The sequence below is a fragment of the Periplaneta americana genome, chromosome 1, assembly GCF_040183065.1.
Source record: "Periplaneta americana isolate PAMFEO1 chromosome 1, P.americana_PAMFEO1_priV1, whole genome shotgun sequence".
NCBI classification, from domain to species: Eukaryota; Metazoa; Arthropoda; class Insecta; order Blattodea; family Blattidae; genus Periplaneta; species Periplaneta americana.
In genome coordinates, this window is record NC_091117.1 from 123924442 (window position 1) to 124060928 (window position 136487).

Below are 136487 nucleotides of genomic sequence, written 5' to 3' on the forward strand. Positions count from 1 at the left end.
TTGTAAGAGTCTACAAAAAAGCTGAGAAAGAATTTTGCCTCACCTTCATTTTTGGCATTGTAAGTAAACGTACAGTGTATTTTTTAAGAATATGTTGTTTTTATGAGTAATGTATAGTAGTTAACATTTATTACAATGGTTTTGAGATCTCCCATAACCTCAGTTCATTAAATTATGACGAGTTTACATTTTCCTCATAGTTTTAATTGCTTGGAGGTAATTGTAAACATGTTTTACTGTGGTTACATTTCGTACTTTTCAGTAATCAAAATGCCAAGAAATTATTTTAGAGACCCCCACCCAACTACACTGTAGAGGATTTAGAGAGGTTTGTCACAGATGTGAAAAATAGTAATTACAGTTATCCGGAAGCTCAGGAGAGGTACTGAGTTCCTATATCCATCATATTATCATAGGTTAAAGGGACGAAATGTATCAGTGACCAAATTGGAGTTGGAAGGAATACAGCTCTTTCTTCTGAACAGAACAAAAAAATGTTCAGTGTCTGATAGCCCGTGCGAAAATTGGTATTTACAATTATCCCCCTCTCAAAGAACTAAATGTAAACAGGTGGGGTAAATGTAAACTAGCAATTAAAAGATGAAAAATAGTCAACCGTTTTATTTTAAATCCATTTTCAGGGAAAATAAAGATCTAAAAATAACACAATGTTTCTTTGTCATGCTTACCGTTACTGAAGGTTGTGTAACGTTGAAATATATTTGAAATCAGTGAAAAGTGTTTACAATTACCCTGGTCTACCTTATAACATGCAAGGCGACACAAGACTGATCGCGTACGACGAAACTACTCCATGACAGCTAACACTGTTGTGTTATTTGGTGCCGCATTGTTAAATCGCTCCTAGTACTGCTCTTTAACGTGGCGTAAGCTCGGCCCATTCTAACGCCCCATTCCGCAGACCGGAAATAATGCTCGACGATAAACACCTTCTCCTCTGTTGTGAGAATCATAATTGCAGCACTAGCCCCAAACATTGAATATACAATATATTAAAACTATCATATACAGTAAAATAAATATTTGGTTGCTAGGGAAACATGGACAGCAGATGAGCGATCATTTCAGTATAGTTTGTTTTGGCGCATAACTGTATATTACCCATTTACGAGTATAAAGCAACTTAGTTTGTCCACAGAAGCCCTCCGTGATTACAAACGACTATAATTTCGTAAAAATGAACATTACTTTACTTTACTTTTGAGGGCTTCTCCACTTTTCAGTGGTTACCCTTTATTCCCATTTTCCATCTGTGTCTGTCATTCCAATCCTGCTCATTTAGTCCCTTATCATTCATCATCCTCAATATTCCAGCCTTCCATGAATTTCTAGGCCTTCCTCGTTTCTTTCTACCAGCTGGAGACCACTGAAGTAGCACGTTTGGCCACCTCCCCTCATCCATCCTCCTTACATGACCATACCACTGAAGTTGTCTACTCTCTATTCTTGCAATCACCGATTCTTCCATGTTCATTATCCTTCTAACATCCTCGTTTCTTCTCTTTTCCAGCCTGGATATTCTAGCACCTCTCCTTATGCCGTCCATTTCAACTGCCTGTATCTTACTTTTTTGGCCTTCCGATAGACTCCAACCTTCAGCCCCATATGTCAATACATTTTCCACTATAACCTCAAGAATTCTCTTTTTTGTTTGCATTGTTATTGTCCTGCTCCATAGCACTCCATTCAACATCTTTATTGCTCCTCTACCCTGCATTATCCTATAATTTATATCCGCTTTACAGTTTCCAGTCTCATGCAAAACCGACCCCAAATATTTAAACTCCTTCACTATTTTAATTATTCCTTGGGGCAACTTTATATTTCGTCCATCTCCACCTATCACCAGGTATTCGGTTTTACTCATATTAACTTTCAGTCCCCCTGCTTCAAATGCTTCAAGGAGTTTCCTTACCATAAATTTTGCATCTTCTCGACATTGCGCAATTATCACCTGATCGACTGCAAATAGCAACGAGAGCACTGTCTCATTTCTAACTGGAATTCCCATTCCTCGACATGAATTATTCCACTGCTTCAGTATCTGCTGGATATATATTTTAAACAAGGTAGGGGATATGCTACAGCCTTGTCTCAAGCCTTTGGTTGTATAGAAGGCAGCTGATAACCTTTTTCCTATCTTAACAGCAGCTTGACAGTCTTTATATAGCCTCTGAATTAACGCTATTAGGGGTAAACTAACACCAATTCCTTTTATTTCTTCCCACAACTGCTTTATAGGAACCGAGTCGTATGCTTTCTCTAAGTCAATGAATACTAAATGTGTTAAAAAAAATTAACATTAAGAACTTTATACTAGTGTCACAAGAAAGGACGATTCAAAGAATTCCTGTTTTGAATATTGCGGTATGTCTAATTGCCGGCAAAGAAAAATAGATAGCAGCAGAAGCGAATAAAAGCTGTTACTATGAGTTCCGTTTGTTCGAGTTTGCCAGTCTTTTTTATTTTTGCATTATTGCATTGTAGCAAATATTCGTGACCATCTTAACAAACAACTGACAGGGCGGTGAATTGGGCGCGTCGGAGACCAAGACGTCTTTTTTAAGTGGCCACCGAGGTCCCCAGACTTCAAAGTGTGTGACTTCTTCATATGGAGTCACAACATAAAAGATTATCATCTAATGTACACTTAACGGCAAAAAGAATGGGCCGGCCGACGATTTCTAAGTTCCAGAGACATAACATTGCGCATGCTCGTCTCGTCAAAGCCGTAGTTCACTAGATAACACATAATTAAACAGTTTAAATTTGCTGTATTTTGTTTAAGAGTCTAAGATGTGTAATAAAATCGAATGGCGGGTTGATTCTAGATACATCAGGGCCTCTGAAGAGTGAAATAATAATAAAATTGATAAATACAAAATCAACCGGAGCGAATATGAACAGGAAAACCACGTATTACGCCGAACTGATATTAACAGTCGTAGTAGCGTAAGTCGTTACGGCATTGGTCTATTGAACAAATTAGGAGTAGTAGCTCAATGTTCGTATCTCCCCCTAGTCTTCTTTTTTTATTATTACAAATTTGCCATCATATGTGTCTCGCAAAGCTATAATTATGTGGCGATATCTCTTAGAATATGCCCACACTCTAATAAATAATACTGCAATACTGCTATCTGTTAATACAACGTTCTGTCTCGTCATTACGCTTGAAGATGGCAAAGAAACAATAACTCATTGCCCTGGTCCGCATAGGTTATTCTGCGTATGCTACTCTCCGACAGGACTTCGATTGGAGAAATGTCATTTTCTCCGACGAGGTAATTGTCTCCAGTAGCAACGATAGTACTGCCCTAGTTTACTGTATGAATGGCCACAGATACGATGAACACTTCGTGAGACTAATTATGAAGTCGGGTTGCGTGTTGGGGTAGATGTCATACGATGGGGCAGGACTTCTGGAACGCATCCACGGGCGGTTTACGGCAGAAGTCTACGAACACATTTTGGCAAGTGTAATGATCCCTTCCACCCGAAAACGATATCCAGAAGGAACACTTTTCTTCCAGCAGGATAATCATCCGATACACACCGCCAACCGGATTCAAAGATGGTTTACAAGGAGGCGTGATGTCGACCCAGTCGACTGGCCTCCAAATTCACCAGATATGAATCCGATTCAAAATTTGTGGGCTGCAGTCAAAAGGATCCTACGCTCTAATTAGGCAGAACAACCACCCGTTCGGGCACCTGAGGAATTGTGAGACAGAGTTCTAGATGCGTGGGAGGAGATGCCCAAGAATTTAGACCTGTTCCATAATCTTGTGGACTCCATGCCACGCAGAATGAGGGCAGTTGTTGACGCAGGTAGTTTGTGGACGAGATACTAGTCCCCATCACCGGCCTTGTTTTGTTATTTTTTTTAATCCCGTTGTACTTCCATGCGTGTGCAAGAACGACCTAAGCAGGGACCGCTAAACTTTACGATTGCCATGCCATTTCACATTTAAACTAATAAATTAAGTAAAAGTTAAAATAAAAAAAATAATAATTTTACCGTACCGGGAGGCGAACTCACAACCTCTAGTACGCAAGTCAGACTTTTTACCACTGGGCCACACACTGCTCGTAAATTTGACTACATTATAGACGCACGACTTTCGATGACGAGACACCACAGCATTGCCTTGCAGTGGGTTACGTTTACACGAGTGAACCGCGCGATAGAACTTAGTATTTCTAGCGACCAAGAGTCGGCCCATTCTTTTTGCCGCCTCCACCACCTCAGAATCTTCAAGAACTGCGACATCGTATCTCCGGTGCCATTGACTCCATTCCAAAAAGGTAGATACGTTGGAGCGCATGTGGCGTGAGTGGGAATAGCGCCTTGATGGTTGCTGCGTGACACGCGGCGTACACATTGAGTGTCCGTGAGGTATGCATTATAAAATTCTCGAGTTTCCTTTTTTGGTGTCACCATTTTCATGTGCATACGACTATCGACAGAGACGATATACCCGTTTATAATAACGGAAGTTTTCTGTGGACACACTATAACACACATTCTATAGCCTATCGTAACATATAGTAGACTCCATTTCTTTCATGGTTACTTAATAGGCCTACAAAGTTGAAATGAAATAACTCTGCAGATTTTCAGAGCAGTCCACACCTGTGGAGTAACGGTCAGCGCGTCTGGCCGCTAAACCAGGTGGCCCAGGTTCGAATCCCGGTCTGGGCAAGTTACCTGGTTGAGGTTTTTTTCCGGGATTTTCCCTCAACCCAATACGAGCAAATGCTGGGTAACTTTCGGTGCTGGACCCCGGACTCATTTCACCGGCATTATCACCTTCATTTCATTCAGAAGCTAAATAACCTAGATGTTGATATAGCGTCGTAAAATATCCATGACCAGATGGGCACAGAGAGCGGGGAAGCAGTGGACGAGGCGCGCAAGAAGCAGATCAAAATGGAAAAAACTGTCGAAGGAAACATCAATCGGTGGAAAGTGAAATGTGTTCTGAAGTGCAGCAGCAACGTGAATGATAATGTGAATAGTGAAATGATGCAAAATGCGCGGCAGAATCAGTGAATAGTGATCGTAAACCAGCGAAAGTGCTTCATACCCAACACGAGAGACGATGAACAAAGAGAACAAGGTCAAACACTCTGTAGGCTAGTTCACTTAAAGAGTGAATCAGAGCTACCCTGCCTACGTGCAGGAGGCCTTAGCCCTCAAGGGATGTCATAGGTTAAATTCAAAATTCTGAATTTTAGGGGAATTTTTAATTTGATATAGGGGAATTTCTTGTTCCTTTGTTGGCAATACTGCTCTGGCAAGAAAACAATAGACGATCACCGTCAGTTGCGGTATGACACGGTGTGGGAGTTTCGTATGGTGCTGATGACACGTTTGGTTAATATTGCGAAGTAAAGAAAGATAAAGGAAATTTACAATGGCGAATGTAGTTGCCACAGAAATTAAACACCTTGATATAAATAACAAAACTTGCAATGATAAAACTTCAACAGAAGAGGAAGATGTTGTGAATCCGTGGAACGTGGTTAGCAAATCTGACACTGGAATAGATTATGATAAATTAATAAGTAAGTATAATGTTTACAGTAAAGCACAGATGTAGGGTATTATAATTCTGTACATAATTAAAATCACAAATCATTGTTTTTCTTGCATATTGTGTCTCAACGCTAAATAACCTTGTAGGTAGTTGATAGAGCATTGTTAAATAACCAAATAAAAAGTCAATATAGAATATCCACTGGCCACTGAACGTATATAAGTAAGATGTGTATTTAGGGCGGGTTGGGTGGGCTTACAGCTCTCCCAGTGATCACATCAGTTTCAACTAATCAATAGGCCTACTATAAATCCAAGGTAGCCTATTTTCAAGGTATTATATCAAGTTCCTATAGTGGCTGGGACATATGTAATCTTCACCAAAAAAAGTAAGCATAAGTACATATCTTATCTTCCCTTCCTAAAGTAAGCCATGTTTGCCACATTTTAGTGGCTGGCGTCTGGTCGTGGGAATAGTGTTGCACTATGTTTTGCCCTCCGTCGGCTTGAATTTCCGTAAATATTTAGAGTTGAAGGTTAGGTTAGATGAGGGGATAGCTAAGTGACATGAGGCCGAGGAATGTGACAAGGTTAAGAATAAGTTACATGAGGGAATAGGTAAGGTGGTGCCAGTGAAGTAAACAAATACCTTTTTCCCCATTCATATTTTTTTCACAAATCATGTTCTTATATAATTTTCTCGACATTTTGTTGATGTCTGACATCTCAAATATTGCAGTAGTTTCTTACAACTGTTACTGAAGTTTTGGTAGGGTAGGGTAGGCCAACCTTTACATTATTTAATGTCGTTTTTCCGCTAACTTAAACTTATTGGAAGTATTGCTGGTTGTCTTTGTGTATTTAATTGGTTTTAATACTGTTTTTTTTATTATGTGCCAGTGGGAATTTGGGAGCACACGATAGCGTACAAGTGAGGAGTGTGGGGAGATTTGCTCCTCGCCCCTACTCCCCAACAAACACAAAAATTACATTTCAAATTAGATTGAGATATGGCTAACACTAGTATTTTCAGTCACTTTTTTCTCTCTCCCTCCCTCTCTGTTGTATGGGGGAGGAATCCGAAGGCTTGCACTGCAGCATGAGGCTTATTGTGCTTACCACTCTTATTCTGTGAATGATTGGGTAGCCAAATGGCTGTGCTCTTGTACATGTACAGCATGTCGCTCTATGCACTTAACTTGGACTATGGCATGGATGATGATGATATGTGAATTAATGATGGTGAAATGAGTCCGACTTCCAGCACCGAAAGTTACCCAGCAATTCTGCGTCAGTTGGATGATGGAAAACCCCAACTAGTATTTGAAGCCGGGCCCACTCATTTCACCATCAGACGCACTGATTGTTAGCCTACTCACTCACCTTACAGCCATTCTGTATACAAGAGGAAAGTACTGTAGACTATGTAAAAAGTTAAATTTCATAATAATCATATTTTATTGAATGGGTTATGTTCACTAGAGCTCAGATTTTATGATTAAAAAAAAGATAAGCAAGAAACATTTTTAATACTCCAATGATAATAGGAGTTGCGCAAAACCCCAGCGAGATATTTATCTATTGGTATTTCTGTTCACTGTTTTATGCTCTTCTTTGTAATCTCGATTGTCCAAAGATTCAGAATATTCAGATAGTCCCGTTATTTCTGGTTGTAAGTGTATTTAATTGTTTCTTGAGGTTGTTGACCACCCCTGTTACCTTTCACAATAGCATATATTTACTCCTCCTTTTCTTTGAATTGTGTCGTCATACATAGTATATGTCATCCTGTACTCTTCTGAAAATCAGTTTCTTACTATCTTTAGTGCAAAGAACGTAATTTTTTTGTTAGTCACTGTGTCAGGTTTTGTCCACATGTAGTGAAGTATGAGTTTTTTTTTTATCTATTTGAACTTTTATCTACAGTATGAATGTGAAAGGTCCAAACTTGGCATATTTTGTGAATGATACGATGATTATGATGATGACTCATTGAATTCAAAAAATAAAGTATTGTCCTCACAGTTTGCTGTCGATGATTAAAAAAACCTCTTGTATCATCCAGGGGTGAATACTGTATGCAGTAGAATTCCTCGTATCTTGCAACTGTTGGACAAAGCCAGTGTCGGATAACTGATTTTGCCGGATAATTGGAAAATACGTTTATAGGTTATGTAAAACCACACTGTACTGCACAAACATTTTTTTTCCATGTTGAAATTTAGTACTTTTCATATAGATAATTAAAAATAAAGTTTTGAAATACGTGCAATGTTTATTTTTAGTACTGAATACTGTAATTTACATTCATCAGTTCATAATTATTGTAATACAGTAATGCATAATAGCGTAAAAAATACTAAAAGTTTTCGCAACCTTATGACAATTTTAAATGGTGGTCATGTGAGTCATAGAGCAGAGTAGCCAACATCACAACTATACTATGAAGTAGCACTCGATTATTTGAGCATAAGAACATTTCGCTTGCATTTTGCGGAATCCATTGTGCAACAGCAGCGCTTAGCGATAATAGCCATGATACTATCCATCACTTGAATGAAATTTTTACACACTGAGAATTTCACACTTTCGTATTTAGACTCATCCAACACCCCTTCAAAACGGGTAAGTTCAAGTGTTAAATTGAAAGGTATTGTCTCTGCTCATTGTTTGCAAGGTCCAAGTGACAGATTACCCATGCTACCCTCTACTCCAGAGACATACAGTTTTTTTTGTCTATGTTATAATGCTTGAACTGTGTAAAGAATAAACACATGCGTGCGATCTATGAAAACCACTCACATCTTCATCAGACTCTTCCCTTTCGCATGAATGACAATTTTTTTTTTTTTTTTTTTTTTTTTTTTTTTTTTTTTTTTTGCCAAAAGTGCCGTTGTTTTGGTCTTGCCAGTTATTTGGGTGCCGGATACAAGGAATTTTACTGTATATTATTATTATTCTCAACAATGCGTAGTGCACCAAATGTAAATGAGGAAACAAAGAGACCCGTAATAATTGAATTTTATAATGATGCGAAAGGAGGGGTTGATATGTTCGACAAATTGGTACATGATATACTCAAAATACATCCGCTATTGACCAGTCCATATGTTCTTTGAAACTCTCAGTCTGGCTGCTATAATTTCATTGGTCCTATATAGTACATCAACGAAATCAGAAAAGAAAACAATTTTTTGAGAACCTGGTTTTCAACTTGTATCTCCTTGCATGAAACGACGTACCTCTTTGTAGACATTACTTTATTCCTAAGGATGAAACGAGGCAGGGATGCCAAAGAGATCGAATTCAGACCCACCAAGCCAAAAAAATATTCTGTTATTTCTGCTCTCGGAAAAAGACAGAAAAGTGAAGACAATATTCTAAGTGTGGCAGACCAGTTTGTAGTGATCCAGAAGGATATTTGTATATTCTTCAACCACTTAAAGCTAACTTGTGTGATTTCTTATCCTGATATCATAACTATAATTTTTTGCCTACTAAAGCCTATTAATTAATTGAAGGTCGAAAAATTGAAGTCACGAAATAATGAGAATGTAGACCAGCTTGTAGTGTTCATAGAAAGGACATTTATATACACCATAAAACTATACCATTGTGTACCCTTTTATGATAAATATGTTATTTTTATGTGTAGGAATGATTTAATTTAATAGTAAAAATGGTTGCATAGATAAATACATCTAGTTAGTTATGTTTATCTGCATGTTAAATGCCTGGTGTGGCATGCAACTCCTGTTACAATGAATGCTGTGTTATTCATGTTACCAGCGGAGGGCTAAGGATTTGTTCTTAGTTTTAAATCCATTGTTACTTCTACAAAGGTATTCTCGTGAAAACGAAGATTCATTCGTACATCTGTTTTGTGATACATAACCTGTTTACTTTCAAACAATACTGGCAAGGTTGTGAAGTAATATTTTGGATTTCTTTCTCTTAAATTTCAAGACATTTGGTAAGTAAATCTCATTTGTCTAATGAAGTTACATGTGTAGAGACATCTAATGTAACATTCGTAACAAAAAGAAGTTAAAAAGTTTTTCCAGTAGTATAGGCTAGTTTTATTATTTTATTTTGCAAATGCATTTAAAGCTGGCATACTAACTACTAACTTACTCTATTACTATTTAATTAATTTTTTTAGTTCTTTATTTCCGAGAAATGAGGTGTTAGGGATATTATAAGGGCCACTCTAAAATTAAAAGCAGATTTGGCGAACATACTCTTTACACCGAAACATTAAGGATTAAAAATAAAAAAATAGGCTATATCACCACTAAATAGAAAAACATTTATTTTTAAATGGCTTTGTGATATGAAGCTTATATGTTACAAATATATTATTAAAATTTTAAAATACATGCAAAATGTCACCTCCATACATGTAACTGTCTTTGTTTTATCCTATTTCTAAGACTGTAAATTTAAAAGTAATATTAACATAATATGATAGCAGCAACATCTGTATTCAGAAACATCTATTCTTATCAGAAAATGTGAAAAAGAAAGGTCCTCATTACTAGATACTAGCTATAGATTTTTCTGTGAATATGTGTAGCTAACTAGTTTTTTGGTAACTGCCATTGAAATTCAGAAAGTTTTTTAAAAAGACCGTTAGATTCACAAATAACACTTCAGATGTTATTGCAGTAGACGCTTGTGGCAGTCACCTTTTTTATCTGACTGTGCACATTGTGGTTAAGTGTTCACTTTAATTAAACTGTAAAACCACTTTTCAGCCATTCTATGCTAAACTGAGCCTGGGCATTATTTTTTAAAGTTTAGTATTTCTTTCTGGAGACTAATAATAATAAACCCTTATTATTTATATTTTACAGTAGAAATAAGTTCAGCAACTTAGTTCACTGTGTTTGTGTTTCTTTTAGGACAAATGTGAAGTGTGTAGGCCTATGTACAGCTATCAAAAGAAAAAGTGGCCGCTCTCCTGAAACAAAGTTCCCTTCGGGTACCTTCGCTACAATTCGGAGACAGGCGATGTTACATGTTGTTGGACCACGTTGCCTGATATCTACAGTTATAATTGAAGTGTTCTGTGTGTTATTCGATAACGTAACGGTAGCGTTCAGGCCTCTTATTCATGAGGTCCTGCGTTGACTACAACCTCGTGCTTTTTATGTTCTTTTTTGTTCTGTTTTTGAGAGAGACAAACTATACATAATGGCTCCTTTCTCTTTTACGATTATTTTAGTAATTAACAACAGGTTCATTAATATATTATGCCATGACTTTATCATTATGATATTGTGGCTGCAAATGAAAAGAAAAAAGATTTTATTCTCAATAAAATTATCTTTCGTGGCATAAACAAGACAAATTTACTGGCGTTGGCCTTAAAATATTCAAACAATTAAGCGTTCAAAAAACAAAACAAAAAGCCACAATTCAATATTTAGTCTATCTTCCTCTTATCTCGATCATCTTGCAGTTGAGTGGGCATGCAATTGACTAGTCTTTGCAAATAGCGACTGTTCTTAGACATGATATTCCAGGCATTCTGAACATACATATATAAGTGTTCTGTCCATGGGCAGGTCTTTCATTGAAAACCCAGCAATCTCCAATCTTTCCTGTTTTCTGCCTTTCTCTTAGTCTCCGCATATGATCCACATATCCTAATGTCGTCTATTATTCTTCTCAACCAGAGACCCAACCAATTCCGTTTTCTCTTTCTAATCAGTTTCAGCATCATTCTTTCTTCACTCACTTTTTCAAACACAATTTTATTTCTTATTCTGTCTGTCCACTTCACACGCACCGTTCTTCTCCACATCCACATTTCAAATGCTTCAATTCGTTTCTCTTCATTTCGTCGTAATGTCCATGTTCCTTCCCCATACAATGCAACACTCCACACAAAGCACTTTACTAGTCTCTTCCTTAGTTCTATTTCCAGAGGTCCACAGAAGATCCTTCTTCTTCTATTAAGGCCTAAATGCGGTAACATCCCGTTGCTTTCCGCACACCACTATCTCTTTCGCATCTTATTAAATTCCAGGAGGCCCAAGCGTGGAGATGAGGAGAGTGGATTTGACTAATTGGGCCCTCCGGACTTCACCGAAAGTCACGGCAAGGGTTAAATATTAATTTTATCAGGATGTTTGACCCGATCAGAGACTGGGAAATCTCAATTAGCCTTTGCCCCCCGCATCCTGGACTAGCTTCTACAAATCATCAGAAAATCTTAGAGTGTGATTGGGCCAATTTTTCCGAAAATGTTTCCACACTTTTGCCCTCGTAGCTCAGCGGACGAACGTCGGAATTTAGATGTCAACGTCTCAGGTTCAATTCCTCGTTACTCCTTTTCATTTTATTGTGGTTCAAGATAGTATAATGTAATAATACAAAAAGAAAAACTAATACCAGTATTATGCAACTAGATTTTTCCAAACCTAATATTAAATTTATGTTATTTATATAGCTAAAGAACGATTACAATATAAATAACTTGAATATTATTTATACAGTATCACTAAAGAACGATAACAGAATATAAATGATAAATATCGGTTTGTTTAATTAATATAAGATATTATAAAATACGTATTCAATTATCTAAATAAAATAACCTATTTTACAAAGAAAGATGGTTATTTGTGTTATAATAATTACTTACATAAAATACAGATTATTTATATTGCGAAAGAACAATAACAATATAAATAACTTTAATATTATTTTATAATGCTAATGAAGGAAAACAGAATATAAATGATAACTTGAATATTATTTATATCGCTAAAGAACGATAACAATATAAAAAACGTGAATATTATTCATATCGGAATTTCACAGATTTATTACAGATGTATTTAAGAAATTGTAGAAGAATAGTAATTAGTAACAGTGGCCTATTTATTCTTCTTGGAGCCAAATTTGCAACTTTTAAAAGTGTGGTTACTATGTTGAAGTGCATGTGTTGCAACGGATGCTTGATTTGTTATGTATTTGAGTCAGTTATGGGATGCTTGATGTCGTCGCAATGTCGTAATTATAGTTTGATTGTGTTTGTGTAACTATTGTGTATTAATTTATTATGTATGGTACAGAAAGCTGCATAGTTGTGTTATAGAAGTGTTACGTATGTGTGTTGTTAATGTTTTTGTATGTTTCAAATTGATAACTGATATTTGTTTTGCAATCGCAATGCCTAATTTACGGATTGTTTATGTTTTGTTTACATCGCGTAAGCTAATTTAATTTTCTTTTCCATTTCTCTTTATGCTTATCCTTTTTTGTGTATAAAACTATAGCCCTAACATACATATGTAAAATAGGGCTAACCCCCATTGAAGATGCAATAATAATAATTATTATTCATATCGTTATAAATCGATAACAGAATACAAATGATGACTTGAATTTTATTCATATCTCTAAAGAACGATAACGACATATAAATAACGTGATACCCATAAAGAACGATAACTGGATATAAATGATAATTTGAATATCAGTTACATCGCTAAAGAACGATTAAAAAATAAAATGAAAACTTGAAGAAGGCCCGAACCCACAACCTTTGAATCATTTAACAAGCACTCTACCGCTAGTCTACGAAGCGCAGATATGGAACACTTTCATAGTTCCGGAACTGCTTGTACAAGCACATGCATCGTGTAACATCGCCGCGACCCGAAGTGGACTTTGAAAATATTCGCCGTTCACGAGTGTGGCCACTTTTTTTTTTGACAACTGTACATGCTGAACTTCAGTGTGAAAAATGATCACTGTTGGCAGTCCTTAATTTGTTCCCTCTTTTCATGAATCAGGTTATCTGGTATCATCTTATCTACAGCAGTAATTTTCTTTCTCATTTTAGGACTTAATTCTGAAAGCAGATGAGGAGATAATGAGTTTTAATTATGTTAATGGTAACAGTTGTGTGTGTCACACCCATCTCAAAAATTACTCTGAAGTTTATTTTATTTATTAATAAGAAAGTATAAAAGAAATAAAAGTTTACAGAAGTAAGGTTGAGTCACTAATCAGTACAATCTGAATATTAAATTTGCTTGATTCAGAATTAAGACATAAAAAAAATCGCTGGTTAATATCTGTCCACCCGTCCTACAGAGTATGACTGAGGTTATTTAACTGTATTTACTGTTACTTTCGGAAAAGTGAATTAAATTAAATAAAGTTGAATTTTATAAGAGACTTCTGCGATTGTATGCGTTCATGTCATATAGGCTCATTCTCACAAATGAAGATAGTTTTAAAAAATATATATGAATTTTGTTCTTACTCCAAAACATAATAATACATTTCAGATGTTTTTCCTCTTATTCCTATTCTTCGTAGATGAATATAGAAAAGAGAGAAAAGTGGAGAACATCAAAACAAAATTAGAGAAATAAACTGAGTGAAAATTAAGAATCCAAAAAAGTTTACTTGTTGAAGGAAAGGGAGAGAGATAGGAAGAGGTGAACAAATGCGAAAAAAAAAAGTTTATCTGCAGACATGAACAAACTAAAGGCCAAAGGATGCGAGGATGCTGAAAGACAGAAGAGAGCAGCAGGCAAAGGCTGGAAATGGAACTCCTGAGCTTGGTTCTTACAAGTGTGTGCTGTCACTTAGTTTGTAAGACAGTTGAAAGAGTGAAGAAAGTGCTTCCTACAAGCCCGAGTAAAAAACCAAGCAGTTATTAAAAAACTTTTGGAAGCAAATCCAGATATTCCAAGTACAGAGTTCAAGAAAAGAAAGAAATCTTGGAACGAAGTTCTGTCAGCTGAAGAAGATGGTGTCCATACCTGTGGAGTAACGGTTAGCGCTTCTGACAATCTTAGAACTAAGTACTACTTCAGTTGATTTCTATGTATATGTTTGTTGTAATGTTGTTAAAACATTTTATTACAATTATTATTAGTATTTAATTTAGTGTTCCCTAAAATCATATGGGTCATTTTTAGTTTCAAATTTTCATTATTTTGATATAGGCCTACAAAACATAGGCCAAACATAATTCCACAGTGTCACACCCATTCACCTGAAAAGTGTCATACCCATTCTGTGCATAATTATTTTTAAAATGTTATAATCAGGTCAGACCTTTATATGAAACGAGAGTCAAAGTCAGGATAGGAGAAGTAATGTCTAAAGGAAGTGAAATAGGGAGAGGAATACAACAACGATACTCTTTATTATCTACCCTGTTTATCACCTACTTGGAGGATTTGGTTAAGAACTGTTTTCAGAACATGGGAGGAGTGAATGTAGGAGGAAGAAGAATAAAGTGCATCAAATAAGACGAAGACCATGGTTGTCGGAAGAAAAGTAAAGAGGTAAACTTGCGCATTCTAAATGAGACAGTATACCAAGTGGACAGCTTCAAATACTTGGGATTTACTATAAGCAGTAACACGAGCTGCTGCCAAGAAGTCTAAAGGAGGATAGCAATGGCAAAGGAAGCGTTTAATAGAAAAAGGAGCAGTTTCTGCGGACCTGGAGAAAGAACTAAGGACGAGACTAGTGAAGTGCTTTGTGTGGAGTGTGGCATTGTATGTATTACGACGAAGTGAAGAGAAGCATTTGAAATGTGGATATGGAGAAGAATGGAGCATGTGAAATGGACAGACAGAATAAGAAACGAAACTGTATTGGAAAGAGTGGGTGAAAAAAAAAATTATGCTGAAACTGATCAGGAAGAGAAAGAGAAATTGGTTAAGTCAATGGCTGAGGAGAAACTGCCTACTGAAAGATGCACTGAAAGGAATAGTGAACAGGAGAAGAGTTCGGGGCAGAAGAAGATATCAAATGATAGACAACATTAAGATAAGTGGATCACATGTGGGGACTAAGAGGAAAGCAGAAAATAGGAAAGATTGGACAATTCTGGGTTTGGAGTGAAAGACCTGCCCTTGGGCAGAACACTTATGTATGTATGTATGTATGTATGTATGTATGTATGTATGTAGTTCCATATGTATGATTCAGGTATAAATATGCAATCATTATAGGAAACATTTATAACATTAAATAACTTTTAGTACAAAAATCTCAAGATATTTGTTTTATTAAGTTCACAGAGTTTTCGTGTTTTCATTAGAGGTGTTCACTGCAAGTGTATTTTTTGTCACACCCGTCCTAGGACATTTACGATGCTGCTGTCTTAAATATTAGAATTCTGCGAAAATAATTACACAGCAGGTGCAAGGTTTAATGTACTATACTGTGATCCAGGTATGAGAGGTGTAGCATGCACTGCAAAATGTTGGGAGCCATTAAACTGGTTAAAAATATTATGTATTTTTATTTTTTTTTTATTTTAGTAGGTTATTTTACGACACTTTATGAACATCTCTGGTTATTTAGTGTCTGAATGAGATGAAGGTGACAATGCCGGTGAAATGAGTCTGGGGTCCAGCACCGAAAGTTACCCAGCATTTGCTCATATGGGTTGAGGGAAAACCCCGGAAAAAACCTCAACCAGGTAACTTGCCCCAACCGGGAATCGAACCCGGGCCACCTGGTTTCGCAGCCAGACGCGCTAGCCGTTACTCCACAGGTGTGGACAATATTATGTAAATGTTACACCAGTCCGCATGGAATGCTGTTTTACTAATATTACCTTTTATTTCAGTCACCTCTATGTCCTCTTTATTGCCTAACTATTTTAGTGAAACATCACTTTTTTTGATAGGATAGTGTGAAATTGTATTTTTGTGTCATAAACAAAAGCACATAGGAGTTGAGGTTATGGTTTACATACAGATTAAGAAAAACATTAAATATGTCACCTCCATGTAAGTAGCGTCCCATGGAGGTGACAGTATTCATAGTGGTGAACAAAATCTTAATAACATATTTTTCATTTATTATTTTGTCATGATAGTATGTCTCATTAAATTTTAGTTCAAGGTACAAAAAAAAAGCTTCACTTTATTTAAAATATGAAAAATATTCTGTGTGTGTGGGAAAGATGTTACCTCCTTTTAATTTCTGTATATGAGAGTAAATATAAACATAGTGACAAGCATGAAGGAGAACTCAGAAAGAAAAAACTAAAAGCAGAAAAAAAAAAGTATCTAGAAAGAGAATCAGATCTTATCCAATACCTTATTCTATGAAGAAATGAAATGAGAAAACGAGAAAGGTTTCATAAAAGAAAAAGAGCGAAAATTCAGACCATATCTGATTTAAGTGATCAATCATCTCTCAAAAAAATTGCGTAACTCTTGACTTCTTCCACATCTTAAAGTTTCAGTGCTAATTAAATATATGGTATACAATAAATGAATTTGAAAATCAAAAAGAGTTCAAAGGAACTTGGTGGACAGGACTAGAAGGTAAGTTACCTGGCAAAGGAAAACTGAGGTACTGGTAAAAGTTATTTCCAAAAGATCTGAAGAAGACAGGTCTACTGTCCCAGCGAATGGAAACATTGAGGAAGCAGGACATAGCAGAAGTAGAAAACAAGTAGGGGAAATGCAAGTGAATAAAGATATGGCTAAGACCTACAAAAAATTAAGAAGCTAGAGTAAAAACATAAAAAGCTAATAGAGCAAGGTATTATAGAATCAATTAAAATGACGCACCACTTCCAAAAGTTAAACAATCATTAGGGTGTGTAAAGATATCCCACAAATTAGTCAAGCAGTTTCAGTTTAAGGTAGCTCTTCTTTCCCAATTAACTCTCAACTAGGGCCTACAAGGAAAATAAATCTGTTATATATATAGCTCGTCAAGCTTTGTCAAGAGGTTTGAGTTGGAAGAAGAAAAAAAAAACGATTTTATGAGTGTGTTAAGATGTTGGTATGTGAAAAATCCTACAGGAACAAAAAAAAAAAAAGTCAGACAATTTTAAGAAAAGAAATTTTGGTACTAAGTATTATACAGAGCTTTCATTTCAAAACTTCCCAGTCTAAATAACTAATTATTTAAATTGAATTCAGTTTAAACAAAAAACACGTTAATTTATATATTGAGGGGGAAGTCTGAAACTAGGCTTAATTGCATTTTAGGTTTCACCCCCACTTTTAAATTTCAAATGGCACCCCTATATTTTTGTACTTAAATATGAAAGAGTGTTCAATTGTTTATACACCTTATTCATTTGTTTTCGCATCTTTTGTTTTCTATCATTGCCTGGCAACCTGGATTGTTGTTATTGTTGATTAGAGTTGAAGAGAATAAAGCTACAAAAACTTATTGAGCATTTCATGTAATAGTTGTTTTGTGTACTAAATTATTTTAAAATGGTGTATATCCTTTGAGAGAGAACATAAATCATCCTTATTGATTAAATTTAGGAAATTACACAAAATAAGCTGTGTTTTCATCCTACAATCAACTAATAATAACAAAATTACAGGTTCCCAGGCAATGATAGAAAACAAAAGATACGGGAACGAATGAAGTGTATAAAAAAATTGAATGCTCTTTCATATTTAAGTATAAAAATATAGAGGTGCCATTTGAAATTTCAAAATACGGGTGGATGGGTGGTGCACTTCTGCATTGGTTGCAAAGTGATGGCCGGCCAGGAATTTCGACAGTGCAAGGTCCGCACTATAAGGTGGATGCTGGAGTACCTCCCAACCAAATGTGTTGATTTTCTCACGAACAAAAGCTGCAACATGGGAGCGAGCATTGTCATGAAGAAGTTTGACATCAGCATTAATGTTACAGCGTTTGTCACGAAGGGCGCAACGCAACTTTACCAACATTTGAATGTAGGCTACAGCATTCACAGTGGTCCTGTATTTAGCAAAGTCCACTAACAAAAGACCATGCATAACCCAGAACACTGTCACAAGCACTTTCTTAGCAGATTGCGTCACTTTGAATTTTTTCTTTGCTGGGGAAGCAGCATGTTTCCACTCCATAGAGGCCTGCTTTGTTTCGGGCGTGTAGTGGTAAGCCCAGGACTCATCATCCTTTCAGAAAATCATGCCTTTCTGCAGCGTAATGCCTTAAGTGGTCCCAGCATGTCATCATTCGCTGACCCTTGTGATTGTCAAGTTCTTAGGCACCCAGCAGGCACTAACTTTATGAAATTTCAATGTGTCATATACAATATCGTACACCGCACTGTATGAAATGTTGAATTGCTGAGACAAGATTCAATACACTTCCTGCACCAAGCACATCTCATGAAACTCATCATTCCATTTTTAAAGTCATCTCTGACGTTCATGAAAACATTTCTTTGAGCTACTAATTTATTTGCATACCATGCATACAGCAGCATGTCTTTAAAAATTGAAGCCAACAGCTGATTATGTACAAGGAAATGAATTTTTATTTCACCCTTCTGGGAAGATATATTTCGACAAATTTTTAATAGATATGTGCATGTTTGGAGACGTGATATAAACTGTTTAACCTGCCTGTTAAAATTAGAAATTCCAATGTACCAGTATGCATCTGAAGTCTGACTAGTGTAATATGTAGCTAATCGGCAATGTATGCAATGGAGGGGGAAAGAAACTGGCTGTCACCCTACCCCAATATCTCCTGGCCTAGTTGCCGCATAAGTGGTGCCTTGTTGGTATCACTTGTGAGGTTCAGACCTGTCTTTAGACAGTTGACTAAACAACAACCTGCAAGATGAGAAAGTGGAATATGCAAATCTGTTTTCTAGCTCTCTTTCACTTCTTAGACTGGCCTTCCTTGCTGATATTTTCGAACATTTGAACATTATTATGAATAGTGTTTGCAGAGTCAAGATCTTAACATAATTACAGTCCTAGATAAAATCAACGGATTTTTAAAGAAACTTGATTTGTGGTCGACATCACTTGAAAAATTAAAATAAAATGAATGAAATTTAATTCATCCCAATATATTAAATAACTCTTGAACAATTTAGGTGTGTGTAATGTGACAAATATTGAATTCATTTTCGTGGGCATGCAATTAAGTTTTCACAATTTGATATAACAACTTCTTGAATAATTTCCAGAAGAAACTCAAAACAATTATGATAGATACTAAATCCTTTATAAACAGTTGCGTTCAACTAACTGAAATTAAAAAAAAAAAAATAAAGAAAAGTCTCATTGCAATATGCAACCACTTGTGACATATTGAAACAATTTTTTTTTTTGTCACCAGTGGAGCTGAGGCAGTAATGCGTTTGCCTCCTGATCCAGAGTTGTCTTGGGCATGGGTTTGTTTCCCACGTAGACTAATTATCTGGTTGGGTTTTTTCCGAGACTTTTTTCCAACTATAAGGCGAATGTGAAGTAATTTATGGTGAATCCTTGGTCTCTTCTCGCTATCACCAATTCCATTAACACTATATAACCCAGTAGTTGATACAGCATCGTTAAATAACCAGCTAAAAAACTTCTTCTCAGCAGAGTGTAGAACAAATTTTGGATCAAAATAATGAAAAGAATCTCGAGCTTTCAAATGAAGCTCTTAAATTTTGGTAACATTTGCAACCTCATATTTATGCAAAATAAGTTTCTCGTCTATGATTGCTATCTAAACAAAAGCGAGAAATCTTTAACTTCAAAATGATGCCTCTGTATGTGTATCGAATACAGAATCCAGATTTGAGAACCTGTTTTCTGAAAAACGGGCAGATTTGTTGCATTAATTATTTTCATTTTATAACTACTGAAACTTTTTTAAAATTATTTTTATGTTCAAACAATGCTTATGTTTCTAAGTACGAAATAAATGTATGTTAATAAGGCATTTTTTTGTTTTGTTTTGTTAATCATCTCGTGACCCTCCTCAGCTCTTTACATAATCCCCAGGAAGTTGGATCCACACTTGAGAAACTACTGAGCTGTAGTTTATCTGAATATCAGAACTCTCGAAACACTGACTCAGATTTAATGTACCGGTAACTCATATGTGAGGCTATAATTGAAGGGCTCTGAGAAATACCGACATAAGCCACGCTGATAAAGTTTGATAAAAATCTGTAAATTACACTAGTCAACAAATTTTATCTTTGAAAATTGTGCTGAAATGAAACATTGTTACTATCCACATATTTGCCATGCTGAATCCAAAAATGGAATCCATTTTTCAGCAGCACCCTCAGATTTTCAGTTATTACCCTTATTACACTTCTGAAAAGTTTGATACTAACTAAGCAGTTCCATATTTTTAATATCTAATGCAGAATGCATAAACATAGTCTTCCACTATTATAGTGATGTTAGTACTAAAAATAAAGTATCCTTCATGTTATGATGTAAATGGCTACTTTCTTTGTATGAACCAGGAGTAATCACTCATAGATCGATCTCATCTTCCTTTATAAAGCTGTTCCATCTGTAAAATGTCTTGGTGAAAGCATTTCCTTTGTTCATCACTCACTGCACCCAAGTTTTTAGGGAAAAAAATCTAAAGGAGAATGCAGGAAGTGAATTTTGAGAGACATTCTGTATCCCAAATTCATATAATTTTGAAGGAGACTCTGAATTAGTTCATTATTTTCTTCCTCCTTGTTGCCGAGAAACCCATTCACAACACTTTTAAATGCAAGTTCGTTTGGAGGTAATTTTTCTAAAAAAAATGGTCACCCATCAATTATTTTTTATCTGAGGTCCAATGAATATTCCTTCTTTTAATTTTGCATCACTCAAGCCAGGGAACATTCTTCGTAGATATTTGAAACCTCCGCCTGTTGTGTCCATACCTTTCACAAAGTTCTTCATAAGCCCTAATTTAAAGTGTAAAGGAGGGAGATTTACTTTTTGTGGGTCAAATAAAGGTTTACATTTTTTATTATGTTTCCCATAAGTGAAATCTGCTCTTCTTGGCCATTCCTTGACTATATAGTGATGTTGAGTCTCGGATGTTCCAAAGGCACAGAAAAAAGGATATTTAGTGAATCCACTCTGCATTTCTAGTAGAAGACTTTAAGATCCCGCAAATATGCTAACAATAGTTTTCATATTTTAATGGCTTCAAGAATATGACGCATGTTTTCGTATGTTTCTTTCATTACTGCAAAGTATGCTACAGATATATAGGGACGTTTATTGCCATTGTGTAACAAAACAGCTTTCAGACTAATTTTAGAACCATCTATAAATAAGCGCCACTCTTCAGCATTATGTGTAATACCTAGTTTTAATCAATCCATTTACATCACTGCATGCACAAACTTCAGAATCTGGAACTATGAAAAATGGTAATAGATCAGTACTTATGTTTCTAAATACTGAAACATTAGCACCTTTATCCAGCACCTTTCATTCCTGAAGACGAGATCCGAGATCTTAGAAGCTCAGCCAGATGTTAAGTACAAACGTACCAGATCATTGAGTTCCGCCTATATTATTAAATGTGGCTTTTCTTCTCTCCCTTCTTCTGGAATTGAGACGTCATTCCTTGTAGAGGGCTGCACATCATCAGATGATGTTATGTCAGATTCCGATTTTTCTTGCCATGTAGAAGGTGGAATGGGAACAGGTAAATTTTCTCCATTAGGTATTGGTCTTATAGCTGACGGAAGATTAGGATACTGAATGAGTCTTTTATTTTTTTAAGAAAATCCAGTAACATTGGTTAAGCAGAAATAACAGTCATCTTCGTAGTTTTTTTGTTCACACCATATCATTGGTTCGGAAATTTTTTTACAACTATGCCTTTGCTTCTTCATTTCATTTCATACAGAACAGCTCACATTACTAACAAAATCTCTACACCCGAACTAAACAAAGTACAGACTGACTGTCTCTATTTTTCTTACCAGGCACCCTGTAAGTCTATCTTATCTTTCAAGTATCAACAATCCATGATTCAGATATGTCAAGTGAAGAGGGACTTGGTATAAAGGATAGGAACCAAAGAAGCGAGACATGTATACTAGGTATTGAAAAATGTGAATAAATTATATATTTACAATGCTAAATCATTGAAATTTATTTCATGTGTACCTTGTTAAATGGGAATACGTATACATCAAAATTAAATGTAGGCACCTGTGGCTTCCACCAATTTCCTCAAGCGGCCGGTAATGGAATCCAAGTCTTCTGGAGGAAGTTGCATGAAGCATTTGTGATAATGCCCCGAATCCGTGCTTCCAATTCTTTATTGTCTCTGGACGGATTGTGACATTCCTTTCTTTCTCTGTATGCTATCTCTGAATGAGAACAACAGAATTCCACACTTCATAGCGTGCAGCAATCCTCGCTCGCGAACAAACAGGTGATCGACCATCTTTGCTATTGTTGCTCAAACCGCTCCTCATAGCTATCATCTGTACTACGGATGCACAAAAATTCAAACTCTATTTAGTCATCTATATGTACATACAATTTTCATTATGGTTCCATCGATATTAAAAATTCTACAGCCAATTAATAATACCTAGGTACTTCCCACCCGCACTGTATTTATGGCTATTCATAAAATATAACATTGTTGCAGTGTTCAGAAACCTGACGTGATGGAAAAAATCTGATTACATATTCCTAATCAGTGCATCAGACTTGGTAATAATCAGCATTCTGTTTGTCGGCACAACAAATGTTGTTAACTAGTGCTATCATATCAAACTATCAAGATTTCTTGTATGTTATATGATACTTCAGTATGTTTTGAAACATATTCATGAATATAGCATAACATTTTTTATTACCAACACTGTTTCATAGTGATTGTAGTTAAGAAAGTAACCAATTGTGGCTTATGACTATATCTCACTGAGAAAGAATAGAAATACCTGATGTCATATACCATTCATTTATTACGAAAAAGAATATTTTAGTAAACTTAATTTACTTTCTTACATAATCTTATAGAATGCGTATATATAAACAAAACTTTCACTGTTAAATTATTATTCCAAATAACTGATTATTCTTTATTTGATTCCAGAAAGGTTCGGCAGTTCAAAAATTGATGCTGAGTTGGTGGAAAAATTTGAGAAGGTGACAGGTCATCCTGTTCATCATTTTATTCGACGTGGAATATTTTTCTCTCACCGAGACATGCATCAAATTCTATCTACGTATGAAAAAGGAAAGCCATTTTATTTGTATACTGGACGTGGTGCTTCATCCAAAGCAATGCATGTTGGACATCTCATTCCTTTCATGATAACCAAGTAAGACCATATAAAAAAACCAAACTCTAGTCGTAGGCCTTAATATTTTAATTTCTAATATAATGAGTCCCAGCAAACATTAACTGTGTTTCTGTCAGCTGACTAGTGGCATAACTGTCCCACTGCTGCTGCAAACCCATAACATTTTGCCAGATGAAAACTTACATACTGTGTTATATTAATAACATTTGGTACCCATCCTCCTCACAGTAGCTGCTGAAAGATTTGTCCATCTTGTGTGATACACATCATTCGTAGAATCTGTTCTATTAAACACACAGAACTGGGTGGCCAGGATATTTATGTCTAGAATTTTCTCTTGTTCTGCCATACGATTTCGTTTTCTGTATTTACAATTTCAGAATTGGAACATTCCTGTTTTATGATACTGATTCCACTATTCTCCCCTTATCTGAATGCTTGGTGAATCCCCTAATACTTATCTTAGTTCACCACTCCTGACTGATTTTTATGTTATCCTTCAGGCATCAGCTCTTTTTGTGTACATGCCAGGAGAGAGGGAATGAGTGAAAGAGAGATAGAAATATCATGTGAAAGCTGCATAGTAGGTGAATCCTCATCCCCCAAAATTAGCTGTACCAGTCTAGTCTGTCCTTGACAACTGGCAGGAAGGGCACACAGTGATTCAGCTAAGAATAAGTGCAGTTTATTACGTTGTGTTGTGTTTTCAGTGCATGAGGGTGTACACATTTTAAAACATATACAATGTGTTTCAGACCACCCATATCAGTCTTTTTTCTCGAAAACTATATGGTACTCGTTCATTAAAAAATTTTTATAACCGAAACCTATGTAAAGAATCGATTGGTGGTAGTATCGGAAGTAGGGGTTTCTGTGGTCAACTTCGAAATTTCAAATCAGAACATAGGTAATTAAAGGTACCATTGGAAACTACTTAAAAAAAAAACAACTTTTACTGAAACTTTTTTCTAACTTTTATTGTTTACTCACAAAGCAACAAAAGTGATATCTTCTGAGAAATGCTGTACATTGTTTATGTACGTACTGCACTGGTAGTAAGTATATGATAATTGTAAACACTGCAGGTCTTGAAACCAAGTCACTTTACACTGTGTTTTATTCTGCATAGCAACAGTGAATGTTGTTTATTCGTCCACATCACGTCATATCCCTGTGGGTTTGCTATTTGGAAAATGCCATTCACAAATGAAGAAGCATTCGACATGTTGATGATACTTGGAGAATGTCTTCGGAATTGCAGAGAAGCAGCACATGTTTAAGCAGAGATATATCCATTGCACGCCCATCATTCATACAATGTTTTCAAGCATCTTGTAAAGCGTGTGCATACAAACAGTGTGGTGCAGCCGAAACACAACAAGTGTAAGCGTATCAGATGACCTCTGAGGAATGGGAAAGCTACTGATGTCCTCATGACTCCACAAGAAGGATTGCCCATGACTCAGGATTTCACCATAGTACAGTGTTTAGAATTCTCAAAGACAAGTTTCAACCATACCATATTCATCTTCATCAGTAACTTCGGGGACATAACTTCCAGATTCGTGTTGTTTCTGCAACTGGTTTCTAAATACGGATCGTGATTTCGAGTTCAGAATTCTGTGGAAAGATGAGGCAACTTTCAAAAGTAATGGTCAGGTGAATATCCACAATGCCCATTACTGGTCTCCGGTTAATTCATGGCTATGTGAAGTGGATTACCAGCATGTGTGGAGCCTCAACACATGGTGTGGTCTCCTCGGACACCGAGTCATAGGACCATACTTTTTTGAGGAGAACTTAAATGATAGAATGTATGCATGCTTCCTCCGAAACATTTTGCACAATTGCTTCACGATGTTCCCTTGCGCTTCAGCAGGAGAGCTGTTCGGCTCACTTTTCACATGGAGCTCGGCAAGTTGTTAACCTGTTATTACCCCTATAGTGGATTGGTCGGACCAATCTCTTGACTTTGCTCCAAATGACTTCTTCTTATGGGAGAGAATTCAAGACATGGGCTACCAAGTGCGTCCAACAACTAGGGAAGATATGAAACAAAGAATTAGAGAAGCCTGTGAGTCTCTCAGCAGTGCTAAAGTGCTCCATGCAGTCACAGATGTTAGGAGGAGATCAGAACGTTGTTTAGTACAGAGTGGCGGACATTTTGAACTTTACTATGAAGAGTGTTCGTACATAAACAACATTTCTCAAAAGATACCATTTTTGTTGTTTTGTAGTTAACAATGAATGTTAGAAAAAAAAATTTCAGTAAAAGTAGTTTCCAATGGTACCTTCAGTGACCTATGTTCTAATTTGAAATTTCGAAATTGACCACAGGTACCCCTACTTCCGGTTTGTTACGGGAAATGGTACTACCATCAATCTATTCTTTACATAGGTTTAAATTATCTAAATTTTTTTAATGAACAACCAGTATTATTTAGTTTTCGAGAAAAAAAAGGCTGATACAAGTGTTCTGAAACACCTGGTATACAGAAAAAGAAATCATATGGAAGAACAAGGGAAAACTTTAAACATAAATTTCCTGGCTGCCCAGTTCTGTGTGAAGTTTCATTCTGGCAAAGGGCCATGTGTTCATGGATGCAAGCAGCAGTGGTAAAGGGGAGAACCTGTCACTGGTTGACCAAGAGAAGCAGGTAATACAGTATGTATATTTTCTGTAATGTGGTAAAAGTTTCATTGGATTAACGTTGTTTATCCAGTTTCTATAATAATTTATAAATGACCTGAAAATTGCACAACATTTGAGCTAAACTTGACCATCCTGTTTCAAGGTCTTCCCATCACATTTTTAAGGTAAACATTCATTGATCAGCACCGCAAGAGCCACATAAATCGCAGTGTTCTTATTTTTTCTCACAGCTTGAAATTGAATGTGACAGTCAAACTTATATAGTTGCTTCATTATTGCTCCAATCTCTTCCCATATATTATCCCAACATTGATGATTGCTGTAATCTGGGTGCTTTAGATCAAATAATTCTTTATAATTTTGAACAGTTGTGATAAGCGTACTGTCATCCATTGCACCTATCAGCTAGCCAGTAAGACATCCTGTATTTGAAGAAGAAAATGTGGACGCACAATTCTTGTGGTATCATTGACTAACCAGAATTCGACTATGATGTCATCAGCATGCACCACACACACTGAAAAAGTTACTGTGCCAAGAAATCTGTCCACATTTTCCAAGAGGCAATTCATGTGGTGTGGATCAGTAAACACATGTCTATTGAAAATAATGCAAAGAATATGAAAATGCGATTTGTACGGCTCTTGTAGTGCATATGGTGCGGATCAGTGAATGCTTACAAGATGTTATTTTCAGTATCCTTTCTACTAAAGAAAAGATTTTTAGCAAAACCTGCCTATCTCTCTGTCTACAGTGATTTCTCGTAAGAACCTCTGTAGGTGAGCTACTTACGAATTTTCGTAAAAAAGTTTCTGACTCAACATTTGTATTACTTCAAAAAGAAGACTTTGATACAGATGATAAATGTTATCAATATGTATGTATGTATGTATGTATGTATGTATGTATGTATGTACAGTATCTAATGCTGAAGAGTTACTAGTGAAGTTATTCTCTTTCTTGCTTCCTAATGTTTGGAGGTGTTATCTTGAAAATTCTGGAGTCTGGAGTGCTGCACAATGCTTCAGATGTTCCATGTCCATTTCTTCATGTTTAGGTGTTTAGGCATAGGGGGCAGTATGTATGTATGTATGTATGTATGTATGTATTTATTCACACTGCAATGGATATATACCCGGTGGCAGTGGTAACTAATTACACTCAATAATGACAATAATAAACTTATTAATTAAAAATACAGTTAATAATAATAGTAATAATAATAATAATAGGGAATATCCTAAATTAAATGAAGCACGATCACTTAAAATAACATTTAAAATAAATCTAATTTGTATCTTAAATCTAAGTTCGAACTAAAACCCACGAGTATGATATGTTCATATCTGCACAAGTACCTTTCCACATTACACTCATTTCGCTGTTAACTCACTCACTGCACTGGAACTACGACACATTTCATTGATTCTATCCTGATTTCACTAACACTTCAAAAACATTTCACTGTTCAAATACTTTGCACTGCCACTATAAACTATAAAGCTTCCCTGACAGGAACACGTTTCACTGACACAACATAATTCTTCACTGATACAACACTTCAATAATAAAATATCATTTACATCCTTTACATACTGTGTATAATTACCGTCTATTAGTAAAGTCCTTAAGCCTATTTTTAAATACGTTTTTGGTTGCTGGTAAAGCCTTTAGTAAGTCTGCAGGTAAAGCATTCCAGTCGCTGATAGTACGATTGAGAAAAGAAAACTTTCCAGTGTCCGTCCTCTGTCTTCTTTCCCTCAATTTATATGAGTGGTCGTTCCTTGAAGAGTAATTTGGCGGTTGCAACCTATTTTTTATTTCTCTCCAGGCAGGCTCACCTCTGTATGTTTTGAACAGTGCGCATAATCGAATTCGCGTTCTCCTGTCCTTGAGTGTGTCCCATTTTAATGGTGAATTTTTCCGACAACACTTGAGAGCCCGTTTTTGAATCTTTTCCAGTGTCTTAATATGTTCTAATCTGTAAGGATCCCAACATGCAGCACCATATTCCATTACTGGACGTACTAGTGATTTATATGCATTCTCTTTGGATTTATCAGAGCCTTTTCTTAGTACCCTCATCACAAAGTGTAACGCTCTCCATGCTTTTCCCGCTGTGTCCGTAACGTGTTCCCCCCAGCCGAGATCGCTGCTAAATGTTATTCCGAGGTATTTACATTTGTTAAATTCCGGAATGGTTTCACCCCCTAATATATACGATGCAACTATTTTATTTCTTTTCCTTGTAAAGCTGATGGCTTTGCTCTTTAGAGAATTTATTTTCATTTTGTTGGCTATTGCCCAATCTTTTATTCTATTTAGGTCAGTCTGAAGAAGAGTAGTATCTTCATAACTTTTTATTTCCCTGTATACTATACAATCATCCGCGAATAAGTGAACCCTAGACAAGATATTAACTGGCAGATCATTTACAAAAGCCAGGAATAGAAGAGGCCCCAAGACACTCCCCTGTGGGACTCCGGAAGTAATTTCAATTGGGTTCGATAATTCCTCCCCTACCCGTACTCTCTGAGTGCGACAAGTTAAAAATTCCTTGATCCACTGGAGTACTCTGAAGTCAATCCCCGTTGATTGTAGTTTAACCAACAATATATCGTGTGGGACTACATCGAATGCGCGTGAAAAGTCAATAATCACTGCATCTACTTGGCTACTGAAATCTATTCTGTCTTCTAAATCCTGACATACAGTTACTAATTGCCTTACATACAGTTACTAATATGCTATTGGAAATATGGCAATTCTAATACAGTACAGTGAGGTTAATTGGGGATACTCGGGTTTTCATCTGGAGCCGGCCCACTATAGTGTGTTGGTTACTGCAAGGAACACGCGCACATCTCCAGCACTTTTAGGCCTACAATCCTACTGTTACAATGCTTAAAAATTATAATACTTACCTAGCTCACATTCTTTGTTCAAAATGTTCTCCATTTACTGCAACACACATTTGACATCTTTCACCAATCTCATCTAATTTCTCTTCCGACAGAACATGGTGTTCTCTTTTCGGTTTTTCATCGTTTACCGAACCTGTTCATATGAACTTCTTATAAAGTCTTATTGTACTGGCAGCTGGAACAGGTCTCTCTGAAAACTTTTCCCGAAATTTGTGTCTTGTCACCGTACAAGATTTTCGTTTTCATATGTATGCATTGTATAGATAAGTATGTTCACGTAATGAATAAGTCATTGCAACAGTAGCCTACACAGAGCACTTTAAACTTCAACTTAAACTTTTAAGATCACAGCTTTCACTACCAACTTACTTCTCACAACACAACACAACACAACACAACACAACTAAAGCGAAACTGCAGTGTCACTCATTGCTTGCGTGTGCTGAGAATGCGGACACACTGTTCCCAGTGATCATGCCATCTCTTGGCAGGGAATGACTCCTGCAAAACTCTATGTCTCCAACTAACCTCACTGTATATTATGGATATTGATTTTTTGTTTTTTAAAAGAATCAAACTGTAATTTCACAAAAACTGTATTATTCTCTGATGAATTTGACATGATGTTGAATATAAGATGGGATACTACAGAGAGATCAGATAAAGTGTGGACAGGAGTGACAGAGTTTTCACTGTGCACTGCTGACACACTCACAGTGGGGGACAGACAGTGTAGAATCACGGTGATACAACCATTCAAATTTTTGTAACTACTGTATTTTAAAAAGTGTCCTACTTACTAATTTTATTGATGGAGATGCTGAAACTGGCTGCCTTTGTTGTCCACACATTTTTATAATCTCTTTATGAAATGTCCCATGACCCACTGTAGTTCTGGTCGATAAATGCTGTTAATTTCGTGACGGATATTATGTTTCATTTCTTTCAGCATGCATGGTTATGTCTTGTATACAGCAGTTTTTAATGTATCCCAGAGATAAAAATCGCAACAAATCCCTACTAATATTTCTGTGCTGCTGGAACACACATTCAATTTGTCACATCGAAATATCGGCTGTAAGAACTGTGACTGAGTCGTGTTGGAAGAATGCGAAATCAAGCTCCCTGCTGGTCAGGATGGTATGCACGTATGTGAGGGAATCAACTGTCTTTCGGAAGAAAATGGGCTATATAATTCTTTCTCCACTCATGGTGCACCATACACCAGTCTTTTCTCATGGAGAGGTACTTCATGAACGATATCAGGTTTCTCAGTTCTTCAATAACGATTGTTTTGTGAGCACACATACCATGAGAAAAATATTAAATGTGGGACTATTGGTCTGCTATGAATATCGTTCAATATACACTCACAAATGCGTGCTTACTTGTAGGATCACCAGGTTGAAGAGCATGTGTCTTAGTTATTTTATATGGCTGCAACTCTGACAGTTTAGTAGCTTTTTCCACAGAGCCATAAGAAATGTGTACGCCTACTTGTGAAAGCATCTAAATGATTTTCTAGGAGATTATTCCAATTGATGACCAATGTCATCTATTGTTTCTTTTGTGAGAATCCTATGCTCTCAGTTTTGTTTCTTAGGCTGAATACTTCCCATTGCCTGAAATGTATTAAAAAAATTATGGATTGTTGTATGTGATGAAATTTTTACACCCGGAAATCTTGTTTCAAACCGCCTTTGTACTTGGCTAACAGACTGGGTTAACACATATGAATCATAAATATATACACATTGTTCAGTAATAAACATCAGATTTGACATTATACCATGTCACTCGTCACTTGGACGTGAATCAGGATGAACACGTGCATGCTCGCATCATTGCCTCTGCTAGCCCACCATTCTCCACTGCAAATGAGTCAGCAGCACACAATGAAAACTCTGTCACTCCTATCCATATCTCATCTGATCGTTCTGTATTATCACAGTTGCTTCAAACTAAGTTGATTAATTATTAGATTAAAGAGTCAAATTAGCTTTTAAAATATTTTGCATTTGTAAAGCATGTCAAAATATTTAGAATGAAATATATCATGATTTCAGTATATCTACATTGCCTTGAAAGTGATCAACTTTATTCCAGATATTCAAGTCATTTTATCACATTTGTAATATGTGATCAAGTTCGTACTTTCTCAATTAAATTTGAGCAGTCAAGATTTTAATTTTTTGGAGGATGTATGTCGCTGTATAAAAATTATCATTACATGGTGTTATATTTTATAGATTGATATAAGTTAACCTATGTCACCTAACACATAATTTATAATATTATTAAGAAAATGATAAAGTTTACCTCATTATATGCTGGTAGTGACAAGTTAAAAAAAAAAAAGAAGATATTTTTCAGGTAATAAGCTTCATTTAGAAGGTAGCAGTGACAACTCATATCCACACTTTTCAAGTCAGTTAACAGAATGTTGAATACAATCAATTTACAGGTATTCTTTGTAGTGGTGGATAACTAATACATTGGCTTTCAATGCCAAAAATCCAGCTTCAGACCTCGTCTAGTTCAAATGATATTTATAGTAGACAAAAAAGTCTTGGACAGATTTCTTCCAGGTACTCCTATCTCTTCTGTTAACACTCCAGCCATACGAATTAGCACTGGAAATATCCCCTGGCTTATACTGACTATTATCTCCCAACCATGAAAGCGGCAACATAACTGTCAGGCTGTTGTGCTTCCATGCTGTTGTTATAGAGGGAGTGTGTTGTCAGTTATTCGACAAACCATAGACTATTAATTTAAAATATTACTAAATTTAAACAATTAAGAAAGGAGATATTGAAACTGTCTGCCTTCTTGTTCCAAAGATTTGTGACTGCTTAAGAAATGACACATCACTTGCAGCAGTTTGCTTTGAGTGATGGAGAAAATGTTTTCCTGGGTGCTCTTTTTCAGTTCTAAAAGGGCACTTTAATTGTTTTTATATACTTTATCTTTTAAAGTTTCCCAGATACAAAAGTTATGAATTGGTGGCTGGGGGTGGGGGGGGGAATTAAGTTGAGGGATTGAAGGGCCACATATTTCTACTAATAATTCTGTCCTCGAATACTATATGAATTTCGTTCATTAAAGAATGGGATTTATGTGCTATAGCAAATCCTGCTGGAAAAAGATAAAAGTACGTTTCATCTCAGTTAACAAACCCAAAATAGGGACTCAAAAGCATATCCGCATACCATGAATGTTAATATCTAGGAACTTTCCTGATATTGTTTTCGAACTTCATGGGCCTAATTTAACACATTAATCATACACAAACACATGTTGTGCAGTATTATATCTGTGTGCCATTTTAAGCTGAAATTATAGTCACAAAAACACGACTACAACTAATGTCGTCTCGAATTCCACACAGACTCATGTGAACCATGATCTTTGCTAAGACTGCAAGTAGGTCTGCTGCAGTAACCACTTGCCAGTAGTAGTGTTGCCAAATTCCAACTTGGAAATAATATATTCAACTGATAGTAAGACCTTCATTATAGCCCTTTCAGATTATCTCATCATTCTTCTGATTTCATGTGATTCATTTCATTAAAAAAAATGTGACTTAGGTTAGCATACACGATGGGGATGGCCAGTTAGACGTACAAATTTTCTTATGGGCCAGAATGTGTGTTGTGGATGCTTAGTGGGAGACCATAGTTCTTTGTCTGGAGTTGGTCTTTTAATCTGGGAGCATTCCATATAATATCAATGCAGTTAATAATACGTTAATATATTTTGATTAAATATATCATACTTGATGATCTGTATACTGTCATTACGAAAAAATATTTAAGGCGGAAGTTTATGTCTATGTGTATATATTTATTCACACTGCAAATGGTAAATACCCGGTGGCAGTGGTAACTAATTACACTCAATAATTACATTAATAATAAATTACAATTCATAATATTAATAATAAATAGCAATATATATAATAATATTAACAAGTAGCATCCTAAATTTAAAAATGACCTGTCAGTAATATTTTTAACTGTCAGTCAACACTCATTTTTAAGACCTTTTAATGACATACAACACAACAGGGTTCACAATAAAAGCTATTTACGATACAAGTGTTAAAATGACATTTTATTTTGTGAGTAGGAATATTTGCACTGCTGAGTTCAGCAGCCCTACAAATAAAATATTCTTAATTGTTTCATATGGTTATCAATAAAATAGTTGTCGAAAAAATGTATTTATTTTGTGTATGTTTCTTAAGTAATAACAGTCATTTTTAAAAATAGGTCTCCCATTGTTTCAACTACTTCATTGATGTGTTGTTATTACTGCTGTGTGACATCTGATGGGAAACAATTGACAATTGGTGCAAACAGTTAAAAGTTAGTGCTACAGTCGAGCTGTTCTTATTTCTGGCGTGGCGACGTCTTCTCGACTTTTGGCGTGACAGCTTCATGTTGTTTCTAAGACAAAGGCAGGCAAAAGCGGTGTTGTTAAATCTCTGTCAATCCAGTAGTGAACGCAATTGTAGTAGCAGGTTGTCGAGCAAACAGTCAGTAGTGCAGTATTATTCTTGTCAGTGTGGTATTATCGCTGAGTTTTGAGCATCATAATGCCATGGAGGAGTCAAAAGACTATCAATTCGCAAAGTAGAGAAATGATTCTTAGTGTTAGAGATTATTGCGATTTATTATTCTGTGATTATTTATCTAAAATTCATATGGCTGTTGTGCTTCAGATACTTGCACTTGCACTATGTTCATGAACACTTATCACTCACATCATTGCAGTCATCATTTCCATTACAATCAATGCGTTCATTCTGTTCAGTAATTTCTATAAAATAAAAAAAGAAGAAATACCAATCTAGATCACAGACACACTCATTGCTAAAACTCCAGTTGTGAACGAAATTCCTCCATGGAAATGGATGATTCCAGAACATAGCATACAAATTCCAGGAAATCATTCCAAACATGATCCTCCATACATTCTTACGTTAAATTCCATGGAACTACTCTGCAGTACATATAAGGATCACCTTCAAATTTATACAGATGGATCTCTAAATCCTAATAATGGGACATCAGGAGCAGAGTATTACAGTATATTCCAAAATATCAAGAAAGTTATTTCATACCATGTTCATCCTCCTCCAGTCTTGACACTGAATTGCTAGCCATTGATGCTGCTCTTCAGTGTGTTACTCAAATTTCTGAAAAATCTATTTGCATACTTACCAGCTCCAAGGGGGCTATATTTAATATAATTAAATATGTACCAAACCTATATGCACATAGAATTATTCCAATTCAGAAACAACTAAGTAAACTAAAAGAACTCCAAAAGGAAATAACATTTCAATGGATACCTAGTCATTGTGGTATACCTGGAAACGAGAAAGTCTATAACATTGCAGAACAGGCAACATATTTGCAACCAAGACCTCTTCAAGTGATATCTCTATCCAATGCTTTTGCTTCAGTAAAGTCTAATTTTACAAACCTATGGATCAACAATTGGCTCTCTTCTGACAAAGGAAAAATTTTACAGTCTGTACAAAAGAAACCAAATGATCTGGAAATTTACAAAAACTTGCCCAGACATATCAAACATTTTTAACAAGAGCCAGAACAGGTCACATTGTCACTCAATTGTACCTACACCGATTTCACATTTCTGATAATCCTACTTGTCTGTGTTGTAATAATCATGATGAAGACCTGGAACACATTCTTCTATACTATCCATCCATAAACCACAAAAGAAGTAAATTAAAATCATCAGTACCAGTTGCATAAGACACAGCCCTGCAGTATATATTGACTACACCCCACCTCTGGCTACTAGCAGCAGGCATCTATAATGAACACCGATCAAAATACCCCTCATTTCTCGTGAAAAACAACAACTGAATAGACTACAGTGGACTATAGTGGACTTTATGTTGTCAGCAAACAGCTGGATACATTAAGAAGATTGATTGATTCTGTTCAGTATTTTCATTTACACTGGGGTGAGAGTTTTCCGGGCTAAGAGGCTGCAGTCTATTAGCGATGTTTTGTCCAGACTTTTCGTCTACATCTGTGGTAGACATCATCAGTGGTGAGGCACTCTAGTGTGTAATGATCTCTGCATGCTAGGGACGACTGGTGCTACGACTAGTTTTGTGTCATCACTTATTGTGTGGGGGACTGGGTGTGGCTTGCTGCTGACTATGTTGTTGAACTGTTGGGAGTGGATGGATTTCGTGTTTGTGTTTCTCAGTGCTGGATACCATACTTCTTCTTTGCGGTTGAAATTGTTTCTATGATTGTAAATTTTATGGCATGAAAGGGTGAGGTGCTGCTCAGGATGTCAGTATCCTCAAAGCGGATGTCATGTTCACCTTCCTGGAATACCTGTTCTGCTACTGCCCCTGCAGAACACAGTTATTCAGAACTGCCAACAATTACTATTTAATATTTTTACTATAATACTATTCTAATATGGCAGATAAGTGCAATTGATTTAAGCTCCATATATATTCATAAGCTTACAGGACAGTAAAATAAATACCTAACACAACTGTGAAAAATAGGCCTTGTAGTGCTTGGCTCCCAACCCCCAACCGACGGTTCCTTCTGTGTTCTGTGATTCAGGTCTTGATGCTATGCTGTGTTGTGCCGATGTATACCAAACTGCATACACTCCAGAAGCTAATAGTGGATCACTTGTGTCCTTGGCCAACCATAACAGATTGTGGGTCTTTTTAGTTGGCAAAAACACTATTTCCATGTTATGGAACTTGAAAATCTTGCTAATGCAGGCTGTGACATTCCTAACATATGGTAGGAAAGCTGTGCCTCTCTGGTGATTTGACTTGACTTGGGCTAGACAATGTCTTTCTTGGGTTTAAGGTCCTCTTGATTTTATGTGAGGAATAGCTGTTGTCCTCCAGTGTGGAAGTGAGATGGTCTTTTTCTGCTGTTGGTGTTGTGGCTCAAAAATATGTTTGGCCTGATCAAAAAGAGTTTTCATCATGACTCACTTCTGTCCAGATAATAGTTGGCTATCACCGGGCTGAGAGGATTCTCCATGGCTACTCCGTCTATTTGCTCTTAGAAATCCTGGTTCCACTAGAAATATGTAGTTGTCGTCAATATGTGGCGGAACAAAGCTACAATGTACTCAGGAAGGATGTTGTTGAGTTTATCCATGGTATTGTTGACTGTAACTCTGGTGAACAGTGACACCACATCGAAGCTGACTAGATCTTCAGGTGGAATGGCTAAGGTCTTCATTTATTCCATGAAGTGCGTCAAATCTTTGATGTAGGAGTTAGCCTTACCTATATGCGATTTCAGAAGGTTGGTGAGGTATTTGTCCAATATATGTCAGTGAACCTATTACATTGACAATGGAATGGAGTGGTATCTCAGGTTTATGAATCTTGGGTAGCCCATGTAATCTGGAAGGTAGAACTTGTAGATGTCTGGGTCTAGAAGGTCTCCTACTTTCTGCTCATAATCCCTCGTGTTCAGGATCATCATTGCATTTCTTTTGTCAGTCGCTACGACTATGATGTTGTTTGCACTGAGTGTTTTCACAGCATCTTTCTCTTTGCCGGTCAATTTGCTCTTAGGAAGTTGCTCATATTGTAGGATTCTAGATGTTTCACATCGGATCTCCTCTGTTGCATGAAACATTAGACATCTTATCCCTGATTCGACATTAGTATATCTTCAGTCAAGAGACATCATGGAATAACCGCGTAATTTCCTCCCTTGGCTAGGACTGCTGTTTCTTCTGGCGATTGTTGTTCATCTGAGAGATTCACTACTGTGCACTTGATATCCTGATATCCAAGGTCAGTGGTGATTTCTTATTCTCTGAGCAATTATCTAACTTCTTCTTGAGCCAAGTGGAAACTTGTTGTAGTCTCGACAACATCGCATTGTATGTAATCTTGTCTATATGTTTACAGTTTTTTTCATCCAGCCTATTGCTCAGTAGTAGATGGAGTGAGCACAGGTTGTTGTCATTTTTGGCTTGTTCTCGTCGGATTTGGTGTCTCTGCACCAGGAGAAGGGTCCTCTCTGTTCAGTTGTAAATGCGATGGGAGGACACTGTGGAAATGACGTGTGTGTCGACAATGTAGTAGAAAGGTCAGGGAGCTCAGAAGCTGGGATTTTTTTTTTTCATAGTCATTGAATAAGTGTCCTCCCCATAGAGGTGGTTAATCTTGGAATGTAAGCTTTCACAGCAGGTGTCAATGGGGTGAGAATTTTCCAGGCTAAGAGATTGTGGTCTGGTGGCAACGTTTCGTCCACAACTGCAGTAGATCATCCTGGACAGAAGCGAACCATGATGAAAACTCCTTTTGATTGGGCCAAACATATTTCTGAGCCACAATACCTACAGCAAGAAATAGACCATCTCACTTCCTCACAGCAAATCAAAGAGGACCATAAACCCGAGAAGAAAGACAACATCCAGCCCAAGTCAAGTCAAATCACCAAGAGAGGAATGACCTTCCTATCGTACATTAGGAACATCACAAACCGCATTAACAAAACCCTCAAACTCTATAACTTGAAGTGTTTTTGCCAATCAAACAGACCCGCAGTCTGTTACGGTCGGCCTGGAACACATGCGATCCACTATCAGCTACCATAGCATATAGGATCCTTTACTGTTGAGGTTCTATATACTTCGTCACAACACAGTGTAGCATCAAGATCCATATCACAGAATACAGAAGAAACTGTTGGTTGGGTCACATAGCCAAATTGGCAGTAGCAGAACATGTGTTCCAGGAAGGTGAACATGACATCTGCTTTGAGCATACTGACATCCTGAGCACTTTCAATTTTCTTCTTTCTTATTAATATCTAATATTAAATGTAATAACAGTCTTATCTTCTTATATGTTCATCTTACGGTGAATGAACCTCCATTTCTGCATCAGCATCTGTGCTTGCAAGGGCTATGCTAAACACTTCTGCTCCTTTCCATTATTTGTTGACTCGCATAATACTTAGAAGAGAGTAGAAAGAGAAAGAAAAGAATTTAGAAAGTGATTTGTATAATGAGAAGGCATTTGCAATGTCGATTACACTAACTTTTTTCTTCTTTTTAGAGCCCCGATTATCCGGCCTTCTATATTATCCAGATTGCTTTTTTTTTAACTTGTAGTAGTGTACATATATACAGTAGCGAACAATAAAGTTTAAAAAGCCAATCACATACTATACTATATTATGAATAAAAACTCGTTTATTATGTACATGTGAGTAACATCTTTCTACTTTACTAGGTCCGACCTTTGTCTCTTTAAGACTACAGGATCAAAAACCACAGCGTTCTGACCCTTCGTATTGTCAGGATTTTTGCTTATCTGGATTGTCCTCACGCTGTATAGTTCAGATAATCGAGACTACTGCACTTCATTTACTTAATTTTTCATTGTGAAAATTTACGAATATGTGACTTTGTGCAATTGTATTTACATATGATTAAGATTTTCATTACTTATTTCAGATGGCTTCAGGATGTCTTCGATGTCCCTCTTGTGATTCAGTTGACTGATGATGAAAAGTTTCTGTGGAAAGATATAAAATTAGAAGAAGCACGTCAGTTGGCATATGAAAATGCCAAAGACATCATTGCATGTGGCTTTGACATTGAAAAAACATTTATATTCTCTGATTTTGATTTTATGGGGTAAATAAATCATGTTTGTTTATTTTGCCAATCAGATGTAATTGCTTCACACTTCATTATTGATTTTCAGTTGCATTTTGTTTTTTTTTTTTTTTTTTTTTTACTTTTAATCGTACATCCTTTCATTTCAGGCAGTGTCCAAATTTCTATCAGAATGTGATTCGTGTAGGAAAATGTGTTACCTTCAATCAAGTGAAAGGTATATTCGGATTTGGTGACAGTGATGTAATTGGAAAAATAAGCTTTCCAGCTGTACAGGCAGCACCATCATTTTCAAATTCGTTTCCTTTCATTTTTGGAAAAGCAAATATACCCTGTCTTATACCTTGTGCTATTGATCAGGTGAGTGAGAACCTAAACAATACTGTTATTGTTGTTGTAATAAATTTCAGTAGACGTTATCTGGACTGTTTTCATATTTATTATGGTCAGCAAACTTTTTATATAAGCATTTTACAAATAATCTTGTGCAAACATCTGGGACACTAATAATAATGTAAAAGAATAATGCTACTTTCTAGCAGTAATGCACAGAAACTTTGGAGCGATTTCTCCAAAAGTGTATATTTTGAACAGTAGGCTATTACTGTATATACTACATGCTCCGTTAATTAACCCTTCCTTTTCTTCCAGGATCCATATTTCCGTATGACACGAGATGTTGCACCAAGGCTTGGCTACCATAAACCAGCTCTTCTACATTCCTCATTTTTTCCGGCATTACAGGGTGCACAAACGAAAATGTCTGCCAGTGATCCTAATTCATCAATATTCCTTACAGATACACCAAAACAAATAAAAAATAAGGTAAAAGTAGATTTTATTAATAATAATAAGTGAAAGGACAAGTAATTTAAGGTTGTACTGTGATGTAGGCCTATGAAAAATTATATTACTTGCTAGTGGGAGGAGTGTAGTAAAGAGCAGTAAATAAATGATTACTGTCTCTCCAAAAAGTGTAGGCCTAAGCTTTCATTTGTGTTTGATTTATGTGAGAAACTACTTAAAATTACCAATTATAATTTCTGATAATGTTTTGATTCAAGCTGTGTACACAATATACAGAACCAATTGAGAAGCAACTGAATGTCAACCAGGAAAATAAAAAGATAATGTTGTAGATTAAATTTTCGTGCTTCCATTTGTCTAATCCTATTGCAAGCTATTTAATAAACATATCTCATGTAAATATATCTATGTTTTATCAATGAATTAATTTGACACAAAGTAAGATGGTGAAATTTATTGTGTAAATAATTACAAACCCCCAAGAAGTTTTTTTGTTTTAAGTACCGGTGTGCATTGTAAAGCTTTCCTTTATTTCATAAAATTGCCACTAAGACTTGTTTGTTCTTCTACTTCATTACTCCATTCCTTTAATCAAGGCAATATGATCTTTTTGCAAGCTTTTGTGGCTGATGTAAGATAAGGCAAGTATGCAAATACAGTCAGCTCTGGATATAGTAAACTCGGTTATAGTGAAGATTCGGCTATAGTGAACCTAAATCGTTGGTCCCGACCCACATACATTAAAAAGTACATTAATATTTCTGTTTATAGTGAACTCTCACTTCGGTTATAGTGAACCTAAAACCATAACTTCTTCAAGAAAATGTAATTTCAAAATGGCCAAAATGGTAATTTAGGAAACCCTTTCTTCTATAAACTTCCAAGAATATGTTCAGAACAAAATCTCAAACCTTCTATTGCTTATGTGCATTGAAAAACAAAGGATTTGTTCAGCTTCCTGGACAGCTTGAAACATGTTAAAGAGAATAGTGTACGCAGTGAGGGATAAAGGAAGGATTAGTTCTGACTCCTTTAAAAGAGGTTATTAGAAGAATAGGAAGAGAAAGTGTTTTCTTTTGTAAAAGGGAGTAAAGTGATGACCAAAGGGTAAATACAGGAAGGATTACAGTATAATGGTCCTCCAACGTCCCTCCCGCATCTTTGTAAAAGTGAGCCGGGGAAATTCCAAGGCCGAGTACACAGTAGCATACCTCTAGTTGGAAGAGGTGCGAAATCAGTCAGTGCCTACTACCTACATGCCCAGATTAGATTGAAGTTTTGATCTGTGAACATCAGGATGTCAAAGCGTAACGTGTTTTAAGTTGGAAGATACAGCGAACATTAGTACTGATATTGAACGTGGTCTGTCCCAAACAGACATTAATACTGTATGTATAGCAGCATCAGTAGAATAAAAACAGACACTTCGGTTTTAGTGAACCTCGGATATAGTGAACGAAATATGCTGGTCTGCAGAGGTTCACTATAACCAGAGTTGACTGTAAACATGAGAGCCAATATACACCATATTACTTCCTTTTTTCTTATTAACTCTGATACATATTTCTAGCCAAAGCCAACTACACGAAATATGTGGTGTCAGGACGTACACAGGACCATGGAATCATGGCTTATGTGGTACTATTTAGTACCACGCGAATTTTCATTTTGTTCCTACATTTACTGCTACTGATGTCAGAAACATTTAGACTCGAATGTTAGAAACAGTATGTGGGCAATTGAAAGGCCACCATTGTAATCTTGCTAATACATTCAGTTGATATGTTAGGATCTTTTACATGCTGCAAACAGAGCAACATGGGACCATAACTTTATTTCCCTCCAAGAGGAAATCATACTATAAAGTTTCTTGCCTGAAAAATCTGATTACATTCCACCAGGTTTGAACCCATGAACCTTGGGTCCAAAATGTAATTAGCTATATCTTCTTATACTTCAGTATGTCAACAATTTTGCTTATAAATGTGGAAATGCTGTCTCATTTTTTATCACATACTGTGTTACAGCAAGTATTGATGTTCTGTCATGGCTATTTTCGTATTTATTCTGGTGGTATATGTATGTACTTATATTATCGATTACGTTAAAAAAGATGTAAATTTCGCTACAAGATGCCGAAATGCAGAATCCACTGTAGTGTTTCTTCTATGCACACTATCGTAAAGAATTTAGGTTATCAATATATTAAAAAGAAATCGGTGGTCACAAGATGTTAATGAAGAGAACTGACACTTTGTTGCTTCTCATCATTCCCCAAAGTTCTGTAAAACAAACTTAGTCAATATATTGGCTGCATGAATTTTTAAACTCATTGTCCATATTTTGAGCAATGGTCCAGACCTGTGGAGTAATGGTTAGCACGTCTGGCCACAAAACCAGGTGGCCCGGGTTGATTCCTGGTCAAGGCAAGTTACCTGGTTGAGGTTTTTTTCCAGGATTTTCCCTCAACCCAATATGAGCGGTGCTGGATCCCAGACTCATTTCACCGGCATTATCACGTTCATCTCATTCAGATGCTAAATAACCTAAGATGTTGATAAAGCGTCGTAAAATAACCTACTAAAATAAAAATAAATTTTGAGCAATGTAACTTCATTGAGCGATATGATTGCGAAGGGATTAATTTATTATCCACCTTGTAGACTCGTCAGATATAAGATCACCATCATCTCTTGCTCTGTTTAAGTCAATGGGATAAAATGAAATAGGCCTAATCAATTCTTCATCATTATTATCGATTCCTCATCTGAAACGTCTACCTCAGATAAACCACATTCCCCACTATTTTGTGTACTATTTGTCACATTATGACACTCAGATTTATGTAGGCCAGACACTTCTCAATAAGACATTATTAGCTGATGTAAGGTAGTCCGTGGAGCTAAATATTGTATCTTTCCTTTACAACTTCAGATTTATAGCATGAAATCTTTATTACGCTGTATACTACATACAGTTTGCATATTATACAGTACCATATTCACATTCAGTCACTCTTTATTGCCTTTATGATATAATAATAATATTATATTATTATTATTATTATTATTATTATTATTACTTACTTACTTACTTACTTACTTACTTACTTACTTACTTACTTACTTACTTACTTACTGGCTTTTAAGGAACCCGGAGGTTCATTGCCGCCCTCACATAAGCCCGCCATTGGTCCCTATCCTGAGCAAGATTAATCCAGTCTCTAGCATCATATCCCACCTCCCTCAAATCCATTTTAATATTATCCTCCCATCTACGTCTCGGCCTCCCTAAAGGTCTTTTTCCCTCCGGCCTCCCAACTAACACTCTATATGCATTTCTGGATTTGCCCATACGTGCTACATGCCCTGCCCATCTCAAACGTCTGGATTTAATGTTCCTAATTATGTCAGGTGAAGAATACAATGCGTGCAGTTCTGTGTTGTGTAACTTTCTCCATTCTCCTGTAACTTCATCCCTCTTAGCCCCAAATATTTTCCTAAGCACCTTATTTTCAAACACCCTTAACCTATGTTCCTCTCTCAAAGTGAGAGTCCAAGTTTCACAACCATAAAGAACAACCGGTAATATAACTGTTTCATAAATTCTAACTTTCAGATTTTTTGACAGCAGACTGGATGATAAAAGCTTCTCAACCGAATAATAACAGGCATTTCCCATATTTATTCTGTGTTTAATTTCCTCCCGAATATCATTTATATTTGTTACTGTTGCTCCAAGATATTTGAACTTCTCCACCTCTTCAAAAGATAAATTTCCAGTTTTTATATTTCCATTTCGTACAATATTCTGGTCACGAGACATAATCATATACTTTGTCTTTTCGGGATATACTTCCAAACCTATCTCTTTACTTGCTTCCAGTAAAATTCCCGTGTTTTCCCTAATTGTTTGTGGATTATTATTATTATTATTATTGTTGTTGTTGTAGTCAAATAGTCCATATGATATAAATTTACGAGTTTGTGTAAGATGTTCAATTCTGACAGGCAGGCAGGTGGCGCAATCATCCGCACCGCACAACTTTGCAACGTCGCTCCCTTCCCACATATGACAGAGAGAACTGTCAATACCTTTCTAGTTTTGTATAGACTGTAGTCACTAGACCACCATTGTGGCCCAAAATATTTATTTATTATTTATTTATTTATTTATTTATTCTGGTGTAGTTAAGGCCATCAGGCCTTCTCTTCCACAACACCAGGAATACAAATACAATAACAGAAATAAAAAGGAAAAAAAAAAACACTATAAACGAAGTAAAGTCACACAAAAATATACACAGGTTGCAGTCACACAAACTTTAAATGAGTGATTAAGTATAATTAAGTGTATCCTAATTAACTAATATAAACAAGAAACTTGCGATTTTAATCTGGAGTAAAAAAAAAACACAAATCGACACTTCTAGCAATATCTAAAAAGCATTAAACAAGACAAAATTTTCCAATTTAATTTTGAATTGTGATAAAGTCCGGCAGTCCCTGACATCATTAGGTAGCGAATTCCAGAGACGAGGTATTTCCACAGTGTACGAGGATGAGTATAGAGACGTTCTATGATGAGGGATAGAAAGAAGTGCTTGATGTCGGTTTCGAAGAGTTGTAAGAAATTGAAAGCGCGATAAGAGATAATTCGGAGTATAAGTATGCATGATTCTAAATAGAAGAGACAGTGAATGTATTGTTCTTCGTTCCTTCAGACGCACCCATGAAAGTAACTGGAGGGAAGGTGTTATATGGTCAAATTTACGAGTATTGCAGATGAATCGTATGCACACATTATGAACACGTTGTAGTCTCTCAGCTAAGAGTGAACTTACATTAGTTAGTAAGGAATCGCAATAATCAAAATGGGGCATTACAAGCGTCTGAATAAGATTCTTTTTTAGACTAAGTGGTAGAAATTCTTTCATATGAAACAAAGAGTGAAGTTGAGAAAATATTTTTTTGCAAGTGTGTGTTACTTGGGTGTTCCAATTTAGATCGCTATCCATAAAAATGCCAAGATTTTTAACTGTTTCACTGTATTTAACAATAATCCCATTCAATGTTATATGTGGTATAGTACCACTATCAAGAGTACTTCGTAGACGATTATGTCCCATTACGATTGCTTGCGATTTCTCTGGATTTAACCTTAATCCAAATTTGTGTGACCACAGTGAAATCGAATTTAAGTCTTCGTTTATTTTATTTACTGCGTCACTAGTCTCATCAGGGTGGAAATGCAAATAAATTTGCAAGTCGTCAGCATACATATGGTATTTGCAGTGTTTTATCATTTTAGTCACGTCATTAATATAAATCATGAAGAGTAAAGGTCCGAGAACTGATCCTTGTTGAATTCCAGATTTCACGACACACCATCTTGAAGAATAATCGCATGCAATGACACATTGTTGACGTTCGCGAAGGTAGGATTCAAACCAAGTAACAGAACTTTCAGAAAGATGCAGAAGTCTTAATTTACATAATAGAAGGTCCGTGTCAACTGTATCAAATGCCTTACTGAAGTCAAGTAATGTCAGTAATGTTAATTTACGTTCATCTGTGGCTTCACGTATATCCTCATTCACTTTTAGTAGTGCTGTAGTCGTACTATGTCCATTTCTGAACCCGGATTGGTATTCGTCCAGTAAGGCATGTTCGGTTAGATAGTTCATTAGTTGTTTGTGAACAATACGTTCCAGAGCTTTTGATAGGGCAGGTAGGATACTAATTGGACGGAAATCATTTGCACATAATGGGGTTTTAATTTTAGGGATCGGACGGATAAAGGCTTTCTTCCAGAGGTTCGGGTAGGTAGAAGTTATGAGTGAGGCGTTGAATATATGTGTTAATGTCGGCAGTATTATGTCCAATATTTTCTTCAATAATATTATACTAATATTATCCACACCTTCAGCTTTAGAAGTAATACGTTTTATTGCCGCTCTCACTTCAGTTTCTGTGACATAAGTGAAGAAAAATATTTCTCTATCCGGAATTGGAGTCATTTGTAATTCGTTAACTGTCTGCTGTTTGTCAACCGTATCCAAGGTTATTGACTGTACCGTTGCAAAATGGTCATTTAGTTCGTCAAGAGAAACTGGCACACTGTCTACCTGAGTCCTGGGATTTCCTAAGCCAATTGTCCGTAAGTTTCTCCACAGTTCGGAAGGGTCAGCTCCCCCCTTCAAGATGTTATGAAAATGTCTCAGTTTTGCGTTTCTAATGGCTTGAGTAGTTCTGTTACGTAAGAGTTTATAATAATTATAAGAGATTTCTGTCTTGTCATGTTTAAACGTTTTGTATGCAGTGTTTCTGTCCGTAATCATACTACGTATGTCAGCAGTCATCCATGGTGCTGGTGTTCTTTTTACGCGTTTAGATTTGATAGGAGCATGCTTGTCATATAAATTTATAATATACTCATTTAGTTTAACAAGTTTCTCGTCAACAGTATGTAAGGTCCATATTGAGTCCCAGGGAATCTTTATTGCGTCTTCAAGTAGTTGGGTTTCATCAATACGTTTCAAGTCACGATACTTTATGAGTTTAGGTGTGGGCTTGGGACACTTCAAAGAATATACTAGATAAATAATATCGTGGTACGAAATTCCCGAAGCCGCACATTGTCCATGTTTTTGTACTTTGTCTGCATTCTTCGTAATAATTAAGTCTAATAGGGATTCGGAAGATTGGGTATGGTGGGTTGGTTCAAGGGGAAGGACTGCTAGATCAAGAGCCTGGAACATGGTCAATAGATGTCTAGTGTAGTTCGAATCAGAGGCTAACAAATTTGTGTTAAGATCACCCATTATTAAGACGTGTTCATAATCTGTGATGAATTCCAATAACGATCTCTCGATCTCTGCAATATCGTTAATCTTCGGGGGTTGGTAAATTACACAAATAAGGCATTTCTGAAAGCTTGTCAATACTTCTACAAATAGCATTTCAGGTTTTCCGGCATACTCGCCAGGAGATGTGTGTATTATTCTGGGATTGAGATCTGATCTGACATATGCAGCAACGCCGCCCCCTTGTTTATTTAAACGATCATTTCTTAATAGCGTATAACCATCTATGTGTAATGTCGCTGAGGATAATGTAGGTTTGAGCCAAGATTCAGAGATGAGAAGAGCATGCAAATTCTGATTCGAGAATATGGATTGAATTTCGTCAAAGTGTGCAACCAAACTCTGAGCGTTAATATGGGCTACGTGAAGGGATGAAGAGTTCTTGGAAAATGCTGTTGTTAAAATGTTGAATGCTTCAGGGTGAGAGAGAGGGTTCTGGTCAGCAGGTATAGGGGAATGGTGTGAGTGAAGGTCATTGTACAATGTTCTGTCAGAGACAACCGGATTATTGCTGTCAAAAATCAGGGTATCCAACTTAAAAGAAAAAAAAAAGTTATATAAAAATATGAAGTTGCTACAAGTAAAGATTTCCTATTAATTAATAACTTAGCTAACTTAGCTAAATATAAACCCAGTTGAAAAGCTAGTAGATCTAACCTAGACTAAGAATTAAAAAGTATAATTAAATAATAATAATAATAATAATAATAATAATAATAATATAGTCTTGGGAAACTAACACTAAAGAAAATTAAAAAGTAGGAAGAATAAAAGTAACATTGCACAACAGCTCATAGTTCAGAAGTTCAAATCTGCAGCACAAGTTATCCGGTGCTTTACATTACCTACTTTAACGAATATTACGCCGTCTATAGTCCAGACACTAGACACACCAAATTTGCCTATCGCTTCCCGTAACAGGCCATGCCTTACCTTGGTCAGATCTTCCCTCAGGGTCATTCCGGAGCCCTTCAGCCTCTTTTTGTTAAAGAAAACTTCACTTCTCTTCCTGTAACTACAGAATTTGACAATAATAGGCCTCGGTCTACCGTCGCTAGTCGTGCGGCCTACCCGGTGGCTTCTGTCGATATCTTCTACCTTCAGTTCCACTCCTATGTTCGTTGCCAGTTCCACCACGAGCTTGTCGGTATTCTCGCCAACCTCCTCCTCGATCCCGAAGATCCTGACACATTGTCTTCTCTGATATTGTTCGAGATCGTCCACTTTTCTTTCCAGTTCACCAATTTTACGGTCCCGTTGCTCAATAGTCTGCTTCAGGTCCTGGATAACTTCGGAGTTGAAGTCTATGCTACGCTGCAGCTCCGACACTACCGCATCTTTTATAAGGTTGGCTAACGTTTGCAGCGCGCCAGACTCCTGCATCATGGCTAGAAACGTTTCTTTAACCACTCGCTGCACTGTAGCCTCGATTTCTTCAGACTTTAACATTTTCGGAGGCATGATTGCAAAGTATATAAGCACAATAATTCTGTAACACTTTATAAACTGGATGAGCACTATTCTAACACTTAACACTAGATATTCACCTTCTTAACAACGTCTAAACTAGGAGCGGTTTGTATGCTGTTACTGACTATCCGCCATATTGGAACGCCTTTATATATTATGTAATATGAAACATTTTTGGGTATTAATTGCATTCTATACATAGTGAATCGTGAAAATTCTTGTCCACATACTCTTAGCAGGAATGATGTAGAATATGAAATTCTATATTTTGCCTGTCCCTATTAATGAATGAATCATACAAGATTCAACTTGTGAGCTTTTTTCAGCAAAGATTTTGGTGATATACCAAATAGATAATTCTCTCTTGTGTTAAGTTTAAATACTCAAATTTGAATGCTGATTTTGCCTCATGTTGCTTGTTAAGTAATTTCTTTTTCATTTTGTTATTTTGGCGCCCTGCCCCAGTGCTATGCTGGGGCACATACCCTGCTTGTCTCCTCTCCCCTCCAGTAGTGGCCCTCTCTGTTGCCTGAGCAGGCACTCAATGCAAAACCAGCAGCTCCACAACTCCAACTTCAGTCATCCAAGACAGTGATGGAACAAGACCAGAACATGTTGTAAGGCCTAATCCACTTGAGGAAGAAGGAGAAAATGTGTTTATTTCAATAAGTACTGGTATAATTATGTCTTTAAGCAAACCATTTCTTTTTAAGAACATGGCTTTTAATGTAAATAGTGTACATTTATAGCTATTTATGTTCAATTAAATTTGGATAATTATAAATTAATTTATAAAACTGCATTTGGAAAAACCACGATTTGAAGCTGGACCTCCAGTGCAGAAAACCAACAAACTAGCTCTTCAGCTAGTGATGCTGCCCTTTGTGCAAATCAAACTACTGTATATCAGTTTACCATACATAAATTCCACGCAAAAGCAAAGACTCCCAGTGGGTTCGAAAATTGGTCTGCAGTCAAACCCAGAGAGTATGAATGACTGGTTAAGATAATTATTGCTTATTTTACTACTGTAATAAATATACTGTATATCATCTTCTACATAATATTCCATAAAGTCTCAGAATGGCATCTCTCTTTGCAGTCACTGTCAGAACTAAGTTGCTAATGACTGTGTTATCCGTTAAGTCTCAGACAGCTTCATCTCTTCTCCCATACATCTTAAGTCTCAGACAGCTTCATCTCTTCTCCCGTACATCTTAGACCATTTCCATGTGCGTGTAGAATTTAATCACGCGAAAAATCTACACTAATATTGTTTTCTTTCATTAAAACATCTTCTTTTGTCATTGTCCATTTTAATACTGATAATACTATTTCGCTAATACAGGAAAAAGGAAGCTAATGTCATTTATTACAGCTCATTCAGAGACGTGTCCCACAGCTATCACTTAACCTGATTATCCTTACTCCCACACAGAAAGGTAGACCCCCATGCCCCCATCTCCAGAGTAATGTGAGAACATTTGTTAAACTGTAGAAAGGCTATCTAGTGAATTCTTTATGCATGCATACAAAATCAGTGAGAAGTTTTCCCTCAGGATATAATACTCTTTTGTTATTTATTTTCCTCATATTAGTGTCCCCATTTTTGTACAGGTGAATAAACATGCCTTCTCTGGAGGCCAAGCCACTATAGAGGAGCATCGAGAAAAGGGAGGAAACTGTGATGTGGACATTTCATACCAGTATCTACGCTTCTTTCTTGAAGATGATGAACAACTCAAACAAATCGAAAAGGTAAATATATTTTTTTATACAGTAGACTCTCACTAATCCGGCTATTCCTTGTGCAGAGGTGTGCCTGATTAGCGAGAGTGCCAGATACTGAGAGCACTTAAAAATGTCCTTAAATTTAATGTTATAAGCTGCGTCAATCACTCCACTTGCACTTTTAAATCGTAACTAGAATGTCCCATGTATGACCGGCATGTGTATACATAATATATGAGTATGTATATTTATAAGTAATACAGTCTGACATATGGCACCTTGCAAATTTCCCAGAAAACTATTACGGTATAAGTGATTGGAAATGCACTATGAGGAGGCGAGATTAGTGAGAGTCTAGTGTAATGTTTATTTCTGTTCTCTAGATTTTCTCCCATTGAATCACTTTTCTAAACCAATGCTCAGAAGAAATTTCTCTCGTTAGTGCAGCACTCACATCAGCAATTACAGAGTGAGTCTGTTACATTGTAATAGAAACTCCTTCTTTGTTTATATGAGGTGTTTAGAATAACGACTACTTATGCACTAATTTGTCAATATTTAGATTTTTGCCGCAACGTACACTGTCCTCTCTTTTCATCACTGTAAATGGCATAAAATGATACATCTTCTAAGCGAAATTGCTGTTGAAAGAGATACAGTGCTCGACCTTAGAGGAGAAACTGAGCTTAGAGAGAATAGCAATGGCATATACGCAGTGGCGGCTCGTGAGTATTGAATTCAAGGGGGCTGCATACAAAAATAAACCACGCAACTTACCCTATTTAAAAATTAGTTCCATGCGCCTTGTTTTGTAGGTTGCAAACTTTAGAATCATCTTCTTATTAAAATCCGATACATCATTTAACATAGTCTTTACAATGGAAAACATAGCTAATGCGGTCAGTCTCTCTTCTCTCATCGTATTTCTAAGATAGAATTTTACTCTCTTCAAACACGAAAAGCAACGTTCTAGTTCAGAAGTTGTCATTGGTATGGTGGTAGCTATATGTAGTAGTTTCACAACTTCTGAAAATGAGGCCTGCAAGTTCTCAGATAGAAGAAACTGCAAGAGCTTGACTGCGTCAGTGATATTTCTGAATTCTTGACTCTGATACAACACAGTGAGTTCCGCTTTTAGTTTGTTTTTATTGAACATTGGAAAAAGCTTCACACATACATTTAGGTCATTTTCAGGAAATGAGCTTTTGTAGCACTCAAATTTTTCTTGACACAGAAGAGAAGATAATACCAGATGATCTATGAACTGGAATCGTGTGTTAGCTTGTGTGATAATGAGGTCACACACTTCCTTGGCTGCCGCAACCCTTGTCTGAATCCCTTCGACCTTACGACGCTTTTTAGGATTTTTATTTTCACAGATCTCACTGCTTAACATTACTGTGCACTGTTCCGTATTGTCTGTATGGCATTAACAAAGCTTGATATGCAGAGTCGGCCTCAGTAGCATAGTCGGTTCCGGGTTCGATCCCAGCCCATGTTAATGACATTTAAGTGTGTTTAAATGAGACAGGCTTATGTCAGTAGATTTACTGGCATTTAAAAGAATCCTGCAGGACAAAATTCCGGCATACCAGCAACGCTGATATAACCCCTGCAGTTGCGAGTGTCGTTAAATAAACCATAATTTAATTTTTTTATATGCAGATTTGAACCTTAGAAATATCTAACTGGCGATGTTGTAGTTGGTTTTATAATGTCTCTACATGATACATTAATAAATGAAAAAAACAGCCAGAAATTGAATTCAGGATCTGAAGAGTATGCACCGGGGCACTTGCCTCATTTATTGTGATGTTGTTAGATGTTTCAGATTCCATTATGGTTTGAAAACATTCTAGCAATGTCTCTTTCTAATGAACAATATTTACTGTTCTTATTTTAAAATTTCATCTTGTTGCCCCAACTGATGGAATTGTCTTTGAAACACATTAATCTAATACAGACTGTGTGGAGATCAAGAGAAGAAAGCAGGGATACTGGATAAATTAAAAAATATGCGAGCATTTGTATTTTGTTTAGCAGCTCTTTCCATTATGAGATTCAACTGATGAGCACTTAATTTCAAATTTCTCCTGAATAGACTGTAAATATTGTACAGAATTAAACATTGTTGCACTTGTTATACTCACAACATTAAAGGAAATGTATTTAAAACTACGCGCTATTGACAAACTGCTGCAAATTTTGCAGCACCAGGAAACTGGATTCATGGCAAGGGGCAGCAGGGGGAGGGATAAAACTAACGCGCAAAGCATCTGAGACGAGACTGGCAGGTCCAAGGGAGGAAGTGGCTTCACCTATAGTCTTTGTCTCTGGTTTCGCTTTGGCAACACCAGGGGAGGAAGTGACTTCACTAACGATTGTGTGTATGTCAATGAGAGCCACAAATGTCGGGGGATGCTGCAGCTCAGCAGCCCCCCTTCGAAAGCCGCCCCTGCATATACACCTGTGTCGACAGGCTCATGTCAGTAGATTTACTGGCATGTAAAAGAACTACTGCGGGACAAAATTTCAGCACATCCAGCGACGCTGATATAACCTCTACAGTTGCGAGTGTCGTTAAATAAAACATAATATTATTATACGCCTGTAAAACAAAGAGTTGGTTGTGCATTTTACACGAGAGATTCATGCACTTCTTTCTATCTCTCATCATAGAACGCCTTTATATTCATCTTCCTATACTGTAGAAATAGCTCACCTCTGGAATTCGTCACCTAATGACGTCAGGGACTGCCGGACTTTATCACAATTCAAAATTAAATTGGAAAATTTTGTCTTAGTTAATGTTTTTTAGGTATTGCTAGAAGTATTGATTTGTGTTTTTTTTTTCTTTTTCTTTTTTAATCTAGATTAAAATTGCAAGTTTCTTGTTTATGTTAGTTAATTAGTTAGGATAGAATTAATTATGATACTTAATCACTCATTTAAAGTTTGTGTGACTGCAACCTGTGTATATTTTTGCGTGGCTTTACTTTGTTTATAGTGTTTTTTCTCTCTCTCTTTATTTCTTGTGTAGCTTTACTTTGTATATAGTGTTTTTTTTTTCTGTTTATTTCTATTATTGCATTTGTATTCCTGGTGTTGTGGAAGAGAAGGCCTGATGGCCTTAACTACACCAGAATAAATAAATAAATACTAAATAAATGTTAAAGCATAGACGATTTTAAACTGCAATTCCCTTGAGAACACTTCCTTAAAATTCAACAAAAATTGATAATACAGTAAAACACTTAATTTAAACATTATTATGGGGGCCTGAAGAAAAAAATGCATAAGTGAGAAAAACGTATAACTGAAATGATATCTTAAAACATCGGTAATAACATTTAAAGACTATACGGAGAGGACAAGTTAAGTCAGTTTAGTAAATTTTCACAAGAGGAATTTATAACATCACCCTATCTTTGAGTCTATAATACAGAACTCAAATTTATAACACATATTCTTGAAGAATTACATTTAAAACTCTCAATCCAGAAAGTAAAGGGCTGAAGATTGTTTGAGATAAGCATGGACAGCTTCGAATTTCCACGAATTTCAAAGTGAGCTGCATCTTAACAGTGAACACATGATGTATTTTCATGGCAAACCTCATTTTGAGTAAAATTTATTTAGAACATATAAATGGCGTTTCGTATCTCCTGGAGTTTAAAATATGGTTGTATAAGTGTAAAAGAACTTATAAACGAAAAATGTATAATAGAAATAAATTAACATGGAAAGTACGTATTTTTACAGGGACTTCGGATAAAAAACCTGTAAGTGTGAAAAACGTGTGAAATATACAGGATGAGTAAAAAGTATGGAACAATGTTTGTATCTTTCTTATTTCTAATTTTATGAAGAAACTATTTATACAAAAGCTGTAAGATATCAAAGAAGGAATATTTTTAACATATTTTCAAATACTATGTTTTTCATTTATAAAGAGTGTGCCAATGAGTCTGTTTTTTAATTGGCACCATGTATTTATTTTCCCACTTTTGGATTCTTTAGGTCTCAGTACATATAGAATCATATTTTTTTCGCCATTTATAAACTATTGTTTTGTAAAAATTACCTCTTTTGGTGACATGTATGTGTACTGAAAAAGGGAAATTTTAATGCTTCAGTACATCCATTTGAGGAGGCTTTGGATTAAACAATTGCAGACAAAAGCTAATAGAAACAAGTGAATAAAGCTCATATAAACAACTGAATAACAATGGTTATTTCATTCCAATATCTTCCTGAAAGTAATTAATCATGACACACCTTACAGAAAAACAACGAATTGAAATACTGATGATGATCGTCTATGGGGATAGGAGGAGGATTCAAGAAGAGGTTTGTGTCTTATTTAATGAAATGCATCGAGAAAGGAGTATTACTCATTCTACGGTATCTAAAATTTTAACGAAGTTCAATGAAACTGGAAGTGTTAAAAATAAGCCAAAGTCTGGAAGGCCAAAACAAATTACAGATGGTGAAAAAGCTCTTGATATTGCATTAGCAGCAGAAGATAGCCCACATTTATCGACTCACCAGCTTGCAGTTGACCATGAAGACAGTCAAATGACACCTATACAAGGTACATCTGCTGCAAGAACTGAGAGAAGATGACTTTCATAGCCGTACTCAGTTTGCTGAAACCCTCAATGACGTGCTCAACCAGATATTACCTTGTTTGTTTCTGTGATGAAGCTTTCTGTCTGAACGGTAATGTAAATCGTCCCCGTTGGATGATAGAACACCATACACAACATTCACAGAAAGTAAGTGTGTGGGCTGGTATAATTGATGCCAGATTTATAGGCCAATTTTTCATTGATGGCAACTTAATTCCGAACTGTATTTAAACCTTCTGCAGAATGAAATAATTCCAGCTTGTGGTACTTTATTCCCTGAAAAAGGAGGAGGAATTCAAGATGGCATGTTATTCCAGCAAGATGCACATTATGGAAGGGAGATGGTGAATTATTTAAATCAAGTATTTCCAGGAAGATGGATAGGCAGAAGAGGAAGTACTGAATGGCCTCCAAGATCCCCTGATCTGAACCCTTTAGATTTTTTCGTATGGAGATATTTGAAGTGGAGGCTCTACCAAGACTGGCGACGAGAGGCTGGAAGACTTAACAAAGAATTAGGAATGAAATGCAGCAGATCAGTCGAACAGTATTGCTGAGAACATTAAACAATTTCAAATACAGATTTATGCATTGTTTGGCAGTAAACGACATTTTGAGCACTTTTTGTGAACTGAAATAAACACATGATACAACACAACAATGCTAATTTTGGTTTTAATGGATTTTTTTCCATGTATTGTATTAGGTACTATTGCAGTTAAGTTTCAATGGTGCATATCCTACATTGTGTCTTTTTTTAATTATAAATTTAAATAATATTAATATTGTTATTCAGTTGTTTTTTATTATCTTTATTCACTTGTTTCCATTAGCTTTTCTCTGCAATTGTTTAATCCAAAGCCTCCTCAAATGGATGTACTGAAGCATTACAATTTCCCTTTGTTCAGTACACATGCATGTCATCAAAAGAGGTAATTTTTACAAAACAATAGTTTATAAATGGCGAAAAAAATATGATTCTGTATGTACTGAGACCTGAAGAATTAAAAAATGGGAAAATAAGTACATAGTGCCAATTAAAAAAACAGACTCATTGGCATACCCTTTATAAATGAAAAGCATAGTATTTGTAAACGTGTTCAAAATATTTTTCTTTGATACCCTACAACTTTTGTATAAATAGTTTCTTTATAAAATTAGAAATAAGAAAGTTACAAGCATTGTTCCATACTTTTTACTGACCTGTATAAAAGAAGTTTTATTGTATATGTGTTACATATATAGCAACCATTGCAGTAAGCCCATAAAGTTTTACTCTTTTTTGTGTTAGTGTCTTCCATAATTACTCTGTGGATGTTTGTTACTTTCTATTTATCTACATTTCTTGTTTATTTCTGACAATATCAATATCATTCCTGTTCACAGCTTCTTACAATAAAATATCTTTATCTGCATTGTTGTCCACACCTGTGGAGTAATGGCTAGTGCATCTGGCTGTGAAACCAGGTGGCCCGGTTCGATTCCCGGTCAGAGCAAGTTACCTGGTTGAGGTTTTTTCTGAGGTTTTCCCTCACCCCAATATGAGCAAATGCTGGGTAACTTTCGGTGCTGGACCCTGGGCTCATTTTACCGGCATTATCACCTTCATCTCATTCAGACACTAAATACCCTTACATAGATGTTGATAAAGTATCGTAAAATAACGTACTAAATCAATCTGTATTGTTTATTATATGGAGTGTTCGTTGAGTATACAGTATCGAGTCCAGTTACGGTTAATTCCAATACACAATGTATGTGATCCTTAGTCAACTCCTCGATCTTTAAACAATAAGGCAAGCTTAAAATGATCTATGGTAATATTGCGTCTTGACAGTTTGAGTTCCTACAAAGTTTATTAGTGATTCTTATAGTGGATCATCTCATGAGCTCCTCACTTATTCTAGGAATCGAAAAATCAAAGTGAAAAAGAAGTATGGCCAAGGAGAAACGAAATTGTGGTGAACCATATATAAGCCTGAATACAAAGGCAGTTTTTACAACAAGAGAGATCTCCTTGTCAGTGTAGGTGGTTTGTTGAAGTGGGAAGAGAAAAAAATGAGATATTTCTTTAAATTTTAGGCAACTGCAAACCAGTATTTGGATCATTTAAATCTTATATGATCATGATTTTTAGTAATTTTGTTTTTGTTCCAATTTCGTTCAAATTCTCATCTGGTGAAACAGCCCTTCTTCTGTTTCCTGTTTTGTCCAGCACCGAACTTACAAAACTTCTTTATAATTTACATCAGACAAATTTATCGCATATTTAAATCTGATTTATACTTAGCAAAAGTGTTCACTAATCACGTAATAAGACACTCTTTTCCATACTGTACTTCTTGTTTTAAAGCTTACTTCGACTTTGATAAGGCCCATTACATATTTGAAGAGATCTCGCTAGCAAGAAATGTGTTGCGAGAAAGAGGCAAAGAACCTTTCTCCACACACTTAGCAAATTCTAGTTATCACAGATCACACCTCACTATGATTATCTGTGCACTGCCTTCATGCAGAGAGCAATTTTCTGATTATAGTAATCACTCAGGGGAAATATTACAGGTTATGTATTTACGTATATTGTCCTACTTATATAACCTGTAAGTACATTGTCGTACTTCACAAATTATGTACGAACGATACTATGTTGAATCTGAGTATTCAGATGATGAGGAAATGGAGCTATATGAAATATTTTATTAATGAAAGGAAATAGTAGGCCTAAAATTAAAGCCAGAAATATCTGGAAATCACATTGTATCTCACGAAGATGAGGGCGAGTTTCGGACACTGATTTCGATTTGGTTGATGATACATTTAGGCGTTATTTCAGTTGAATATACCTCAGTTTTTTTGCCATTCATGATATGATAGAGGGTTTTTATAGTTTTCATCCCGTGTATTATATAAATAGGCCTACGGGTGACATCGTACAAGTTCGATAAGTTTCTGACTGCAATTATCAGCCATCTTTCATCATTGTCAATAAAATGTTTAAACCAATACAATTCATCGCCACCTGTGATATTACTTCATCTTTTTCTACATTCAATCGTCATAAAGAATATAAATATCAAACATCTTTGATAAATGTGTCAAGAAAATTTGCTGAGCTACCGATTTCAGCGAGAACCTCACTCAAGGTTTTTGCCTCGAACGAGAAACTCTTCCAGTGTGTGGACGTCTATTTGAATCCATGTTATCAGTCACTGACTTTTCTTGCAACACATTTCTCGCTAGTGAGATCTCTTCAAGTGTGTAACGGGCCTAATGTAGCTGATCACTCGAGTACTGGGAATCATGTATGGACTTTACCATACAGAGTTTCGTGAAGGAAATGGAAGCACTGTATGTATCTTAGTATGAAGAACGAGGAAATATGTTAATGTAGTTTATGTAATAATGCTTTCGTTTTTCAGAATTACACTAGTGGAGAACTACTTACTGGAGAACTAAAAAAGAAGTTAATAGATGTTCTGCAGCCCTTAATTGCTTCACATCAAGAACGACGAGCCAAAATTACAGATGAGACTTTACAAGCTTTCATGACACCTCGAAAGTTAAAATACACTTACTGATTATAAAACACTAGTAGAATTTCTATTCAGAAGCTTGGCTGTATTGTGTGTGTATAAAAATGTGCAACATGAAGAGAAGTCTCGTTTGGGATGGATGAATTTTAATAGTCATTTGTTTAAATAGGACATAAAATGTGATTGTTTATTTTTTGCTCTCTGGAAGTCTTTGAGGCTTGCTTCAATACCCTATGTTCAGCTATTGAAAAAAGGGAGAAAAGTTTATTTTAGATGTATTCAGGTGTAATTAGCACCAGTCCTTTTCTTCCTGAAAAAATACCGCGAGAAATTATTATAAAATTGTTTATGCTTTTATCCCATATGATATAACAGGTGTTTAAAAAGTTGTTCATAACAGGACCATTGTTGAAAGTTTGCAGGATTAACGATCATAACTCTGTTTATAAATCTAAGGTATTGTTCATGAAGTATTATTTATTGTTCTAAGTCCCACTTCGATAGGTAGCTGTATCAAGTCTTTTGTCCAATTTGACCAAATGTTCATGAGAGTTGGCTTCTCAAACATCATATTAACAACTGTCAGATTTCTAACGTGTCATTAAAATAACCGCACATCAACATTAATGAACAAATAAAATGACGATCTTTTGATTCATGTATAGAATACTTACGAAGGCCATGCACCTTTTATAAAACCAAAGATGGAGATTGAGAGTTGTCCCCAATAGTCTTAGGGTTACCATGCTGGTCATTGGATCCAAGGTTTGTGAGTTCAAACCCAGTCAGTAGTGAAGGATTTTAAATGGTGATAAATTCATTAGCATGTCTGACTCCAGCAGGCAAGTAAAATTGTGGATCTTCGTTGTAGATTGATACAATACATTAAAGACCCCTGTCCATGATAGAGAGTCCCAAACAAAATTTGTTGCCATTTCTTGCCTACATTGAATTTTGATGCTGAATAACTTCTGCAGTTGAAAGTGTTATTAAATAAAATGCTAATGCTGTTGCTACTTATGCTACTACCATTACTGCTATACTGTACTACTACTACTACTACTACTACTACTACTACTACTACTACTACTACTACTACTACTACTACTACTACTACTACTGCTGCTAATGCTGCTGCTGCTGCTGCTGCTACCACCACAGCTACTATTACTACCAGTACTACTGCTACTACTACTAATTCTAGCTACTGGTATAGCTCAAGCAGTAAGCAAGTTTGCCTGTTTATCCAGGGCACACTGGGACACAGGTTCGATTCCCGCTTGGGCTGATTGCCTGTATGTTTTTTTTAGGCTTACCCCCACTGTAAGGCGAATCTTGGGTAATATCATCGCGAATTCTTGGACTTGTCTCACCACATATCATGTCACCAATAATTCCATCAATACTAAATAATCTAGTAATTGATACCTACTATTGCTGCTGCTGCTGCTGCTGCTACTGCTGCTGCTACTGCTGCTGCTGCTGCTGCCACCACCACTACTACTACACCTACAATTACATAATCAGTTGTACTAAGGGTCTGCATATCCTACACATTTGTTGAAAATCAGAACTTCGTTCTTGATAGGAATGTAATTGTGAAAATAAACATGATGGAAAAAGAATATAGAAAGAAAAGGGGGATTTATTTTTGTCCCTAAAAAGAAAGCATTATTAAATTTGACCAGCCTCATGGTCTAGTGGTCAGAGCTTCTGGCTATAGTTCATGAGGTCCCGGGTTCGATTCCCGGTTAGAGCACAGGAATTTTTCCTTAAAGGGGATTATTCCTGTGTTCGTCCATGGTCTGGAATTTAGGTTAAGTTTAGATTTAAGACCTCTCCTGGCACCACATTATCATAATCATCCTATCACATCATCGGGGTAATGTAACTCCACCTTCCAGGTGCCCCAACCTCAGAAGTGGGTTACAACTAAGCCACTGCCAGGAGAGAAGACCAGAAATGTCGAAAAGACAACCTGGTGGCATTGGATAAAAAAAAAAAAATTGTTCGAAATTTGTAGAGACAACCTAAATGAAATAACCGATACAGATGCAGAAATATTGTAAAAACAAAATAAAGATGTTGTGTGAAATCTTAAAATGTCAATAGCAGTACTGTGAAAGTGAAAGTATGCAAACTTTACACTTCAGTGCCATCTTGTACATTTTACTCTTCTGTCCTATCTGCTACTCCATTATGCAAGAAGTGAGACTGACCAGGAATTATGTTCTTTTTACATAAATCCAGCAAATTTTTCAGCCTTTCCTCTTGGATTTTGATGAATCCATTATACTTGTGCTTCAGATCAATGTTACTGGAAGGAAATCTCCGAGACATTCTCCTTTGCACTTTGGATTTTAAAAAATCTTCTTTAGAAGAATCATATTTGAAATGTAGCCAATATGCGCCTTGTCTTCAGATCAGTACTGAAACCAAATTATGTCAAGCCACTTTACAATATTTCCTTTCTTAACTTTCTTCTTTCAATCAATGACTGCTGCAATTCTTTAAAATGTTATATATCATTTTGCTCTATTTTAAAATATCCCTCATTTCTCAAGAAAAACAAAAACTGAATAGACTACAGTGGACTATAGTGGACTTTGTGTTGTCAGCAAACAGCTGGATACATTAAGAAGATTGATTGATTGATTGATTGATTGATTGATTGATTGATTGATTGATTGATTGATTGATTGATTGATTGATCGATCGATTGATTTTACTCTATTTAAGTGATATTCTTCTTTTACTGCATTTAATTCCAACAATACAATTTGCATAACAAGGTCAGAATACGAAGAGATGGGAAGACCACCATGTATCCACAGTTTTTCTAGCTTCCAGAATCCAACAACTTTATTAACTTTTTCAGTTTTCTTCCAAGGCACCTGCTTCAGGTTCAGCATCATTCAGATTAATTGCTAAGGTATCTCGATCTGTGTCCTTCAGTTTACCAGTTCTATAACCTTGTCGGATTTTCATCACTGGGACAAAAGAAAATTAAATCATGGAAGAAGTTCAAATAATTGAAGTTTATTCCAGACTTTTCTAAATTTCCCAGGCCAAGAAGTAAATTTCAGGCATATTCCAGGTTTTCGAGGTTTGTAGACACCCTGATATATGTTCAAGCTGCTTGAGTCAGTGTAGGCATGAACTTAATAACATTTCATTTGTGAATGTCCTAATTAAAGAAATAATGCGTGATCAGTTTTTGAAATATTAATACATGTACTATATAGAGCAACATATGTACATGAAATTATAACATTCTGGTTTTGTCCTCTGCATGTGTCTGATATCTAAACATTTTTTTCCATTTTACTGTTTTTCCAAAAGTGCATAAAGGCATGTGGCTGCTACCTCTGCTGCTCTTTCTGCCATGCCTTCATGTCACATGAAGTTTTCTGCGAATTTTGTCGTTACATTATACACTATCAAATTGTATACTGCCAGTATGCATTTAAAAAATGCAGATTTTGCCTTCCTTTTAGGGCAGTATCGTACAGCTTTACTCATAAAAATGTAACCCCCCTCCCCCCAATCAGATGTTCTTTTTTGGTTTTTAATCATCTTCTAGTTGACATGCTTTCCACTTTCTCGCTAAATGAATCTGATGACTTTTCTGTATGATGTTGAATACTAACCTGGTGATCCTAGCTTCTGAATTTAGATCTGCCAATTCTCTAAATTGAAAGCCTTATTCAGAAGAAATGGCCATTCTCCGCAGCTTGATCTACTATGAGACTTCGCGAAACCCATTTTGACAGGCTTTTGAATATCCAAGAGCCTCAGTTATTGGACAGACACTTTCAATGCTTACCGATAACTGTAAGGCTATTTGTCGTGTTGTGATGGCACTGATCCACATGAATAATGACATCCACGCAATTCATCGTGTTTAGATTGTTGGCTATGGCAGGGCATCCAGCACACAGCAGATCTCGGAGCTTGGTTTCTGCACTCCCTGATGCCCGAACTCTCTGAGCTCACCCAACAGTGCTCCTATCAACTGCATGACTACCATATACTGCACACAAACGTTTATGAATGTTCACCACACTTTCATTTTCGAGAACCAAAAATACAAGTACTGCTCATTGCTTGTAATGGGAGTCTGCAACAGATGCCATTTTAACAGTTCATTACAGCTCTACCATCTGTCGGAACTTGGAACTCAGTACAAGCATGGGAGAAACACCAGATTTCAAGCCCTCAAATATTTACTTTTTTTTAACTACCCTCTTACAAGTATGCAACTAAACAAATTAATTCTTATAGTGATACAACAATAAAAATAAAACAAACCAGATGCAACAATGCTTGTTTCACAATCTACCAATATTATTTTCTTTTTAAAATGTTCAGAATATCAAATTTAACTGCAATAAATAAAATTTGTTTAGTGTTGTCTACACGTAAAGTTATTTGTGATATGGAAACAGGATAATTGCAAAAATTCAAAATTTACTTTCGCACTTATATAGAAGATAAAAATATTTTTAATGCAAAAATTATCCTATTACTTCAACATTTAACAGAGATAGTATGGGATTCTGAATTTAATCGTGGAAAGAAGGCCAGGTTTTGAGAAAGAAACAAAGTTTAACCAAAATAATTTAACTTCTGTTATAATTATTGCTTGATGAGATAATAAAAAAACACAAAAACTTAATTTTGATTACATTTAGTGTGGAAAATCAGCCATTATAGCTGGCTTCAAATTTGCCTTTGCCTTTCTCTAATAGACACAACAGACATAGGTTCTGGTTGATTCCCAACAGAGCCATGTTTCTGATCCTGCAGCACAATCTGGACAGAGTAAATCTTTAGTTTCTTCTTTACAGCATGGTCTAATGTCAAAAGGGTACCTTTTTTTTTTGGAGGGGGGGTAAGACCAAATGGTAGAATCATTTTCACTGTGAAATATTCTATGACTTTCCACTTTCATTTTTGATAAAAATCAAAATGGCAGTATTTTGTTATCTTCGGAAATGTCATGTCTTTTTTTTTTTTTTGTGAAAAACTTTTGCCAGTGTCGCATGTGGTCACTACATCTTCACCTTTCTCATTTCCTGTTGACCCAGCCGAATTAACCTTTGAGTTAGCCAAATGCCCAATCACATGAGAACTGTGTATGGCCTACTGGAAAGAAAGACAACATTTTTTTTCGTGCATACTCTCCATGCAACATAGCCTAAAATTAAAATAATTCTCCAATGAAGTAACACCTGAAAGGTCGCCTGCGCCTTCATAATCTATATCTGACTCTGTTTCATTCTTAGACTGTTCAGTTGACAACTCTCTACTTCCGCAATTAGTAGAATAATCTTCAAAAGCTTTATAATAATATAGCATCATTTTTATTATAATTGTTAATAAATTGTTGGAAGTAAATAGTTATAGAGTGATAATATAGTAAAAGCTCTGTTAACCGAAATAAAGTGGGCTGGCCCCATTTTGGATAAGTAAAATTTCGGATAATAACGGTATATCCTTTTTTTTTTTAGATTAAAGGGTTAGAAACTGACTCATAAGTTGTGTACATGAAATCATCTCATATATTCTAAAAAAATTGATACAATGCATACAGTACGTACAGTATTACCAAATCTAAATATTGATTCTTCACTCTTTCTTTTAAGAAAACAACCGAAATTTTCTTTTGAGTTTTTGTTTGCATCTTTTTCTGGCACCAGTGTCTTGCCTGGCTATTGTTAGAGATGGGTTTAGCCAGATCTGTAAATGATAGGATTCACGCTTTTTTCTGACTTGCTTCTGACAATTTGTCTTCAGTACCACTTCTACTTTGCCCTTATATTTTCCCCATAAATTGTTGAAATTAAAAATAAATATAATATGAGTGTAACATACTACATATGTAGGCTAACTTTCGTATTTCATAAATACAGTATACGGTATAACTTCTTAATTTCCTTATAAAATCCAGTTACATGGCTTACACATTTCGGTTAAGCCAGTTTTTTATTGTAGACGTTCGATTAACAGAGGTTTTACTGTATTATTGTAAAAGGGACCTATTGTCATTGTTATTTGAATTGAATTCCATCAAATTATAAAGGACCTCTTGTTGCTAACATTTTTTTTTTTCATACCAAAGATAACATTCTGCTTATAGTAGAATTACATTTATTTGTCTGTTTCAACACTAGATAAGAGAGAAGTATTGTTTTTCAAATGCTTGGGAAATGGGACTTCTTGTCACTTTAATGTAAAATGTCCATAATGATATGAGGTTTCTTCCAGCAATGACATAGGGATGAACTCGATGCCGGATTTAGGTCTAAGCAACCTACGCAGTTGCCTAGGGTGACAATTTCCAGAGGGCGGCATATACTGTATATATTTTTTTAAGTTCGTTCTTGAATATCTTGTGGAAGTATATTGGTTTGTTATTGCATTGTCACGGCGAGAGTAAAAGGAAAGTATACAGCTGTATTATTATATTGTAATACTGGTATCACATTACTTACTTACTATAAAACTGCTTAAATTTAACTGCTTGTGTAAACAAGAATGAATTGCTGAAAATCAAATTGGATGTGTGTTTATTATTTATCGCTATGAATAGTAACCACATTACTGTTACATTTGCAATATAATCAAGATCGTCAACCATACTATTGAATCACTTTTAAGCATGTGCATTATGTAATTCGATATGAAAGATTTATTCTGCAAAGAGTTGGAATTTATTTTTCAATTCACTTTATACTTCCTATCGAAGTAAGAAATGCTCGTAATAATTATACCACTAACAAAACCAATGCTTAAAAATAAACCACAGCCTCCTTTCTCAAATTAATTTTGTTTCAACAATGAATAAGTTTGATTGCCTCCTTGGTGTGTTGGTCAGCATGCTGGCTTCCGGATCTGGAGGTCCCAGGCTTGGCTCTCAGTGAATTTTTCTTGAATAAAAATTGCCTGGGTGTCTAGAGTCTGGAAATTTGTATGAATATGAGTGTGCTGAGTTAATATTAATTAGCCAATCTTCAAAAATATAATACTGTATATCAGGACTGTTGCTGGCAGTAACCTGAACACAAGTTTCAGCATCACATTGTTGACAAGTAACTCCATCAGTTAGCACAACCATAAAGCAGTAATAGATGCTATAGAGTTAACAACAAAAAAAGAGTAAGTTTGAATATATGTTTCTTTGCATTGAGTCTGATGTGCTTCATCAGATCGACTTTGATGATATCATCAATTCTTTCTCTGTGAAGAAAGTGCAAAGGAAATCTTTATAATTTATTCACAAGTAAGATGCATATATTTTTATTTTAGTTCTTTATTGTTTTCCAAATTGTTACATTTCATTTAAAACTAATTTAAACTAAACATGACCTATATAATAGCTGCTCATAAACTGTTTGTGGGAGTTGGGGGTGGGGGGGGGGCGTGTGGAGAGGGAAGGCAAATTTTAGCACTACCTAGGGGTGGCACTATACCTAAATCCGGCCCTCGAACTATTCAGTAATTTATAACCTGAACTTCGTTTTTCAGTTCTATAAAATTTACTTGAGCGACAAAAGGTCTCTTTCTCCTTTTCGCATCACATTTAATTAATGAGTAACTTACTTATTAGTGTCAAAGTATCGTAAGGTTAGATAATGTTTAGCTATAATGGCTGGAGGGATTATCGTGCTAACCACATGATACCTTCATTCTGGTTGGATGATCGTTCACCTCTGCTTCGGCATGTGAACATGAAGCCAGCAGTCAGCTGGTCAGTCTGGGACCTTCAAGGGCTGTAGCACCACGAATTATTATTATTATTATTATTATTATTATTATTATTATTATTATTATTATTATTATTATTATTATTATTATTAGATAATGTTTAACACTAGAGGAAAAAACTTAAAATTTATTGAACATATTGTTGTGCTATCTTCTATAAGAAACTATCTTAACTCATAAAGTCGATTTTTGGAGTTAGCATTGTTCAACATTGAAGTTTCGAATGGGAACAGAGGTATTAGTAGGACTATAGAAGTGGGACCTGAAAATAAGAAGGCAGAAATGAAATTAATGATATAAACTGAAAGTAGAACAGATTTAATAATTTATATAAAATTAATGGACGAATTTAAAAGGGGATATTGAAAGTCTGAAACCAGAGAAAATTCCGAAATAAATTCTAAAATATCAATTTGAAACTAGAAGAAATCTAGAATAACAATTAAAAAGATGGAATATAACAGTAATAGGCCACATTGCTTAATGTATGACGTAGTAATAATACTGAAACTGTCATGGATATGTTTAGACTACTCATTAAATATCCCTAACATTAATAAATTTTCACTGTCAGCTAATTAACAGTTTGGTAAAGGTTTTTCTTTTTACTGCCATGAGAAAATTTTGGTCATTCAGTCTTCAGTTATTGTAGACGATCCAGTCTCAAAATTTGTTTTCATGATGAAATCAATATCGTACTTTTTTTTTCCAATCAGAAAGTAGGAGAAGGTAAACTTCCTCTCCCCTCCCCCATTACTTGTCATTAATGGTTTGGAAGATCCATCATCCATTATTAGAAATATGTTGGTGATGGTTCATTTAATTGCTGTGTACAATAATAATATTTGTTTTTAAACAAAAGAAAAATTTGAACAAAATAATATTTTCAATAGACAAATTTGAAATTGAAATCCTTTGAGTAGAGGTACTAAACTGGCAGTCTTGTGTATAATTAATAGACATCGGATTTTTAGGCACTAAAAATTGCAGTTTTAGGCGCCTAAAATAAGCTCAAAATTTGTCAAATTAGGCTCTATTTTAATGAAAATAGGCATTTTAGGCACATCAAGGTATCATACTTATTTCTTTCACTGAAATTTTTAGTTATACACTAAAATACGCACAAAAAAGTATGTTTAAACATTAAAAAAGAATACTATATTATATTTATAAACAGAGCTGCACAAATTTAATATATTGAAACTAATGAAATTATGATTATTGATATCAAGATGACTCATTTTAAGTTATTGAAATTCAGTTCCATGCTCAGACTTTATTATAATTATCTGCACAGTACACCACCAGAATTTTTTCTAAATTCTCCACAGTTAACCTTTGCCTTTTGTCATTGAGAATCATTTTGAAAGCAGAAAAACTTCTTTCAACCGAAACTGATGTGAGAGGCGCAAATTTTAAATTAGGTACAATAGAAACATCAATACTTACTGGAACATTTACACTTTCCCCCGATATCACTCTTGATACTTTTTCCAACAATGAAAATCCTACATTCTTATTTAATACGTTGTCCCACTTATTTTTAACTTTTTTCCCAGTTTCGCCCAAAGCAGAATTTATGTTCACTTGAGCTTCCTTTACTATTGCTATTTGGCTACAAAGAGATTGTTTTTCACGTTCTAATTGTTCAATGCTTGCAGGTATGAAAGAAAAGTTTGATGTTATGTAGGCAATATCGTTTTTCACTCGTGAGTCATTCAGACAATCTTTCACTGTTTTCACACACGCTGCACTATCAGTTTCAGGTAATTTATCAATAACTGTGACCACTTCTTTAAAATACTTAGAATAATACGCCACTGACTGAATCCAGGTTCCCCATCGTGTAACAACCGGCTGAGGTGGGAGTGGGATATCTGGAAAGTTCTCTCTGAATATTGAAATCCTGGATGGGGCTTTACAAAAACATTTTTTTGTGTTAGAAATAAACGAATTGACAAGAGAAAATTCATTCCGGATTTTTTCAGAAACCCTGTGAAGGCCATGTGCTAGACAGGTTACATGCGTGAGGTTAGGATAAAATGTTTTAAGAAGTGGAGCTGCAGCAACCATGTATGAGGCAGCATCAGTACAAAACAACAGAACTTTAGAATCGTCTATATTACCTGAGTATAAAGACTGTAGGCCTTTATTTACGAAATAAGCAATGGCTTGGCTATTTACTTTCGAAAGTTCCTTAACACATACGAGGTGTGGAATCGAAGGTCCATCAGGACTAAGTTTTCCTACTACCATATTTGCTATATACCTATTCATAGGATCTGAGGTTTCATCCACAGAGACCCATATTTAAGAATCACCTATATCCTCCCAAATGGAAGCTAAAGTTTCATTGTATATTCTGTCTAAGTAATTTTTTCTTAGGGTCGACTCAGATGGGATATTTTGTTTGCAGTATTTTTGTCAAAACTGTCTTAAAACCGGATTTTCAATTGCATTCCAGGGAATGTTAGCAGCAACAAACGCTCTGGTTAAATCAGCATAGAAATTGCTGCTGAGATTGGATGAAGTAGGCTGTGTTAGTAAAGTTTGTTGCAGTTGATTTTTCTGCTGAGCTTTAGCCTTATGAGCCCCTCCTTGCACATGCTGCTTTAGGTGGCACTTCTTTTCTTGCGAAATCTAAAAATGTAAACTAAACTGAATTAAAATAAAATCCTAATTGTTGTATTGCCGTATTTCTATCACAAAGTTAGTGGGTTCGAACAATCAAAATTTTAATGACCTGCAAATACTTTAACTATCGGAATTTAAAAGGTTAAAGTGTAGTGGTCTTAAAAAGAATTATACCTCAGGATAGCTCAGTCAATGTATAAATATTATAGGCCTACTCATTAAAATTAATAGAATTTATATATTTCAACTATTGTTACATACCTGTTTGCTACAAATCTTGCAGAATATTATTTTTCCATCATAAGTGAATTCTGAATATTCTGTTAGCCATTGCCGGATCAATGTAGATTTTGCACTTATATTTTTCGGCATTATCGCGTTAAACTTCACAGGAAAACGTCCTACCGCTCAAAACTTCTCAACACAAATAAGGTGAGGGAAAGAGCAACTGTTAACGAGCATTCAAATGAACCGTTGTTATTGAGATTCAATTGGACAAAAATACAAAGTTCCACTTATTGTTGCATTTCCTGGTAGTGTTAACACTAGGAGGGCCATTCTTTTAAATATTTTGTAACGGTTTATCCTACTAATTCGCAGTTTTACGACTTTTCATAAATATTTCAAAAACACTCTTTCTCCAAAAATTGTGATTTTATGACACTCTGAAGGGCAGTACAGCTAATCGGTTTCAGACCGAAAACAGTCATTTTTATAGTATAGTATATCTCTGAATCGGTAGCAGCACATGTTGTGATTGTTGCCTGCTTCAAAACTAAGGTTGGTTCTTTGTCGGCATTTATGCCTCCAAACATGTTAAATTCGGTGAAATCTATTGCGAGTGTCGTGAGATTCAAAACATTTTGTTTCCTTTATCAATGGTTTCATGGCCGGTGTGAAGCAAACTTTCCACTTTTTAAATGCCTTAAATTTCGCAGTGAATGCATGTATAAATTATAAAAAGTAAGAGTAAAATGCGAAACTTTACAGTGAGTTAGGCATTTTTAGGCGAATATTAACAAATTAGGCTCTAATAACCGTTTTAGGGCATTTTAGGGCACTATAAAACTCTTTGAATACCTTTCAATTTCCATGAAACACAAATATTAATAATTATTTTTACTTTTCTCCTAAAGAAACAAAATAGGCATTTGCCCTAGAATCCGATGTCTGATAATTAAGTAAAGAGAAGTGTTATGGGATATGTTATAAAGTATTCTTCAAAACTAGATCAGTCATTTCTAGAATAATGGCAGGAGAAATAGAAGTGCCATGAGGAAACCTGCTCCAATATTATTTTTGTTACCTGGAAATTTTATTGGGACTTAAGCTTGGAATTGAAAACAGATCTCTGGTAGGGAAAACCAATGCTTTAGCCTTCTGGTTAACAATGCACCAAGCAGTCAATGTAAATGCAGGAATGAGATGCCCTGTGGCTATTGCGGATTGATTATTTTGTCTAATTGTTTTCATCACATTGCACATATATTTTTTTATCATATTTAAAATATTTTGTTAGTGCAACGGTTTTTATACATGTTCAGTAAAATAAAGGAGACATGAAATGTTCTTCTTTTGGAAAAGGTCAGACGACTGTAAATTCTTACAGATAAAATGTTTAAAAAAGAAAAGTAGTTGTATTGGTAATAGTGGGCAGTTAGTGGCGTTTATTTGTGGAAAGAAATTGAAATATAAGTGTTCATATTGTATATGAATTGAAACAAAAGCAGTACAGGATCCAAGAGCTCCCTCCACCAACTGACACTGCTACCTATCAAGTACTTATTCTTGTGGTAGTCTCATTCCACCATTATTTTTAGAGAGGTATTTCAAAATTTATGTTGATTATGCTATTGTACAGTTATTGTATTTTAAATCAAAAGAAATGGAAAAAAGTATTAAGTTAAATATGAAGAAGACCTAATGTTTACTGTTCTTATCTCTAAATACAAAATTAATTTAGTTTCTGCATCTAAACACACATAGTATGAGGAGCAACTCTTCAAAATGCATAGTGTCCGAGGAAAGTAAATTTTCAGGAGAAGTGAAAAATTGATTACTTAAGAAATATTTATTGCATTTTTTTCAAATTCACAAACACGAATAAGGACGAGATCCTAAAAGAGGACATACTTTTGAAAATTGAAAAAAATTATTATGTGTCTTATTAGAAAAGCTTTTATGATGGACTAAATGCACTTCGTTTTGTCTTAATGGACAAAATTCTAGTTGATTAGTCAATTTTGGACATTATGCATTTTGTCAATAATTTATTAACATTAAAATGATACCTCAAATGAAACAGATTTTAATAATGAATGTATTATTTAAACACATTTGCATTATAACTTAATTGTAATCAAATCCTTATAAAATAATACTGTATGACAAAGGTAGTTATGTGAGCAAGAAAAATTATTTATAATATTTTCCCAAGAATAGATTCCTCATCTAAACAGTCACAAGCAACATCTTCTTTGTCACCTAGGTGAATACAAGGAAGGTGGAGGCTATTTTTGAAGAACTTCAGTTCTTCATTTTACTTCCAGTTTTCTCCAAACCTGTGTGTTGGCAATTTTTCCAAGTCATCCACATGTCGAAGCAGAGGTGGACGATCATCCAACCAGAATGGAGGTATCGTGTGGTTAGCACGATGATCCCCCCAGCCATTATAGCTGGCTTTCGCATCTGGATTTCGCTACCTATCGTAGCTTCCCAAGTGCATCACAATGCTGGGTGGGCACCGGTCCCATACACTGGCCGAAATTTCATGAGGAAATTTCTTCCCTCATGAGGACTCGAACCAGCGTGCATTCCGTAACATGAGTCCTAGGCAGGATGCCTTAAACCACGACGCCACGGCACGGGACATGGTCTTACTACCTACCATTAATTTCTTCAACTGAATCCCTTTTACCTCACTGATTCCATTAATAGGTTTCAGGTTGTTGCTTAGTTCTTTGTAATTACATATATCCCAATCTTTTCCTAACACACTCGTTTCATCCACCTTCATGTAAGTTTTCTGGGATTTTTCGGAGCTTCTTTTCCACACTGTCAAAGACACGATCAGGTGGTAAAAATGAGTGTCCTCGAACTGGGAAACAAAGATGTACTTCAGTCACATGTTGTGAGGATTCCTTGAGTAGCCAGAAAGCCATGGCATGTATTGTGTTTATTTTTATTCTGGCCAGCGCATCCATCGGCAAAAATATTTTAGACTAGTTATTGAGTACCAATGTCTATCTTATTTAAGAAATTGGTGATGGCTGAAGAAACTTCCTCTGCCCCTCTGCCTGCTTGCATTTCATTCCATAAGTAAAATATGGGCTCTGTGGTTTCTATATTTGTTACACACAAACTGTAACGATCTATTTGTCTGGCATAATATGCCTCTTCAATGTTTAATTTGGGCAATAGTTGAAACTGTTGCAAATCAAATGTCGATGTCTTGCTATTATTAGGATTAAGCCTCATTAAATTGTGAAAGGCTTTTACCTTCAATCTGTATGATCCAAGTTCAATCATTATCTTATTCTTTTTACTCATGTCTGTGGCAATATTAATTTCATGGCGCATCCTAAGGCAGAAACTAAACTGCACTTATCAACTGTTGGTGTTCTAAAACCCAGATTGAATTTTGAAGATCTTAGCAAAAAAAGTTTTTTTTTTTTTTTTTTACTTGCAAATCAGATGTAACTGAATTGTTATATATTTTTTCAGCAATTTGTTGATACTCAGTTTACATGGTAAATACTGTAAAGACGTTTACTTTTATTTGTGGAATATTGACTCTCTTGTTTTGACAGTGAAAAGTACAGAAACTTCCACCAAATAACTTTACTTTACACTGAGAATGAAAAATATCTCGGTAATGCATATAAATGAAAACAAAAATTATTAATTAAAGTCAATACTAACATTGTTGTATGATTCCATTCATTGTTTGAATTTATATTCTAGTCTAACATGGTTCCCACATTATTTCGTGTTGGAAGGAAAACATTAGGAAGGAGAGATGGACAAAATTCTATTCGATGCATTTACACTAGAGGACAAAATGCTATTCGGTCTATCCACTACATTTCGAAGCTCTATTAGAAAGTGTTAAAATGCGTTTTGTTGAAATCTGAATCCAGGAGCATGTAGGCCATGTTGAAACTACACGATTTCATATCAAACTCAATTTTGTCCATGGGTGGACATTATGTATTTTGAAGAGTTGCTTCTCATATATACACCATTATCCTATCTTACATTTGGAATGTAATACTTTTTGCATTTCATGAAGTTGTGATGCAGGTATTTACAAAATGGTATGAAACCTAAATGGTTTATTTTAGGACTAAGTTTAATAAAGATATATGGTAGCTTAAGACGAGTATCTGCCTAGCAGAATGTAACAATATTTATCCCACTTAACTGAGTTACATTTAGTTAAGTGGGATAAATATTGTTAAATAGGTAGAAAATATTAGGTTGATGCATAAATTCGTAATATTTTTCATTAAATTCGAAATTATTTATTTTACACGAAATACGTAAACTAATCTTTATCTTCTTCTGCATTGTTCGTGATTGTCTCCCATTGTTCTGGCAGTTTTGCGATTCCATACCTGAAGAAATGCAGTGGTTTGGAGCTAAAGAAATCATCAGCCAGTTTTGAAGAGCATCTTCTTTATTCATCGGAGATATTTAGATAAGCAGTAAAGATATGCTCAGTAGTCTTCATTGTAACACAAAATGGATACAATTAAACTATAAGTTGATAGCATTGTGAATAAACGAAAATCTGATGGAATATATTAAGACATTAGGGTGGATGTGGAATTATAGATCGCGCCAGGGATTTTGGCAGATGGATTTTCTTAATGTGAACTGGAGAGCGAGTCTTCACCGCTGCAAGATCGGCTGTTATCTCTGTCGCAGTGGAATGGGTAGGACATAAGAGTAAACATGCACGCCCGAGTATTCTATTGAACTGTGCACAGTCACCTCCAAAAACTAAACAAATATTACAGTAGTCTATATGTGTCTTTGGTATTCCCAAGAAACTTGTTCGATTAATTAAAATGTGTCTCAGTGAAACTTACAGCAGAGTCCGTATAGGCCAGTTTCTATCTGATGCTTTTCGAATTCACTGCGGGCTAAAGCAAGGAGATGCACTATCACCTTTACTTTTTAACTTCGCCTTAGAATATGCCATTAGGGAAGTTCAGGATAACAGAGAGGGTTTGGAATTGAACGGGTTACATCAGCTTCTTGTCTATGCAGATAACGTGAATATGTTAGGAAAAACTCCACAAACGATTAGGGAAAACACGGAAATTTTACTTGAAGCAAATAAAGCGATAGGTTTGGTAGTAAATCCCAAAAAGACAAAGTATATGATTATGTCTCGTGACCAGAATATTGTACGAAATGGAAATATAATCTGTTTTATATATATGTAAGTTATATGGAAATATGTTAATCCTTAGTCAATAGATAAGACTGAGTTTTACGAAATACGAACATACGAACATTAAGGGATGGAAAATGGGAGGCAGTAATGATCAAAATAATTATACCGATTTATTTTTTTTAACCAGCAGACGTGCAGCCTTTAAATTTAAAACAAAGATTCACTCATAAAATTGGGTTAGACTATTCATCTCATCTCTCAGAATTGTTTCTAAAATGTATAAGGAAAGAAAAAAAATTCAATTTCATGTAGGCTACTCCCTTGAAATAACTTTTTTTTTTTTTTTTTTTTTTTTTTTTTTTTTTTTTTTTTTTTTTTTTAACTTCCGAGTAGAGAGGAGAGGGAAAGAAGTCGACGATTTTAAAAATTCACTAAACTATATTTAACTAGAGACGTAGCATTTAAAATGAAGGTTACTCTCTACAATACTGGTTAAACATTCTTAGATTTTTTAAATACCATATCCTAAGGTACTGATGAAAAGGCAGAAGGGAGTGAGAAATCTCATATCATCCGATCTCGATGAAAGTCGATATCTGGGGATCTTGCGATCACAGAATACGAATAAGGTATTATTTAGTCCGACTTTGTCCCTAAAGTGGTGGAGTGGGACAAAATGGGTGAAAAATTAAATTAGATATCTTAGGGGTTTTCGAGACGAAAATTACGAATAATACAATTTGTGCGAATTCAATATGCCAGTTACAGTTCTATGAATTACATTTAAAAAAAATTAAACATCGGATATCGCACAGGTAACACAAGTACAGTATTTAAGGGTGTATGTAACACCTTTTGATAGTAGGCGTATACATTTAGTAAAATCCAAAGTGTAATTTCTACATATTCTGAATGAATGTTGTGCTGGAATTTAATATAGTCATCAGCCAATACCTCTAGATTAATAAACAACTTTTTAGAATCCATAAAATGTAGTATTTATTGTGAATGGTAATTATATTTTTCAATTGGTGCAATTTGTGCAGGGAAAATTGATTTAGCCTATATTTTGTAGGATTTCGAATATTTTAAAATGCTTTCTTCTCTGTTCTATTCACAATGTGAAGAAATTATTGCCCTTGTAATATCCATTACAATCCTATTTATTATACTCTTATATAAATCTAACTTCCGCAACATGCAATTTTACCCAATTAACCAAATTATATTTTGATTCTTAAGAAGAATCGTAATTTTATTAACTTGAATTGTCGCATCACCAGTAGATGATCCCTAGATTATTACTGGACAGATCTTGTATATTGATCTGGTAAGGGTAGGATTATATATGTGCAATGCAATGCTTTTTCCTTGTAATTAAGAATTAATTTAATTTAGAATGTAGGAGACGTATTGTAAAATCATTGCGAACGGAAGTCATTTACATTTATTAAAGGTATTCTTTGAGTAGGACTGTACCGTGGTGTGTTTCATAATAAGGATAATTGATATGAGCTGCTGTTATGAAAATATGAACGACTCAGAATGTTATCGCATCTCATTCTCGCAGCTTACACAAACAATATTGGCTCGCCTACTGGAAATGTCATCGAGGTCATCTGCCAAAATTGGTGCCTCCGACTATACCTCCCAACCAAGTTCCTGAATAACCATGTTTGAAATGTTAACAGTAGGTAGATAGGCAGTATCATGCTACAAAATCACTTGATGCAGTCTTCCCTGTCGTTTTTCTTGAATTGTGGCCTCAATGTGATTGCGTTGTTGGCATTAAAGTTCAGTGGTGATGGTTACATTCTTTGGAAGCAATTTCATAGTCAATGACGTCTTCTTTGTCTCACCAGATGCACAACATTAGCTTGCATGGATGGACACCAGCACAAGGGGTTGCTTTTTCATTAGGACTCAGCCATTTCTTTCTGTTGTTGATGTAAAGACATTATTTTTCGTCACCAGTAACAATCTGGGACAAAAACGATCGATGTTGTTGAGCTGAACTAATGTGACCATATTTTCTCAAGCTGAAAACGAGACACTTATGAACTGACCTCTTTTGAATTACTATTTGGACTATAAGTTAAAGCAAATAGAAAGACTATAAGCCCATTTATGTATTTATTATAAACATAAGGCAAGATTATTGCAATATTGAATACACAACTATTTACTGTAAAAATAACATACATTTTACATCATGTTACATAGTTACAAGACATATTTGTCTGAAGAATGGATTTTCTTCAGAGGTTTCTCATTTTGCGTCATATAATTGAAAAAATCAAAGCAATTGTGTTTTAGATTGACTTTTTTAAGCAACATTGCTTTCAGTATTTCAACTTTTGATTGTGTTGTTTCTGATGTCCATACTTTGTTCATGCTTGCAAAAACTTTCTCTACAGGTGCATAAGTACTTGGCAGTGATAACCCAAATTGTACAACCTTAGAAAAGTTACTGAATGGCAATTTTTGAGAAGAGAAATACTGAAACATTTATACCCATTCAGATGGGTTTCTTTTCCATCATAATTCCATTGAGTGATCTTGTCTGCAGTAGCAAATTGCTTAACATAAACAAATTCACTGAAAATTGCATTATCATCAACATTTGATTCACATACATCAAACATGTTAATACATGTTTACATGTTTAATTGTACGTATATATATATATTTCAACATCATTCCATTTTAGGATATTGTTAAGCAAGATCCATGTTATGATTTTCTTCAACCACGTGATAAGCCCAGGCTCCTTCAATTGCAGCCAAGTGCAGTTCACAGTCTGTTGCTGGAGTTAGCCAAAAAATGAAGTTATACTTCTGGATGATGTTGCCGCAATTTCTGCATTTTTATGTTTGTTTGGTTTTAGATGTTGTTCAATGTCGCTCTTCCCTCCATGAGACAAAGAAAAATCTGTGTTACAAATGGTGCAACAAACATCACAATCAGTCAGCGTTTTCTTTATGAACATGTACCTATGTAGAAAATAGGTATTTGTTGATCTGTACATAATTACTAGGAGTTGAATTGCATTAAATTCGCTATAATTTCTAAGTCATAAGACACTTATCTTTCTTACAACGCAGTAGTGAACATACATTTTCGTTTTGGCTTCTTTAATCTTGCATCACAGTACACTCCAACTGTTGTTGCTGAAAGAATGAATCTAAGTGGACTACAAGCAAGGGAAACAAATGCAGACAGGATAGCGATGTTGCTATGTTGGTTGTTGCTCGTAACTAATATTGTCACAGCTTCCTATATTCCCTCTTTACGGGTAACTCAGTTGGTAGAGCAGCTGGCTACGGACTGGAAGGTCCGGGGTTCGATCCCAGGTGGTGACAGGATTTTTTTCTCGTTGCCAAACTTTCAGAACGGCCCCGAGGTTCACTCAGCCTCCTATAAAATTGAGTACCGGGTCTTTCCTGGAGGTAAAAGGCGGTCAGAGCATGGTGCCGACCACACCACCTCATTCTAGTGCCGAGGTCATGGAAAGCATGGGGCTCTACCTCCATGCCCCCCAAGTGTCTTCATGGCATGTTACAGGGATACCTTTACCTTTTACTCTTAGCTTAGCTATTATGTGCATAAAAATAGTTACCTTGCCATAAACGGATTTCAGTATGTATAATAATTTAAAATATTACGTTAACGAAAATAGAGACTAAAATTAAATTTCATTTTCTAACAAAACAGAACAAAGAGACGTCACAACAAAATCTATCGGGACATCGGAACAACAGGTTGAAGAACAGTACTGTCCCATTCAAAATGGGACGTCTGGTCACTTTAGCTAAATGAGTATTCGCAAGCAAATAAGTGCCAATGGTAACATCGATTTTTGCTGTTTTTGTTCAAAATGTACCCATACACCCAATTTTTGTTAACTTTGACTAATTTCCGAGTTAATTGACGTGGATAATCATTCATACAGTCTTCATAAAAGTCAGATGGTCTTTCTGAACTTCGAGAATCATTCATGTCAAAATGGCCCTCCCTGAAACAAGAAAGCCATCCCTAATGGCGTTCTTCCTTGTAAATGGCACATGTGTCTGACGGCCTCTGATGTTTTTAATCCTCGATTAAACTCAAAAGGATATATCGGAAATGTTCGTTTTCTCTACTTGACATTCCAATTTTTTTAGCTCATAACACAAATTTCTTAAAAATTAAAAAATACAAGACATTCAGTTACACTGTATAAAGACCCATTTGCCATGGAAAACAAGAATGCTACGAACTTATGCATGAACCTGTTAATTCCATATAACAGATACAAGCTTGTAATTTATTTCAGTAGTTGTATAGATATTATGGTTGTAATTTTTGTTTGTTTGTGATATATTATTTATTTGTAAATATGATCAGTTCCATAATGTGTGTGATTGAGCATTATAATATTAAAGGGTGATGGTTCCTAATATTCAGTTTCTGTTATTCTCATAGCAGTGGTGGTTTTAGCTAGTATATACTTGGGTCATCCTAAAATGTGAAATGCTATTACAGAATGAAAATTTTCATGAAATGAAAGAAATGGAAATTACACTCAATCTCAAATTAATTCTTATTGTATTTGTCTTGGCTGGAGTGACACGTGTGATGAAAAACGTAACTGTGTGCAGTAATTTCTAATTTTGCATGAAATAATATTAGTCGCATTTTTATGTAAGTTGTATTAGTATTTTAAATAATGTAGGATAGATTATTATTTGAAAGATTTATCAATGGAATATATTGTTACACTTGTAGTTAAAAACTGTGATTGAAGAATATTGCTAATATTAATTGCCCATTCATAATTACTTTTTTCACAGCAAAGCCTGATAGTTATTATGAATTTATTTTATTCTCTAAATCTTGGGAAGAAAGCCATTTTTGTAAAATTATGGGAAATTAGGAGATTGACAAAATTTCACTTCGACAATGAGTATACCTCTTTTTGTAAAAGTATTGACAGAATTTTACATGATACTAATAACTGTAAAATATTATATTTTACAATATTAAAGAAGACGTTGATGTAATTTTTATATCTGATACATAGGCTTCTGCAAATAACGAAAGAGTCATTTCAATTATATATAATCAAAACATTTAACACTTTTAGCATGTTGAGGTTTGTAACTAGTCATTTATTACTTTTGTCTATTAATAATTTATTTTTTTTTTTTTTTACGTTTTCTTATCTCATTAATAGGTTCTTGGTAAAACTTGCTCTTAACGAGTATACATTAATACCATGGTAAGCTCTAATACAAATATGCAGTGCTTTTTTTTTTTTCTAGAGGAAAAGGTGGTGGAACTCTGTGTAAAATTTATTAGAGTGAACAGGGAGATGGTTAATGCCCATTGCACCAGGAATTCAAAACCTAAATGGAATACAGAAATAAATCATGTTGAAAACATAATTAACACATTTATTTTCACATCTTAATGCAGTTTCTAAAACAAATACAAATTAAATTGATGTTAGTGTAAACTGACTCAATTTGGGTTGACAAAATAATAAATTGGTTTGCAAGAAAGGCATTTACTAAACCACATACCAGTGCTCAAAGTATTAGAAGATTTTCCACATCATAGCCATTTCTTCAGCCATTTCCTGTTACACTTTTTCCTTATGACATTGTTGCAGCGTGACAGTCATTTAGCAACCAAGATTTAACATACTTGTCAGGGTTGAAGTTTAACAAAGGAGGCTCAACAATTCTAATAAGAAGCAGGTCCTCATAGTGTTAAGGAGCAGGAATGATCTCAGTGGAGAGACAATGGAGTTGAGTTGAGGGGAAGTCTCACAATAAATTGATGGCATGAAATTTGAACATTTCTAGGTTCCGTGATGAAAAATTTAACAAAAAGGTGCTGAAACAGCATCCCGGCACGTTCTGCCAGGAAAAAAACAATGCAAATAATATGTACTATAGTACCAGTATTTATAATCATCATTTTATACAGTTTGAACAGACGCATATTCAGGTAGTACTATGCTCATGGGCCCAAAAAAATGTTGTGCTCCTCACACCTAACTTTGGCAAATCTTACACATTTATCAAATTAAAAGAGAATGGAATATAACAGCAATTGAAGATTTGAAGTAAATAAGGGTCTAAGTGTCATTTTCGTGAAAATTTTGTTTTTACAGGAATAACTTATTTATGTGCCTAACTCTATAACATAAATAAGAATCAAAGTCCAGACTCATCCCTTGATTGTTTTATTAGGCGTTCATAAATGGCAGGATGTGTATGTGCCAATTACAGTGACTATGAATCGTTGCTTATGAGATTATACAAGCTGACTCATAGCATTTGAAATACGGGTCTAAAGTGTAATGCCAATTCCGCTGCTCGGAGCGCTGTTCGGTTCTAGATATTCATAGCAGAACACTTAAATGACATTGACATTTGGGACATTTAAAGGACTCACCGTTGCTTATAAAATGCTTTGTACAATATTTTATGGTCAGTAGAAGTAATTTCAAAACTTCTACGTCTCAATTATATTAAAATGAAGCTGTCATTCTTAATATTAAAAGATATTACATATTATAAACTAAGGCACCACCTTCCTATTGTTAAATTCATACACCATACCTCTTCGGAAATAATGAAAGAAACTTAATACATTTTACATGGACACTGTAGCCTACCCTTTTCACATTTTTATTATTATTATTAAGTTCCAGTGAATTAAGGTACTGTATTATCTTCCATTTTTCTGAATTCGTAATTTAATCATTTATAAGTAGGTCTAACTTTTCCCTTTCTGGTGAAATAAATATCTAATAGACCTGCTGATTAATGTGTAGTAGATAGTAATAGCAAATGCTGTGATATTTTAGTGTGTGTAAACCGTTTTTAAATTAGGAGTTAGAATTAAATTAAATTAGGAAGTTAGTCTGCAATATATGTCATTAGAAATGGTTTCCGCATTTGACGATTTCCCAAAACATATCTCAGGATTCTCAGGGACTTTTTTTCTAGGCACATATGCATCTGCTCTCCACAATCCCCATTTCTCTTTTAGTAATGTCTGTTTCTCACTCCCGTGAGGTGTTTTTTGTCATCACTCATGACATGTCAATTTAATAAAAACATTGAAAAAAATCTTCGATACACCATAGTACAGTGATAGTTGTACCTTATCACAACGAATAATTGTAGTAATTATTATTTATTTATTACTCGTAATGTCGTAATAATATTTGATTTGGCCTGGAGGATGAGGGGAGTATGTTACACTAAACTCGGCACACACAACATTAAAATCGCATTCCTGCATATGTTTTATCCTAAATAATGCAAATCGTATATGTGTCAATATTCAGCTGTAATAATTAACCATTGCTGTGGAATATTTCGCCATTACAAATGATTTTTAATCATACTCTTTTCCTCGAAAATATTGAATAATGCTACTGATTGTCTTAAGGCAAGACAAACTAAAAACTATACGGTACTAGTTTAATAATAATAATAATAATAATAATAATAATAATAATAATAAGAGTAATGGTAATAATAATGTCTGAAAGTAGAAGATACCGATAGTCCACTTTAAACGAATTAAAACTAATTAGAGGGAACGAAATCTGAAGGAAAAACATGGAACTGAAAACAATCAACTTGCCAAAGTAAATGAACCAGGTGAAGAATGTAGTTTGAAAGCAAAATGTTTAATTGAACAAATCCAGACTTTCGGGAAACAAAATTGTAAATTCCATTAAACCACACTGAAAATCTGTGTACTGTTATTTAACAAGTCATCAAGACTAATACTGTATGCTTTGTATGCTTATAATTTTCATACTCGATAATGCAAAATTAATCAAAGAATTTTCACGATACACAATGCTTAGTAATGGAACTATTCATCATTTAATAGAACTGCAAGGCGAACCTAGCGGGAGAAATTGTAATGACGTTCTGAGACCCACTTGTATAATCTCATAAGCAACACTATGAATACAGTGTGGCCATTGGAGTTGATCACGCCCACCCACCGCCATTAAGATTCCATACTCACTGAAGATTCTTATGGAGCTAACACGAAATTGTAACCTAATACTCATGTAGCCACAGTTACTGACACGCAGCTTCTTTAAATAAGTTCTAAATTATATAAAAACAAAAATATTACCTGGTTCCTGTATGTTGTCGTGGAATAATATAGGCCCAAACTGCAAAGTTAAGTTAGATTAACTGCTAAGGGATACTAGATGTTTTATTATGTTTATTGCATGAAAACTACATCTTGTAGGGTTATATATAAGGGCGTATCTATATAAATGTGGGGGCATATTCCTGACACCAGAACATAACAAAAAGTTCATATGAACATAGGTCCACAAACCCTTCATTAGGAAGTTATAAAAGGAATTTCCTCTAGTGACCTCTGATTATGTAATTCACCTCAAACTTCCATTTTTCCCACTTTCTTCATTACAGTTGGTCATGACATTTGTTTTGTTTTGTCTGATTGCCTTTTGTTCTGTTTTGTGTTATTCACAGTAACATTCATCACATCACAAGATATGTTCAGTGAGAGAAATGACTGATATGCATTACATTTATGGCCTAGCAGATGGGAATACGGTAACAGCACGTCAACTTTATGCAGAAAGGTACCCTGGGAGGCACTTACCTTCTGGAAAAACGTTTGCATGTATCCATCAACGCTTGCTAGATACAGGTGCATTTCAGAAGAGAGTTTCAGATTTTGGAAGATCACCATAGGTACGAACCTGTGCTCTTGAGAAACAAGTTCGTCGTACTGTGGATTAAACCTCATCAACTAGTACAATAAATATTGCGAGAAGGGAAGGCGTTGGTCACATGATCATCTGGAAAATTCTTCATGAAAACCTTCTCTACCCGTGTTACCTGCAATGTGTGCAAGGATTAAATGAGGCAGATTTTCAGCCAAGAAGAACATTCTGTCAACGCATGTTAGAGCAATGTGCTGTGTTCATACAATTCTTAGCATTTATCCTATTCAGTGATGAGGCTGGCTTTACATATGATGGTATCTTTAATTATCATAAAAATCACATCTGGAATTATGAAAACTCTAACGAAGTACGACAAGATAAACATCAACAGAGGTTCAGCCACAATGTGTGGGGTGGAATCATTCATGATCATCTTATTGGCCCCTATTTCTTCCCAGATCATCTTACTGGAGAAACCTACCTACAGTTTCTCAGAACTGAGTTCCTGCATTTACTTGATGCTGTACCTCTATATGTCATCCAAAGAATGTGGTTTATACACGATGGTGCTCCACCTCACTTTACTGTGATAGTTCGCCAGTATCTCGGTAACCAGTTTCCGAACAGATAGATTGGTCGAAGGGGATCCATTACATGGCCTGCCTGGTCGTCAGATTTAAATCCATTGGATTTTTACCTCTGGGGACATTTAAAATCCTTGGTGTATTCAACACCTGTACCTATATCGATGTTCTAGGGAGTGTCTCCAAAATGGATTTGATGAAATCCGTAACACCCCAGGACATTTGCACAGAGTACGGCAAAGCATGGAACGGAGGCTCAGGGCATGCATCGAAGCAAGAGGAGGTCACTTCGAGCAATTTTTGTAAATGTGTGTTGTTAAATGTATCACATGTACCATTACCAATAAACCCATAACTCCCTAACGAAAGGTTTGCAGACCCCTGTTCATATGAACTTTTTGTTATGGTTTGGTGTCAGGAATACACCCCCACATTTATGGACATATATCCTGTATATTTCCAAGCTAAGATATTTGTTATTCTTTGGCAGTAGATGAAAGTATTTATGTTAGCAATACTCCCCAACTGGTGATTTTTGTAAGAGGCGTTATTGAAAACCTTCAGATTAAGGAGAGCTCTTATATATTATTCTCATAAAGAATACTAATACTAGTTCCGATATTTTCATGTAGAGGCTGTAGAAATTATTTTGGACTTCCTTGGAATAAACTTGTATCCTTGGCAACCACTGGTACTCCTTCCATGGTTGGAAGTAAAATGGGTGTAATAAGGAGTCTATGAGACGAAATTAAAAGTGTTAATTTATCCCATGAAGTTATTTCTATTCACTGTATTATACACCAACAGAATTCATGTGCGAAACAAATAAAAAAAATGATGTTATGGAAGTAGCCTAGTTAGAAAAACTAGCAACACAATTAGATCGAAAAGTCTCACTCATCGTCAATTTAAGTCTTTCTTGAAGAATGCAATAGTGAATAGGCCTATGGCGATCTGTCATATTATAGTAAAGTGCGGTGACTAATCATGGCAAATTATTGGGTAAGTTCTTTGAACTGAGGGAGGAAACATCATCGTTCACGGAGAAAAAAGGAAAGCCTGTATCATAAGTGAAAAATGAAAAAAAATGGATTTGTGAATTTGCCTTCTTAATGGAATTATCTGAATGCTTTAAATTGTTTTCTACAAGGTAAGAACAAGATTATTACACATTTATATGACAGAGTGAAGGCGTTTAATATGAAACCACCTCTAATTATGGAATGTTAGCTTAACTAAAAGGATAAGTTACAGCACATTTTTCAAAATTAACAACGATATAGGCCTACTAGTTTCTTAAGACTTTGGATTTTGAAGAATATATTCACACATCATGTGATCTGCGCCAGGAATTTGATTCGAGATTTAAAGGCTAGGAAAATTTTCAGTTTGATTTTCGATTATTATTTGTAATTGGAACTTATTGATTTACTTTACTATGATAAAAGAAGTTTGTCTGACTTTTATACAAACTTTCCATGTGTTAGATTTCCCCGATTGTACAGATATGCATGTTCGGATCCACATATCTGTGCGAACAGTATTTTTTTCCTATGATGAAGATAAACAAGCCATGTCATAAGTATCTGATCACAACTTAAAATGTGCACTATACAAAGAATAGATTCAAATGTTGAGAAATTGCTGAGGAAAAAGTGAATTAAACAAATCCCGAAAAATTAGTGCTAATGCCAGTGTTGAGTGAACTGAATGGAGTTAATTTCTGCATTACTATTTCTAGAATTTTTGTGTGTTTTGTTCAACATTTTCCCTAACAGTAATTGTCATGCATTATCCGAATAATTAACATGAAATGTGTATTACATTTCTGAAAGTAATTATAAATTTATTAACATCTAACTTTGTTGAAAATAGGCTACAATGTTTTTCAAATGGCTTAAGATAGTTTATTTAGTTATTTCTATTTAGCCCGTATCTTTTTTTCATCAGAAAACATACATAAACCTATGCAGTAAATTCATATTGTGGTCCTGCCGCTGAACGTCTTACCTCCCCTGTTACGACTTTCCCTTGCCGAGCGGGCAAGGCTTGATGACGACACAGTGCTCTGAGTGGAGGACCACTGGTTTAAGTGTTTATAAGTTGCAAGTAGACATATTGTTTCGGAAATGGCTCCAGTTATTTCAAAATTAAAAGGAAATAAGCTTCATAGTCTAAGGAAGCTTCTCAAGGGACAGACATTCCTCTACATAAAGTTCAAAAGCGAGTGATAGTGGCTGCAGGCGTGTCTCGTAGTAGTGTCCAAAAAATTGTGGCAGAAGCGAAGAAAATAGATAGTGGCAATGGTATGTGTTTCGAAACTCCAGATAAGAAGAGAACAATTAAAAGTAGTGTGCTAGAACTAGACGCGTTTGATGAAAGTGTAGTGTGTAGGATAGTGTATGACTTTTACATTACCGAGAAATACGTTCCAACAGTCAGCGCATTAAGAATGAAACTGAAAGACGCAATTGGCTTCGATGGGGGCAATACTAGTGTTAGAACTCTACTGAAAAAACTCGGATTTTCTTGGAAGCAAACTAAGACGAATAGATCGTTATTATTAGAAAAATACGATATTAGGCAAAAGAGAATGAACTATTTGAGGCCAATTTCTAATTATCGAGCTGAGGGAAGAAATATTGTGTGTCTGGATGAGTCATACATTCTTTCATCCCACCTGCATAACAAGTCTTGGAGCGACGACTCAGAACATAGTCATCTAGCTCCGGTATCAAAGGGACAGTGCCTAATAATGATACATGCCGGAGGTGAGCGAGGATTCGTCCCCAATGCCTTACTAATTTGGAAAGCTCAGCAGAAATTTGGGGATTACCACTCTCAAATGAATCAAATTAATTATGAGAAATGGATTCGAAAGAAGCTGATTCCTAATTTGCCCCCAAATTCTGTTGTTGTGTTTGATAATGCCCCTTATCATAACGTTGCATTAAATAGAGCTCCCACTTCAAATTCAACAAAAACTGTAATGAAAGAATGGCTTGAAAAAGAGGGAATTCCCTACAGTGATGACATGTTGAAACCAACTTTATACGAACTTATACAAATACACCAGCGATGTGAAGATCAAGAGCACATGGACGGTTCTGCGTGCGATCAAGCTCTCACTGGTTGCCATGAATCTATTCTGCAGGCAGCAGCAGAGAATAAGAAGGGGTGAGCAAAGTGAAGTCTAGGCCTGTCATTGCAAGATGATGTATATTTTTTATCTTAGAGGTTTTAGATAATGATGCCTACTTAATTAATTGCTATGTAACTGTTACACACTTAATCATGTACGTATTATATGAACAGCACATTTCTAGAAACAAATTTAAATTCCTTACTTTTCGTCTAATACAGAAATGTTCCTTCTTCTTTTACCTGACACCAACCTTCTTATGTCCGGCGAAATAATGTTTCCTGCAGCATGACGTAGCATAGCACGCTTATTATCTTCTGATAATCTTAGTATTAGTCTTGGTTTTGTGAGGTTCATAAGTGAAGAAAATTTCTTACATACATGCTTACTGCCAAATATAGAAATATTTTTTTTTTATTTTATTGGGTTATTTTACGGCGCTGTATCAACATCTAGGTTATTTAGCATCTGATGGAATGAAGGTGATAATGTCGGTGAAATGAGTCTGGGGTCTAGCACCGAAAGTTACCCAGCATTTGCTCGTATTGGGTTGAGGGAAAACCCCGGAAAAAACCTCAACCAGGTAACTTGCCCCGACCAAGATTCGAACCCGGGCCACCTGGTTTCGCGGCCAGACGCGCTGACCGTTACTCCACAGGTGTGGACTAGAAATAATTTGAGCCGCAAATATTTGCACCCTGGATATATTTGCAGGCAAAGCGAACTTCCAACTTGACTCTGTTCACGCAATTCAAAGAACCTGGAGAGAACTTTTCCTCGACTTAACTAAAGGACATCACAATGGTAAGGACCATTGTCAAACTGAAAATCTATAGACGACATATCTTCACAATTATTTAGACAGAATTCATAACTAGTCTACGCTATTAGCATCCATATTTTTTGTACTTTATTCTGTAAACTTAAATGCAATGCAACGAGGAAGAACCTCTACAGTGCATCTAAACATATATTACTATTTAATGTCAATAAAACAACAAAATTTCAACACATCATTATGTACATCAATTAATAATTTCAGGCGTTTCATATTGCTCCTTTTCGTAACTAAATGCTTTCCATATATCAAAGAACATTTTCGTTTCTTTCACTCATAAAAACTCAGGAGTCCAGTCAGCCTAGAACTTACTGAACGACTTCTTCCTCAATGTGCAATGTACAACTCTTGAGTTCATCAGTGACTTGCACTTGCGTGCCGTACGTGCTCTCAACAGCGCATACGGGCGATGAGGCACGCTTGTGCTCTCATTGACATCACTATCAGGGATGTCAAGGTCATAGTACGTGAAAGACTCTACGTGCTCCCAGGCGCTCACGGGTTCCAATGAATCTATTCTGCAGGCAGTAGCGGTGAAAAAGAGGTGAGCAAAATAAACTCTATTGGCCTACTACTGCATGATGAATTAAACTCTTCAGTAATAGATAATGTGTTACGCTCATGCAAGAAAACAAGAAATAAAGGCATGTTTTGCAGCATGTACCTCTCTAATAAATGCAGTGTATTATAAAATAGTAGGATATAATAAATAATAAACATAGCTTCTCTTTAACTGAGGCAGTTTTACATAATGAGGCCTATAATTAGCCTATTTATTGTTATGTAACTGTTACATAATCAAGTGCTTCTTCTGATATTTGCCGACACCAGCCTTCTTATGTCCGACGAAATGTTGTTTCCTGCAGCAAAATAATTTCTAATAGAAGACCTGAATTGGCTAACATTCTAAGTCCATTGAAGTAAATTATTCAGAACCGCAAAGAAACTATACAGGCTTGCATTATGAGTATTGAAATAAATGTTTGTATGGTCCAAAAACACAGGTTTAGAGTCGGTCTTGGGATATTCTTTTTGCAGAGTGATAGCCTATGTAAAACACAACTTGTTAGGTAAAAAGTCGAATTCGGTAAATTTTGGACTTGGAATGTTTGTCAATTCAGGTATTCAATTGTAACTGTGTTGGTATATTTTCTGGGTTTGATGAGTAAGGATCACAAAACAAATACAACTTGGGCTGGAGCAGGTCAATATCTTTAAATCGTCTATGGAACTCTTCCCAGAGATTTTTTAAAACATTGCAGTATTTTATACTGTTGAGCAGAAGTTCAGTGACTGAAGGCGTTGAAGTTATAAAAATTGTGCTGTGAGATCTGTGACATCCACAATAAAACCTTCATCTGAAAGCTTTTAACAATATCTGTCGACACAAATTAATTGATTCTTTCCTTGCAATCTCAAATTCAAAACGTTCAGATACTCTGATACAGTGATGTCAACGAGAGCGCAAACGTGCTCATAGCCCATATGCACTGATCAGAGCACGTAAGGCACACAGGTACAAGTCACTGGCGAACACAAGGGTTGTATATTACACATTGACGAAGTCGTTCAGTAAGTTTCAGGCTGACTAGACTCTTAAATTCTTATGTAAGTGAAAGATGAGATGATGCTCTTTGTTGGTTTGTGTAAATTATTTAGTTACAAAGACAAGCAGTGTCGAACGCCTGAAATTATTAGTTCTTCTACAGAATTATATAATATTCAAATTAGTTTACTTTTATTGACATTAAATAGTAGTAGGCCTAAATGTATGTGAAGATGTATTGTAGAGCTTCTTCCTCACAGCATTCTATTTATGTTTACAGAATAAAGTATAAATAAAAGTGTGTGCTGCTAATGGCGTAGATTTGTTACATGACAGTTACGAGTTGTGTCTATAAATTGTCCAGATTTTCGTACATAAATTCTCAGTTGGACAATGTTTCTTACCATTACGATATTGTTCTGTCCAGATATTTTGAATTGCGTGAATATTTATCAGAATTCATAATAGAAAAATAGAGACAATCCAGAACTAGTTGACTCTACATGGATCGAAGAACGTAACTTTCTCAAGGATATATTAGAGCAAGGATGTCAAGGTCAGAGCACGTGAAAGACTCTTACATGTTACCAAGCGCTCATGCGTTCCATTGAATCTATACTGCAGGCAGTAGCGGTGAAAAAGACGGGGTGAGCAAAATGAACTCTACTGGCCTACCATTGCAAGATGAATTAAACTGCACTTCAGTAATAGATAATGTGTTACGCTCATACAAGAAAACAAGAAATAAAAGCATATTTTGCAGCATGTATCTTTCTAATAAATGCAATTAATTATAAAATAGTAGGATATAACAAATAATAAACATAGCTTCTCTTTAACTTAATTATTTTTACATAATGAGGTCTATAATATTGGTATTAACTGTTACATAACCATGTACTACTTATATGAACATCATCACACTTTAGAAAAATATTTAAATTCCTGATGTTTGCGCTCTCATTGACATCACTCTAAAGATGAATAAACATTCAGTATATAGGGGCTACGCATGTTTCATCACTAGATCGGTAGATAAAGGGATATCTACGTACTGGATTAATTGTTATTAGTTTTGGCTCTCTTGGTTGTATTTTGACCAATAAAAAGCTGAGTAGAAATTTGTGATCTACAAGGAAATTTAAATTGGAGGAAAAGGAACATGTCTTCCAAAAGAACATGTCGTCAATAACGAAATGTCTTTTGAAATGTATACAGTGATGGAATAAACTTTGTCCTGCAAGGTTTAGAGGGGGTATAACATGATTCCTAGAATAAACTGTGTCCTGTAAGTTTCAAGTAGTAACATGATTCCTAGAATAAACTGTGTTCTATAAGATTTCGGGAGTAACATGATTCCTAAAATAAACTCTGTCCTGTAAGATTTAGGAAATAAAACATGATTCCTAGAATAAATTCTGTCCTATAAGGTTTAGGGAGTATAATAAACTCTGTTCTATAAGGTTAGGGAGTATAACATGATTCCTAGAATAAACTGCCCTATCAGTGTTAGGGAATAAAACACGATTCCTAGAATAAATTCTGTCCTATAAAGTTTAGGGAGTATAACATGATTCCTAGAATAAACTCTTCCCTGTAATTTTAGGGAATAAAACATGATTCCTACTTCCTAGAATAAACTCTGTCTTATAAGATTTAGGAAGTATAACATGTTTCCTAGAATAAACTCTGTCCTATAAGGTTTAGGAAATATAACATGATTTCTAGAATAACTCTGCCATATACTCGTTAGGTTTAGGGAATAAAACATGATTCCTAGAATAAACTCTGTCCTATAAGGTTTAGGAAGTATAACATGATTCCTAGAATAAACTCTGTCCTACAAGGTTTAGGAAGTATAACATGATTTCTAGAATAACTCTGCCCTGTACTCGTTAGGTTTAGGGAATAAAACATGATTCCTAGAATAAACTCTGTCCTATAAGGTTTAGGAAGTATAACATGATTCCTAGAATAAACTGCCCAGTAAGTTTTAGAGAGTATAACATGATTCCTAAACGGTTTATATATTGAAAATAACTTCGCAAACATTGTTAGTACGTCGGAATGTACTGCTTGTGACTGACGGAAGAAGCCGTGACCTCAAACGAGCGGGAACAAACCTGACCTAACTTAAAGTGAAGGAACAAGGTCGGTGGTCCGCGTGGGGAGGGATCCTCGTAAGGGCGGAATAGCGTTTGTGTCATGTAATAGAAATACCTGAGATAATAATAGCGATGATAGACGGAATATAATTATTCGCCCATATTGAAGCTTACAAGCAGCATCACGAGGCAGACTCGCTCAGCCCAGATTGGGTGTATCGGAGGCACAGCCGCAAGTTTTATGCGTGAATACGTCTCTCGGGATGGGATGTTGAATGCTGCTTATACGCCCGCTCCCATTTGCGCTGCATATCCCTCGACATTGCAAATTTTCTCTCTTCACTCAAATTCACTCGCGATTTTTTCCTATTTAACGTGTCGAATGTTGATTGTTGCTCAATTCAGATTGTAACTTGTTCGATACGAGTCATTTGACACAACTGCGAACGTTATATCGCTTCGCATTCTGGCTTCTTAAAACAATTTATAAATTCGTTAATCTTCAATGGTACTTACTCATTCGAAATGTTTATTTGGCCATTTGCAATCTATTATTCAATATAGCATTATTCTTTGGGGTGGAAGTACAAAAATTAATCTTAGTCCGTTAAATTTATTACAGAAACGAATAATTGAAATTTGTTTGAAGAAACCTTTCGATTATCCAACTAAATTAATTTATTCTGAATGTAATGTATTTAATATTTAACAAATTTATAAATATACTATGTTAAAATTTTATCCCAAAAATCATAATAAGTTTATATTACAGGCAAATAATCATGACACAAGATGAAATAATAATTCAACATTATTAAAACCTAATTGGATCTGTTAGTCTAAAGCATAACATTAATTTTGGCCCTAGATTGTATAATTCTGTAGCTAAATTATATCCAGAACTTGTAACATGTAACTCACTAACATATAACAAGAAAATTAGAAACGTGTTAATGTCTTCAATTTGCATTTATTTTAGTAGGTTATTTTACGACGCTTTACCAACATCTCAGGTTATTTAGCGTCTGAATGAGATGAAGGTGATAATGACGGTGAAATGAGTCGAGGTCCAGCACCGAAAGTTACCCTGCATTTGTTCATATTGGGTTGAGGGAAAACCCCGGAAAAAACCTCAACCAGGTAACTTGCCCCGACCGGGAATCGAAAACGGGCCACCTGGTTTCGTGGTCAGACGCGTAACCGTTACTCCACAGGTGTAGACAAGCTCTTCAATTTGATTAAATAAATTTAATTTTCATTGTAGCTGTAATTTTACTTTTAGTTCCTATTCATTTTATTTATATACAGTATTCCTCTTATAGCTATAGCTATAGACTATGGTCTATTATTTGAACTGCGATCGAACACGAGTGCTGCTCATTATGTCCTCAAATTATATTAATATTATTGTATCTTCTTTTTTATATTGATGTATTATTTTATTTCTATTTCTGTTGTTGTAATTATATTCTGTAGTCTGATGTATTATTCTGTATTATATGTTCTGTATTATTATTATTATTATTATTATTATTATTATTATTATTATTATTATTATTATATCGATTTTAATATCTCCAAACGCGGTAATATTGCAGGTATAATGAAATAGATGACGCAAAGCTTATTTTATTACGTCCAACAGTATGAAGAGCTTTATAATTTATGAAATTAAAATTATAGCAATGTAATAAGGAGAAAGAATGAATGGGAAAATACTAAATTAACCAGGTATGGCCTTCATAATTTATTTAAGGTACAAAGCTATTCATTTTATTTTCAGGTTCAGTTCAGAGCTACAATGAAATAATGCGCTGTAGCGGTAAATTACAACACTATTTGATGATTCTTTCGGAAATTCGGACAAGTGAGCGATACAATAATCAACAAAGGACGGATCAGAGTGACTGTTCTTACAAGTTTACTTACCATTTACTATAGTCTGTTTATGTTGAAGCAGAGACGGTGACTCAGAATTGTACACAACGGGCGCGTACCTGCAATATCCGTACAGTTGTATCAAAACTATGCGTACCCTGTGCTGTAATGATGGCTGTGAATTTGTACTCCGCTATGAAACACTATATTGTACTGCGACCATGCACATTAGTTGAAGTTGGGACAGTTTGCAAACAGTTTTGAAACCATCACAAACTTGCTGTGCGAACAAACCTAATATTACGTAGTCTCTGCATTGCAGTAGACAACAATATACATGCGGATATTATAGAAAGTGAACGTTCTGACACGTACTACTTTCTATAAAGACTGCACATTTTAATGCATTTCTTGAACAACAAAATTCATCATAGCCTATAACCGGTCATTATTCACGGCAAAAGCAAATGTTTAGAATCAAAATTTTTACGTTATGCAAAAAAAGGGAGAAAAATGCTCGAAGAGAAGAATAATACGGGAGCCGGGAGACTGTTAAAAATTAGGGGCAAATACGGGAGATTCCTGGAAATACGGGAAGGTTGGCAACCTTACGTGCAATAAGCGGAAACATAGGTCTCCTTTTGTTCGACTTAGTTTATTAGTTACTGTGTCGTCTATCATATCGTGAGACGTCTCTGTGCAAGCGATTTATTAAATAATTATAAGTTGTAATTAACAAAGTATCGAGTGTAATTATAATTTTATTCGTTTCACATTAAGTTAATTATTTGTGTATTATTTGTGAGTTGGTATGACAGAATCTATGAAAAAAAGAAAAACAATTCATAGTGAAGCAAGAAATATTATCAGAAACATTATAAAAGAATGTGATGACGAGTCGCAACAACGTAGTCTAAAACATCCAGTCAACCCAATAAACGTGTTTCTGCATATGCAGGGAAGTCAGTTTCTATGTAAGCTGTCAAAAGAAAAAGTGGCCGCTCTCCTGAAACAAAGTTCCCTTCGGGTATCTTCGCTACAATTCGGAGACAGGCGATGTTACATGTTGTTGGACCACGTTGCCTGATATCTACAGTTATAATTGAAGTATTCTGTGTGTTATCGATAGCATAATGGTAGCGTTCAGGCCTCTTATTCATGAGGTCTCTTATTCATGAGGTCCTGCGTTCGACTACAACCACGTGCTTTTTATGTTCTTTTTTGTTCTGTTTTTGAGAGAGACAAACTATACATAATGGCTCCTTTCTCTTTTACGATTATTTTAGTAATTAACATCAAGTTCATTAATACATTATGCCATGACTTTATCATTATGATATTGTGGCTGCAAATGGAAAGAAAAAAAAATTATTCTCAATAAAAATATCTTTCGTGGCATAAACAAAACAAATTTACTGGCGTCGGCCTTAAAACATTCAAACAATTAAGCGTCCAAAAAACAAAACAAGAAGCCACAATTCAATATTTAGTCTATTTTCCTCTTATCTCGATCATCTTGCAGTCGAGTGGGCATGGAATTGACTAGTCTTTGCAAATAGCGACTGTTTTAGACACGATATTCCAGGCATTCTGAACATACATACATAAGTGTTCTGTCCATGGGCAGGTCTTTCATTGCAAACCCAGCAATCTCCAATCTTTCCTATTTTCTGCCTTCCTCTTAGTCTCCGCATATGATCCACATATCCTAATGTCGTCTATTATTCTTTTCAACCAGAGACCCAGCCAGTTACTTTTTATCTTTCTAATCAGTTTCAGCATCATTCTTTCTTCACTCACTTTTTCAAACACAATTTTATTTCTTATTCTATCTGTACACTTCACACGCACCGTTCTTCTCCACATCCACATTTCAAATGCTTCAATTCGTTTCTCTTCATTTCGTCGTAATGTCCATGTTCCTTCCCCATACAATGCCACACTCCACACAAAGCACTTCACTAGTCTCTTCCTTAGTTCCTTTTCCAGAGGTCCGCAGAAGATCCTTCTTCTATTTAAAGCTTCCTTTGTTCATGTTTGCAGTTTTTCTTGGGAAGGATAGGCCTAAATGCGGTAACATCCCGTTGCTTTCCGCACACCACTACCTCTTTCGCATCTTATTAAATTCCAGGGGGCCCAAGCGTGGAGATGAGGAGAGTGGATTTGACTAATTGGGCCCTCCGGACTTCACCGAAAGTCACGGCAAGGGTTAAATATTAATTCTATCAGGATGTTTGACCCTATCAGAGATCGGGAAATTTCAATTAGCCTTTGCCCCCCGCATCCTGGACTAGCTTCTACGAATCATCAGAAAATCTTAGAGTGTGATTGGGCCAATTTTTCCGAAAATGTTTCCACACTTTTGCCCTCGTAGCTCAGCGGATGAACGTCGGAATTTAGATGTCAACGTCTCAGGTTCAATTCCTCGTTATTCCTTTTCATTTTATTGTGGTTCAAGATAGTATAATGTAATAATACAAAAATAAAAACTAATAGCAGTATTATGCAACTGGATTTTTCCAAACCTAATATTAAATTTATGTTATTTATATCGCTAAAGAACGATTACAATATAAATAACTTGAATATTATTTATACAGTATCACTAAAGAACGATAACACAATATAAATGATAAATATCGGTTTGTTTAATTAATATAAGATACGGTGTTATATAATACGTATTTAATTATCTAAATAAAATAACCTATTTTACAAAGAAAGATGTTTATTTGTGTTATAATAATTACCTACATAAAATACAGATTATTTATATTGCGAAAGAACAATAACAATATAAATAACTTGAATATTATTTTATAATGCTAATGAAGGAAAACAATATAATTGATAACTTGAATATTATTTATATCGCTAAAGAACGATAACAATATAAAAAACGTGAATATTATTCATATCGGAATTTCACAGATTTATTACAGATGTATTTAAGAAATTGTAGAAGAATAGTAATTAGTAACAGTGTCCTATTTATTCTTCTTGGAGCCAAATTTGTAACTTTTAAAAGTGTGGTTACTATGTTGAAGTGTATGTGTTGTAACGGATGCTTGATTTGTTATGTATGTGAGTCAGTTATGGGATGCTCGATGTCGTCGCAATGTCGTAATTATAGTTTGATTGTGTTTGTGTGACTATTGTGTATTAATTTATGATGTATGGTACGGAAAGCTGCATATTTGTGTTATAGAAGTGTTACGTATGTGTGTTGTTAATGTTTTTGTATGTTTCAAATTGATAACTGATATTTGTTTTGCAATCGCAATGCCTAATTTACGGATTGTTTATGTTTTGTTTACATCGCGTAAGCTAATTTAATTTTCTTTCCATTTCTCTTTATGCTTATATTTTTTGTGTATAAAACTATAGCCCTAACATACATATGTAAAATAGGGCTAACCCCCATTGGAGATACTGTAGCTACAATAGTAATAATTATTATTCATATCGTTATAAAACGATAACAGAATACAAATGATGACTTGAATTTTATTCATATCTCTAAAGAACGATAACAAAATATAAATAACGTGATATCCATAAAGAACGATAACTGGATATAAATGATAACTTGAATATCATTTACATCGCTAAAGAACGATTAAAAAATAAAATGAAAACTTGAATAAGGCGCGAACCCAGAACCTTTGAATCATTAAACAAGCACTCTACCGCTGGTCTGCGAGGAGCAGATATGGAACACTTTCATAGTTCCGGAACTGCTTGTACAAGCACATGCATCGTGTAACATCGCCGCGACCCGAAGTGGACTTTGAAAATATTCTCTGTTCACGAGTGCGGCCACTTTTTTTTTTGACAGTTGTTTTATTTTTTAATAATAATAATAATAATAATAATTATTATTATTATTATTATTATTATTATTATTATTATTATTATAGTATCTCCAATGGGGGTTAGCCCTATTTTACATATGTATGTTAGGGCTATAGTTTTATACACAAAAAAGATAAGCATAAAGAGAAATGGAAAAGAAAATTAAATTAGCTTACGCGATGTAAACAAAACATAAACAATCCGTAAATTAGGCATTGCGATTGCAAAACAAATATCAGGTATCAAATTGAAACATACAAAAACATTAACAACACACATACGTAACACTTCTATAACACAAATATGCAGCTTTCCGTACCATACATCATAAATTAATACACAATAGTCACACAAACACAATCAAACTATAATTACGACATTGCGACGACATCAAGCATCCCATAACTATGACTCACATACATAACAAATCAAGCATCCATTACAATACATACACTTCAACATAGTAACCACACTTTTAAAAGTTACAAATTTGGCTCCAAAAAGAATAAATAGTACACTGTTACTAATTACTATTCTTCTACAATTTCTTAAATACATCTGTAATAAATCTGTGAAATTCCGATATGAATAATATTCACGTTTTTTATATTCTGTTATCGTTCTTTAGCAATATAAATAATATTCAAGTTATAATTTATATTCTGTTTTTCTTTATTAGCATTATAAAATAATATTCAAGTTATTTATATTGTTATTGTTCTTTCGCAATATAAATAATCTGTATTTTATATAAGTAATTATTATAACACAACCATTTTTCTTTGTAAAATAGGTTATTTTATTTAGATAATTAAATACGTATTATATAATATCTTATATTAATTAAACAAACCGATATTTATCATGTATATTCTGTTATCGTTCTTTAGTGATACTGTATAAAAAAAAAGTTATTTATATTGTAATCGTTCTTTAGCGATATAACAATAATAATAATAATAATAATAATAATAATAATAATAATAATAATAATAATAATAATCCGTGGTGCTACAGCCCGTGAAGGGCCTAGACCGATCAGCCGGCTGCTGCTTCACGTCCACATGCCGAGGCAGAAGTGTACGATCATCCAACCAGAATGGAGGTATCGTGTGGTTAGCACGATGATCCTCCCGCCGTTGTAGCTGGCTTTCGCAACCTATCGTAGCTCCTCAAGTTCATCACGATGCTGGGTAGGCACTGGTCCCATACACTGGCTGAAATTTCATGAGAAAATTTCTTCCCCCACGAGGACTCGAACCAGCGCGCATTCCGTAACACGAGTCCTAGGCAGGATGCTTTAGACCACGACGCCATGGCGCGGGATCAGTTCTTGAATCACGTAACATTAAACTGCGTCCCATAATTTCTGACAGGCGACGTAAACATTACCAGCCAGAAAGGGAAAAACATGTATTGCTAATCAACCAATGGCAGAGGTTATATTCCAGGCTTATCTTGAACTTGGGCGGTTTGAAGCGTACTAGCTACCTCCGCCAAACTTCAAGATAAGCCCGGAACGTGACCTCCGCCATTGGTTGATTAGTAATAACCTTCTCCCTTCCTCCTCCGGCAATGTTTACGTCGCCTGTCAGACATTATGGGACGCAGCATAGAACTTGCACTAAAGTTCCCATACTACGTGATGGTAAAATTTTCACGAAAATTATTGCATCACGCGTCTTTAAAATTTGCAGGGATAGCGATATAAATAACATAAATGTAATATTAGGTTTGGAACAATACAGTTGCATAATACTGCTATTAGTTTTTATTTTTGTATTATTACATTATACTATCTTGAACCACAATAAAATGAAAAGGAGTGACGAGGAATTGAACCTGAGACGTTGACATCTAAATTCCGACGTTCGTCCGCTGAGCTACGAGGGCAAAAGTGTGGAAACATTTTCGGAAAAATTGGCCCAATCACACTCTAAGATTTTCTGATGATTCGTAGAAGCTAGTCCAGGATGCGGGGGGCAAAGGCTAATTGGGATTTCCCGGTCTCTGTTCGGATCAAACATCCTGATAGAATTAATATTTAACCCTTGCCGTGACTTTCGGTGAAGTTCGGAGGGCCCAATTAGTCAAATCCACTCTCCTCATCTCCACGCTTGGGCCCCCTGGAATCTAATAAGATGCGAAAGAGATAGTGGTGTGCGGAAAGCAACGGGATGTTACCGCATTTAGGCCTATCCTTCCCAAGAAAAACTGCAAACATGAGCCAAGGAAGCTTTTAATAGAAGAAGAAGGATCTTCTGTGGACCTCTGGAAAAAGAACTAAGGAAGAGACTAGTGAAGTGCTTTGTGTGGAGTGTGGCTTTTTTTTTTCGTGGGTTATTTTACGACGCTTTATCAACAGCTTAGGTTATTTAGCGTCTGAATGAGATGAAGGTGATAATGCCGGTGAAATGAGTCCGGGGTCCAACACCGAAAGTTACCTAGCATTTGCTCATATTTGGGTTGAGGGAAAACCCCGGATAAAACCTCAACCAGGTAACTTGCTCCGACCGGGAATCGAACCCGGGCTACCTTGTTTCGCGGCCAGACGCGCTAACCGTTACTCCAGAGGTGTGGACTGGAGTGTGGCATTGTATGAGGAAGGAACATGGACATTACGACGAAATGAAGAGAAACGAATTGAAGCATTTGAAATGTGGATGTGGAGAAGAACGGTGCGTGTGAAGTGGACAGACAGAATAAGAAATAAAATTGTGTTTGAAAAAGTGGGTGAAGAAAGAATGATGCTGAAATTGATTAGAAAGAGAAAAAAGAATTGGTTGGGTCTCTGGTTGAAAAGAATAATAGACGACATTAGGATATGTGGATCATATGCGGAGACTAAAAGGAAGGCAGAAAATAGGAAAGATTGGAGATTGCTGGGTTTGCAATGCAAGACCTGCCCATGGGCAGAACACTTATGTATGTATGTTCAGAATGCCTGGAATATCGTGTCTAAGAACAGTCGCTATTTGCAAAGACTAGTCCATTCCATGCCCGCTCGACTGCAAGATGATCGAGATAAGAGGAAGATAGACTAAATATTTAATTGTGGCTTTTTGTTTTGTTTTTTGAACGCTTAATTGTTTGAATGTTATAAGGCCGACGCCAGTATATTTGTTTTCTTTATGCCACGAAAGATATTTTTATTGAGAATAAAATATTTTATCTTTCCATTTGCAACCACAATATCTTAATGATAAAGTCATGGCATAATATATTAATGAACCTGATGTTAATTATTAAAATAATCGTAAAAGAGAAAGGAGCCATTATGTATAGTTTGTCTTTCTCAAAAATAGAACAAAAAAGAACATAACAAGCATGAGGCTGTAGTCGAACGCAGGACCTCACGGATAAGAGGCCGGAACGCTACCATTACGCTATCGAATAACACACAGAATACTTCAATTATAACTGTAGATATCAGGCAACGTGGTCCAACAACATGTAACATCGCCTGTCTCCGAATTGTAGCGAAGATACCCGAAGGGAACTTTGTTTCAGGAGAGCGGCCACTTTTTCTTTTGACAACTGTACAATCACTAGAATTCGTAAGGCGAGTGTAGATGTCGGTGAAAACAACTTGTCATCACCAGGGAAGCACAGAAAACGTCCAGATCATAGAAATGTAATAATAGATGACTTCGATAAAAGAGTAATCAGAGATGTTATACATGTTGTTTATGTAAACCATAAGATAGTACCAATCTGTGCAAAGCTTCTAACTTCTGTAAGAGAAAAAAATTAATTTTCCTTGAAGTTCTCAGTCATTAAGACGAATCATGAAGGGAATGGAGTATCAGTGAAAAAAAAAGTGAAGTTCTCATAGGAGATTGTTAATAGAAAGGCCTCATATTGTTGCTTGGCGGTGAAAATGTTTATATCGATTACGAAACCGCCCAATAATTTATTTAGATGAGACGTGGGTAGACAGTAACTTCACATTTAGGCTAATAAATGTTGGCAGAGCGAGACGGAAATTGGCATCTTAAGCAACACCAGTTCGTCACATCGCTTGATTATTGTCCATGCAGGTTCAGAAAATGGATGCCTTGAAAATGCATTATTGATTTTCAAGGCAGGTGAAGCTAAGGAGGATTACCATGGGCAGATGAACTCGGAAATTTTTGAAAAGTGGCTCCATGAGAAACTACTGCCTAATCTGCAGAATAGTGTTGTGGTAATGGATAATGCTCCTTACCATTGCATTCAAGAAAATAAGCTTCCTAATAAATACGCGGCGAATGAGACAATGAAAGCCTGGCTGAAATATAACGTGCCTTTCACTGATGATATGAGAAAATCTGATCTTTTTTAATTAATCGAAAGACATAAACCAATGGAAAAAAGATTTAGAATTGATGAAGCTTTGAAATTGCATGGTCATGTTACACTTAGATTACCCCCATATAATAGTGAACTTAGCGCCATTGAACCTGCATGGAGAAAAGCGAAGACATACCTGAGAGAAAGGAACATTACTGGTGACTTCTCCCTCAAAACCCTAGAAAAATTAATAAGAAATGCATTCTCCACTATTACAACAGAAGACTGGAAAGTGAACTGTACACATGTTAAGAAGTTGGAACACGAGTAGTGGCTAAAGGATGGACCACTAGAAGATTATAAATTTATTTTTATTTTAAGTTTCTCAATGATATGATTTATCATTTTTGCAAATTTTTATTTGCTAATATGTCTTACAGAAGAAAATTTATGAACGTTTTCGCCTATACGGCATCATCAGATATTCATCATCTAAACGTAAGTCAATAAGGTATTAATAATAATAATAATAATAATAATAATAATGGCTTTATTTAACTTGGCAGAGTTAAGGCCGTAAGGCCTTCTCTTAAACTCAACCAGGATTAAAACTTGCTTAGTTGAACATAAAACTGGATCAGAATTAAGTAATTAATACTGATACAATTTAGGTACATAATGAGATCAAAAGAGGTAGTTACATAAAAATTTACCTCATAAAATAAAAAATAAACATAGTGGAATACATATTGATGTTGTTAGAATCAAATACGAATCACATAAAAACAGAAGCCGATAATTCAATAAAAAATGTACACAGAAATAAAAATAAACACATTAGTATACATATTAGTATTAGATTACAATTAAGTAGGATTTACATAATTAAACCAGAAACCGACAATTGAATAAAATGTACACAAAAAATAGATTAGTAATAAAAAACAACACAGTGGGATACATATTGGCGTTAAGTGATAAATAAACACGATTTACATGATTACACAATAAAAATAAGAAACAAAAATAAATAAATACAGTGGAACACATTCCATTAAATATTTGCAACGCGTTAGGTCTGGCAACTCATTATAAGATATTTTTCTAATTTACATTTAAAGGAAATTAAAGTTCGGCAGCCCTTGACTTCAGGCGGCAGAGAATTCCAGTGACGAGAAGTAGCAACAGTGAAAGATGAAGAATAAAGAGATGAGTAGGTATTCACAGTAATAAGCATAACAATGATTTAAATAATTGATCATGAGTTATAGGCCTATGTAATAAAATCTGATATTGGTGTGAGAAATGCTCAATTTGACTGAATTGTGTAGTTTCGCCGACTTGCCGGAAAGTAAAAATACAGTGCATTCGTAGCTCGGCCGGACCACTAAAACATTCAAATTTGAAAATTGTACTTTCAATAATTGTTCCTTTTAAAATTATTCATGTTTATTTTTTAATTTATCATCCTTAATTAAAAGTTTTCTTGTTTATTTCATCATCCCTAATTAAAACTTTTATAACACTTGTTTATACAGTGCGTTCGTAGCTCGGCCGGACCGTAGCTCGGCCTTGGACTGGGTGAAGATTGGCGCGCCTGCCGCCAGAGTAGCGCTGTAGCTACCGCTGACGCGCCAGTCCAAATCAAGTTGGATCTGTCGTGAGGGAAAGACGTCTGTGCGCGTGTTGTGAGTAAAATTATGTTGTCTCGTGGTGATAAAGTGTCTATTAATAATGGTTGAGTACACTTTAGAACAACGTATTTTTATCTATGATGCGTATGTGAAATACTCTTCTGCAAGAAGGTGTCGAAGAGAATTTGAACATCGGTTTGCAGGTGTTCAAATTCCTAGCAGGTGAACTATTCATGACCTTGTCAATAAAGTCAGACGTACAGGATCTTTTTTGAACAAGAAACGTGTTCAATAGCTCCGTGTACTGACAGAAGAGAAGCTTGATGAAGTAGGGGACCGGTTAGAGCACTCACCCCGCAAATCACTGCGACGTTTAGCACAAGAGGTTAACATTTCCAAGACGTCAACTTTTGTGGCAACGAAACTTCTGAAACTTAAGCCGTGCAGGGTAACTGTAGCTCATGCTTTAGAACCACAAGATCCTGTAAGTAAGGTTAATTATTGCAATTGGTTTTTGCAGTCCGTTCATAATGGCGACGTGGACCCACTTTTAACGTTCTTCACTGATGAAGCATGGTTTCATCTTCACTGTCACGTTTCTACTCAGAACAATAGGTACTGGGCTACCGAAAATTCCCATATTATTCATGAAGTTCCTCACTACGCTGCAAAGGTTGGGGTTTGGTGTGCAGTGAGTGCGAGTAGAATTATCGGACCCATATTTTTCGAAAAACAGTTGATTCACACGTTTATGTAACTTCAATTTTAAATAATTTTTTTCTGCAACTAACAAGAAATGAACGATTGAGTGGCTGGTTTCAGCAGGATTCAGCTACAGCGCACACCGCTCCGAATTCTATGCATGAATTGCGAAGTGTGTTTGGTGACAGAATAATTAGTCGAGGATTGTGGTCACCTCGTTCTCCTGACCTATCTCCTTGCGATTTTTATTTATGGGGAACGTTAAAGAATAAAGTGTACACGCATCAAATCCGCACACGTTACAAGTATTGAAGGACAACATCACGAGAGAAATATAGGCAACCAGTCAATATGAACTTTTGCGAGTGAACCAGAATTGTTTTCGGAGATATAGGGAATGTGTTCGAGTATTCGAGTTGAAGGTCATCACTTTCAACATCTGTTATGATGCAGGCAAGCTTAATGTTAGTAGAGTACTGTGCTCCAACCATGAGAAAGTCTTTTCGGAATGAAAGGCAGCGGGGTAATGCTGTGAACGAATGTTGATATCATTAGATGTCATAAGGTGACACACGTGGATACTCGTTTCTCTATTGGCTAGCTCTCACAGCACAAACAATAACATTGACAGACACATGTTTATACTACCCTAGTTACAAAATTAGATCACTGTTAATCTCCTGGTCTTTTAATCTCTCCATACATATGCAGGAGAGCGCATGTTCTTTAAACTGACGTTATAACGATAATATCAAAAATCTACTTCGCTCCAATAGATGACGCAATAGTAAGCACATTCCTTTCACGGTTGATCTCCTGGTTGGAGAACAAGAGTTTCGTACCCACGAATTGCCGGTCGTTTACATGTATAGGTCTCGCAATCACGCATTACCGACGGAAGGAATGCGAATCATACACTGCGCTAAGTAAGAGCGAGCGACAGGAAAGATCACGAGATAACTTGAATGATATTCGAGAGTACAGTCGGAAGAGAAATGACATCAATAGAATCAGTCTTGCATTGTTAAAATTGCATTACGACTTTAGTTCGTCCCATTGCATGTGAATACGTGTCTTGTATCGCACGGTATTATTATTTCATTCGTAAACATATGTTGCGCGTTTAATTAGCTTCGAATTTTTCTCTTGCTACGTTCTTTATTTCCACAGCGATGTCCTCATTTGTTCATCTTTTTGGAAGAGACAGTAGAGTTGCACCAACGGATCTATGCCCCTTCAGCGCTGTCGTCGTTCTTGGAAAAGTTAACGCCTCTACTCATCCCATTCCACCCGTTTCTCTCCCACTACGTCAAACAGCAGGCCACGATCCTTGCCGAATAGGGATGTTGCCAAACTTCCGTCAAACAGTGTCATATCCCTTGAATATTGCTTGTAATAATGTAATGTTAATTATTACTTATTCATAATTTAATTTAAGTAGGTCGAATGACGCTGATTGACTTACGATTGTTTGCAGATAATTATATTATTACAGTGGATATTTATTGGTTAAATGGAAAGTACGCGAAGGGAATCTATTTCGTTTTTAAAGAGAAGTGTTTTCGTCATAAATATTTCTCCTTCACCTCATTATCTTATTTTGTTAGGTTTGGAACATGATCTTGAAGTCCTAATGAAATTGTAAAATTTTTGGGAATGAATGAACACATAGTCATATACCCTCCTTCTTTCTCATCCGGGCTAGGGACCGGCTATGGCTAAGTTACTACATGATAGACCTTATTTACATATTTACATACTATATAACATAACATACTAATAAATAATGATAATGTGCAGGAGTTCTGATTTATGCTTATGAAAATAATTGACAATTTACATATTTACTTTTCCGGGGTTTTCCCTCAACCCAATATGAGCAAATGCTGGGTAACTTTCGGTGTTGGACCCCGGACTCATTTCACCGGCATTATCACCTTCATCTCATTCAGACGCTAAATAACCTAAGCTGTTGATAAAGCGTCGTAAAATAACCTACTAAAATAAAAAAAAATAAAATAAAATACATATTTACAAAAGACCAAGACTTGAATTAGGCCTATACATGAAACTACAGAGGGCATATCCCGGACATATCTGAATCTGATTCACTACTATTGCTGCTGCTGTCTTCACTCAAATTGATAACAAATCGAACCACTTCCTCTTCTATTAATTCGTCCTTCTCTCTATATTCCGCCTCTAGCTTCTGTACATGTTCACATTCTTTTTTCCATACATCACTTGTTATTGATGAAATAGCATCTTCTGTGATAGTTCTTATCTCGCTTAAACTAGATTTTATGTTTTTACTTGCAACTTTTTGTTTTACCAAACCCCACACGTACTCAATAGGACTAAGATCGCAATGATACGGTGGCAATCGCAACACTGTATGACCGTGTTCGTGGAGGAAGCGGTCAGCTATGTAAGTCGGCTCAGGTTTATTCCTTTTTACAATTTCCAACAATTCTGCTTTTGTCATATCTTCTTCGAAGGTTATAGCATTCATTCGCAGCCATTGTTGAATTTCTGCCTTCTTGTTTGCAGTACACGGTGGCTTATTTTCTTGAACTGTGTGATATTTTGCATTGTCCATCACCACAATGCAATTGGGAGGTAAATTTCTTATCAGTTTCTCCAGGAGCCACTTCTAAAAGTTGGCGCTGTTCATTTCGTCGTGATAATCACCCGTTTTCCTTTTTGACTTGAAAATGAGTAGCGCGCCATCAATAAAACCTTCGCTGCCTCCAGCATGAGTGATTATCAGCCGTTCGCCAGGACTGTCGCAAGATGTAACGCCAGAAACATCATCGCTTTGCCAGCATTTTTTAACAGTATAATGTGGATGTATCCATGTTTCGTCTAAATACACAATATACTTTCCTTCTCTGCGAAATTTCGCACTTTTTCTTAAATAACTAGCCCTCCATGCTACAATATCATTTCTTTCAATCAAAATACATCTTGTATTTCTACATTTTTAAAATCTAAATCCCATGTCTCGAATCACTTTCCGTAGCGTTTCTCTCCCTCCTTGGAAATTTATTGCTTCTCTCGCAACCTTCAATAATTTCTCCAATGTCGGAACTTCTTTCTGCATCGTATAAAATTCTTGTATCTTTCTTCTTAAAATACATCTGTCCATATCATCTACAAGAATTAAAGGTTCCCTTGGTCTGTTCTTCCCTGGCAACTTTAGCTTTTCATCTCCTGCACAGACTCCCTCTCTCCTGATTTTCTTTATTAGGCGCTCTGACCTGCCTATATAAATTACATAAAAAAGTAGTATTATATTAGTATTAGTTAAGTAATTTTAATACGTAATCAATTGAAATAAAATAAGCCTCACCTGTGATCGCAGCTGCTCTTTCGTTGCCTGATTTATAGGAAACAAATATTGACCTGTTTGTTTCTCTTCATCGCAAAATGCTATTACTTGCTTAATAATATTTCTTTCACCACTCCGTGCTACAGTATTCATGTTGAGTTGACAACACTGGACTGCAAGTGCAAATAAACTGTCCCGCAAGAAGGCTAAAAAATTGTGAGTAGTGGGGGAGAGAAAGAGAGAGGGATAGAAAAGAGAGAAATAGGAATACAGGGACAGAAATGAATTGCCGAGGCTGAAAAGGAATTAAGATTCAGTTCGCATATCTTACGGGAGCACAGATCCGATGGTAGGACTATACTTCTATCGGCCCGCACCTCTCCCCTCTCGGCGTGCCTACATACACACGTCAAAACAGACAGCAACGTCACCATTGGTTTTCGGTAATCGTTTCTTGCGCGAGCTATAACTCTGGCGGCAGGCGCGCCAATCTTCACCCAGTCCAAGGCAGCCGCGGAACGGTCCGGCCGAGCTATATACTAACGCACTGTATAAATTATAAATATGAATGTAAATTACATAGAACTCATGTTACATTTTGTTGAATGTCACTATTATGCTATAGATATGTTTATAATATCAGTGGGCAGTGTTTCCAGTGATTCTAGTGATGGCTTCTCGTCCTCGGATTCAGAACCTGAAGTAGACTTAGCTCAGCCACTACCCGAAAACGAATAAAGGAGTAAATTTAAGATGAAAGTATTGATCCATCATAGTTTCTTAAAGGAGCAATTCGGGTTAAAAATAATTTGCTCTTAAATTAAAAGTTATGGGATACGTATTTTTCGAAATGTGCCAAATGCTGTCAAAATAAGTACTGTGCTCCAACCACGAGAAAGTCTCTGCCGGATGAGACGAAGAAGGGTAATGCTGTGAATGAATGTTGATGTCATAAGATGTCATAAGGTCACACACGTGGATACTCTTATCTCTATTGGCTAGCTCTCACAGCACAAACCATAACATTGATACAGACATATTGATACTACCCTAGTTAGAAAATTAGGTCACAGTTAATCTCTTGGTCTTTTAATCTCTTCATATAGGAAATAACATATGCAGGAGAGCGCATGGTTTTTAAACTGGCGTTATAACGGTGATATTATTTATCTACTTCGTTCCAATAGATGAGGCAATAGTAAGCACATTCCTTTCACAGTTGATCTCCTGGTTGGAGAACAGTAATTTCATTTTTAATAGCATGTATTGTTCCTTATTCACGAAATGAAGAGAGGGAGGTGAGGCGGCAGAGGAAAGATGTTAATGATATGACACAGTAGCGACTATTCGTTAAAAGAAATATGCAGACTTCATCTATTTTCGTGCTTAGGAAGTGAGCAGTTAAGCTATTTATTGCAGTTCTTACTAGATTAAGTAATTATTAATGTAGTTAATCGATTAAAATAATAATTAGTAGCTTTAGCCATCGGCGTAGGTTAGTCGGTTAAAGAGGCTTGCCTGCCGATCCAGGGTACCGCTCGGGCGCGGATTCGATTCCTGCTTGAGTTGATATCTGGTTAGGTTTTTTTTTTTTCCAAGGTTTTCCCCAGCCATAATGCGAATGGCAGGTAATCTATGGTTAATCCACGACATCTCGCCAAATACTATCTCGCTATCACCAATCCCATCGGCGCTAAATAACCTAGCAGTTGATACAGCGTCGTTAAATACCAACTAAAAAAATAAGAATTAGTAGTTTTTATTTCCATACGCATTGTTACTAATGTTTCCTGCACGAGTAATAACCTGCTGGGATTCTTATCTGAGCGATATTTGTAATAATCAGCACCCACAGTCAAGAAGGTCACATTTCTTCCGCTCGTCTTCTTCTAAGTAACGGACAGTACTACTGTAGGCCTAGACCCACTATTGCTACTACTGTGCTACTACTAATGCTATTACTAGTACTACTATACTCCGCGTCACCAGAATATACATCTGAAGTCAAATGCAATATCCTCTGCCGCTTCCCCGCGATTCTTAAAATTCCGTGCGCCGCACAGTGGTCCGAATCGCTTAAAACCCGGACAAAAGTAATAACTCATTTTCTAGTGGTCATATTAACTTGAAATTTGGTACACTTATTACTAATAACATGTATCTAACGTGTGCAAATTTTAATGTCATTTGGAAATGAATAACTATCCCTCTTGAGGGGTGAGATAATTATGCGTTCATTAATAAGGGCCAAATTAGATATTTTTATCACACTCCTGTTATTTTATTGTAAAACTCGATAAATGCAATAATTATAGTCATTTTATGTACACGATTTCATCAGCAACCCCTAATATAAGGGTTGAAAAGTTACATGAGTTATGTAATCCACAAGTTTAAAATTATTATATAACCTGTATAAGTTATAATCGAAATTCAATTAAGGATTGTATTTTTGTGGGTGAGTACATTTTTTAATTTAATGACAAATAATCCGTTAATATTTTCGTAGTTTTGTAGGGGTATCCAAAATGTTACGTACCATTTAATAATAATAATCCGTGGCACTACAGCCCATGAAGGGCCAAGACCTACCAGTCGGCTGCTGGCCTCACGGCCACATGCCGAAGCAGAGGTGCACGATCATCCAACCAGAATGGAGGTATCGTGTGGTTAGCACGATAAGCCCCCCAGCCGTTATAGCTGGTTTGCGTAACCGGATTTCGCTACCTATCGTAGCTCCCCAAGTGCATCACGATGCTGGGTGGGCACCGGTCCCATACACTGGCCGAAATTTCATGAGAAAATTTCTTCTCCCATGAGGACTCGAACCAGCGCGCATTACGTAACGCGAGTCCTAGGCGGGATGCCTTAGACCGCGACGCCACGGCGCGGGACACCATTTAATACTACTGGTAATATAACTTGTATGAACTTGCACACTTGTAAATTCCATTAAATTTTTGTGCTAAATTATATTAGAATATCTACATTTTTACACATTTTATTATGAAGTTTAAGGCTAAGCAGAAATAAAGTATGCATTTTGCAGTGGCGTGCGGATCCTATTGCATTAGGGTATGCTCTTCATGTTTGCATGCTACATAGGTATACAACTTACAATATCTCGAACATATTGATAATTTGATATTTGATATAATTTTAGTGAGTTCTGACATCAAACCAGAGCAGCAGCCAGAAGGAGGGTAAGAAAACAGAAACCTTCGGAAACTAGTGATAAAATAAATTAATAATTAAATAAATCATACCTTATTTACTTGAAGGTGAACTCCATTCTGCGTTCCTTTTTAGAAAACTCCTCAATGACATCGCTGTGGAATGTAGGGGATTTTCGGATTTCTTTCAGCTTTTTCTTCTCAATGGACATCAAGGCTAGACTGCTCAATCTTTCTTGCTCTTGAGTTGATCTTTGAAATGATTTAATCCGCTTAAGGGCAGAAAATGACCTCTCAGCAGATGCAGATGTGCTTGGTACGGTCAAAACCAGTAGGGTCAATTTGTACAATTCGACAAATGCTGTGTGGAGTTGTTTTGATTTTAAATGTGTCACCAGTTCATGAGGGTATTTTCCACGAAACTCTTCCATTGAATATAGGACTGTCAATCAGAGGCGGCTCCTCAGGGCAGGCAGGGTAGGCTAAGCCTACCTCAACACATTTAGAAAAACCTAAAAGTGTATATTTATTAACTACCCCAACACATTTGGAAAACCTTATATAATTATATACTCTTGTCTAGGTGCTTAGAAATTCTTCAATTAACTATGAATGGGATTTTTTGAGGGTTAGTTGGACGTTGCTTACTACTGGCAGTTCGATTTATGCGACAAGAATACACTGGACAGATCACGATGCGTCAGAAGGTAGGCAGAAGCGAAGTTAGCCGACCTTCCACGTAACTTCAAAGCTGGCCCTGGAGTAAGCATTAAAAGAGATCGCTATTCTAAATGCTTTCTTAGCGCATGCGTTCTATGCTTAAGCCAGCGCGCTAGAATTCTGCCTGCCCTAACGAGAACCCACGAGCATTATCGAACACCTACGATTTGCGAAATTTCTGTTTGAAAGTTTCACGAGTTGGAACGTAGATTGTTACGAGTAGTATAACAGTTTGTAAACAGTGTGTTTTAAAAGATGTTTTTTTTTAACAGTGTATTTTAGAAAATGTGATTTTTGCAAGTACGTACTGTATATTAGTGTTATGTATATTTGGTGATTTATAATTAATGTAAGTGATAACAATAATATTATATATGACTGATATAAGTAAACTGTTACGTTGTCCGTTTTCGCGTCGTAATGACATTGAAAAGAGAAGTATTTTGGACAATGGACGACCCACTCCTGCATTAAGCTCTGTTGTTCATAAAGTCAGTGCTAAAGGTGCAAGAAAATTTAATCCTTCATGGTATGAAACACTACGAAATGGAAATATAAAAATTGGAGCTTTATCTTTCGAAAAGGTGGAAAAATTCAAATATCTTGGAGCAACAGTAACAAATATAAATGATACTCGGGAGGAAATTAAACACAGAATAAATATGGGAAATGCCTGTTATTATTCGATTGAGAAGCTTTTGTCATCTAGTCTGCTGTCAAAAAATCTGAAAGTTAGAATCTATAAAACAGTTATATTACCGGTTGTTCTGTATGGTTGTGAAACTTGGACTCTCACTTTGAGAGAGGAACATAGGTTAAGGGTGTTTGAGAATAAGGTTCTTAGGAAAATATTTGGGGCTAAGAGGGATGAAGTTACAGGAGAATGGAGAAAGTTACATAACGCAGAATTACACGCATTGTATTCTTCACGTGACATAATTAGGAACATTAAATCCAGACGTTTGAAATGGGCAGGGCATGTAGCACGTATGGGCGAATCCAGAAATGCATATAGTGTGTTAGTTGGGAGGCCGGAGGAAAAAAGACATTTGGGGAGGTCGAGACGTAGATGGGAGGATAATATTAAAATGGATTTTAGGGAGGTGGGATATGATGATAGAGACTGGATTAATCTTGCACAGTGTATGGACCGATGGCGGGCTTACGTGAGGGCGGCAATGAACCTGCGGATTCTTTAAAAGCCATTTGTAAGTAAGTAAGTATGGTATGAAACACATAAATGGCTAACAGGAAGTGAAGTTAAAGCTAAGCTGTAGGTGGTCACGTTTGTTATTGTAATCTAAAGAAGGTACTTGGAATCAGATCATATTTGTAACTCGGTAAGTCTAAAGAGACTTGAAAAGAATTTGAATCCAATTTCGGAAATGTTGTCTGAACAACAAGGGTTGCAAGACAACAGTATAACAATAAACTAGAAAAAACCGACAAATTATGAGACGGCTCATTGATGTAACAGTATGGTTATGTAAGCAAGAGGTAAGTTTTCGGGGGGCATGATGAAAGCGAGCTGTCATTGAATCGCGGGAATTACATAAAAATGTTCTGTAAATTTTGCCTACCCTGGACATTTGACTACGAGCCGCCACTGCTGTCAATTCATTTTTTAGACGAACTATATCAAACACTGCACTATGCTTTACATTCAGCGCATTCAGGGCGGAATTAGGAAAATTTAATTTATAAGACTGAAATTTGGTTGGATCAAGCAATGAAATAAATTCCAACTGAGGGAGATTTCCAAACTTATCTGTAATATGGTTTGTCACATTGTCTATTATTTCAAAAAATATTCTCCTGTATTTTATGACATCATTTTCCAGGCATTTTCTTTTTCGAGGCACTTCTTCACATTCGACTTCATTACAAACATCACTCCATAATGCATCAAATCTGTCTCTCTCATGTAGAACAATACGTTTTGTTTCATTAACCTTTACTACACAATACAGAATATCCAAATGCTTCGTCTGAAGAATGTTGTACAGAATGTCAGTGTATGCATAGATCTTTGATAACACATTTAGAAGAAATTTGGTCTCAAACTCTGAAAGAAAAGACAAATATCCACGCGCAAGAGCAACAGTTTCACTTTCCCAGTCTGATGAATTGTTGAGTATATTTTTAAAAAAGTGCACCAGCAATTCACGGTTCTCCTTCACAACATTGACTATTCTGGAAGAGAAATTCCATCTTGTGGGTGCATTTCTTGGAATTATTCTGTTGGAATATTCAGTAAGAGCATGCGCGCGTTTTGTAGACTTGGAGAAGAAGCTACTTAGTCCATTCAATGTCTGAAAAAAGATCCGGCACTCCTTAATACTCATAGCTGACTGAGATAAGACTAGATTTAGGACATGACTGAAACAATGAACAAATAGAGCTCTAGGATAAATGTCTTGAACTTTGGTTTTAAGTCCATTTATTTCTCCAGCCATCACTGCCGCACCGTCATATGTTTGACCAACTAATTTGTCTCTGATATCATAAGATTCCACTATGTCCATTACATGATTAAATAAACCATTAGCGGATCTATCTGCACTCACATCAACGAAGGAAATAAACGTTTCTTGAACCTGTGCTGTCTGGTCATGGACATACCTGAGAGTGGTGGATAGTTGTGATTTATTGCTTACATCGGATGTTTCATCTAAAATAACTGCAACATGCTGGGCCATGGAATTGTCATTCTTAATAGATTCCATCAACACGCCACTGATAGCAGTTATCAGGTCATTTTGAATTCTGTTCGATGTGCCCTTAAATGTTGTAGACGACTCTAGATGTTCTCGAAGAGTAGTGTCGTAGCTGCTCAACAAATGTAAAAGTTCTATATAGTTGCCTTTGTTAAGTGAATCTTCACTTTCGCCATGCCCTCTGAACGGCAGTTCTTGCATGGCTAAGGAGCACGTTGCGTCGATTAGGAGTTTCAATATTTCTCTGTTCTTCTTCACCATTTCATTGTGACGCACCACATCCGATTTCAATTGTTGATCAAGTTGGGTGTCAATACGAACACTTCCAAAACAAGAAAGCTGAACAACCGAACGCAAATGACACTGCGATCGTTCGTGTTTGACAATGGCATTACTGAGATTATTTAAATTATTATAACCCTCGTTGTTCCACATACTTTGTTCGTTACAAAATAATAAGCATGGCCAGCAGGGGCGGCTTTCGAAGAGGGGCTGCGGAGCTGCAGCACCCCAAGACATTTGTGACTCTTGCCTCGTTTTATGTTGTGAAATACATTTATTATACAGTCTCTGTTTAGCAGCTCGAATTTTTTTTAATTTCCCTCTCATTGACATGCAAGCAATGTTAGTGAAGTCACTTCCTCCCCTGGTGCTACCAGAGCGAAGCAAGAGACAAGGACTGTCTCTCATCTCGGATGCTTTGCGCGTTAGTTTTACCCCTCCCCCTGCTGCCCCTGGCCGTGAATCCAGAGTTTCCAGGAGCTGCAAAATTTAAAGCAGTTTGTCAGCAGCGCGCAGTTTTAAATACATTTTCTTTAATGTTGTGAGTACAACAAGTGCAAAAATGTTTAATTCTGAACAATATTTACAGTGTATTCAGTTCAGTACCTTAGCAATTCAGGAGAAATGTGAAATTAAGTGCCCATCAGTTGAATCTCATAATGGAAAGAGCCGCTAAGCAAAATACAAACGCTCACATATTTTTTGCTGATTTATCCAGTATCCCTGCTTTCTTCTCTCGATCTCCACTCAGTCTGTATTAGCTTAATGTGTTTCAAAGACAATTCCATCAGTTGGGGCAACAAGGTGGAGTTTTAAAATAAGAACAGTAAATGTTGTTCATGAGAAGAAGGAGCCATTGCTAGAATGTTTTCAAACCATAATGGAATCTGAAACATCTAACAACATCACAATAAATGAGGCAAGCGCCCTAGTGCGTGCTGTTGAAGATCCTGAATTCAATTTTTGGCTCAGTTTTTTTCATTTATTGATGTATCATGTAGACGTATTATACAACCAACTACAACATCGCCAGTTAGATATTTCTAAGGTTCAAATCTGCATATAAAAAAATAAATTATGGTTTATTTAACGACACTCGCAACTGCAGGGGTTATATCAGCGTCGCCGGTGTGCCGGAATTTTGTCCCGCAGGATTCTTTTAAATGCCAGTAAATCTACTGACATGAGCCTGTCTCATTTAAACACACTTAACTGCCTGGGCCGGGATCGAACCCGCAACCGACTATGCTACCGAGACCGACTCTGCGTATCAAGCTTTGTTAATGTCATACAGACAATATGGAACAGTGCACAGTTGAGCAGCAAGATCTGTGAAAATGAAAACCAGTTCATAGATCATCTGATATTATCTTCTCTTCTGTGTCAAGAAAAATTTGAATGCTACAAAAGCTCATTTCCTGAAAATGACCTAAATGTATGTGTGAAACTTTTTCTAATGTTCGATAAAGACAAACTAAAAACGGAACTCACTGTGTTGTATCAGAGACAAGAATTCAGAAATATCAGTGACGCAGTCAAGCTCTTGCAGTTTCTTCTACCTGAGATCTTGAGGCCTCATTTTCAGAATTTTGTAACTACTACGCATAGTTATCACCATACCAATGACAATTTCCGAACCAGAACGTTGCTTTTCGTGTTTGAAAAGAGTGAAATCCTATCTTAGAAATACGATGAGAGAAGAGAGACTGACCACATTAGTTATACGATAAGAGAAGAGAGACTGACCACATTAGCTATGTTTTCCATTGTAAAGACTTTGTTAAACGATATATCGGATTTTAATAAGAAGATGATTCAAAAGTTTGCAACCTACAAGACAAGGCGCATGGAACTAATCTTTAAATAAAGTAAGTTGCATGGTTTATTTTTGTATGCAGCCCCCCTGAATTCAATACCCACGAGCCGCCACTGATGGCCAGCAAAATAATTTATTAAGATGACTGCATCCGGTTAGCCAATTAGTTTTCACATATTGATCCACGTTGAAATAACGTAAATATTCTCTACTCTTTTCTTTATGTAAAAACTTTAAGTTCGGAAGAGTCGGCACTGGTCTTCCCCCCACAGTTACAATTTCAACTTTTTCGTTAAATGATCTACAACCGAAAGGCTTTTTAAAAATCTGTTCAATTATACAGTGATCTGCCATATTACAACAATATCGCACTATTTATACCTCACTTTGTTTAAATAAACTCTATAACACTCACTTTACCACTAAAAGTTCAAATAAACACTATAATACAGTAATTTCATCACCAAAAGCGCTTTCATTAGCGCCTACCAACCTAACGTATTACGGCAATGGGCAAAACACGTAAATCAGGGCGCATGCGCCAGCTGTTCTAATGTACTGACTATGAAGGGAAACATTACGCTCACTGCAGGGCCTGGTAGGCACAGCAAGCCGAGCTGCCCAACTCTCCAGTGACGAAAGATGACGCGTGAGCGAGCACACAGCGGACAATAATTCAAATGCGACGTACAGTACCAGCCAAAAGGAAATGAAAATAGGATGCCAAGCCAAAATTTGCTGAAATTTGTTAATGACTCTGCAGACTTCCTTAAATTAACAGTATGTATTACTTTTAAATACAAATTTAATCAATTTCTTCCTGTCTGTCTGGGTAGGCGCAGCAGACCTAGCCTACCCAGAATGCACGCCACTGCAGACACAATATTCAGAAATCACTTGTAAAAATGCAGAATTAATCAGGAAAGATTTGTGTCACTTTTGCCCGTAAGTATTGACCAGAACCTTTGAAGTATTCTTCGAAAAACACTTGGTCTTATTAGAATGACTATTGAGGATTATTATTGAGGTAATTTTGTATTTTTAATATGAAATTCGAAAAATGACTTTTGTCCGGCTTTTTAGCGATCCGGACCACTGTGCGCCGTTGCGATTGGGAGTGTTATCTCTACCCCAGCACACGCACGTCTTGAATCAGCATAGGTCATGCGGTGTTAAATGCTGCTACTATGCGTATAAGGAAAACATCAGTCTTTTACAGAAGCCGTGTGTTAATTGTGCAATCATTTCTCTTTAAATTCGTGTCTACTGTATTAATTGTTTTATTATTTTCTATTTTTATTTAGCTAATTTAGTTTATGGCTTATTTTTACATTATGGAGGGTGAGGCTGGATCAGCTGTTATATACGGGACATCACTTAAAAAGGACAAACGAATAGGATAATCGATTTGCTTAGTCACAGCAAGAATACCGTTTACAATGTCTGTAACTTTCTTAAAGATTTTGCTGAAATTGCCACCACTGATGTTAGAAAACCTTAAGATCTGACCACAAAAATGTGTGGCATTCCTAAATGAACCGTAAACAGGGAAATGTTAATACTCAGTCATTCGGGCCTCAGTCACTTGGCTGCTTAACTGAAATCAAATTTTGTGTTTTTATATAATAGGCCTAGCCTATCTTAGTTATTTGAATGAAGCATATAACGCTGTAGAAGCATTTGAAAACTTTGTGATGTATATAGACCTGTTTTGCAGTAAAATTTGTTCCTGAGGCCAGGATCGCTCGTGCCCATTCTGGCTTCTGCATTTCGTATGTTTTCGTGGACTTTGAGGTTGCACTTAAAAAGCTGTAGTTGAGGCACATTTCGTCTGGCCTCGTGACCTGATCAGCTTTCATTCTTCCCATCCATGGACCGGTCTCAAGGGTAGAATGGGGTGGGAATAGCAGTGGTGACTAGTCTTTCTAAATAGGCCTTAAATAACATAAAAATTCCCGCTCTTTGGCAAGCAGAGACCCACACTGTTCTCTCCCCTTATGTTTCAGTTTATGGCTTAAGCGAGGGTGTTGTACTATTGTACTTCGTAGTACAGTAGTGAATGTGGGCCAATATTGTTATGTATTTCGGGAAAATATAAATAGAAACAAATGCGAGAAATGATGATGATGTAGTTAATTAATTGTTAGAGTGTCCTTTTTCGAGAAGAAATAATAGGGCCTATTGAAAGAAAGGAAGTTTTAAATAAAGAGATAGCCTACCGAGATACCTACGACATCGCTGACAATTTTTCTGATAGATAATCTTAAAACGTGACTTTCTATTGCATAAATCTTTAAGTTGTAATGTGGTGCAAAATAAACGTCTCTGTTTGCCTTATTTGTTGCTGTCAAAGGAAAAAAATAGAAAGCAAAGAAAGAAAGGGGAATTTCAACACATAATATGGGTTGTTTTCTCACACTCAAACAATTACTGAAACTCACAGCGTAACAACTTATTTGGTGAGTGACATTATTACTTTTCATTAATAATAATAGGACTAGTAATAATAATAATAATACAGTAATAATGATAATAATATAATAACAATAATAAATTAATATCATAAATAAACATTTCCTATCGGAGGCACTTTAAACTAGTTGCATCTGGCCTCACTGAGGATTTCGGTCACCGGCCGCTACTGATGGGGATTAAACTATTTCACTCAGGCATAACTTATGCAGTAAATAATATATAGGTCAATATTTTCATTCATTGGTGCAGCACGCAGCTCATGAAGTTCGCAGGAATTTCTCTTTCCGTAAACATCTCATAACTGAATCAAAGCGGCAACTATGCACTGACTTTGAAGTGAATATTCAGTTGATGCAGACTATATTACTGCTAGTACTACTACTTTTGTACTGCTACTGCTATTATTATAGAGGAAGAGTTACAAATACGGAATACCATTTTTTTTTTGTTTTTGTTTTTGTTTTTTTGTTTGTTTGTTTTTTTTTTTTTTTAAATCCTACATATTTTGAATACTGAACGTAAAGTATCGTCCTATTTATTGCTGAATCCCTGTGAATGGTGCACCACACTTAGAAGTTCGTAAGATGTTATAAAATGTTAGAAAAAAATCATTTCCTCTAAAATCTAACATATTTCATTCATAAAAATGGAGATAGGCCTATAAATAATAAATATGGAATACTATTAACAAATCACAAGTTTAGCAAAATTGCTTAGTCAAAATGGCCTCTACTAAGAAAAACAAAGAACAAGCATTCAACATCTTCACTAAAAGGTGTTTTCCCAACGTAACACTGAATCCAAATGAATCGACTCTCACGTCTTTTCTCGAACTTGCTCTATGACATCTTGCATTGCCTTTTCATTCCACTGTTTTCTAAGTTTGTTGAAAGGTGAGGGAGGAGACATAAGGTGAGGTTTCCTACAGGTGCCAACGAAACAGAAAACCAGGGTATAAAGATGGAATAGGCCTACTATTAATGGGCTAGGCTACTATTTCATGTGACACTGATGTTGTAAGTCATAAGCTCAAAACATACAATTTAAAAACGAAATCTATTAAACGTGCGTTGCTATAAACGTAGATTATTTCTCTTTAATATATATATATATATATATATATATATATATATATATATATATATATATATATATTTATATATCTTTAATATTTCTAACATTGAGGAATAACAATGTAGGCTATATTCAAGAAAATAACTTGCCGCCAAAATTTTCACTTTCTTCGAAAACGCAGTAATGATAAACGTTTCAACAGTTCAACTTCTAACTGCAAACTAACACATTCCCGCGAAACAGAGTATCAGTGCGTAATAATTTGGAAGGTTTCCGCTAGAATACAGCTTGTCTCAGGTCGTATATCACACATTCCATATTTGTAACTACCCCTACTTTATGTTTGTAACACTTCCTCTACTACTACTACTACTACTACTACTACTATTGCTAGGCTTACTACTACTACTACTACTACTACTACTACTACTACTACTGTTATACTATTACTGTACTAATATTGCCACTACTGTACTACTACTTACTATAGATCGCGCCAGGGATTTTGGCAGATGGATTTTCTTAATGTGAACTGGAGAGCGAGTCTTCACCGCTGCAAGATCGGCTGTTATCTCTGTCGCAGTGGAATGGGTAGGACATAAGAGTAAACATGCACGCCCGAGTATTCTATTGAACTGTGCACAGTCACCTCCAAAAACTAAACAAATATTACAGTAGTCTATATGTGTCTTTGGTATTCCCAAGAAACTTGTTCGATTAATTAAAATGTGTCTCAGTGAAACTTACAGCAGAGTCCGTATAGGCCAGTTTCTATCTGATGCTTTTCGAATTCACTGCGGGCTAAAGCAAGGAGATGCACTATCACCTTTACTTTTTAACTTCGCTTTAGAATATGCCATTAGGGAAGTTCAGGATAACAGAGAGGGTTTGGAATTGAACGGGTTACATCAGCTTCTTGTCTATGCGGATGACGTGAATATGTTAGGAAAAACTCCACAAACGATTAGGGAAAACACGGAAATTTTACTTGAAGCAAATAAAGCGATAGGTTTGGTAGTAAATCCCGAAAAGACAAAGTATATGATTATGTCTCGTGACCAGAATATTGTACGAAATGGAAATATAATCTGTTTTATATATATGTAAGTTATATGGAAATATGTTAATCCTTAGTCAATAGATAAGACTGAGTTTTACGAAATACGAACATACGAACATTAAGGGATGGAAAATGGGAGGCAGTAATGATCAAAATAATTATACCGATTTATTTTTTTTAACCAGCAGACGTGCAGCCTTTAAATTTAAAACAAAGATTCACTCATAAAATTGGGTTAGACTATTCATCTCATCTCTCAGAATTGTTTCTAAAATGTATAAGGAAAGAAAAAAAATTCAATTTCATGTAGGCTACTCCCTTGAAATAACTTTAGTTTTTTTTTTTTTTTTTTTTTTTTTTTTTTAACTTCCGAGTAGAGAGGAGAGAGAAAGAAGTCGACGATTTTAAAAATTCACTAAACTATATTTAACTAGAGACGTAACATTTAAAATGAAGGTTACTCTCTACAATACTGGGTAAACATTCTTAGATTTTTTAAATACCATATCCTAAGGTACTGATGAAAAGGCAGAAGGGAGTGAGAAATCTCATGTCATCCGATCTCGATGAAAGTCGATATCTGGGGATCTTGCGATCACAGAATACGAATAAGGTATTATTTAGTCCGACTTTGTCCCTAAAGTGGTGGAGTGGGACAAAATGGGTGAAAAATTAAATTAGATATCTTAGGGGTTTTCGAGACGAAAATGACGAATAATACAATTTGTGCGAATTCAATATGCCAGTTTCAGTTCTATGAATTACATTTAAAAAAAATTAAACATCGGATATCGCACAGGTAACACAAGTACAGTATTTAAGGGTGTATGTAACACCTTTTGATAGTAGGCCTATACATTTAGTAAAATCCAAAGTGTAATTTCTACATATTCTGAATGAATGTTGTGCTGGAATTTAATATAGTCATCAGCCAATACCTCTAGATTAATAAACAATTTTTTAGAATCCATAAAATGTAGTATTTATTGTGAATAGTAATTATATTTTTCAATTGGTGCAATTTGTGCAGGGAAAATTGATTTAGCCTATATTTTGTAGGATTTCGAATATTTTAAAATGCTTTCTTCTCTGTTCTATTCACAATGTGAAGAAATTATTGCCCTTGTAATATCCATTACAATCCTATTTATTATACTCTTATATAAATCTAACTTCCGCAACATGCAATTTTACCCAATTAACCAAATTATATTTTGATTCTTAAGAAGAATCGTAATTTTATTAACTTGAATTGTCGCATCACCAGTAGATGATCCCTAGATTATTACTGGACAGATCTTGTATATTGATCTGGTAAGGGTAGGATTATATATGTGCAATGCAATGCTTTTTCCTTGTAATTAAGAATTAATTTAATTTAGAATGTAGGAGACGTATTGTAAAATCATTGCGAACGGAAGTCATTTACATTTATTAAAGGTATTCTTTGAGTAGGACTGTACCGTGGTGTGTTTCATAATAAGGATAATTGATATGAGATGCTGTTATGAAAATATGAACGACTCAGAATGTTATCGCATCTCATTCTCGCAGCTTACACAAACAATATTGGCTCGCCTACTGGAAATGTCATCGAGGTCATCTGCCAAAATCGGTGCCTCCGACTATACTGCTATTAGGCCCACTACTAATAGCAGTGGTCGAATTGGGCCAGTATGGCATACCGGAAGAAAAATAAGATGTCAAAAAGCATACCGGCAGAAAAAAATTTAAAATTGACTGTTATTTAGTGGAGCTGATCACACAATCAATTATGCTAACCAATAGTGTCGTCATACTCTGTACCTTCTCTTAGACATGCCTGCAGTAGGGCGTGATATCTTATATAGTACGTTATTTAGTCACGCGCGGGAGCAATGTTTTATTTAAGAAATCTCAAAACAGTACTGCAAGATTAGTCTGTGCATACGGGCAGTAATTTATTTCCATTTCGACCACTGACTGCTACTAAATATTTCGCGAGCCACGGCTCTTCTTGTCTGAAAAGTTGGCCAATGTAGTTGCTTCGATAAGTGCTTGAACTTATTGGAAGGGAATATTCTGTGATGTATTTTGTCGTCAGAATTCCAAATGTAATACCTGTGTTCTCTTTTGTAGGCTGTAGCAGCGCTCTCGTCTCCAGCACCTGTTTACTTTGCGCTGTGACGTGCAATATGAGCAGGTGAGAGAACACACAATAGTACATTCGCTTTAATTAAACGCTAATAAGTCAATAGACGATATACATGTGTTATATAGGTATATTATATTAAAAAGGTATTGCGTGAGGGAAATAGTAGAGAGGGCAAACAAACCGGATGCAGGAGGCTGTACGACAAACAAATGGAAGAACCCTTGATACGAAATATACATATTTTTTGTTTCGAGTCGTACCATGAGGACTGTTAGATTTATACCTAGTTTTTAAGCTGTTTAGCTCAGGAAATATGACAGGTGTTAAAGTAGTACCACATAATACTGTAACAGCGCGAAATAGTTCGTTGAACATCATCATCACATGCTATAGGTTTAGGTCAGGTGGCCTGTTCCGTCTTCAAAAATACAACACTGATCTTTCCATCTTGTCCTGGATCGACCTTTACACCTTTTACCACTAGGTTTATAATTTATAAATTTGTGTAGGAATGCGACCTGAATCCGTTGTTAGTTGAACACTTTTATTTATTATTTATTACCTGTATTACTGAAAACTTGTACAATGTACATGGCGATTAAAGATTTTTGTAAGAGTCTTTTTTAAATTCCAAGCGAATTAATTAAAATCAGTTTAAAACATATGGCTTTTCTGGATACTAACGTAGCATCCTTATTCGATTTTCGGCGAAGAATTCAACTTTGTCTACTTCTTTATAAATAGCATAAATAGTTTCATTCTTCGTTTTTTTAAGAAGTGTTGAAGTATATTACCAGAAGTCCAGCTACTTACGATTATTATTATTATTATTATTATTATTATCATCATCATCATCATCATCATCATCATCATGATTAGCCATCGTTAACGTCATCGTAATCCTCAGGCATTTTGGACTTGCGAGGTCATCTTCCATGTCTTATTCTGGACTATTAGACATGTTCAACACAGCGCGGATAAATCTGCAGCTTCTGTAGTGCATTCTTCCAGGCTAGGCTCAAGATCCAATTTAGAAAAGTAGGTACTTGTGTTAATAAGAGTTTGTTGATAAGTTTAGTTATTATTACAGGTATGACTTAACACAAATTCAAGCTTATATGTATTTGCATTAAGGGGTTATGTACAGCTTACAGCAGTAAAATTTTTGGAAATATCCAACATTCTTTTCCTCCATTACTGTACGTTGTACAATAATGAAAATTGGTATGTATGAAACACTGTCCTACTGCTATATGAAAAAATATGTTTACGATTAAAAAAATTATTTATATATTCTTTTCAAAATTCAAAATGGTGGCAATTCACTGTGCAGCGATGAAGCGTATTCCTCATAACTCGTAAACTTGTTAGCTTTTCCATGTTCTCTCTCTTTTATTTTGTTGCTGAAACCCATGTTTACAATATCAAGCTCTTTTATCTATATTCCTTAATAAATAATATTTTTTTTTTATTTTGTGTTAGAAGAAAATACTGGTATTTGACCATTTTAAAATGAATTTATTTTTATCAGACAATCTATCGAATGTAGAAGAGTGATTTTGCATCATATTGTAGATATTACATGCATAAATACATACAAAAAATTTCATCACAGAATGTTGGATAGTTTTTGAGTTATGTGGGAAACTCTTCATTACTGCACAGTGAACTGAATTTAAAAAAATAAAAAATAATCGTAAAAATACAGTGTTTTACACATGCTAATTTCCATTATTGTATAAAATACAGTAATGGAGGAAAAAATGTTGAATATTTCCAAAATGTTACTGATGTAAGCTGTACTTAACCCCTTAAATTGAGAGGAGAATATTTTCAACTTCTGCTTTGTTGATATTACGATATTGCTGGATGATGTCAAGGATAAAGGCAATTTTTCTGTAAAATGACATCCGGTTTATTTTCTAGAATAGCCTACTTATGTACGTATGTATGTAGGAGTTTTGATATTTCAACATAGTCTATAATGCTGCTTTACTATTGGATCGGTTTTATGTTCATAACAGGCACGCTTTCTTTCCCATTCAGAAGTCTGAGCTAGGTTCCCATTGCCTGATGGATATTTTCAGTCAGTTACATCAATTATATTAATGTTGGCCAGGTCTGTATTTAGGTAGGCCTACATTATTATTATTATTATTATTATTATTATTATTATTATTATTATTATTATTATTATTATTATTATTATTATATGTCATAGTATAGGTTCTGGCTTGTTCCCTTGTCATTTTCAATTTGCGTTCTAGACGTGTAAGTTACGTTTTGGGTGTGGTTAGTTGGTAGCTAAAAGCTCCACATGTGATCGACTACGAACTTCCTGAAATTTCCAAGTCTGACTGTGTAAAAAATTATGTTTCTGATATAGACACACCTGAAAGAAAAAAATAACTTTCCTTGAAGTTAGAGTAATAAACACATATGGAATTTAACACGGTTGAATTTTAAGTAAAACGAGAAATGGCCAGTGAAGTTTACTTGAAGCCCTGTCATACAAGAAAATGCCTCTATACGTGTCATAAATCAACGACACGGGCCCTGCGATTTTACTTTCATTTTGAAGGAACTTAAAGATAAACTTTTATATTATATTACACTGGTCAGACTTCAGATGCATACAAACTTTGTTCTTCCAATGATACATATCATCATGTGAGATGTACTGCCTAATAATAGTTGTGCATATCAGTCAGAACCTCAGTCAGAGGTATATTATTATTATTATTATTATTATTATTATTATTATTATTATTATTATTATTATGGCAGTAGCATTGATAAAGTCAGGCATTTTTATACCAGTAGATATTAATTGGTCAAAAGTGACAGATATTAATTCCTTGAAAAGAAATGAATGCGGTTAATATGAAAGGTTGCTTCGAAAATTATAATAAAATTATAGTAAAAAGTTCGTCCAAAATGGACCAGCAAATTATAACGTAATTTCTCAATGCCGAATTTTGTCAACGACTGTGTGGACGCATTGGCAGGTCTACTAACACCGATTTTCACATCAGTAAGATTGTTCATAGATCTGACAATTTTCATACTGCACTACAATTATTTTTAAAATGTTCAGTTTTAGATTTCATTATATGCTATTACTCGTACTCACAGTTTTAACTTTAATCACACTTGTACTTATGATTGGCGTGTGGAAATATTTTCATAAATAATCGTTGTCATAAAGATGACATATTTTTTCAATTTACGTTTTACGCATTTTTGTAACAATTTAATTCTTTTATCACGTTTCCAGCGATATTTCCGTTTATAGTTCATTTTATTGAACCATTAATGAAACGGTACATACACATACATGTACATATAGGCCTATGCCTATACATACATACATACATACATACATACATACATACATACATACATACATACATACATACATACATACATACATACGTACGTACGTACAGTTGCCCTCGGTAGCGTAGTTGGTATAGCGCTGGCCTTCTATGCTCGAGGTTGCGGGTTCGATCCCGGCCGAGGTCAATGGTATTTAAGTCTGTTTAAATGCGACAGGTTGGCATGTAAAAGAACTCCTGCGGGCCAAAATTCCGGCACACCTGCGACGTTGATATAACCTCGGCAGTTGCGAACGTCGTTAAATAAACCATCATTTAAATTTTACATACATACATTTTTTTGCTTCCCGGATTGCATATATTCTCGTAATTCCAAAACAAAAATAAAAGTATATTTTTAAAATTAATATACATATCTACACATTAAAATGTATTATTGGGCGATAATAATATTCCTGTTATATTGTTCACTTGTAAAGTACCGTAACTAGGTACCTATGTTGTGACATATATCAACGTTTATTTTTATTTTTGGATACCCGAAAGTGTATATTTTAATTTTGCCATAATAAAAAAATACAATCAAGACCATTTTTCATATTCAAAAGGAAGAAAATTGTAAATATAAGTTATACATAGTGGCGCAGGGAAACGGTACATTTGAAATAACGTAAATGACACGAGTGAACACAGTACAAACATTATTTATTGATGGGAGTGCATGTACATAATATGCCATTTATGTTGCCATTATTACACAATATCACTTGTCATCTTACTTCTTGAAGATGACACAGGAGAGATGTGCTCCATTTCGGCGTACACATTCTGATAGCCTGGTGTGGAAATTCTGGAATGCTCGGTGAATCATCTCTCGAGGAATGCCAGTGATTTCGTCTTCAATCTTCTGTTTTAATTCAGCGATGGTTGCAGGACGTGTGCGGTACACATTCCTTTTAAGATGTCCTCAGAGGAAGAAATCGCAAACACTGAGGTCAGGGGGACTCGCACACTTACTAGCCATCCCCAATTTTCGCCTCATTCTTGGTAATAATTGATGTCACGAGGAACGGAGAACCCAGGACTGCAGTGCGCATAGTGACGGCATGTAAAAACGACTCCTTCATATCAGGGATGCTGAAAAAGTGTACTATTGGCATGAAAATCTGGAACCCCATTTTTTTTGCAGAATTGCAATTTTTCTTTATACTAATAAAACGGTTATTATTTAACAAGACGTTAGAGATTTGACGCAATGTTCAGGTTGCCGTTCGTTGAGCAAATCTGACGAGCATTGGCAGAATAGAAGATGAGCTTCTTCGCTTCTTTTCAGTCCGGAAATATTTTCCCTTACGGCTTAACTCTGTCAGCTAAAATAAATCATTATTATTATTATTATTATTATTATTATTATTATTATTATTATTATTATTATTATTATTAAGAAATTTATGCATTGTTATTTTGACACTGTTGCTGTTGCTCCCACTAGTACCACCACCACTGACAGGACCACTACTACAGAATGAGTCAGAATCTCTGTGACAAACTCTGTGGAGAGATAGATATTACAATGAGCATAATTTTTTGAAATCAACTCATGTTCTCTGACGCGGTATTTATGAGGTACGCAACATCGAAGGAAAGACAGGTTTTGCTAGCATTTACAATTATGAAATCAATGATTCATTTTATTCTATAAGTGCCCTTGCGGACAGGTTCCAGAAGAAGTTCAAAATGTCTATCTTGAGCCTCAATACATTCATTACACCTTCGCGCCGTAGCATTGATTGTCGGACTCTGTCGGACATTTCAGGTTTGTCACCAGCAAAGGTTTACCGTAAACATTTGAGCTGGAATTGTTGGTAATCATCTGTTTGGACCTTTCATTTTACCGTTCCGTTTGAATGGAACAACTTATCTTCTTCGGAATAAGCTTCCGCTCCTCTTGGAGGATGTACCCAACGCGACATTTGGTTCCGACATGATCGCGCCCTGTCGCACTTCATCTGGTTGTACGAGCACATCTGAATAACACCTACGGGGAACAATGTATTATATTGCATTTATTAAAATTCCATGGTATTCGTACATCGCTTCACAGCTAGAATATGGAACAAGCCAAAAACTTAATACTACTATAAAGTCTCAATTTTATTTATAGTTACATTCTATTTGAAATATATACAGAAGAGTTTTACAATATAGTCTACTAGTAAAACACAAAGTTTTAGTATCAATTTCATGAATCGTTATTGAATCTCATGAATTCACCTACAGATTAGAAGGCGTGAGAAATTAGGTACTTCTTCAATTTAGCCCTAAATAATCTTATGTTTTGAGTTTCAATTTTTATATCGATACGGAGGCTATTACAAATTTTTACTGCTATATAATGTGCTCCTTTTTGATAGCACGATAGACTTGCCGATGAAGTATAAGTCATTTTTGACGCGTATTTACGCTATGAACTGTTGAATTAGTTAAAAAGTTTTCGCGATTACATACGAGGAAGATTACTTACTTACTGGCTTTTAAGGAACCCGGAGGTTCATTGCCGCTCTCACATAAGCCCTCCACTGGTCCCTATCCTGAGCAAGATTAATCCACTCTTTATCATCATATCCTACCTCCCTCAGATCCATTTTAATATTATCCTCTTATCTATGTCTCGACCTCCCCAAAGGTCTTTTTCCCTCCGGTCTCCCAACTAACAATCTATATGCATTTCTGGATTCGCCCATACGTGCTACATGCCATGCCCATCTCAAACGTCTGGATTTAATATTTCTAATTATGTCAGGTGAAAAATACAATGCGTGCAGTTCTGTGTTGTGTAACTTTCTCCATTCTCTTGTAACTTCATTTCTCTTAGCACCAAATATTTTCCTAAGCACCTTATTCTCAAACACCCTTAACCTATGTTCCTCTCTCAAAGTGAGAGTCCAAGTTTCACAACCATACAGAACAACCGGTAATATAACTGTTTTATAAATTCTAACTTTCAGATTTTCTGACAGCAGACTGGATAGTAAAAGATTCTCAACCGAATAATAACAGGCATTTCCATAATATGTATTCTGTCTTTACTTTCCTCCTGAGTGTCATTTATATTTGTTACTGTTGCTCCCAGGTATTTGCATTTTTCCACCTCTTCAAAGGATAAATTTCCAATTTTTATATTTCCATTTCGTACAATATTCTCGTCACGAGACATGATCATATACTTTGTGTGTTCGGGATTTACTTCCAAATCTATTTCTTTACTTGCTTCAAGTAAAATTTTCATGTTTTCCCTAATCGTTTGTGGATTTCCTCCTAACATATTCACGTCATCCGCATAGACAAGCAGCTGACGTAACCCGTTCAATTCCAAACCCTCTCTGTTATCCTGAACTTTCCGAATGGCATACTCTAGAGCAAAGTTAAAAAGTAAAGGTGATAGTGCATCTCCCTGCTTTAGCCCGCAGTGAATTGGAAGCGCATCTGACAGGAACTGACCTATACGGACTCTGCTGTACGTTTCACTGAGACACATTTTAATTAAGGGGAGGCAGAGGTGAAATTTTCGAACAAAACTGAAGAAAAAATGAAAATTTGGTTTTTTACATTTTTATTATCTTTATTTTCATATTCCGAGTTAGTTTTTGATTTTGTGCCCTTTAAAAGTATGAAATTAAAACCAAGATAACTGTATTACTATATTATTCCCATAATAAGCTAATAGACTACTTATCATTATTTATATACCTTCTCTGAACATATAAATAAAAAGAGATATTGAAAATTTCTTACAATATGATGCATGGAGCATTTTATATCAAACGATATAAAGTTTTATAAAATTATTAATATTTACAGAACTATTGTACTTAGAAAGTTGAAACTTGGTATGTCCATTACTAATAACATACTTAGTATCCATGATCAATTTCAAACAAATCGGATAAATTTTGTGGATTTTGAAATATTCACCTCTGCCTCTCCTTAATCGAACTAGTTTCTTGGGAATACCAAATTCAATGAGAATATCATATAAAACTTCTCTCTTAACCGAGTCATATGCCTTTTTGAAATCTATAGATAACTGATGCACTGTACCCTTATACTCCCATTTCTTCTCCATCATCTGTCGAATACAAAATATCTGATCAATAGTTGATCCATTACGTCTAAAACCACACTGATAATCCCCAATAATTTCATCTAGGCTACATATGGAATTAATCTTCTCAAAAGAATATTTATAAGCTTTTACTTGCTATTTGGGAAAAGGAAATTGTACCAGAACAATGGAAGGAGTCCATAATTGTACCTATCTTTAAGAAGGGGGACAAGACTAACTGTAGTAAATTTCGTTAGATAATACGCTTCCACCCTCTTGTATTAATTCTGCTGGAATTTGATCGGTACCTGGAGACTTATAATTTTTCAGATTTTCTATCGCAATTTCGACTTCAGAAAGTGTGGGTTCGGGTATAAATGGCTCAGCAGTTTGTATTTGAATCTCGTCCCGATCATTTCTAGTGGCAAAGTTGACCAACCTAACTCCATTGTCGTTACTAGTTACGTGTAGGCTCTCTTTTCCAATAGTTGGTTTAAAAATATCTTCCTGTCTTACTTTAGCATTGAAATCTCCCAATAAGATTTCCATGTGATATCTAAGTAACTGATCAAAAGTGTGTTCCAATTCTTCATAGAAGCTATCCTTTATATGGTCGTCTTACGAGGAAGATTATTAATGAAAAAATATACTGACAAGCCATGGGCATTATTTGTAGTTTTTTGAAAATAGTCCTACACGATTACCTAGATTTGGCATCTACTATTATTCTAATTACTCTTTTTTATAGTAGGAATATACTGTTACTATCTGTGGAATTTTCCCAGAATATTATTCCAAAACTCATTACCGAGTGAAAGTATGCAAAGTATATTGTTTTTAAGGTATTGATATTTACTATCTTTTGCATATATCTAATAGCAAAACATGCTGAATTTAGTTTGGGGGTAATTTCTTTAATATGATTTTTCCACTTTAACACATTATCAATTTTTAAGCCAAGAAATTTGGTTGGTGTTGTTTCTATTAGGGCCCTACTGTTAATTATTATGCTTGAAATTTGCTATGTTGGATAGGGAGAGCAGAATCTGAACGTTTGCTACGATCGCGAACATAATTTCATCGACACTCTTAGCCTATGTCAGGCATGTCAATTGATGCCCATAGGAGCAAGCGCGCGCTTTAGAGCTCAGGAGAGCCTGAGCTCTTTACAGCGAAAAGGAAAGAGACAGACGAAAGAGATAGTATATGCCACTTGGTCGAGCTATATTCAGGGATGGCCACCACTGATTCAATAGATAAAAGGAAGAGAACTTATTAAAATTATATCCATGTTAATTTTTGGATTTTCCTGAGAAGTATAAGTGCATTATAAGAATATAAGTTTTAATTTTATGTTCATTTTTCACAAGTTTGATTTTTTTATTGAAAAGAAATATTTTCCCAACTTTTCTTATAGAAAAGTGAAATTTTCAGATATAGGCCTATTTATTTAGTAGCCTCACAGAATGTTTTCGTAAATCTATACCGTATATACGTATTACTGAAGATAGTGTATTGCAGTGGCGTAGCGTGAAATTTTGAGCAGGGGAAGCTAACTCAAGTTGTCTTTCATATATGTTGCGAAAATGTAGTCTTAAAATAAATAGTAGTCAATGTCAAGTCAGCAGTCTGAAGATTGGTTGGAACCTCATAAGTAACGCCAGTAAGGCATCACCTCAAATGGTACATAGTAAAATATGATTTCATGGTTTACACATATCTCTAACAAATAGACATGTACAATATGTATAATTTAACATCAGCTCACTCCCTGTCATATTTAGAGAAATCATAATATTAACCGTCAATAGATACAGTATTAGTATAATTACGTCAATCAACGTTAAAATCTTTATCAGAAGATTATTTTTGACTACATGATTTTACAAAATCAGATGCCCTTACCTTAAAACTTTCTGTAGATGATCTCCATTCTCCGCTCTTTCTTCTCTGCGAAGACGTCAATAACGTACTCCAGAAATGAGGATTCTGAAGAGAGTTCACTAAGTAGTTTTTTTTTTTTTTTCAATGCCCAGTGCACTCATACATGACAGTCGATCATTGGACATGGAGTTTCTTAGACATGTTTTGATCCTTTTGAGTGTGCTCATACTCCGTTCGCTGCTTGCTGTCGTGGCAGGGAAAGTTAGAATTAGTCTTAATAACTTAGTCGTTTCTTGATATATGGAATCCAGTCCAATAGTCACAAAGTATTTTAGGAGTTCCTGAGGAGGTAACTGTTTCTTCTCATCTGCATAAATGTTGTGTAGTTCATTTTCAAGTTTTTCCGAATCAGAGAATGGATACTGTTTCACTAAGTCAGCCACTAGATTAGAGGGAAATTTTGTTCTGTAGTCCATGAATTTTTTTTCCTGAACTAATTCTACAAACTCAAGACGGGGAAAGTCTTCAAATCTCAATTTCATTTTAACTATTTGAGAATCTAATATTTCATAAGTTACAACTCTCAAAGATATTTGGTGTTTTTCATTATATGACAAATTGTTGTTTAGCTTTTTACTTTTCTCGAAGCAGTTTTCAATGAAGATATCTTCTCTTAGATTTTCTAAGTTGCGAATAGCAAGATGTATTTCGGCATGACACACTGTGATACTAGCAGAGATAGATTGCAAAAGTCTGAAGAGTGGCTCAATGTATACGAAGCAAGCTTCAAATACACACATAACAATACATTTTGTTCTTCACCACACACCCTGTAAGCTACTTGTATCTCGTGTACCATGATGGTTGAAAAGTACGCGTCTGTCTTTTGGTTGTGTCCTTTATTGACAGCAAAGGAGTCGGTCGTTTGTTTTTTAAATCATACTTTTGTTCGTAAGTCAGTCTTGATAATGGAATTGTCCTAAAAAATTCAAGTACATTAGTGTCAGGAACTGTTATTTCACTCATTATTTATTATATCAGCCACAATGACGCTCACTGGCACGAACCGACCGGAACGGAAATCTACAGCCGTCCGTCTTCCGCGGAAGCTCTGACGCTCACTGCTCGGAATATTCCGGTACAGTCGACAGGCAGTCTGGTTTAAACATGGAGTGGGATAGTAGTTCCGAAGATTATTTTATTTTACTAAGTCTTTAGCTGATGAGGAAGAAAAAAAGAAAAGAAAAAAGAAAATATGGGTCCATAACTAGAGCCCGGATTTTATGTAATGTGAAAATGAGAACTATGTAGACTACATAAATATGAAGCTAAAAATGACGAAGTATGTAGATAAATATGTAATAAATAAAAAAAACTTTGGTAATTTAAAATCTAAGCTTTATTAGATGTATTTTTGCACACTAATAAAACATTACAGATGCACATGTGATTGAACCTCATTGTTTGGAGGCGCAATTAATAATTAAATATTTTACATATTTTCTGCGGTTATTGATCGTCTCGTCAACGGCAACCCATACGTAGGAATCATCAAGTCCATCTCTAATCGTTTCCATTGTGTCAGTGTAGCAGGAGTTCAAATATTTTTTCCGGAGTGTTGATTCATGCGAAATATTGAAGTTGCAGTATTTGCGTAGGAATGCTTGGAACTTTGGAACTCCAAGTTTATACCACTGTATATGTTTGCAGCAACCATTGCCATGCACAAATTTTTATTAAATTCACTTGTAGAAGACGAATGTTTCAGCACCACTTGTGTAAGAAGAACTTTTTCTTTTCGACGGAGCACGTTTTTTATTTCTCACATGAAGTCCAATTTTTAAATGCTATTCTAATTGTGACTTCATGGAGCACCCAATGCGTTTGTCACACACTTAGGACTGCACGATTTTACCATTTTAGTAAAGGAATCGTCAATTGAAATCCAGTCTTTTAACTTGGATGCGAATGGCAGTAGGCTTGCTACTTGTATTACCTGATGTCAAAATAAGTTTCTTAAAAAAAAAAACAGAAAAAACTATTGTTTTCTTTTAGAGCAACTGATTGGGGGTGTTTGTGCGAAACGGTCATACCCACAGGGTAATTTTCATTCTTTCCTTCACTACTACCATTCGCATTGGTATTTGTACCTACTTTACCGTTACTTCTCAAGGGATATAGCCTACAAACTATTAGCATTGCAAAGAGATGTCCATTTTTTTTTGACAGAATACGTTATTATTTTCAATTATCAAATTATATTTATGCACTAGAGACGAAGGGCTAAGCTTTATAAACAATTTTAAAAAATAACTTAAGCATTACGTAGAGAGAAAATTAGTGAAAAAATGTATATATTCTTTCAAAATATACAATATCCTTCAAAATATTTAAAAATATATAATATATGCCAAAATATTTGTTATGCACCAAAATATGTAAAAACATTTAAAACTTCGGAATAATGATCCCTTTCGTTAATCTTCGATGCTACTTACCCATTAGAGTTCTACGAAATGTTTATTTGGCCATTATTCAGTCTACCATTCAATAATTGTTTGGGGTGGAAGTACAAACATTAATCTTAGTTCGTTAAATTTACTACAAAAACGAGTAATTAAAATTTGTTTGAAGAAACGTTTCGATTATCCAACTAAATTAATTTATTCTGAATTTAATGTATTTAATATTGAACAAATTTATAAGTATACGCTGTTAAAATTTTATAATAAAAATCGTAATAAGTTTGTATTACAGACACATAATTATGACACAAGACGAAATATTAATTCAACATTAATAGAAACTAAATGTCTCACATCTGCTGGTCTAAAGCATAGCATTAATTTTGGCCCTCGGTTGTACAATGCTTTAACTAAATTACACCCAGAACTTCTAAAATGTAATCCACTAACATATAACAAGAAAATTAGAAACGTGTTAATATCTTCAAATTGATTAAATAAATTTATAGCCTATGTGTATGAATTAATCAACCTATATTATATTTGTATTCTATAATTTTGAAATATATATATATATATATATATATATATATATATATATATATTGTCCTACTTTTCACGTGCGATATTATTATTCTCTAGTGTTAATATTATATTATATAATTCCATTATCGCTGTAATTTAAATTTTAGTTCCTATTTTATTTTACTTATTTATTTTTATTTTTTTTCTATATTTCTCTTATATTAATATTGTTTTATATAATTTCTGTAACTGTAATTTTAATTTTATTTCCTATTTTATTTTATTTTATATTCTCTTATAGGCATATTAATATTATATCTGAACTGCGACCGAACACGAGCGCTGCTCATTCGGTCTCAAATTTTGTTAATACTACTGTATCTCCTTTTTTATATTGATTGTATTATTTTATTTCTATTTGTCTTGTTTGTTTGTAATTATATTCTTTATTCTGTATATTTAAATTTAAATTTAATACGATTCGCGGATTTTTAGCTTTCCTTATAGCTACATATGTAGGAACGGAATATGTAATTACATACAATCCGGGCTCTAGTCATAACAATATAAAAAAGTGTTTTGATTAATTTAACCATCTTTGCCCACATTTGTGTAAAGATCGAGTAATGGTTTTTTTAGTACTTTCGTATGAGCGAAGAAAAATGTTTAAAACTTCATCTGTTATTAGCACCTGAAATAATGAAGGGAAACATCACATTTCGAAGGCCAATCAGCACAGAAGCGCGATTAGCACTGTTAAAATTAACTTTTCATCACCCATTTTAAGAATAATCTGTCTGGACAACGCACCAGCACATGTTGAGTGGGAAAGTACTGAGAACAGCCAACACACTTTTCTCCGAAGACCAGCGAAGACATACGAATGCTGACGATCGTCATCGGAAATTCCGCTAGGGTCGTGTCGCGAGAACCCTGTCCGTCAGGACCGGCAGCCGGTTGCTTCCGTTCGGACAAGTGAGCGTTTGCCGTTTAAAATACATGCATACGTCTCTCGCAGAATATTTCCGGTTCGTTCCGTTCCGGTCGGTTCGTGCCAGTGAGCGTCAACCTTTAACACTTCAACTGAACACAACTCACGAAAGGGATAACTCGGAAACTAAACTGTTTTCAATGTGAAAGCTAGCTTCTTGCTTGCCTTGCGACCAGGTAGTTTAGTTAGAAAGGAATGGCAAATCTGCGGGGTGGGTTACACAGAAGAATGCGCGAAAGAAAACAGTTTGCTTATAGAACAGTGGAGGGGGTTGGAAGCTGGTGTGTGCAGGCTTCATGTTTACTGCTGCATCACAAATCATCCTAAGCTGCCGCATCACAACATTTAACGAGTAAATATAAATTGTATTAAAATTAATACATAATTTTGTTCATAAACTGCAGGTTTATTATGAAGTTATTAACTGGGGAAGCTGAGCTTTTCAGCTTACATTGACGCTACGCCACTGGTGTATTGAAAATTTTGAAAATATTCGCATGGAAACTGTTTGTAAGGAAATGAATTAACAAAACAGCTACTGTTATATCATAAGCAGAAGATGCGTGCCCATGTGTTGTAAAAATGTCAGCTCTATAGCTTCGGCAGATTTCGAGAAAATAATTTAATATTCTGATGATAGGAAGTTGCTCACAATTAATATCACCTTAAAAGCATAATGCGATAAGAGTTTTGTTATGTAATATTAGTTACACTTAAAACATATACAGTACCTAGTTAACTTTTCTTTGTAGCCTACTGTAATATTGTTTTAATTAGTTTATTGATTACTTTTGTAAGGCTAAAGATACCGTCAATATCAATTCCAACTTATCATGTCATACTCAATCTCTTTCTTTGGAATATCACTTTCTTTATGAATAATGTGTTTCATTCACTTAATACAGTATAATTATACTACTATAGAATTTAAGTGAATATTCCTTCTTAACTCTCTATTATGTTATTAACATTTAAAACACAAGTGCAATATTAAGAAATCAGTGTTAGTACTTTTGTTTTACAGACAATATAGATAATATCAAACAGAAAGCAGCCATATAAAAATAACGACATAAAATTTCATGTTCCGTCTGAAGTTTGTGCACCACTGTTTTCTTAATCCAACAGGTTGCTTATTCATGTACACAACCCTTCCTCTTTCCATACTTTGCGCTTGCTGCCCGCGCACGACGTCAAGGTCAGAAAAAATGCGGTTGCTTTGACATCACTGGCCTATGTTATAAAATTCCTCCACATAAAAAATCGACAGTAATAAAAACACATGCCTTTATATCGTAGGCCTCCGTTTGACAGTTCTTTACAGTGTTGCCGATCCAAGGCTTAGACTTGCTATGTAGGTGGCTGTTTTACGTAGGCCTACTTATTTGTCTCAAGTTTGAAGTCTATGAAACA

At 35.5% G+C, this 136487-nt stretch overlaps 1 protein-coding gene across 2 annotated transcripts; it reads left to right on the forward strand.

The window, feature by feature from the left end:
- Window positions 1-5329: 5329 nt before the first annotated feature.
- On the forward strand, window positions 5330-92117 carry TrpRS (Tryptophanyl-tRNA synthetase). Of its 2 annotated transcripts, none has more exons than XM_069826855.1 (7): window positions 5330-5592; window positions 23393-23621; window positions 38691-38873; window positions 39005-39215; window positions 39507-39680; window positions 49615-49755; window positions 82229-92117. In XM_069826855.1, exons 1-7 carry the CDS (start codon window positions 5442-5444, stop codon window positions 82229-82231), a joined length of 1092 nt encoding a protein of 363 aa, XP_069682956.1. In that variant the 5' UTR covers window positions 5330-5441; the 3' UTR covers window positions 82232-92117. The 2 variants fall into 2 exon arrangements, with proteins under 2 accessions (XP_069682956.1, XP_069682948.1); XM_069826847.1 differs by lacking the exon at window positions 82229-92117 and adding an exon at window positions 57779-78141 and having other exon boundaries at window positions 5331-5592.
- Window positions 92118-136487: the final 44370 nt, after the last annotated feature.

Excerpts from the sequence above, each read along its gene's own strand:
- TrpRS (XM_069826847.1), top strand. The coding sequence starts at position 5,442 with ATGGCGAATGTAGTTGCCACAGAAATTAAACACCTTGATATAAATAAC. Across the intron at positions 39,216-39,506 it reads TACCTTGTGCTATTGATCAG|GATCCATATTTCCGTATGAC; the intron begins GTGAGTGAGAAC and ends CTTTTCTTCCAG. Across the intron at positions 49,756-57,778 it reads AACTCAAACAAATCGAAAAG|AATTACACTAGTGGAGAACT; the intron begins GTAAATATATTT and ends TTCGTTTTTCAG.